Here is a 133109-nt window from a genome sequence, read left to right on the forward strand (position 1 = left end):
ACTTCCCGTGCAACTCACACAGCAGAGGACAGATAGGGATGATAAGAATACAGATCCCTACTATAAAGGGCTCCTGATGAATAACTGAGCTCAAATTTAGCACACACACACACACACACACACACACACACAAAAAAAAAAAAAAAAAAAAAAAAAACAGAGCCTCGTGTTCATTTCTACACAGGGCTTCTCATACAAACCTCAGTTCATGGAGTAACCTGCAAATGTCCTACCACATTGAATTGACTGATAAGTCATCTGGACTGAGCTAAGAAGAGATGACAGGACCAGACCAGAACACATACACTGGAGCAGAGCGGAGCTGAAATGTGTAGCCTGAAAGGGAATTCACTCGGAGCAGCCTGACCCCAGGGTTTCCTCAAGCCATGACTTAAGGACTCCAGTTGGCGTTGAGCTAAAGACAAGGACCATCAATTAACAGACACCAGACAGCGGAGCCAGGCTTGGGACCCCAGAAACAGGTCACGGTCCCCACAGCAGACCACAAACCAAAAGCTAAACCTCAGACATAAAGCCAGACCTTGGACCATGAATGCCAGACACCAGGTGCCAGAGAATGACACAGGACACCTTCCATCAGGCCCTGATGTCATAGCTGCACGTGCACCCCACACAGGAACGCAGGAGACCAGCTACACCCAAACAGAACCCAGAACCCAGACAAAGAGCTAAACACAGTTCACCCCAAGACCACAGACACTGCAGTCGGAACTCAGATCTGTGTTTAGGAACCCAGGTCCCTAAGCAGGCACTAGACACCAGACACCAGTTAGCAGATGCCAGACACAGGAGCTGAACCACAGGCCCCAGGCCTCACACTGTCAGCAGGGATCCAGAACAGGGGCCCAAGAGTTATAAAATAATTAGAAGTGAATGATAATAAAAATACTACATTACAAGACTTACAGAAAAATGTGCAGTCTTAAGTGCACATATTAAGAAAAGAGACAAGCTGAATATTTACAAGTTTTATACCCTTCTTAGAATCTAGAATAGTAAATTAAGTCCACAGAAAGTAGAAGAAAGGAACTGTGCATGTAGAGTTGTCTGGAAAGGTATGTACTTTTTTTTTTAAAATAAATTTCTTTTATTGATTTCAGAGAGGAAGTGAGAGGGAGAGAGAAATAGAAACATCAATGATGAGAGAGAATCACTGATTGGCTGCTTCCTGCATACCCCGAAATGGGGATCGAGCCCGCAACCCGGGCATATGCCCTTAGCTGGAATCAAACCCAGGACCCTTCAGTCTGCAGGCTGACACTCTATCCACTGAGCCAAACCAGCTAGTGCTGGAAAGGTATGTATTTAAAATGAAAGCAGTTTTTACCTCTTGTGGCAGGATTTTGAATTAATTGTATTATTCTGTATAGTTTAAGTAAGCTGCAACAAACAAAGCCATTTTCATTTTAGAAAAAAAAATAATAGAGGAAAACATGGGATAATTTAAAAAGTATAAGAACCTGGATTGCTGTGGAGAGAACACCAGAGGCCTTTTCTTTGGGCGCCCAGTTTGGTCTCTCGACAGTCAGAGGGGGAAATTATTCCAAACGTTTTAGACCAAATTCGCTCCTTTTCTCATTTGCACTTCATGTGTCACTGCAGCAGTTCTGATAGAGGAAATTCTCTAAAATTGATCTAAGCCTGGGTCTGCATTTACAGGCAATGTTCTTTTGGACAGGGAACAAACCTCTTAGGGTCTTTTTTTATTACTAATAAATTTATCATTTTTATATTTCCCACATTCATTGTTGAAAGACCTAAGCTAAGACTCTGCTCTGCTTCTGAGAGCCTGTGAGGTTGGCCCTCCCAGTGCTCAAGTAAACTGGGACCAGAACTGTACACTCCTAAATACCGTGTCCAGTCTAAGGATGTGCTCACGGAAACGTAGTCCTACAGGAATTCCTCACTTAAATTGGCACCGGAGACTTCTACCCCAGAAACAGTCCAGGCACACACACTGGTCCTCACAGGCTGGCTGTACCTGCTCCCCCGCCCCAGCTCACCTCATGTTTGGTCTCACAACCTGGTACCACCGCTTGCATGGATGCACTTCACCTTATGTCCACCTCATTGCTCTCCTGATGTGAGGACTTTGACTGTGCATCCTGGCCCAGTTTCTCATCTCAGGTCCTGCTTGCTGTTGTCGACAATTGGCAGGAAGCAGAATCTCAACAAATTGATGGAGAATGGAGGTTTTTCACCAAGTTCTATAAATAGACATGAAAGGAGTAGATATAAGTGGGTTACATGAAATCCATTGGTGATAGATTTGGGAGGTGGGAGAAAGCAAAGAGGGGAAACCTCTGGGGTTGGGTGAAAAGTAAATGATAAACACATGCTTCTTTTAGGAGCGTGCAGGATAGTTAACAGTCAACAATTAACATGACAACAATAACAATGAGGGAAATTGTGGTCTCCGCCCTGATGCATTGGTTGTGCCCGGATGGGTCTGGAAAAGGGGAAGTTACAAGTTACCCTGACATGCCAAAGATTATGTTATCAGATGCAAAAGAAGACAATAGGCTCAGTTAAGACCAAAGTTGATCTTTGTCAGGGAATATACTGGCCTAGGACATGACTACCCACCATAAACTGTTTTTTAATATAAAAAGTTTAATTTCAGACCATCCTTGTGGTTACTTTAGGTCTCTGAGTTTGCAAGGCCGCCACGCAGACCTTCCCTCACTTAGTCAGATTTGCATGTGGCCCCTTTTCGTACACAAAATTAAAAAATAATATTTTTTAGTTTCCATATTTTACTATTTTTAGTGATTCACATTTTACCATTTCTGGCAATTTCATTTCTTTATTTTTCAGTTTGGACTTTTTGACAGATATGATAATGTCTACTTTACATTATGTCATCTCAAGAATAATGCAGAGTTTGATTAACTTGATTAGATAGCCCCCACTAGATTTGTGCATTATTAAAACATTCTTTGAGCATAGCCAGTGTGGTTCAGTGCTCCACATTGATTCAGGACAATCAATGAGTCCGGGCTGACCCAATCAAGCAGAGACAGAGTTGAATCTGTGGACAAAGATTACATGGGAAAGCAGGAATCACGGGCATGGGGGCGGGGAGGGTGGTGGGGGAGGAGGCTGGTGCAGGACTCCCTTGGGCAACAAGGTTGTTAATCTTTCCATCATAATAGGCAGTTTTTGAATGGGGATGGACCGCATTCCAAGGTTGACTCCCAGATGTGTAGGGGGGGAGGGGAGGCGGGGAGAGGAGGGGGGGGCGTACAACTCCCAGTCAGGTTAGAACTCGCTTTCTTTAATCAAAACAAAACAATCACGGTTAGCAGATCATGATTAATATTTCTTATTTTACTTCTTATAACTGATAATTAGTCCCTAGTATAAATATTTCTCTCTTCTCCATGTCCAGCGCAGCTAGAGAGCAGTCTGGTTCCTGAGCAGGGGCAATGGGGGATTGAGAAAATGAAAGAGACAGACACAAATACAGTAGGGAAAGCTGGGACTGGGTGGGACCACTGTCCTCTGATAGAGAGACAGGGACCCAGAGCCAATACAACACATTTATTTTATACAGCAAAAACCAGGAAGTTTTACTAAAGGTCAAGACAAAGGAAATTATGTGCATTCTTGGGTGGGCCTGAATCATATTCATTCCTAGTGCTTGGCTGGATTTAGATAATGAAACCCACCCCCTAGTGCCTGGGCTGAAAGTCAGGCTGACAACACTCCTGCCTCTGGCAAGGTGTGTTTCTGGGACGTGGCTCTGCCAACGCCACTGGATTCAGCTGACAATAATTAAAGAAATGCTCATGTGCTTTCCCAGGCGCTCTCTACACCCCAGTATTCTATTTCTGCCCCTAACAGTTGAGCATTGACCTATGAACCAGGAGGTCACAGTTCAATTCCAGGTCATGGCACATGCCTGGATCCCCAGTGCGGGGCATGCAGGAGGCAGCTGATCAATGATTCTCTCTCATCATTGGTGTTTCTATCTCTCTCCCTCTCCCTTCCTCTCTGAAATCAATATATATATATATAATTTTTTTTTTAATCCATTGTAACCAGGTTGTTTTGGTCTTTAAATTCCTCATAGTTGAATCGTAGGAGCTCCTCAATGCCTCCATCAGTCTTTATGCACATCCTTGCTTTCTGGTGCATTAACTCACCTGGTACTTCCTCTCGCTCAAATGTTTATCAGTTCTTTCTCCAAAGAGACTAGTTCCTTTTAATGGGAAATTACATTAGGAACCAAGAATTGTCTAATTCTCTAGCATACTGGAGAAATCATTCTACTTATGCATATTCTTCATTTGTCATTTACTTGCCATCCTCCTTTTCTGATGTTTGGCAATATCTAAGGAAAAGCCACATGTTGGGCCTTCTGAATATCATGTTTATAATGAGGCTGTTAGACTATTTGGGTAGACAATTAGCTCAAATAGATTGTGGGAGAGGGGATTTCATGTACCCACTTAGGTCTCCTCCTTTGATGGTAATTTATACAACTAGTTGACAAACTGCCATTCTCGGGAGCGTTATCTCAGAGCATTATCTCAGTAAGTAGAGATTCTGCTTCCAGGCACTTCTTGACAGTCTGGCTCAATAGAAACTCACAAAAATTATTTACAGGTGTTAACGTAAAAAACTATTGAAACCTGTAAAGAATTTTTGTGAGTTGATTTGAGCCAAACTGTCGACATATGCCAGCAAGCTGAACTTCAATGAATTGAGATAATGCTCCAGAGAATGGCAGGTTACATCTGTCTGTATACATTGCAATCAAAGGAAAGGGATGTAGGTGGGTTACATAAAATCCATTGGTGATGGATTAAGGAGGTGGGATAAAGCAAAGCAGGGAAACCTCTGGGATAGGATAAAAAGTGAAATGATGGACATATGCTTCTTTTACATAGATGGATACAGGATAGTTTAACATAATTAACTGTTGATAACAATAACAATGAGGGAATATCCTGGTTCCATTTGTTGTGTCCTGAGGGGTCCGGAAAAAAAGTGAAGTTACAAGTTATCCAGACATTTTGCAGATATGTTATCTTAGAGGCAAAAAAGGCAAATGGGCTCAGTAAAGATCTAAGTAGATCTTTGTCAGGGAAAATACTGGCCTAGGACATGACTACCCACCATAACCTGTTTGTAGTTAAATATTTAATTTTCAAACCATCTTTTTTGGTTATTTTAGGTCTCTGAGTTTGCAAGACTGCCACGTAGGCCTCCCCTGAGCTTGTCAGGAGGTGAGGCTTCTCCTCCTTCAGCAGGTTCTTGGTTGTCACAGCCCAGGGTTAAGCTCTGGGGCTGGAGCTGGCTCTGCTGTTACTGGTGCAGCTGGAGGTAGGAGTCACACCAGAGCCGTGGCCCAGCTGCCCCGCTCAGGAGGGAAGTGGAGGGGTGCTGTTCCAGCACCAGCACAGGGCTGAGCTAGGGCTAACAAGACTCTGGCCCTGGAGCTCTGGATGTGGTTCTGGAGCAGAATGAAGACGAAGCTTGTGCACATAACTGATTCACCCTATGTCTTTCCAAAGACAGGACAACCCCACTGCCTTAAAGGGAAGCCAGCCCGTGATCCTCACCCCAGACAGTCTTCCCAGCCTGAGCCCCTCACCTCCCAGCTCTGCTGCAGAAGGACTGGAGAAGATGGGAAGGGCCACCAGGCCTGAGCCAGGCACGTTGACCTGCATGGAGGCCAGCTTCAGCGTGAAACAGGGAATTGCAGGGGCTGGTTGACATCTTGCACCTGATCCGGCCAGGCTCCCACCATAGAGAACTGGTCCTGAGGGAGGCAGGTGTGCAGCAGAGTCAGAGTCCTGAACGTTCTGTCCGCACTGCCCTCCCTTGGCACCTTGCTTGGCTCTAGGCCCCTATGCCAGGGCACATCCCACCCTCGACCCCTGTGTGGGTGTAACACAGAGTCTGTGTAGGTCTCTTCTTCCCACTGATGTCTCCCAAAGGGCCTGGACACAGCCCACCCAGCCCTCGCTGTCCCTGGGCCCCTGGACTGAGGGTTGAAACAGCCCTGGGAGCAGACTGTTCACACACTTCCTGTTCTGAGCCCAGTGACAGAGGTCAGGAGGGTGAGTGTGGAGAGAAGCAGGCTGAGAGAGATGGGGCTGTGGTGGGGATGGGGGCCCAGGGGACAACTCTCTGGTCCCCGGGATCTTGGACCCCACCCATAGTTCTCTTTGACTCCTCTCCTCCAGCCCTGAGCCCCCATGGAAATCGGAAGAGGTCTAAGAGCCAGGGTTCTGCCAAGTCCTCTGAACTCACAGTCACCAAACTCTACTCCCACCCTGTCCTGTAGACACAGGAGGCCCTCCTCTGAACCCAAAGCCCACTCACTTCTGTAGGATTTCCTGTGATTGCACATCCCGGGCAGAACCTGGGAAGATGCCTCCACATGCACAGGAGGCCATGAGATCTGACCTGTGTCTAGTGCCCCTGTCTGGCTCACTAACTAGAACTGAGGCCCACGGATCGTGTCTGCTTTGTTCATGGAGTTATGCTGAGTATCTCCCAACATCCTGCTTGTAGTAGGTGCTTCATAACACAACCACAACCATCCCAGATATCCAAGTGCGCCTCAGTGGGGCCCTCTGTCCCTGGAGATCCGCAATCTGGAGACAACATGGACAAGGACAAAGACCACTAGATGGCATCTCAAGGTCCTTGTCCAGTCACTTTCCAAGCTCAGAAATGCCACAGGCCAGTGATGGGTGAGGCTGGCAACTCTTCATGGGGAGAGAGACACAGCCTGCCCAGAAGCCAGCCCTTTCTGCAGAGCTTGGATCTGGGCTGGGCATCCTGGGATTCTGCCCAAGCTCAGCTCTCTGTGAGACAGGTGGGGCGCTGAGCTAGGCGGCTGCAGCCTGAGTTCCCTCTGTCACTGCAACGTCACCCCATCAGTGAGACTAATGGCCTGGCAAAGCCACCCAGGGCTTGGGGACGTGCTGCAGTGGCCATCGATGCCGGTGCCCTGTGAGCCTGGCCTTTGACCTCTCTGACGTCATCTGCTGGGTCAGGTCCTGATAGGGCGCTGGGGAGAGCAGCAGAGCCTGGTCCCCCCTCCCTGAACCCAGACTTCGCTGCGCTATCGCTGAGAGGGTCCGGCTTTCTCGCGCGCCCTCGTTGGTAGCGACGGCGGGGCCTCTGCATAGGTTCACAGAGTCGCCATCAGGGGGCGCTGCTCCACCGTGAAACTCCTCACTGCTGAGAGGTGGTCAAAAAATAGAGGCATTGAAATAGGGGTGGCAAACAGGAAGCTTTTACAGAAAAGACATAGCAATGACCAGATTCCCAAATTCACGTAAAGGGGCCCATATTATAAGCAGTATCTGCATGTAGAAATTTGGTTTAACTTTGGACAAAGCAGCGCCTCTGGGGACCCACCTAGTTCCCAACACCCAGCCCTTTAAGGACACCAGGGAAGGGGCTTTGAAATCAGCAAATTATTTCCCTAAAGAGAAGCTGCATGTGCCCGAGGAGCCACTCAGTCTCTCTAAGGCTACTTTGTTGTAGAGATGATAGTGCCTCCCAGAAGGGCTGTTGGGACCCTCAAAGGCAGAGTTTATCTTTCCCACACCATCACCAGGCACCGCGGCTTTCTCACCCCCTACCCCTCTCACCCACCCACCCCTCTCACCCCCTCCTCTCACCTCCCACTCCTCTCACCCCCTACTCCTCTCACCCCCCACCCCTCTCACCCCCCACTCCTCTTACCCCCCACTCCTCTCACCCCCTAACCCCTCTCAACCCCACCCCTCTCACCCCCCACCCCTCTCACCCCCTACCCCTCTCGTCACCCACCCCTCTCATCACCCACCCCTCTCACCCCCCACCCCTCTCACCCCCTACCCCTCTCATCACCCACCCCCTCACCCCCCATCCCACTGGTAAATCGCTGCCTTCTGAAATCACTGTTCAACTGAGAAAACAAATGCATAAAATAAACAGGCCAGGTACTACTCCACATCCACTACAATGGCTATAATCAAAGAAAAGAAAAACAACGTGTGTGGACAGCCCTCCTGCACTGCTGGTGGGAACGTGAAATGCTGCAGCCACTTAGGAAAGCAGTCTTGGCATTCCTAAAAAAGTTAAACCTAGAATTGCCATGTGATCCAGCCATTCCAGGCTTAGGATTATACCCCACAGAATTGACAACTGGTACTCAGACATGCACATGTGTATACATGAAGCACTACTAACCATCGCCAGTAAGTGGAAGCAACCCAAACCTCAATCCACTGACGAAGCGTAAACCGAATGTGGCCACAGAACGGAGTGTCATCTGGTCGTGACAGGAATGGAGCAGTGACAGCACCATAGCACGGATGCATCTTCACACATCACGCTAAGTGAAAGAAGCCAGACACGGAGTGACCTATTGTATGAGTCCGTTTATGAAATGTCCAGAAAACGCAAATCCACAGACCGAAAGCAGATGAGTGGTGGCCAGGGGGTCGGGGAAAGGGTACCAGGGGATAACTGCCTAATGGGTACAAGATTTCCTTTTGGGGTGATGATGTTTGGAACCGAACAAAAGCGTTGGTTGCACAACACTATGAATGCTCTAAATGCCAGCTAATTGTTTCATCTCAACACAAGAAACAAATCAGGTAAGCTGGCTTCATGTGCCCAACACACCGGTAGTGAAGCTGTGCCTGGAGTCCTACAAGCCCCGCCACCGTGGATCCCCAGCCCCCATCTGCTGCTCTGGGGTCTGACGCATGGTTCCTCCCAGCCTCTACCCACAGGACCCTCTCCATGTCCCTACTGGCACCTTCCTCTCCACCTCACCTGCCCTCACCCAGGCCCTCCACCTGCACCAGCTTCGTCTCCTGCATTTCATCCACTTCCCTATGAGACCCCACTTCCAACATGCACACCCCAATTTCAGTGACTGAGGACCAGCATCTGGGCCTGCCCTCCTGTCAGGACCTCCTGCCCTCAGCCTGATGCTGGGAGTCCTTGCTCCCCCAAAGGCTGACCCTGCTCCCCTGGGAAACTCCCCTTGGGTCTTCACCCCCTGCCCTGCCTCTACAGCAGACCCTTGGCCCTTTATCACCCTCAATCCCTTCCAACTTCGGGAGGAGGGATCCGCTTTCCAGGACTCGAACTCCCCTCTCCACTTTGGTCCTCTGTCAGACACTCTTGGTCAAAAACTAGGAAGAGTAGCTTACAGAGGATCTCTGCTCACTCTGTGCCTCCTGCCACACCCACAGCTCCAAGGCTCGCCAGCCCCACCCATGTCTCCTCAGGGCTCTCAGCCTCTCCAGGACCTTTCTCAGAATCGACAGCTCCCTCCCCATCAGCACACTCCTTTGCCCAAAACCCAGCCCGAATCTTGGGGAGCACAGGTCACATGTGTCTCCACGTGAAGAAGCCAGGCTCACAGAGGAAACTCCAGGAGCCCCACTGTGTGGTGTCTTCCTCTTCCTGTCCTGGGTGCAATCTAAGGTAAGTCCTGAGGCTTTTCTGTCATTCGCCAGTAACTGAAGTCTTCTGTTCCTCGGCCATTTTTTCATGCCTCATTCCGTCTTGTGTGAGCATACTCACCGGCCCCTTGCAGTGGGCAGAGGGACGTGGTTCGTGGCACACCCCCTTGGCCATTGCAGGATCAAGGAGGAGTGGCAGGGCTGGGTCTCATCTGATAGTGGCTGTGAGAATCCATATTCTCTGGGCTTAGGAGTAGCTTGCAGTTATATCTCTGCTCACACTCTGCCCCCCTCGCCACCACTAGAGATGTATTGCCTATAGACCCTCTGAGTACAGTTCCCAGAAGCCACCAGGACAGCTCTCTTCCCAGGTGGTGGGTCCTGACCAGCAATGAGAGTTCAGCCCCTCCCCAGAGTCCCTACTCCCCTACCAAGAGAGCAGCAGCAGCAGCAGCAGTGAGCAAGCCAGCAATGTTTCGCCTTAGGACTTCCCAGGGCCCCTCCTTCTACCTGAAGGGGCCTCCCTCTGGCCAAGTCTCAGCTCACTGTCAACTTTCAAGACAGACACCCAGTCAAAAATAGCCATGGAAGCACCTACCCTGCTACAAGCACAGACTGTCTAGTGTTTTTCTCATTTATTGAATCATCTTTTTGTTCATTATCTGCCCCACACCCAAGTAGACTACAAGCTGCAGGCAGCCGGGACCTCCCAGCCCCTAGCAGAATGAGCACATAGTAGGAGCTCAATAAAAACTGGTCATCAGCCGAAACCGGTTTGGCTCAGTGGATAGAGCGTCGGCCTGCGAACTGGAAGGTCCCACGTTCGATTCCTGTTTCTCTCTCATTGATGTTTCTAACTCTCTATCCCTCTCCCTTCCTCTCTGTAAAAAATCAATAAAAATATATCTTTTAAAACTGGTCATCAGAAATAGATCCAGAAACATAGAAGCACGGAACAGACTGCAGCATCTCGGAGGGAAGGGGAGGGTAAGAGGTCAACCAAAGAACTGTGTGCCTGTAAGCATAACCCAGGACACAGACAACAAGGTGCTGAAGGCCTAGGGCAGAGGATGGAGGGGCCCACGGCCTAGAGAGGGGTCATTGGAGGGAAAAGGGGACATAAGTAATACTTTCAACAACAAAGATTTAAATTAAAAAATAATAAAATAAAATAAAAAGGATCATCTAAAAAAAAAAAACCCTGGACGTCAGCATATGGAGCTGTTAAAGCTACAGGCCACAGGGGTAGAGCAAGGAGATACAGAGGCGCATAAGGGAGGGAGCAGGGACCACACTGAGGGTGACCATGCAGTTTCTGGGCTGGTGAGGGCAGGAGCTGGAATGAGGGTGCAGGAGGGGGAGGGGAGGAAGGCATAGGAGGGGGAGGGGGCATTAGCCTGAAGCAGGAGACAGGAACCTGCTCAGTTTCCAGCGCTGTGACTGGTCCTGTCCTTGGCCTTCCAGCCCTCAGTTTCCTCTCGGGAACCTGGGGCAGTGCAGTGAGCATTAGTGCCGTGATCTGTCCACGCAGCACAGTGCCTGGCACACTGCTGCTGCTACTGCCAATAACGGTCGCTGGTGTGTCCTTATTGTTTTGCCTGTGATGTTGGGAGGAAGGACAGGAGGCAGATTAGCTGCAGAGAGCTGGTGTGTGTGGAGGAGGGTAGAGAGGAGTGTGGGACCCAGGAAGGAAGGGGTGGCTTCCTCAGTGACCAGAAGGGCACCTGGCCGGGGTCCTTCGCCATCAGCGCCCTGGGTCCGCCCCCCAGGATCTCTGTCTGGGGTGTGACCAGCCCCGGGACACCCCAAGCTCTGTCCCACCCCACCCCCTCGGGGCAAGCATCAGCCTGATCCCCTGGGACCTGCGTGGAGGGACGGGCGCAGCGGCGCGCTGGGGACAAACAAGGGGCGGGAAGGGTTAAGCCGCCACGGCAGATGGGGGTGTGGGGAGCTGCCGCCGGCGAGTCGGCGAGTCGCAGCGATTGGCCGGCGCGGGGACTCGGGGGCAGCTGCGGGCGGACAGCCTCCCAGACTTCCCGGACGCGCCTGGCGCCTGGGCTGTGCCGCCGGCGGCCTCCAGGGACGCTGCCCAGCTGCCCTGGGACAGCTCCGCTCCCGCCAGCCGCCCACTCCACTGGTTCCCCAGGCTCCCGCCCCGCTGGGCAGCGCGGCTGTCAGCGCCTCCCACGCGCTTGCCACCCCCTCCGCCCGCCAGCGGAGAGGCCCCAGGGTCCAGGACTCCCGTGGGGCTGAGTCTGTCTGTCCAGACGCCTGGTCCGTGGGGCTGGGTGCTCCCAGACCCCAGGAGCCTCACAGACCTTAACAGAGAGGGTGGGCCTGCGCCCTGGCCTCCCGGGCTGCAGCCAGGAACCTGGGGGGGGGGGGGGTGGTTACCAGCCAGCAACCCCTTCACGACCACAGGCAGCACCTGGAAGAGGCTCCAGACATCCCCAAACTGTGTGCTCCCATGTGAGGGCAGGAGTGGATCGATCTTAGTATTGTGAAGAGTCCAGGTGAGATGGGATTCTGTTGAAAAACATCTAAATTCGTACAGAACTCCACTGCAGACCCAAGGGGGTGGAGGGGGGGGGGGCGGCAGGGGCGGGCTAAGACTCCTGGCCCACCGTAGTGGTTCAGTGGTTGAGGTCAACCTGGGAACCAGGAGGTCACGGTTTGATTCCCAGTCAGGGCACATGCCGGGGTTGCAGGCTCCATCCCTGATCATGCAGGAGGCAGCCAAACAATGATTATCATTGACTAGAGGCCCATTGCAATAGGCCTTCCTTCCCCTGGCTGCAGGCACCAGTTTTCCTCTGGCATCCAGGACCCAGGCCTTTGCTCGGGCCACAGCAGAGAAGCCAAGCCTCTTCAGTCTTTAGTCTTCAGTCTTCGCTCCACACCTGTGTATGCAAATTAACCCATCTTTGTTGGGTTAATTTGCATACTCACTCCTGATTGGCTGGTGGGCATCATGGAGGTGCAATTTGCATATTTCTCTTTGATTAGTGTAGATCAGTGGTTCTCAACCTTTCTAATGCTACGACCCTTTAATAGAGTTCCTCATGTTGTGGTGACCCCCAACCATAAAATTATTTTCCTTGCTACTTCATAACTGTAATTTTGCTATTGTTAATGAATCGTAATGTAAATATCTGTGTTTTCCGATGGTCTTAGGCGACCCTGCTAGCAGTTCTCAACCTGTGGATGGTGACCCACAGGTTGAGAACCGCTGCTGTAGAGCCTAAGACCATCGGAAAACAGATATTTACATTACGATTTATAACAGTAGCAAAATTACAGTTATGAAGTAGCAACGAAAATAATTTTATGGTTGGGGGTCACCACAACATGAGGAACTCTATTAAAGGGTCGCAGCATTAGAAAGGTTGAGAACCACTGGTGTAGATGGTTATATCTCTCTCTCCTTCTCCCTTCCTCTCTGAAATCAATAAAAATATATATTTTTAAAAAGACTCCTGGAAAAAAATAGACTGAACACCTGCCTTCCTGCCTTCCTGCCTCCCCTCCCCACTAGGACCCTGTAAGACTTCAGCCCCATGGGATTTGGGGGGAGGGCACTTCCGTTTCCATGCTCCAGCTGTCGCCTGTCCTTCCTCAACAGGGGCCTGGACTTGGTCTGTGTTGTCTGTCCCCCACCCCACTCCCACCCTGGCCTTGCCACAGCCTACCTGTGGCTCCTCCTCCTCACCCCATCCTGAGCCCCTGGACCTTTATACAAAGGCAGGAGCCTCCTTCCAGCTGCCTCCCCCGGGAGGGAAGCAGTGAAGCGAGCACCTGCCTGCTCCCTCATCTATCACCCAGAGCTGTGTCACGATGACATTACTCATCCTTGGCCAGTGATGAATGAGATCAGTCTAGAGAGGACCACACGTGTGGGGGTGGGGGCACCCCATTCAGGACTTCTGGGCCTTGATGCCAGAAGCAAGGTGCACTGTGTGTCTGTGTCTGTGCACTGATGGGTACTCTTGTTAGTAGAAAGACATGTGTGTAGAATTCTGTGTGACAGTGACAGCAGTGGGGTGGGGGCCGGCTGGGATTTGGAGTTTGGACATGGCAGCCAGGGGAGGGCTGGACAAGGCTGCAGAGGGGAGTCAGAAAAGTGGGTGACCCACGGAGAGGGGTAGACAGAAGGAGGGGCTGGGTGTCTAGAAGCCTAGCCTGGTGCCTGGTGCCGAGGGAGGGGAGCAGGCAGCTTGGGGTGTGCAGGCAGCATGACTGACAACCACGTGATCCCAGGTGACCAGCGGAGCTCTGCCCCTCCAGCATGGAGCCTCCAGACCTTAGATATCCAGAAGTCAGGCAACTCTCAGCACCAGCCCGGGCAGCACGACGGCCACTGGCTCCTGTGACCCTGCTGATCCTCTCTCCCTTCTGCTGTCAGCCCAGGAACCCTTTAGAAGTCCTTAGCTGGCCATGGAGGGGTTAGTCATCACAGCGAAGAACTGAGGAGGAAGCCTTGGCCCACAGCAGCTGGGTCCAGAGGACCAGGCCTCAGACCTGCTCTGCCACCTGCCAGTGGTCACCTGTAAAAGAAGTAAAAAGAGCACCTAGCTCACAGGTTGCTGTAAGATTATGCTAGTGAAATGCTGAGTCACTGTGACACTTATTTCCAAGGCTTCCTGAGGGCAGCCCGGCTCCTGGAGTCCCAGTTCAGGTGGGAATAGTGGGTGCCTGTGTGGGCCAGAGTTTTGGAAATGCAGGGATGTGTGCTCAGAAGCTCAAGGGATAATGTTCTGTCCTGATTGGAGAGATCCAGAACGCTTCATGGAGAATGTGGCATCTGAAATCAGCAGTCAAAGTGAGTCAGGTTAGATGAGGGGCTGCTGTCAAAGTCTGTCCTGGAATTTGCTCGGCCCACCCCTCCTGGGGAGCCCTGAGGAGGCTGTGACAGGTGTGTCACCTGCCCCACCTGGAGGGTTGGAGGTTCCTGCTCTGACTCCCCCAGCAGGAAGGAAATGTGTGAACATTTCCTGTCCCTGCAACACAGCACTGGTCACAAAGGCAGACTCAGTGTTGGTTGAACAAATCTGAGCAAAATAATAAATGTGTGCTCACCCTACAGGCAGCGGAGCTGTGGAGTTAATGAGTCGGGAAATGACAGGCTGAACACTCTGGGCAGTGGAGAAGAGGCCAGTGAAGACGGTAGGAGCCTGGGAAGGCTGCCCCGCAAGGCCAGGCTCAGGGATGCTGAAGACTCTAACAGGGGAGCAGAGGGGGGGGGGCAGTGCCCCCTGGGCAGAGGGTCTGTGGTGTCTGCGCTACTTGGGCCCCGAGCTTCCCAGAGTCACTGCATTTGAGGGCAGTGCCTGGTAGGGAGGGAGGAGTAACACTGGCCTCCAAGTCCTCTAAGAGTGGCTGGAGGCAGCATCTTTACCCCCACTTGGGCCTCCAACTTGGGGTTACCAGAGGATCTACCTTGCTGCTGGCTGTGCTGACATTTTGAACTGGGACCTACTCCCAGCTTCTCTCTGGGAAAGAGTTTTGCCTGCCACTCGAAGAATTCCTGGCCCATTGGAGCCTTTGGGTCCAACCTGCCCCCCCAAAAAAGAAGAGACATAGTCCAGTTCAAGACCAAGACTGGTGGATGGTACCTCACTTCCCCTCCACACTCTCTGGACAGCCCACACCTGCTGCATCTGCAGAGCTGAGATCAAGGCCCCGGCTGCCTGCAGGCCAGAGGTGCGCCTCCTCCAGGGGCTGTGCCCCAGGCTGCTCCTCTGGCCAGAGGGCCAGCCCTGAGAGCTGCCCCAAGCTCTGTGTGACAGGCCAAGGTCTGAACCCACCTGTTTTGGACAATGTCTGCTCCAAGCCAAAGCCAGATGCTGCCAGTCCTGCCCATGTCTCCTTTGTGCAAGCTTGTTAGAAAATCCTGAATACAGTGTTCATTACAACTGCACCCAGGTGTTCAGAGGGAGGTGCTGAGTGGGGACATCTCGGAGCCAAGTGAATGCAGTGAGTTCAGTCGTGGGAAGAGAGCAGAAGCTTGGATGTGGACAGAGGTCTGCAAGAGGCTTGTGCTCAGACCCCCGCCCCTGTGGAGGCACCCAGCACCGGCTGGGCAAGTGCCACCTAGAGGGAACCACACCTTCCACACTTCCATTCAGGACGTCTGTGGTCTGGAGCCCCGCACTGCAATTTCCCAATTTTGCCTCAGCCCCAGCCTGCCCACTCTGGGGATGGTGACAGGAAGGGCAGTGGGCAGGGCCTGCCCCAGGGTGCTCATTTCTATAGCTACCATAATTGCTGGGGTCTGTGCCTGTGTTCAGACCCCACCTCTGCAAACCTCAGCCCCTCCCCCTGGGGGGCAGATGCATATCCAGGGTCACCACCCCCACTACCCCACCCTCTGCCAGTGCCTTGTTGGCACTACACTGGTGTCTGGACTACTTGCTCAATGCCTGTCCGCCAGACCAGGAGCCCAGCACCAGACAGGAAGACAGGGTAAGCCAGGGAGCAAATGCCGTGTCTGCAGGTGCTCAGGTCCAGGTGCTGGCTCTGCACCCAGGGAGGCATAGACACAGACGTAGACTTTTCCTCTCCTCTAGTCAGGGGCTGGGATGGGCTGTCTGTGGGCCTCTGCTGTGCTGATGATGAGGATGGCTGCCCTTACTGACCAAGTGCCCCCGGACTCCCTGGTTTGGCTTCACTGGCAGAGGGAGGGTCTGAGAGCACACAGGCTAACGCTCGGAGCCCTCAGCTCCAGGGCCAGGGGCTGGGGGTCCTGCCACTGAGAGGGAGGGAGGGCAGAGCTCCTCTGGAGTCCCCACAGCCAGCAGCCGCTGACAGCCAGGCCCAGGCAGGCAAGACCCTGGCAGTGTGAGTGATGGTGGGCTGAGCGATAAGAAACTAATAATTTATGTTTCCAGCTCCACGGCCCTGGCGCCGAGGGAAGGCTGGGCCACAGCCGCCTCCTCACTCCAGCAGCCGCAATCCTTTATTGCACAAATTATTAACGACCAGAGAATGAACGACTCCATAATCAGATCAGGGCTGCCAGCACTTTTCATTTCACTTATTTGTATAAATTCTGAAGTCGGGGTATAGCCTGAGTTCAGAAAGCCAGGATCATGCTGGCTGGGTGCCCAGGGCTGCCTCCCCAACTCCTCCCTGCTGGACAGAGCCTGCCCTCTCTCCCCTCCCCCAGGACTCCAGGGGTGACGAAGACAGAGGGGATCAGGGAGGTCAGAGAGGGGGTCCGGGAGGTGGGACTGCACTGGAGACCTGAGTTCACGTGGACTCTCCTTCTACTGCCTCAGGGCCACCTCCTGCCTGCTCTCAGAGGCAGGGGCTGGTCCAGGGCTGGGGAGTAGGAGAAAGCCTCCCCTGCTGAGTGGAAACCTGTCCAGGCCAGCATCTCGCCAAGGCCTGGGCCCGGGCACACCCGCCCCTCCTGTCCTCCCCTCACTGAGCTTCACAGGTGGTCCAGTCACCTGCCTTCTGCTCCTGTCCTGCTGTGGTTGGGCTGGGCTGTTGGCTCCCTTGGGCCTGGGGACTTAAGCTGTGAGGTTTTCGGTGGCAGCACCGAAGAGCAAGCTGCCTGGAGTCCTCCTGAGTCCACTTTTAATCTCATTGACCTCTCGTTATACTACAGCGCATAAATTCCGATTTGGAGCGCTTATGTTCCATCATAAATTGGGCTGGCAGACTTCCGATCAACAAGATAAAGCTGTCTCCTGTGAGGTGGGTGTTTTATTAGTCTTGGCCTCGGCGCTGCAGGCAGAGGTGGGGGGCGAGGCCTCAGCTCAGCAACCCCCCTGGTGCTGCTCAGAGGGGCCGATGGTGCCTGGGGTCTGAGTCCCTCCTGCTGTCATGAGCAGGCACCAGGACCTGGGCCCACATCCCCATAGTACCAGCGTGAGCAGCTGCCGGATCCCCGGGCTGGGCACTGGAGGGACGAGACAGAGGCCTGTGCACATGCATGCCCCTACCTAGAGGTCATGTCTTCCTTCAAAAGCTCCATCTCTGTCCCCTTGCTGACACTCTGACCCAGTTTCTGGATCAGCCTGCCAGCACCGCCTGTCAGCACCCTGTTCCTCACCCACTCTAAGTTCAGTTCGGTAGGAGTGTCTCTGAGCAACCTGGCCTCCCACAGCCTTGGCAGCACCTCAGAAAACCTGTGGGACCAGCATATGTGCCCTAACAGGACAGGAGAGCAATCCTGGGAGGCTTCTAGGAGGAGGGAATGCTGCTATGGGTCTGGAAGGTACATAGGTGGGAACAGAGCTGAGATGGCCACAGGCACAGTGAGCATAGCACCTGGACCCTGGTATTTTTAGGGAACACAAATGTAATTTAGAAAGAAAAAAGGATATAATAATAACAAATATCAAATACTGAATCAGCATGGACTATATGCGTCTTCACACCAACACCGTTGTAGAATAGAATTTAAACATTTTAATGGAGGGGGCTCACAAAAGCAAAAGGTACTACACTAGTCGTAATGGGGCCCTGAGTGGGTGCAGAATAGTGATGTTGGGGACTGGGGCTCCTGGACCCAGGCAAGGTCTGGAGTGCAGGGAGCCCGGACTGTTCCCGGAGGAAGCCCTGGAGAGCAGGGTGGCCAATGTACCCATCAGGCGCTGGTTGAGTTGGACAGAGTCTGGGGCTATCATGGAAGCAGTGAGGGGTGAGAGAGGCCTGGGAAGGAGCACAGAGGGGAGTCCAAGTGAGTACAGTTCTCTGGTGACTGGGGGCCAGGTGGTGAGGAGAACTGGTAGAGGGGAAGGGCTGTGGGGACCGTGAGGTGGACGCACATGGCAGGCTGTAGACTCTTGAGTGTCTGAACTGAAGCTAGAGATGCAGACCAACAATCTGAAGAAAACCACAGAAGTACATACAAAAGATAAGAGTTGTCCCTAGCCAATTTGGCTCAGTGGCTAGAGCATTGGCCTGCAGACTGGAGGGTCCTGGGTTCGATTCCGGTCAAGGGCACATACCTGGGTTTTAGGCTCGACCCCCAGTAGGAGGCGTGTAGGAGGCAGCCATTCAGTGATTCTCTCTCACCATTGATGTTTCTCTCTCTCCCTCTCCCTTCCTCTCTGAAATCAATAAAAATGTATTTTAAAAAAAAAAGATAAGAGTGGAACCTAGGATAGAACTCACCCATCCGTTTACTTATCCATCCACCAACCCTCCACCCATCTACCCACCCACCCATCCTAGGTTGGAAGGGTGGGGAGGCAGAAAAGCACCTGAAAGAATGAGAAGTGAGAGAATGGAAGCTGATCTGAGAGGAGGGTCTCGGGCATGTGTAGCTCATCTAATACACAGCGAGGCACCAGCTGGAAGCAGTGTGGAGGCCAGAATAGGGCAGGAAGAGGAAGCAGCACATTAGCATCAAGCTGAAGCTGACAAGTTTGCTGAGGGCCGTGTTCCTGGCTGGAGGATGGGACGACCCAGCCCAAGTGTGGCTTTGCCCAGACCAGTGATGAATCAACTCATCCTGCCTCTGCGGCCCCAGGCTCTGGAGCACCCACATACCTGCTGCACCTCAGACAGTTACTCAATTGCTGGCGTGGGGCACACTCTTGTATTCTGGCAAGACCGCCCAGTCCAAAAGGGTGGTCTGTCCGTTTTCCTGGACGGAGTCTGAAGCACACAGAGCATGACAATTGGTGCCTCTGTGGGCAAGGCATGCGGACCCACATTTGAGGGTCCCACACCCCTCTCCACACTCTCAGACCAACCCCAGCCACTAGCTGCCTATTTTCCTCCCACTTTTCAGGGGTCTCCAAGAGCCTGCCCAGTGCCCCAGTCTGCAGGTGGGAAGCCCCCCCAGGGCCAGCCTGGAACTGTGTTAAATGCCCCTGGGACTGTGGTGACCTTGGCTATAGCCCTGAAATTGCTGCCCTTCCCCTGCCCATGGTAGGTTCTGGTCTGGCATGTGCATGCAGGCTCCCCTCATGGTCTCAGCCAATACCAGGTGGTGCCCTTCAGCCCACCCACTGGGGCTGCACCTGGGGAACTGTGCATGACTTCATGTGCATCACTGAGTCGCTGCTGTTATGGCACAACGTGCAGGGCCACCCCATTGTGACACACAGATACAGAAGAGAACATGACCCCTGATGGCTCACCGGCCATAGTAATAAACCTTCACAGACAGCACCCACAGAAATGTCAGTGCACCCACAAGGAGGTCACATACTCAACCTGCCTTTAGAAGAATAGGTCCTATAGATGGGGGTCCAGGGTTTGGCCGCAGGTGGGGTTGGGCTAAGTATATGACCTCAGAAAGCCAGCCTGGCCAGAGCTGTGCTGGGAAACAGGGAGAAACTAATGTTCACCTTTGCATGTCACTTCTGAAAATCTCTGAGAAATTAGTGGTGACAAAGTGACTGTTGGCCGTCTGGTGACCCTGGTGGTGGGACTGTGTGGGAGGGAGGAGGCCTCTGGTAGTCACCAGCCGTACTGGGGGTGTACCTGTTTCTTCATGCAGGATGGGGCGCCTCTGTGCAGTCCTACACCGCCAGCATGGACCTTGGGACAGCACCACACCTGTCCTTGGGCCCCACCCTCAGCTCTGTCTGGGCAATACCTGTTGAAAATCCAGGGTGCCTACCCTGGGCCCTACGGGAGAGCCTCCTCTCTGTGAAAGAGGATGCCTGTGGCCATGGAAGCTGGAGGCCCAGCTGGGCTGAGAGAGCTACGCCAACAGTGTGTGTGCAGCCAAATGCTGGCATGTGGGTAAGTCAGTGAACTACTGTGAGCAAGCCCTGCTTGCAGGGCCCTCTTGTACAGCAGGAAGTCCACCATATAACCAGTCACTTCTGGACCAGTCTGGACTCCCTGCACAGCCTGGCCAGGAACTTCTGCACACCGCCCCCATCAGCCCCCTGGATCCAGCCAGCTTCCCTCTAGGCTTCTGCTCCCAGTGTCCCCACCTAGGTGTCCCCTCTTCAACTTCCACCTGCAGAAAGCCCACCTGAGCCCACTCCTGCTGTCCCCATGGGGCCTGATCGACACCCAGTGGCTGAGGATGGCATAGCCTTGTGTCCCTATTGGGACTGTGGTGGGTTCTGAGCCTCACAGGTCTGCCCAGCCCACGACAGGTAAACATACAGGGTGGATGCGTGACCACCACTGTCGGGATTGACCCTCCAGGGCATAGCCCCCCCCCCCCCAGTGAGGAGCATGGGTCCCCAAGGTCTTCATGTGGGATCTATGTTGCATGTGAGCTGATGTGCACGGCAGGACTGAGGTCACAAGAGGAGGGAAGTACAGATGCACGAGGACGGGGCCTCTGCTGACCTCGGCATGACACTGGCATGACACGTGAGAACCTGGGCGTCCCTCCGCCCCCAGGTCTGGATCTCTCCTCCCTCACACTCAGCCATGCTGGCACATTTTGGGACATGGGGTGTGGGGGGCCCAGCTCTGCCACTTAGCTCTGGTCATCTCCCTGACCTGGCATCTGGAAGAGGGGCCATCGTGGTGCTGCAATGGCTTGTGTCACAAGGGGTGAGAACTGCACAGGACCTCGGCGCCCACATCCACACCCCAGGGCCGCAGCCACATCCAGGGATCCTCCCTCCCTGCCTCCAAACCCCAGGCCAGGTCCAGGCTGCAGGGAGAGGAAGGGTGGAACCAGCCTCAGGCCCTTCATGGGAGAATTTTCTGCTCCCAGCTTCCTGGAGGGCTCTATTCCTTCCTTTTATTTGGCACCACCCTGGGGAGCCCCCAGCTCCTGCACTCCCAGCCCATTCCTGCAGGAGCATGTAGCGTGTTAAGTTAGTATACACCCTGGGTGTATGTGTGCTGAAGCTGTCAGCATCTGCGCACCCGTCCTGTACATGCACATGGGTGTGAGCACACATGCAGGTGGCTGTTTGTGCTTTCAGAAGGCACGCGTCTGTTACTGACTGGGTGTTGTGTGGGCACAAGTGTATGTGCAATGAGTGTGCTTCCTCACAGCTCAGTGTCAGCTCAGTCCACACCTGTGGGGCCAGTGCGACTGTCCTTGCATACCTTCCCCAGTGGGGCAGGTCTAGGCCTGCCCTCCAACCCCCATTTCCCTGGATAAGCACAGGCCAGCTTTCCTGCAGCCTCCCCTCCGGATCTCTCTTCCTAGGATAATACCACATCTGGAGCTCAGTAAATGATTGACTGATGAAGCATGGATGGAAAGAGGGCACTAAGGGGTGCAGTCTGGAGAGGGGCATTGGCAGGCACTCCAGGATGGGAGGGTCCTGGCAGGAACACCAGTTGGGGACAGGGTCGGGCAGCGCCAGAGGGGCGGTCAAGCCTGGCTGAGCCCGGGTTGGGGGTACCGGGTCGGCGGCCGCCCCCGCGTTCCCCCGGGGAGGTCTCCGGTCGCCGTCTGCGCCGCCCGCCGGGTTATTTATGACTCCCTCCCCTCTCTGGCGGCGGCGGCTCCGGCCTCGGCCCAACAGCGGAGGGCCCCATCAGGGGGACCACGACCAGCGACCTCCCAAGCTGCGGAGGCCGGGGGCGGGGCCTCCGCCGCTGGAGGTGGGGCTGTGGCCTTAGACCCACCTGCCCACCACCTCCCCCACCACACACACACACCCGGTGTGGCCGGGGATGATCCTAGCCTCTGGCCCCAGTCTGAGAAGTGCAGAGGTACCTGTGGGTCCAGGTGGACAGGTGGGAGGAACTGAACAGATCCGAGGGGGATGATGACCAGGGGTGAGAATGCCTGGTCCCCGTGGGAAAGTGGCTCTGACCCCGGAAAGCAGAGGGTGTGTTTCCCATGAAGAGGAGGAAACAGGTGGGAGTGAACCTCCCTGATAACCTAGGCCCTGGAAGGGGAACCAGCGGGGAGCTTTGCACTCAGTCACAATCTTTTCAGGAAAGGACCCTGGTCCTCTAGAGCAGCAGTCACCAACCTTTCAGACCTCACAGACCACCAGCGGTTGGCGACCCCTGCTTCAGAGAGGAGTGGAGCCAGATGGTGATGGAGGTTGGGCGGGCGGAGCTAGGTCAGCCCCACACCTTGCCAGCTGAACCCCCCCCCTGAAAGCCAGAGTTGGGGCCCCCAGGGCCCTCCTTAGCCACCGCGGGCTGTGATGAAAGTGTGAGAGGTGGTTCTACAGAAGGAAAGGGAGGTCCCCTCCGCAGGCTCAGGGTTGTGACCAGACAGTGGGCACAGTGGCCACCCACCAAGCCCTGGCATCCTGGCATTGACATGATGGTTCCTCCATGGGCCTTGGCTGTAGACATGGAGGCAGCACACCTAAGAGCAAGACACAGGCCACAAAGGTGGCCATGAGGGGAGCTCCCACTATCAGGCTGTGTAAGGGCTCAGGCTGCAGATGGGGCGGAGGTGGTGGACAAGGAGGGGTCACTCACTCATGTATGCCCACGTTCCCATCAGCAGACAGATGTACCGGCAGTGGAGGAAGCAGAAGGGGGTGCAGAGGTTTGGGTGCCCTGACCAGTTAGTTCCAGACCACCATCCGCATGCTGGTCTTGGTGCCTCAGCTGAGGATGAGGCGGGCAGTGGGTCTGTGAGGGAAAGCAAAATGGTTGCCAATGGTCAGCCACATGCCCAGCTGGTAGGAGGTGAGTGGCAGTGGTGTGTCCCCTCACTCTCAGCCCCTCCCTTGCAGAAGGTGCTTGTGCAAGCTGTGACCCAGCTCGCCCTGCAGAGACTGGTCAGGGAGATGCCCACAGATGCCCTGCTGGTTGCATCTCAGAGGGGCAGGGATTGGGGTCTGGCTGCTGGGTTGGGATCTGAGGTTACTTCCAGCCTGTTCACAATGACACACCAGAGAAAGACAAGCCTGTCTCACCAGTTATCACCACAGCCACAGCCGCTGGGTTTCTCAGCTTCCCTTCCTAATTCTCCCGGTGCACGGGTGACATGCTGACCTGCACAGAGGTGTGGGCTGGTCATCAGGGGACAAGCCGCCCTCATTCCTGCTCTCCAAGGCACTGAGGTGGACATGGATGTAGCAGGTCCTCTCCCCCAGACTTGCTCCTCACAGGAAACAGGATGTGCTCGAGGGCAGAGCCCCTTCTCCTCCCCACACCCCCCCATCCTTCACCCAGACTAGGTCCAGCCCACCTTCTCGCCCCACACCTTGGCTCAGATACTGTTTCTCCGAAGGTCAGATGGCCCCGATGTGAAACAGCTGTATGACATCAGGAGTGTTACTTGACTTTTCTGTGTCTCACCTTCCTCATCTATAAAATGGGAAAGATCAGGAAATAATATTGAAATGATCAACTGAACTAAGGCATATAAAGCAGCAATCAATAATCAACAGAAGTGTTATTGTTATTCACAGAACACAAACCCTCCCCGCCTCAATTGCCAAGGCCTCACACCACAAACCCAGGCCTCACACCCTGTAGGTGCAGAGGAGACCCCCCCAAAACACACACACACACACACACACACACACACACACACACACTGATGCCCACCACCCACAGGCACTGGGCAAACACTCCTATTCAGAGCTGCAGGCTCACAATCACACACCTGCCGAGGAAGCGGGGGTTGGGGCGGCGGGGGGGGGGGGGGGGGGGGAGAGCCCAATCCCGGATCTCCTCCTCTGACAGGAGCCCTGTCCGGATCTGCGGCCCGCCACCACCCCACGTGGAGTCACAGACTCCAGCAGTGGGCCCCAAATAGTAACTCCCTCAACAAAGGCGCTTTTCGTGCCCGCCGGGTCTGGCTAGCCCGCCCCCACGCTAGGTCTCCCTTTCTCCTACCCTCAACCGCTCAGGGGTGCAGCCCGGCCCCGCCGCCTCCGTGTGAGGCCGGTCGGCCTTCACGCACCCCCTGTTGGAGCCCGCGCCCGCCCGCCGCGCCGGGGCCTTTTAAATGGGCCAAGTTGTGGCGGCGGCGGCGGCGGCGGCGGCGACGGGGGGGAGTCTCCCAAGTCTCCGCCAGGCGGGCGCGCGCCAGTCTACGCGGGTGCGCAGCCCGGGCGACTGAGCGGGGCGGGGCGGGGCGAGGCGGGGCGGGGCGGGGGCCTGGGACCCCCGGGAGGGGTGGGGCGCAGGGCCCGAGACTTCAGGACTCCTCTCCGCCCCGCTCCGCCCGGAGGGCGGACCGGCGAGCGGCGGTGGGGGCGGGGCCGCCCCAGGGGGCGCGGGCGCAGGTGGCCCGGCGCCCCGCGGAGCCCCAGGGCCCTGGAGCTGCGGCGGTCGGCACGTCGATCCGGAATCGATAGCAGCTCCGGCAGCACCATGTCTCCGTTAGCCGAGGCCGTGCCAGCCAGCTGGGCAGCTGTCCGAGGTGGCCCGGCAGGAGGCGCGGCGGCGGTGGCGGCGGCTGCCGGCGCCGGGGCGCAGTAGCGGGCAGGGCAGGCGCACGGCCAGGCGCCTCCCGGGTCCCCCTCCCGCCAACGAGACCCTACTCCAGCCCGGGAACAAGTTGCGCCGGCGGCGGGAGCCAGGCTGCAGGACCACTGGCCCGCCATGCCGGCGGTCAAAAAGGAGCTCGCAGGCCGCGAAGACCTGGCCCTGGCTCTGGCCACCTTCCACCCGACCCTGGCGGCTCTGCCGCTGCCGCCGCTCCCTGGCTACCTGGCGCCACTGCCCGCCGTGGCCGCCCTGCCCCCGGCCGCCTCGCTACCTGCCACGACCGCCGGCTACGAGGGTCTGTTGGTTCCACCGCTCCGCCCCCCGCGCACCTACCTGAGCCTGAACGAGGCCGCCCCACGCCTCCACCCGCCCCGGGACCCTCTGGCCCTCGAGCGCTTCTCAGCCACTGCGGCCGCGGCACCGGATTTCCAGCCGCTGCTGGACAACGGCGAGCCGTGCATCGAGGTGGAGTGCGGCGCCAACCGCGCTCTGCTCTACGTGCGCAAACTCTGCCAGGGCAGCAAGGGTCCATCCATCCGCCACCGCGGCGAGTGGCTCACCCCCAACGAATTCCAGTTCGTCAGCGGCCGCGAGACGGCCAAGGACTGGAAGCGCAGCATCCGCCACAAAGGTGCGCCCGCAGTGGGGACGCGGGCCGCCCCTATCCCTGCCCTCGGCTCCCCGAGGACCCGTGGGTCCGAACCCCACTCATCCGCCATCTGGGAAACTCCGTCACTGCCCAGAGAGGGCGCTGTGACTTCGGGGCTGCAGCAGGGACACTCTTCCCCCCCCCCCCCCCCCCCCCGCCCCACGCCTTGCACAGTCTCCTCTGTGGACCCGAGCAGAGCGTCCTCGGCCTCCACCGTTCGCCCAGCTCCCGCTGCGCACTAGCCAGCTGCTCCTTACGCTCCGAAGGTCTTTGCAGGATTGCTGGGCCTCGGGACGCAGGGGAAATTACGGAAACTCGGGAGAGCAGGCAGGAGGCGGGCTGGGCAGGATACTCCCCCTCACCCCGACCCCGGAACCCGGAGCCACCGGTTCTGGCGGGAGTGGAGGGCACACGTGCGGCCGAGGTGCGGGTGCGAGCTGCTGGAGAGAAGGGCGAGGCGTAGGGTTGGCGCAGGCAGGTGGGGGCCGCGGGGCCGCGCGTCGGGTCGGGGACGCGCGCGGAGCTGGAGCGGACGAAGCTGAGAGCAGCCTGTTGGGCTCCTGCAGGAGTCTGGCTCTTCGGGCGCGACGGGCGGGCGCCTGAGCGGGCAGCCAGGAGAAGTGTGGTGAGCGGGGGTGGGGGAGTTAAAAAGTTAGGGACCCAGTAGCGTTCGACTTTGAGGTTCGCGGGTCCACAGTGACCCCCCTCGGTCGGGGAGGGCGCTCGCCCAGGTCTTCAGTTTCCGAGCTCTGGAAATCCCCGCGGGACCCACGAGAATGGGGTGGGCGGCAGGGCTGGTGGTGAGTTTGGAAGTTGGACTGAGGTGGGTGTGCATATTCCTGCCGGGAGGAAGCCCCAGGCCCTGCTGCTGACTGCACCCCGGAAGTGTGACCAAGTGCCGCCCACTCCCTCACCGGTCCTGCCTCGCCTCTCCTCGCAGGGAAAAGTCTGAAGACGCTTATGTCCAAGGGGATTCTGCAGGTGCACCCTCCAATCTGCGACTGTCCGGGCTGTCGAATATCCTCCCCGGTGGTGAGATGTGGGAGACGGTTGGGCTTCGGGGTCTTCTTTCTTTCCAGGGGAGCATGTGCTTATTTTGTAGGATCCAGAATCCTAACATCAACTCTGCCAGTGTGCAGGAGGGAGCTCCCGGGGCAAATGGGGGCGACATTGCTTGGAATAGGAATCCTGGGCACCTGGAGCCCCCCACCCCTTTGGATCCTGCCTACCCTGAAGCTTTTCTTTGGGAGTCTTGGAGCTGCTTCTCCTAAGTCCTGGGAATACCCAGGGTGTGAAGTTTCCTCCCTGGAGAGTCTCGTCCAACTGGCTTGGAGACCCTGCCCTCAGCAGTCTGGGGGGTCACCATGTCACCTAGCCAGCTTGGAAGAGGAGCGGGTCCTAGGTAATGCTCATTCTGGGGTGTGACAGTGTTGGCTGGCCAATGTGTGTCTGGGGTGATTACAGGCTTGGATGTGAATGATGTGCCTTTTTGGGTACCCACAGCTGGAGCCCTGCAGGGCAAGACCTTGGGTGTGCAAGACTGCCTGGGGCAGCTCTGCGCTGTGTGGGCCTTTGGTAACCAGAACTGAGGCTGGTTGGAGGCTGGTGTGGGGCCCCCAGCCCAGTGTAGACATGGCCTAGGGCAGTGGTCCGCAAACTCATTAGTCAACAGAACCAAATATCAACAGTACAATGACTGAAATTTCTTTTGAGAACCAAATTTTTTAAACTTAAACTTCTTCTAACGCCACTTCTTCAAAATAGACTCACCCAGGCCATGGTATTTTGTGGAAAAGCCACATTGAAGGGGCCAAAGAGCCGCATGTGGCTCGCGAGCCGCAGTTTGCCGACCACTGGCCTAGGCCCTAGGGGAGCCAAGCACAAGGTGCTGTGCCTGCCCCAGCACATGTCCTCCAGGCAGCAGCGGGTGGGGGGTTGATCTGGAAAGGAAATTGCATCTCAAGAAGAACCCATTTTGAGCCCCTGGGGAGCCGGATTAGAGCCCTGGCTGCGTGGTGGGTGGTTGTGCTGCTCTTACTGGCATCACCCAGCAGCCCCTCTCACAGGAAGGGGTGGGAGACGCAGAGGCCTGAGAGGACCCAGGGACAGCCGTCGGTTGGAAGGACGGGATGTTCTGGGTTCCTCTTGGGCCCTGGGGGCAAGGAATCTGGAGGAACTAGGAAGCCACAGACATCTGAGAAGACAGACACCAGGTCAGATGACCACGCTGGACAGGGGAGGGGGACTCGCTGCGTGCCCATCGCACACATTGTCTGACATGAGCTCATCACTCACAGCCATGCCTGCACACAAGGCAGTGTGTGCACAGGTAGCCCAGCTCCTGCCATGGCCTCCGTACCTTCCTGGGGCCACAGACCAAGCTCACGCTTCACTTCTGAACCCTCTCAAGCAGCTGGTGCAGAGGAAGGGTCCTCGCCTCCACGCTGCTGGCCTGGAGTTCCTGTTCAGGTGGGAGGAGCTCTGCCTTCCCACAGGAGCGGGGGAGCAGGTGGCCTGAGCCCAGGACCAGTTCCTTAGGGCTGTGGCGTGGATGGCGGTTCAGACAGGGATGGGGACACAGTTTAGGACTGCCTGCCTGTCGGGGCTCCCAGGTTCCTGCTTTGCATGAGCGATCGCTCAGACCTGGGCTTGCCCCTTCTGAGCCTGGTCCCTCCCAAGCCTGGTCCCTCCCCGCCCTTAAGGAACTCCTGCTTTCCAGCCCCCACTTTTCCACACAGACTGGCTTCCCCCACAGCCAGCTCCACAGGTGTACGTACACCACAGTCACAGATACTCAAGGGGCAGAATTTGGGTCTGTGGTGCAGGGATCATGCAGCCACACAAGCAGCCATCCTTGCTGCCTGAGGAGCCAGTATCTAGGGGTGGAGGTTCGGCACCCCGTTTTCAAATCTGTGCTGCTAAGCAGGGATGAGTGGCTGAGGTTTCCAGTGTACATGGAAGGCATGCACGTCCCCTGTCCTTGGTCGGGGTCAGGGCTGCCCATCCTGTTTCTGTCTCTGAGCCCCCCTCCCACGGGAGCACCCTCAGGAGCCGCCCCAAGCCAGCATAGCTGGTCTGGCCTCATCACAAGCAGTAGTCTTAACCCGCCATTCCCCTCTCCTCTTCCCTATCCTACGGATGAGAAGCAGAGGGCACGCCTTTCTTTTCCTTCTTAAGTGGGTTTGATTCAGCAGGAAAGGCGGTCCTGATGCTTGGCCTACAGCAGGCTAGAGAAGGGCAGAGCTGAGTGGGACCTCCCAGCAGAGTTGCACTCCAGACAGGCGGGGAGCTGTTCCAAACTCCCGAGCCCACTGACTGGCATGTAGAGGTATGGGGACCAGACAGTGGTCCCCTGTGCAGCCTCACCCATGCTCTGCTGATGCTGGTGACAAGCTGGGCTGAGGTTAGGGTCAGAGAGGGGCTACGGATCAGGCCCTGTCTTGCAGACTACTCACAGACTGACCCCCCGACCCCAACCCTGTGCCGGCCCCCGGCTGCCCAGTCTGTCTCACTGAGTGCTGCAGAGGAGACTGGAGGATGTCCTGGTAGACTCCTGAGGCAGGTGTGGAGGAGACTGGGGCGCCTGGGGGTGGGGGTGCTGTGTCTGGAGGTGACGGTGGACTGGGTCTAAGGAGAACCTTTACTCTGAGGACAGGACTGATGGCTGCAGAGCCGCCCTTTAGGTCCAGGGTGGCACTGGTGCAGGGAGGGGCCAGGTCCCCCTGACACTTTGCTCCTCAAGCTCAGGTGTGTGGTGGGGATGCCTTATCCTGGCAACAGAAGGGAGGAGGTCAAAGGAGGCCCCTGGGACTGAAAAGATGAGAGAGAATTAGATAATCCCAAGACCCCTGCCACCTCCCTGAGCCAGTAACTTGTTACTAAATAAGAAAAAGCTCCCTGCCCACCAGAAAACCATCACTGCCTTTTCTTCTTCCCCTGGGGTGGCGGGACGTGAGCACACTGGACAGTGCCGTGTGTGTAGGAAGCTCGCCAGCGTGTGTGTATCAGCTCTAAGCATGCACTAGTCTGTGTGGAGTGCCCTGTGCATCTGCGTTCTGGCTCAGGCACCTCAGCTCTGTGCCATGAGCCCTGCCTGGTCACGGTGGGGGCAGGGGTGGGGCTCAGGGGCCTTGTGGAAAACGGGATCTCCCAGGGATCCTGGGCTCACAGTGCTAGGCTGGCCAAGGGATCTGTGAGCCCAGGCCTGCCATTTGCAAGGGCTTCAGACCCCACAGGACCTGGGCTCTGCATGGCTTGGTCTCCACTGGGGGTTCACAGAGTCTGAGTAGGGTTGCCAGGCAGACACGCACGCACACATGGAGGGCACTGCACGTCAAAAGAGTGACAGGACACGCAGAGGGGTTGTGGTGCAGACAGATGACCCCTCTGGGCTCTGAGCAACTGGGGAAGCCGGGTCTGCCTTCAGGTGGCGTCTCACACTCAGGCTGATGGCCGGGACAGTTGGCCTGGTGTGTGCAGTCTGGACAAGGCAGTGCCCAGAGCAGCCTGGCCAGGGCCACCCCTGAGCCTCAGCCCTGGCCAGGGTGGAAGGGCACCCATGGAAGGGCTCTGCCCAAGGCCTTGTCTCCCTGCTCTTGGCCTCTGGTCAGTCGTGGCTTTTGCCAACCCTAGGGCCCGTCCTGAAGGCTGGTGGCCTCCTACTCTTGGCTAGGGCAGCGGGGAGCATGGGCTGCTGACTGTGCCTCTGTGATCTCAGTGAGGCTCTGTCACCTGGGCCGACCAGGGGGTCGGGCCAGGGTGCAAGCCACCAGGGGGCTGAGGGGCTAACCTTCCTCTATTCCCTCTCTGCCCAGAACCGGGGGCGATTGGCAGACAAGAGGACAGTTGCTCTGCCCTCTGCTCGGGTCCTGAAGAAAGAACTGACCCCCAGCTTTTTAGCCAGTGATGGCGACAGCGACGGGAGCGGGCCAGCCTGCGGACAGCGGCCTGGCTTAAAGCAGGAGGACGACACACACGTCCGGATCATGAAGAGAAGGTACTTTCCCAGGGCAAGGGCATGGAGGGCATGCGGGCTCAGGTGCCAGAGGGGACGTCAAGACAGGTCTGCAGGCAGCTGGAGGCAGGTCCGGGCCTGGAAGGGAGTCCTTTGCCCTCGGGACTGGGCCCGAGTTTAGCTGCTTGTGCCTCAGCTGAAACATGCCAGTCCCTCCTTCTCATGGGACCACAGTGAGAGCCCACCGTGCCCAACATGGGGCAAAGGGCCCAGCCAGGACTGGGTCAGCCTTGTTGGGGAGCGGGCACAACAATGGGCTGAGGAAGGAAGGGGGACTCTGCCCAAGGGCTCCGGGGGACAGGGAGACCCAGGCAGGGTTTGGGAAGGGGTGCCTGGTCCAACCACAGCCAGGTGAGGGGTGGGGAGGGGTGGGGAGGGGTGGGGAGGGGTGGACCCTCCCTTGGGGCAGCCCCTGTACACTTGTGCTCATGTGCCTTAGCAGGTGGTGGCTCTGCTGGGTCCTCACTGTCCCATCCCAGGCTTGGGGCCACACTTCCTGACCTCCCACCTCTCCCCTCACGGCAGAGGAACCTCTCTCTGGCCACTGACTTCTCTGTCCATCCATCCGTGATGCATCCCCAGAATTTCTAGCCTCTTCCCACCTAGTCTTTTCAGCACTTTCCAATGTCTCCTACCCTAGTAACCCTCTCGGACCTCAGGACCCCACTGACAAGCCCACACCCACACCTGGTAAGGTGAAGCACCACACAGGCTTCCCCCTGCCTCCTCAGCCGTGGTCTTTCCAGGGCACTGCTGTAGTGGAAGGCCTGGGCACAGGGCAGAGCTGGGCATGGGGCAGAGCTGGGCATGGGGCAGAGCCTGGCATGGGGCAGAGCTGTTTCCTGCCTGGCGTCCCTCCTGCCTCCATGGTGCAGTGGTCACTTTTGGGAAGGCAGTTGGCAACAGCTGGGACCCCGGGGCCTATACCTGGGCTGACACCCAGCCATTGGCACTGGTGGCAGTTGCGGGCTCATTCCTGGCATGGTTCCAGCCCAGCTGGGGTAGCTCTAGCCACTAGGAGTTTGGGTTTGGTCACATGAGGGACATGCAGAGGGAGCTGCAGCCCCCACCCCAGCACAACGTGGGGCCCACAGCAGAGACATGATACCTCAGCTCTGTGCTTCCCACCTCCTGGTGGCAACCCTCGGCGGTTGAACTGGTTCCGGATGGCGCTGGAGAAGGGGGTGTTGGGGGTAGATGAGGGACATGCCACACAGCCGTCTGCTGTCCAGCTGCCCATCCTGGAGGCCATGCTGACTTGCCTTCTTTCCTCCCAGGGTCCACACCCATTGGGATGTGAACATCTCCTTCCGAGAGACCTCCTGCAGGTGAGGTTGGGGCCTGGGTCAGGCTTCCTCCCACACAGTGTGTGCTTCTAAATCTCTCCGGCCTCCTCCTTCCTCCCCTCCTTCATCTGTGGTCTGTCTGTCGACTTGTGCCTGGGCCTTGGCAGCACAACCCTGGAGCCAGAGTCCCCCTCCCACATGGGACTGGCCATTTGAGCCCATTTGCCTAAAGATGAGGCCATAGCCGCCCCCTCCCACCCTCCCAAAGACCCACCAGGAGGTGAGAATGGTGATGTGTGAGTGGCATCTTGAAGGAAGCATAGGAGTTCCTAGGGAAAGGGGATGTCTGCAAAGACATGGAGAAATGAGGGGAGGGGATGTGGGAGGGGAGGAGGTTCCCAGTCAGCAAGTCGAGCTCGATCAGATGTTAAAAAGCCTTGGATGCTAGGCCTCTTGGGCGTTGTCCTCCAGGCACTGGGGAGCCACTGCAAGTTCTTGGGCTGGAAGAGTGACCAGGTGTATGTTTTGAAAGGTCCACTTGAGGCCCTGCCCAGCAGGTGGGGGGGTTGCTGAGTCCACAGTGATTCAGGCTGTGGAGGCAGGATGGAGGGAGATAACAGTGAGGGGACCTGAGAGGAGGTTGGGGGGCATTGGGAGACCCAAGTTTATGGTTCCAGGGGGGCAGCGGGCAGTGAGCATCAGGTCTGGCCGAGCTTCCTCGGCAGAGCGCGGGTGGAGCTGGTCCTGCCCACTCCCAGCCTGGCTCTGAGGTCTAGATCTGGAGCCAAATTACAATGAAAACATCTTCAAACTTATTTCTACCTCATTTTGAAGTTGCCCGCTGAACTGAACCTTTTTATAAACCATCGTGAACAGTGATAACATCCTATGAGGCGGGTACGTGGGAAGCTACAGGATAAATTTATTCGCAAAGCCGGTAGGAACCCAGGAGCTGCTGCTCCTCTCCAGGGCGACTCTCCTTGCAGGCCCCCCAGCCTGGCCTTGGAAAGTGGGAGAGGGTTCCCCCTGTTCAGACAGGCGGTAGAAGCAGCTAGGATCATTTCCTGGCTTTTACGAGAGGAGAGATGGTGGCGGGGGGCGGTGGCCAAGGGGACTTTCAGCCCGCTTCCATGCAGCACCCGGCCCAGCTGCCTCACACTGCCCACCCTCTGTCTTTGTTGCCATGGCCCCTTTTGGCCCTGTCCCTCTGTCCTTTTGTCTCAGTCTCCTGTCTGTCTGTCAGACTCTGTCCATCTGTCCAGTCATGCCTGTTTGTCTGCCATCATCGCTCTCTATCCTTCTCTGTCTGTCCGTTCGTCTGACTCCATCATCCATCTTCATCTGCCTCTCCATCGTCTGTCTGTTCGTCCCGTCCTTCTATCCATCTGACCCTGAAATGGATGAGTCTGAGCACTGGGCAGCAGGCAGACGTGGTCCCTGCCCTGTCGGAACCCCTGAGCTGGCCAGGAGGTGGGAAAGGACTGGGCAGCGTGATGGTCGCTGAGGAAGCCTGTAAGGCCCCTCTTCCTCCTCCCAGCGCACCCTCCTCCACTCAGCCCCCCAGGGAGCCTCAGAGCCCCCATACAAATTGCGAGTAACAAATAATAGGTGAGAGAAAGGGTTTTGTCATGGCTTCGAGAACCTCATGCTGGATGCCCGGTGAGGATTCACCTGTTATCAGTCAGTGTGTGCAAAGTTTCTTTGTCATGTAATTTGTTCAGTGAGTGACCAGAACAGGGACAGCCTATTTTGGAGTGAACCCCCAAGGCAAAGAGCGGGGTGTCCTGGTTTCCACTGGGCATCACCCCCAAGGGGCTGCACCACCATCGAGTGCCCGAATGACCTGTGCATGAAAGAGCTGATGACTGAAGTGGGGGCCTGTTCTCACCTGTCAGTCACCTTCTGCAGGAGCCCTGGGGACCTGAGGGCAACATTGGCCCCGCCTCTAGGCCCTACCCCACCCTGGTGCTGAGACAGCAGCTCATCTCCTACCCCCCTCGAGTTGATGAGGATGAGTGAGGGGGTGGATTAGCTTCTAATTAGTCCCCTACAGTACCTGCTCCCACCCCACCTACCTTCCTGTCTGCAGGGGGGGGGGGCACCTTCTCTCCTGAGGGTGGGGTGGGAGGGAGCCCAGCCCTGGCGTCTTTGGTGCTGAAACTGATCTGCTTAGGGGACAGCCCTGGATTAGCCGCTCAGCTGCCCAGGCCAGGGTGCAGGGCTACTTAATGAGGTTTAGGGTCGGTTCCAGGTCACTCCAGGGAGGTCCCCCTGCAGTGGCCCAGCCAGGAGGCTGCTCTGTTACAGGTGGGCCAGGGAGCAAGGGTGCTGGGGGGGGAGGGGGCAGTCCCTCCTGCTTCTCCTCTGTCCTGCCCCGACTGTGTCTGCAAGGTGGCAGGTGACCCTTCTTCACTAATGGAGTGGGGCGCCATCTCTACAAGTCGCACTGGGGTTTCCTTACTCCCTCTTCTCTCTGGGGTTCTGTAATGTAGGGCTGAGCTGATTTAACAGGAACAGAAGCAAGAGAACAAAAGAGTTACCTACATGCTTACCCTAAGCCCTCCCCCCCACCCCCACCACCAAGGCCTGGCCGAGGTCCTGCTGGGATCCTTGAGGTGAGCAGGCTCCCACCATGCCTGTGTCCATGTCTGCAGGTCCGCAGGGCTGTGGCCCCCGTGAGTGCATGTGCCTGTGTGTCATGAATGTGCGTCTCCATTCATGTGCTGGCCTTTGGTCTGACCCTTGGTTTCTTTATTTAAAGAAATCGGGGGTCCCTGGCTGGTTACAAGTTTTAGTTGAAATAGTGTGGGCATCGTTCTCTCTGAAGCAGCCAGGGCTTCAGTAAGCGCTGCACACACGTGACAGTGTGTACCCGGGCTCCCCGGGGGCAGGCGCACTGCCTGGTGGGTGCCTGGCTGCCTTCCCAGTAGGGGCATGGACACAGTCCTGGTCCCGGAGAGAGCATGACAAGGCTGCGCCAGCCCAGCTCCGCATGGACCCTCCCCGGAGCTACCGTGGGGTCTGTGTGCAAGTTCCCCTGCACAGCAGACACTTGGCAGGTGCTAGCTGTTCGACGTTGGTCCTGCTGCAGGGATGCTCACACACGTGGGGTCACAGGCCACCCCCGGAGGTGTGCAGAAGGCATGGCCGCACTCAGATGCTGTCCCCTGGTGCTGTACACGCCCACACTCAAGCTTGGTCTGGCACCTGCCTCATGGGTCCCACCTTCCCCATCTTGCCTTGCTGCAGCCAGGAGAGCAACCTTCCCACCCTCCTATCCAGCCTGCATCGCAGCAGCCACCTCGTTATGCCTGAGCATCAGAGCCGCTGTGAATTCCAGAGAAGCGGTGTGGAGATAGGCCTGGGAGGTCCAGGTGAGGAGCCCGGGAGTACCAGGGGCCAGGAGGGAGCTGCCAGGGCCACAGCAGCTTAGCCTGAGGACAGCCCTTGCCGCCACCCTTCCAGTGTCTGCTCAGTGGCCTGGATGCCGCCACCCCCAGCAGCCTTGGCAGGCAGCCAGGGAGGCCAGCAGAGGAGGAGGAGGAGGAGGGAGGTGGTGAGGCCGGCTGTCCCCTGGGGGCTGCATGTGATGGTAATTGTGTTAATCCCGGCCAGCAGGGCAGACGGGGGGGGGGGGGGGGGGGGGGTGGGGGCGCCGCGGAGGCAGTGGCTCCATGCTGGCTGCTCCTGCGGTGGGCTTGGAGTGGCGAGGCCTCTGTCACCCCTGCTCACGGGGGGGCAGACGGAGGCAAGGACAGTCAGGGATGTGCGGGCCTCACAGAGGCTCAGAAAGGCACACCTGCCAATGGCATGCACTGAGCACCCTCCAGCCCCACAGCACATGGGGTCCCAGGAGGGAAGGGTCCCTCACTGAGAGCAGGGAGACTGGGTAGGAAGGTGCTGGCCCAGTAGCTCTGGGATCACCTAGGAGAGGTGGCTCCGTGAGGGGCAGCAGCTCAGAGAGAGGGGCTGTGGGCTGGGAAAGGAGCTGGCAGGGTCCCTGGCTGTCCTAGGAGCCCTGGGTAGGGGGTGCCAGCATCCTGGGCCCCCGAGCGTCCCATTAGTGCCCCCCCCCCGCCCCCGCCACATGCCTGTGCCTGGGAAGGGCCTGGGGTGGGGGCTGCTTCTAGAGCCGTGCTGGAGGCTGCTGAGCAGGCGGCTGATAAAATCTAATTGCCCCATCGATCAGCGGAGCCTCCAGAGCCCCATGATGATTGAGATATTCTGAGCCAGCGGGCCCTCCCTGGACAGCAGGGCGCTTGCACCACACGTGTGCCCAGCCCCGGCCAGGCTGTGCTGGGGGCCCTGTGTGGCTGGGTCAGGGTGTCCTCACTCCCACTTTGTGCCGAGGTCACCCTTGCTCTGCAGGAAGTGCCACCTGTGCACTGGGCCCAGGTTTCACCAAGGTCTCGACCTCTCCTCGGGGCTGTAGTACCCTTTGCCTCCCTCTGTTCCTGTGGCCCTGACGTGTGGGTCACCTGCCTGTCTTTACCTGCTGTTCCCCAGAAGCCACCTGCTAATCCTGTCCCTACAGCCCCAGCCACTCCCTGGCCCCTGAATGGGAAGGTCGGGAGGACTGTGGGGGGTCCCAGGTGGGTGGGGGCGGCACCTTGTGGTTGGCCGCCTGCTTCTGGATCCAGGCTGTGTCCCTGGGTAAATGTGGCCCTCATCGCGGACTAGTCACCTGACCCCTGGCAGAACCTTATGTAGCCACCACGCGGGGGACCCCTCCCCCCCCCTATAGAAAGGGGTGGGGGGTTCCACTGTGGACAATGGGAAGCAGGTCACAGGGAGGTGAAAGCCCTGGGTTATGTGCGGGTTGGGGTGTGGACCCAGCCCCAGCTCAAGCCCAGGCCTGGCATAGTCGGACATGCGGCCCTCCTGCATGAGACCCTGAGGCCACCGGGCTATCCACTGGACTTCCCTAGGGGCCTCATGCTGGCTGTGCCTCCATCCTGCCAGGCCCCTGAGGTAGGGATGGGGCAGGGCCTGGGCTCAGCCACGGGATGGGCCAGTGGCAGCAAGGTGGCCAAGATCAATAAGTTATTAGCACCATTCTGTCAGCTGTAAAGTGGAGATTGATCGCGCCACACTTCCCGGGCTGATAAAAATGACAGATTAAGGGAATAAGGAAAAGGAATTAGGCTCTGGAGCTGATGGCAGTGTCCCTTCACCGAGGTGTCCTGGTGGCCCTGGGTCACAGAGGGGGCAGCTCCTGCACCCACCCCCCAGGCCTCCCTGAGCAGGAAGAGTGTGGGGCAGTCCTCACCCCTGTCCTGGGAGTGGCATCAGGAACCTCTTCTCTATTAAGCAGGCCTACACTTGGACTGGACAACCATCTGGCTGGGTGGGGGCAGCAGGATGCCTGTGGGGTCCTGAGTTGCCACCTGAGGCTGTTACCAGAAATGTGCCATCACATCACACACACGCCCAGAGCCCAGGGCCAGCACTGTCCTCTGGCTGGAGGCCTGGGGCTTGGCTAGGCAGGGCCTTGATGTGGCCAGGACCTACAGACACCCTGAGCAGTGGTGGGTGTGGTTCTGGGTTGACCTGGGGCTGGGCAGGGCCAGAGGCCGGAGTTAGTGAGCCTGGGTTGTCCCTCTCCCTCCCTGCTCTTCTCAATCTCCATCCCTCCAAGCCCTGAGATACATGGTGGGGCTCACTCTACCCTCCCCCAGGTGACCTGTTGGGCAAGAGGCTAGGCCGCTCCCCCCACATCAGCACTGACTGCCCTTTGGAGAAGAAGGCTCGAAGCAAGTCCCCCCAAGGTGGGAGCCCCATGGGGGGTGGTGGTGGAGGGGGCAGGTCACAGGAAGGGGAAGGTATAACTGAGACCCTCTGCAGGGTGGGGTCAGCCCAACCTCTCCACCTGGGCGGTACCTGAAGGAGACCCCTCCCCATATGCTCCCCCCAAGCAGAGACTCTGTTGCTGTCAGAGCTGGGGCCCAGCATGGCCCCCGAGGATCACTACCGCCGGCTCATGTCCGCACTGAGTGAGGCCAGCACCTTTGAGGACCCGCAGCGTCTCTACCACTTGGGCCTCCCCAGCCATGGTATGTGCCCCTACCAAGTGTCCACCTACCCGTGCTGGGCTCTCCCTGCCCCTGGAGGCCAATACTCGCCCTGAAAAGAAACCCTGGGGTCTTTGGCTATTGACAAGGCTGCGCTGGGTGCAGGGCCCCATAAGCAAGCTCCCTGGAGGTGGGCAGAGACATGACTCTCCTCCCTCTGCCTGAAGAAGGACCCCACCAACAGGTCCCCTGCGGCCCCAACCCTACCCCCCACCTGCATGTTCCCTGCGGCCCCACTCTCTCACCCGCAGGGCCACACACCCCCGCCTCGCCACATGCAGACACTATCATTTCACACTGTGAGCCTGAGTGGGAGTGGGGGCCAATGCCCCTGCCATCCATGCAGGCAGTCCTGTCCCTGTCTACACTGCAGGCCTCCCCTCCAGCTGGAGGGTGCCGCGGTGTCAGGGCCTCCTCCAGGGAGCGCTGGGCCTGCCTGGGGGTGGGGGGGGGGAGGGCAAGAGGGGGAGCAGCAGCCTTAGGAACTTCCCTGGTGGATCCAGGAGGACCTCACTGGTACTCAGAAGCCCGGCTGTGCACGGCCCTGGCCATCTGTCCGTCTCAGCTCCCAGCTTGGGAGTCCCACCCACCGTCGCGAGATCACACCTCAGCACCCTGCCCAGCTGCACCCTGACCCCAGCCCCCAGTCTGGGGAGCGTGGCTGTTGTGGCTGGAAGGTGGGTGGGGGGTGCTGGGAGAGGGGGCAGGACTTCCTCTCCTCACACAGGCACTGTCCCCCAGGGCAGTGAGGCACCGAGAGCCTGAATTATTCACCAAATGTTAATAATTTAAAAATCTTCCTTTTTAATTGCTTTCCCTGCCCTGCCTGGGGCCGGCTCGGCTGGCCTGCGCGGGGGAGGGGGCGCCGGCCGCCGGGGAGCAGCGCCGCGAGCTGGGCTGTCAATCACGGCCCCGCGCCGCCGCCCCCGCTGCGGAGCCGACTGTAAATAACCCGGCCGCCAGCGCGCGGGGGCGCGGAGGCCCCACTGGGATCGATGCAGGCGGCCGCGCCGGCTGGGCTCTGCGGGCTGGCACCCGGCCCGGGCAGGGCCCACCTCCGCTTTTCGGGTAATTAATTTATAAACAGGCGGCGGCGGCGGGAGCCTGCACACACGGAGGGGGGGCTGCGGGGGGACTCGGAGGCCCGGCCCCCGAGCAGGCTGGAGGGATGTGGATGGATAGCAGAGAGCATCAGGCGCAGGGTGGAGTGTGCACAGCGTGTACCTAGGAGGGGGCCGCCTGCGCAGCCTCAGTCTTGGGTTGGAGACCACACTGCCCTCCAGGAGCAAGCCGGCGCCCTCTGCCTTGGGCATTGCACCCCCCTCCTCTCGAGGCTCCTGCAGCCGTGGTCTCCATGCTCTCTGAACTGTCAATATCAACAACACTCATGCACCCCCAGCCTCCCCTGCCTGCTGGGGTTTCCCCTCCCTCCTTCCATCCCTCCCCCTGCAGTTTGGTTACTAATATCCCTATATCACTTCCAAATGCTTTCCTGGCCCCCCTCCCAAGACAGGTGGGTGCCTCCCACTGCCACCCCAGCATCGGGCTTAGAGTCTCTAGGCTGTTGCACCATAATGATCTGTCTCCCTTGCCCTGTGGTCTTTTTGGGTCAGTGTGAGGACGTGCTCTCACTGGTTCTGGTCTTGGTGTCCTTGGCCAGTGCCCTGTGCTTGCCCGGGGTAGGGGGGTGAGAGCCCAGGGGGCTCTGGGTCACTGCTGTTGTCGCCCCCTCCCCCAGACCTCCTGAGGGTCCGGCAGGAAGTGGCAGCAGCAGCTGTGAGGAGCCCCAGTGGCCTGGAAGTCCACCTGCCCACATCCACAGGTCAACGTCGGAAGCAGGGCCTGGCTCAGCACCGAGAGGGCAGTGCTCCAGCTGGCACCCCATCCTTTTCAGAGAGGTACTGGGGTGTCTGCATCTCAGAGGCCCCCATAGTCACTGTGCTTGTTGCTGGGGTGGGTAGACTTCTCGCCTGGTTTCTGCAGGTCAGGGTGGCAGCCTGTACCTTCATACTTGTCAGCCACCTTGACTCTCTCATCCCAGCCACTTGGCCCTGTGAGGACTGAATGTGCCAGGCACTGGGCTGGCCCTGGGTTCATGGCTTATCGTGCAGAAAGGGACCTGATGCCCTCCTGAGCTGGGCAGAGGCCCGAAGAAAAATATTCCTGGGGTAGAATGCGTGGGGGTGACCCGCCCCCTCTGGTTGGAGTGCTAAGGGCGATTCCCTTTCCACTGAGCAACTGTGGGACCTGCTGAATCCAGGTGCCCCTGAGACAGCTGAGGGCCTGGCTCCCCCAAAAGGTAGGTGAGGGCTCCAGATGCAGATTGGGGGACTTCGTGGAGAAGGGGCAGAAGGCAGAACCCGGAAGTCGGAGGCCCCTGCCTCCAGCAGCACCGATTCAGACTCGAGCCTTTGGCGACACAGACGCTCGTCGCGGCCCGGAGGCCCCAGGAAGGGAAGAGGGGGATGGTAGACCTGAAGAAGGGCGAGCGAGTGATGGGGCGGGAAGAGCTGCAGCGATCTCTGCCTCTGTTGCCCGCGACCCCCGCCCAGAGCGCCGTCCACAGCCGCCTCCCGAATCGCGGCTAATTGTGCTCCGCCCCTGGCTGCGCAGGGTCCGAGGACTGGGAGGCGAGGGCCCGGCGCGCCCGCGGTAATTACCGCTGCAGTCGCCGCCGCCCGCCGGGTCAGCCTCCGCGCCGCCGCCGAGATTAATTGGCGCCGCCAGCGGGGGCCGGGCGGGGGCGGTGCGCGACCTGAGGCCGAAAGGGAGCGGTGCTCCGACCGCCAGCCGGGCCGCAATTAGCAGCGCGGCCGGCGGCCGGGCGGGGCGGGGCGGGGTGGGGCGGGGGTGGGGGTGGGGGCGGGCCGTTCCGGGAATGGAAGGGGCGCACGGCGTTCACCGCCCTGCTGTCCACAGGGAGCTGTCCCAGCCGGCCCCCCTGCTGTCGCCCCAGAATGCTCCGCACATCGCTCTGGGCCCCCACCTCAGCCCTCCCTTTTTGGGGGTGCCCTCGGCTCTGTGCCAGACCCCAGGTGAGGAGTAGGCGGGTGTTCGAGGCTGTGTCCTGGGGGACCCGTGCGTTCGGGGCCACCCTGTTTGCCTGTGCCCCACCAGCGTCCGCGAGTGTTCCTCTAGGACCCAACCCTGCCAGGGACTGGCGGGGGCGGGGTAGGCGCTGGGGGGAAGGCACTGGACCACTAGGCCACCCGCTCCGTGGACTGTCCCCTTCCCCAGGCTTTGGCTTCCTGCCCCCCGCCCAGGCAGAGCTGCTCGCCCGGCAGCAGGAGCTCCTGCGGAAGCAGAACCTGGCGCGGTAGGTGGCGGGGCCGGCAGGGCAGGAGGTGGCCCCGTCTCGCTGGGTCCTGACCCTGCCCCCCCCCCCCCCCCCCCCGCTAACCCCCCTGGCCCAGGTTGGAGATGTCGGCCGAGCTGCTGCGGCAGAAGGAGCTGGAGGGCGCGCATCGTCCGCAGCTGCTGGCGCCAGAAGCTGCGCTGCGCCCGCCCGATGGCGCGGAGTCCCTGCTGGTGCTGAGACCCAGCTCCGCACCCAGGCTGGCGCTGCCCCCGCAGGGACCCCCCGACTCCCCCACCCCGCCGCGGGAGCCCACCCGCCGAGCCCCTCGGAAAGGGAGTCTCAGCCCGGCCTCAGCCCGGCGCAGTGAGCCCAAGGAGACCACCGGGGCTGGGCTTTGGGTACAGGATGGCTCTGAGGATGAGCCCCCCAAGGACTCAGACGGAGAGGACCCCGAGATGGTGGCTGTTGGGGGCCGGGGCCCCACCCCAGCTGGAGGAACCAGCTCTGAGGGGAAGGGACTTCTCTCAGGGTCCGTGCTGCCCCCTTCTCTGCCCTTGAGCGTGCCCTGCGTCAGCCCCTACTTACACACAGGTGGGCACCCCAATGCTCTAGGATCCCTCAACGGGGGGTGGGAGGAGACTTTCCCCCCGCCCCCCACTTCCCCTTAGGGAAGTCCAAGGGGAAAAAAGGCCCTTTTAGTCATGGATCTGGACAAGGGCAGAGGTCAGCAGATGGGTGGGAACCAGGGAAAGAGGCAGCCACAGTCCTAGTAACACCCCCTCCCAACCAGGCGCCATGGGGGGACTCTTCAGTGATGGGGAGGAGACCACCGCCCCTGAGGACATCAGCAAGTGGACAGTGGACGATGTCTGCAGCTTTGTGGGGGGCCTGTCTGGCTGTGGAGAATACACAAGGGTGAGGGGGCACCTGCCCAAGATGGTTTTGAGCTGTCCCCCAGTGCCTCTCCTCACCCCCATTCCCCCCCCCTCAAAGGGTGTAGGGGGCACTGTGCGTGCTCCCATCCCAACCTGCAGTGCTGTGCCTTCCACATAGGCATATGCCCAAGTTTTCTTTCACATGAATATTTTCCCTAAAACTGCACAAACAGCTCCTCTTGGCTCCGCTTTTCAAAGCCTTGAGCCCTCCACCACCCCACCCTGATAGCCTTGGCCTGGCTGAGGGACCCTGCAGGGCAGGCAGGCAGTTCCCACACTCAGGCTCTGACAGGCTCCCACCCCACCAGGTCTTCAGAGAACAGGGGATAGATGGGGAGACCCTGCCCCTGCTGACAGAGGAGCACCTCCTGACCACCATGGGACTGAAGCTGGGGCCTGCTCTCAAGATCCGGGCGCAGGTGTGTGCCAGTGGGGCGGTGGTCCCACATCCTGGAGGGATAGCACCGAGGCCCTTCCTGGCTGCAGACCCCCAACCCAGGCTTCTCTCCATAGGTGGCCAAGCGCCTGGGCCGAGTCTTCTACATGGCCAGCTTCCCAGTGGCGTTGCCACTGCAGCCACCAGCACTGCGGGCCCCCGAGCAGGAGCTCACCTCAGGGGAGCAGCCCCTGTCCCCAGCAATGGCCCCCTCGCCCTATGTGGGGGGACAGCCCACTGCTGGCCAAGCTTCACCCAAGCAAGAGAACGGGACTGTGGCTCTGCTCCCAGGGCCTTCAGACCCCTCCCAGCCTCTGTGCTGAGTTGTGGGGGGCCTATACAGGCCCCCACCCTTTAGTGCCAGCCACTGCAATGCAAAGGCTCCTCCCCACAGCTACTTTTCCTCTGGTTTTGGAAGCAAAAACACAAAGAACTTTTAAAAAGAAAACATGTGACTTAAGAGAAAAAGAATGTGTTTTCAAAGACTTGTGGGGGTGACGTAGAGCTTGGCGCACGTGCCTGGGATCCAACCTGGGTGCTGCAGACAAACCAAAGACAAGCGGTTCACTGGCCAGGCGGCCCCTGGCTCCCTTGGGAACTGGGACTGCAGTGAGATTTCAGCATCCTGACATTAGGTGACAGCTCAGCTTCCCTCACGGGCACCCAGCACCCTCAGGTGCAGCAGTGGGCAGGCTCCACAGTGCAGGTGTCAGTCACCAAGGCTGCCACTCCAGTGATCAGCACAGTGCTTGGTACTTCCTGGTCTTTTATGTTGTAAAAATAAAGTCCTGTCCGCCATCTACTGTCCTTCCTGGGGTATGGGCACTGACCCCAAGGCCTCAGGCCCAAGGCCAAACTGCTGGTGAGATGGGGCACTGCAGGCAGCCCAGGGCAGTGGCCCTCAGTCCTCCTCAGAGAGTTGTAGGTCCTCCAGTTCATCCTCCGGCCCCTGGGCCAGCAGTTGCCACAGCTCCCGGGGGGCTGGCCCTGACTCTGCATCTGAACCTCCATCTGCAGGGAGACACCAAGGCTACATAAATTCTGCTTTATCAGAAAGAAGCCAACCTGGGGGTTACTCATCACTAATTAATCACAGCACTAATTAATTTATCGGTGCCGCAGCTGTTGGCTGCCAGGGCCAGCAGGAACAGAGCAGCTGGCCCTACATCCCCAGGGAGGAGCCTTGGGCACACGGGCTCAAAGGGTACAGCACCCTGACCCCAGGAACCACTCACCCTCTGAGTTGCTAACTTCTTGACTGCTACTGCTGCCGTCCTCGTCTTCATCATCTTCATCCTGGTTTTCCTCCTCTACCCCCTGCTGAGCTCCAGGAGACCTAGGTGTACCTGGGGGCCAAGAGGAAAAGCCCATGGGAGGGGCCCACGAGCAGAGGCACAAGGGGTGGGTAGCTGGGCTCACAGCCCTGCACCCACCTCCCCTTGGGCCTCCTTTGTGCACGTGGCAAAGATTCAGAACTGCCCTGGAGAGTAGTGGGGGGAGGGACAAGGCCTAGGAACACTGTTCCAATTCCAGGAGGCGCACCTCAAAGAAAGCAAAGTGGTGGGGAAGGGCAGAGTGGCCCCCGCAAACAGGAGCTGAGGTGGGAGTAGGTGCCCCTCCTCCAGGCCTCCTTGCCCGACCCCTGGGAGTTCAAGCTGAGCCATGCAGGCCCACCTCTCTCTGAGAAGTCCGCAGCATCATCCTCATCACTGTCCAGGTCAAAGAGGTCCTTGAATTCCACCCTGTCCTCATCCTTTCTGTCCCCCAGCTTCCGCCGCTTTATCTCAGGGAAGTTCAGGTCTTCCAGCTGGAAGGCCCAAAACAAGAGCAGAAGGTGAGGGTGTGCAAGAGCCCTGGGTGCCAGCCCGGCCACACAGCCACAGCCGTGCTACCAGCAAGAACCCTCATTCCCAGACAGGCTCCACACCTAGACCCGGTGTCCTGTTTTCTTCCTCCACACAAACACCTGCTGGGCCACTTTTCCTCCCGAAGCCCAGTGAGCATCCCTAGGATTCCTGGACAGCCCCCCGCCAGGTGAGGGAGGAGGCCCCAGCCACCCACTGGCCTTTAGGTGCCATCCAGGTCACAGCCGCATCCTTCAGGGCAGCCCCAGCCCTGCCACCCTTGCAGATGTTGTCCCCAACAGGCTCCACCCCCATCCCGTCTTAAAGGCATAGCCAGGGTGCTAGGTCCTCATCTCACAACAATCCAGCTGGGCGTGCCCAGGCTCCAACATCCTCCCAGCCCATACCCGCTCTTTGCCACTGATTTCCAGCTGGATCTCTCGGTCCCTCAGTTTCCGCCATTGGCTGTAGTACTTGGTGAGTGGAGTCCCCTCCTCTCGGATCTGCTTCTCCCAGTCATCCTGTGGGGAAAGGTTTGGGTCATGTCCCATCCTGGGCAAAACCCCAAGCCCCAGCCACACACGGGTGCCCTCCCCACTGACCACAGCCTGCCGGTTGGCCACGCCGAAGGAGGCCCTCTGGCGGAGGCTGCAGATGTGGTCTGCATTCTCCTGCACCTTCTCCAGCAGCTGGCGCACCTGCCGGCAGTAGTTGGCCACCTTGCATTCTCGGAGGAAGGACTTCAGCTGCAGAAAGAAGAGGGGCTCAGCCAGCTCCACACAGGGCTGCTCTGCACACAGCCAGGGGCCCACGCCCCACGTGTGCCCAAAGAAGTGGGGGCGGAGCCATCTGAGAACCAGGGCCTGGCCCCTCGGATCCCCCGTACATGAAGCTGCACTGGCACAGCCACGCGTTCATTTACACACTTGTGGGTTTTTTACTTCGACAGGAGAACCAAGCAGTTGTGGAAACCACAGGACTGCAAAGCGTAAAATACCACCTGGCTCTTTACCAGAAAAAAATGTGCTGACCTGTGGGACTTCAAGCCCAGAAATAGAGCCTTGCCCACCCGAACCCATGTCCCATTGGGCCTCTGAGCCAGTGCACTGGGTGGAGGCAGCCCCACCCCAGGGCTATGCAGACAGGCAGCACTGCTCCCAGGAGGCACAGGTCTCCCTGAAACAGGAACATCTAGGCTAAAAAACAAAGGACCCCCATGAGAGCCAGCAGGGGCTTCTGGGAGGGAGGGCACGCCCCCTGCCCCCCTATCGCCTGAAGGAAGCTGAGGCAGCCCTACTTTCGCACCACACTCAGGACCACAGGGGAGGCATGCAGTCAGGAGACCAGCCCACTCAGTCCCAACTCCCCCAGGAAAGACTCAGGGCCATCTGTCCCTGGGCTGTGGCAGGCCTGGGATCCTGGTAGTCACCCAGGCCAGCGTCCCACCTTCTTCCGCCCCTGTGTAAACAGGGAGCTGAGGCCATTAAAACACAGTCTAGTCAGCCTCACAGTAGGTCACAGAGGGGTCTGGGCAGGGCAGGGAGCCAGACAGCGGGCACTCACCTGCAGGATGGCGGGCAGCGCCAGTTCGGGGAAGGCGATGCTATGGGCCTGGCTGTGCAGGTACTCGAGAGTGAGGTCATACAGCTGCTCTACCAGCCCATCCTGAGGAGCAACGGGAGGAGAGCTCAGGCACCTCCCTCACAGGCTGAATGCCAGCTCCCTCTCCAAGGCAGGAAGAGGTGGGGACCCACAGCTTCACTCAGGCTCATGGGGCTGGGGCCCACGGGTGTCTGCTCCCCAACCCTAGGAGCTGACAAGAGTCTATGCATAAACCCCACAGGGCAGCAAGCCCCTCCTGTCCACACTCCTCTTGCCTCCATGGTCACTCAGGATGCTGACCCGTGTCCTCTGACATCCTGCGGTGGCCCCACCCGGGGCACTCCCTCCCTAGCCCCTCCCTGGAGGCCAGCCTCACCCGGTAAGCCTTCTCCTGCAAGTTGACCTTGGACAGCTTCAGGATCACAGTGAAGTTGATGGGCTTGGAACTCATCCGTCCCGGCTTCCTGTTGAAGTCAACCTGCTGGAAAACCTGTAGGACCAACCGACGGCCTCATCAGCCAGACTGCAGTGCCCACACCCCACTGCACCCACCCCCACCCGAGTCCCTGGAGACCCATTGTGAGACCAGGGACAAGTGGCCAGAGGCAGTGCCAGACCTGCAGCCCCAGAGCCCCTTGGCCCAAGAGCCTGTTTGCTCCCCCAGAGTGGGACCCTGGCCAACGGGCGTACCCAGGCCCCGACCTCCTCCTACTGCTGCTGCTGACCCTCTCCCACAACCCGGCCTGAGCGCCCCAGGAACTGCGTCTGGAGACAAGAGTCCTTCAGTCCAGGACCACAGCGGCCTCACCCACGACCATGTCCCCAAGGGCTGCATCCCCAGGAGCAACACACCGAGGGGCACGAGGTCTCAGGCGGGAGAGCTGGCAGCCTTGCCTCTGCGTCCTCTACAGAGGGCAGGCTGTTCTCTGTGTGGGCCCTGCCTCGGGGAGGAGCCCCTCTCCACCCCCCCCCCACCCCGGTCAGGAGGCTAAGGCAGCCCAGGGAACAGAGTGAGTGCCTGGCCTCTCAGCTGGGCACCTCTCCCCAGGACACCAGCACTGGGGAGGTGGGGGAGGGGGTGGTGTCATTCTATGAGCGTGAATCTTCTGTCCCTGCCTCAGGGGTGATCGGGATGAGTTCCTGAGGGGCATGTGGGTCGAGGCTGGGGGAGCCCAACTGGGGAAGGCACCCCCAACAAGAGGCTCCACAGAGCTGAGGTCAGGTCAGCTCCAGATGAAAAGCAGCCGTGATGTGTAGACAACAAAGTGGTCCCCGGGAGGGCAGGGTGCTTGCCCTAGCCTGGCTCAGCCTGGAGGGAAGGGGATGGTCTGATCTCCCACACAGGCTGATCTTAACCCCTTTTCCACCCAGGGAGGGAAGGGCTGGGGCTCCCCGGAGGCAGAGAGCTCAGCTTCCACTTCTGTGGTCAGTTTTCTCTGGAGAGGCCTGCACCCCTGGGTGAGGGATGTGCGGGACGTAGCTATGGTGAGCCCAGTAGGGGTCAGTACAAAAGTGAAGGAGGAAAGAGAAAGGTGAGGGAGACGGTAGGCAGAGGACAGGGACAGGTGCCCTGAGCTGGCCAGCAGCGGGGAGCTTCATGCCTGGATACCAGGGCTGGGGGGGGGGGAGGGGGAGGGGGAAGAATCATTCAATAAGCATGAATCTTGCACTGTCCTTGCCTCAGGGCATCGAGTGAGGAGGCTCCCTCCCTCCCCCTCCTGCTCCAGGGCAACCACAAACCTGACCTCTACCTTCCTGAGGCACAGCTCTGAGCTGTCTAGTGGGTGATGGGTGTGAACTTCTGAGTATTTCCTGGGTTGGGGCCTAACCACCAGTGGATTTCTGGGCTTTGGACCACAGCCTTTCCCAACTGAGCTTATGTGAGCATGCACACGCAGATGCACACTCGTGCACACACACGGGGACGTGCAGAGGGCAGATGCAGCCTTGGAATCAGACCTGGGTTTCCAGCCTGGATCTCCCACTCGTACTCATCTCGGGCAAATGCCCAGATTGACCCAGGTCTGTGCCCTAAAACCAGCACCCTCTGGTCCACCCCACAAGGCAGCTTCCTTGTCCTCACTGCTGCTCTTGCCAACTAACACATGCCACCAGCCTAGGCAGGACAGCGATGCCCTTGCAGCACCTGTGCTCTGCAGCACCTGGGCCCCACCCGCTCACCTCCCTGCTCACCTCGAGAATGAAGGGCAGCACGGGGATAAAGGTGCCGGTGCCCTCGGAGAGCAGCGTTAGGATGCGCACGCAGTGCATGCGCAGTGGGTAGAAGCGTGCAGTGGGGACCAGCCTAGGAGCAGGAGGATGGGAGTGAGACGAGGCCCAGCCCCCGGGATACCACAAGCCCGCCCCACCCTCCTGACACTGCCTGACCTTTCCCATGGAGCCCCAACCACAGCAGGGACCCTCCCTATCACCCCTCTCAGGGTCCTTGGCCACACCTGACCCACCGGATTCCTGACAGAACAGGGCAGGACACAGGCCTTCAGGACTTGCCTCCTTGCTCAGTTATGGGGCTGAGGGGACACCCAACCAGGTTTAACTTTGTTTCATTCTAATGTGTTTGTAGGGATCATTCATTCAAGCCTTTCATCCCAGCTTTCAACTCTTCTTCAGGAGGACAGGGCTGCCCCCTCCTGGCCACCAGCCACCAGGCCACGCACAGCTCCTCCATTCTCTGCTGAGACTCACGCCCAATATTCACCCCCCGAATTCCACACACCAGACCCCACCTGTTCTGTCCAAGAACCCCGTGTGAATAAACCCAATCCCCTTCAAGTTGCACGTGGCCCTCTCCCAGAATGCACACTGCTGCATCCTCGGACAGAGACGCTAGGGAGGCCACCCAGAAGCCGAGCTACCCACGCAGGGTACAGGCTGCAGACAGCTCCAGCCCAGCCCCTCCACGGGTGTCGCCGAGTCACAGACCGAAGACCCTCCCTAGAGGCCTGGCCACCTGAGAGAGGACCCCTGCAGGAAGCCTGTGACCTGCCCTCCAGGCCTCAGGGCCCCACACACTCAGACTCACTTGATGCAGCCGAGGACGACCTGGGCGAGGGGGTAGATCAAGGGCTGGAGGGTGTCGCTGGGGCAGATGGTGCTGAGGACGCGGCACCACAGCTGCAGGCAGTGCACGAACTGCCAGTTGTACACGGACTGGTGTGTCTCCTGCAGGGAGCCCCCAGGTCAACAGGGTCCCCAGGGCCCAGCCCCTCCTCTGCGCCATCTGCAGGCCCCAGCAGGCTGTGCCCCTCCCAACCCCACAGCAAGGACCCTGCCCCAGCCTGGCCACACACCTTCTTGCGCATGGTCATGGCGTTGCGCAGGTGGATGGCGAGCTGGCGGATGTACAGGAAGGCATGCTGGTAGGCAACGCAGGTGTCCAGCGCCAGCAGCTCAGTCAGTGTCCGCTGCATGAAGCTGATGAGGGGCAGGGTGCTGGGGGAGGTGAACTTGCAGTTCCTCACGTACGTGATGTACATTTGCTGCCGGAAGACCAGTCACAGCTGCCTGAGCTCCCAGGCCCCAAGGCCCCACCACAACACCTGGGTCTGACCCTCAGAGCTACTGCCTCTCAGAACCACAGCCCGGCCGTGTCTGCTGCAGAACCTCCCCTGGGGCCCCTGCTGCTGCTCAGCTTCCACAGGGATGTACCCAAAACCTGGGCACAGAGTCTGCGGTCAGAGGGAGGCCCGTACCAAGGGAGGGTGAGCTCCAGCAGGAACAAGTCGGGGGCCAGCAAAGGGACCATGAGGGACTGAGAGGGAGGAGCCCTGCTGCCAGGCCTATGCAGGGGGATCTGGAAGTTCCCCAGGCGAGGCAGGCCGCCCTTGGTTTGGAGCCGGGCACCAGGGTCCCTGCCCCTCTCCACACCCGATGTCCTTGTGCACTGAGGGGACGGCTGCACACTGCACTCAGAGGCAGGGGAGGGGGGAGGGATGCCATCATTGTCACCACCCCTTCTCAGGGAGGAAAGGTGACAAGGACCTGAGTCTGCCTTGAGCCAGCCCCAGTGAGAGGTGCTGACCACGAAGGCAGCCTGCCAGCCCTCAGGCTGAGCCTCTCAACCCTGATCCGATGGACACAGACGGGAGCAGCAGGGGTGGGAACCGCTGGCCACACTACCTTCAGGACAGGGCTCAGGAAGGCGTCTTTCTTGTGCCGGCAGACTCTGATGAGGACCAGGAAGGCCAACACTCGGACTGTCTCCTCGCCCGTGCTCCACAGGACCACCATCCTCTGCAACGAGCGAGACGTCACAGCCGGCCCCGGCCTAGAACCTATTCCCACATGCCCAGCTGTGTTGCCCGAGGCAGACCCCGGTGTGGGGGGCATGCTTGAGGGTAGCCACATGCACTTGAGCACGCCAACAGGGCATGCCCACCTTAAGTAGCATGCGGCACTGCTTGGGGAAGGTCAGGAAGTAGGGCACGGAGCTGCTGATGTGCTGCAGGAGGGCCGCCGCCACCGTCGCCTCTGCCACGCAGGCCACTAGCTGGGGGAGCAGGAGGTCAGCGCCGCCAAACCCACGACATGGAGATACAGAGAAGGATCAGACCACTGCCCATGGCCAGGCCCTGGTGACCCAGCAGCCCCCACTCCCCCCAACCCCCCCCACCCCCGTGGACACCACACCTGTATGACTGAGCTCAGATAAGCCTTGACGTCCAGCCGGAGCTTCCCCCACAGCGGGCTACTGGATGGCTGCAGCAACCTGCAGAGACCACACCGCCCCACCAAAGCTTAGATTAGACACCCCCCAATTTACACATTCTGTCCATGCACAGGACACAGGGCCCTGTGGGGAGACCCTCTCGAGAGTGGCCATGACCAATGCCTGAGGGACAGACTGCCACTTCCCCAGGGTTCCCAGAGGGCACACACCTAAAACAGGCAGGGAGAGCCCTGCAGTCTAACCCAGGTGCTAACGACCACCACTGCAACCAGGTTGTCTGTGGCCCAAAAAAGCTTTAAAAAAAGTCAAAGTCGCCCTGGCCGGTTCACTCAGTGGATAGAGCATCAGCCTGCAGACCTAAGCGTCCTGGGTTCGATTCCTCTAGTCAAGGGCATGTACCTCAGTTGCAGGCTCAATCCTCGGCCCCAGTTGGGGTGCAGGGTGCGTGTGGGAAGCAACCAATCGATGTCTCTCTCTCACATCAATATTTCTGTCTCTCCCCCTCCCTTCCATTCTCTCTAAAAATCAATGGAAAGATACCCTCTGGTGAGGATTAACAACAACAAAACCCTGAAGTGGCCCGGCTGGTGTGGCTCAGTGGGTTGAGTGTCATTCCATGGACCAAGAGGTGGGTTGCGGGCTTGATCCCCAATAGGGACGTGTGGGAGGCAGCTGACGGACGAGTCTCTGTCATCAATGTTTCTCTCTCCCTCTCTATCTAAAAATCAATAAAAACATGTTTTTTAAAAACCACCTGCTGAAGTACATGAAGGGGCAAAGGCCAGGGGCACCGTGGCAGCTCACTCTGCCCAGGAGGCAGTGCTCTCCACTTCCTCCAGCAAGGGCAGCGCAGCGGCCTCCTTCCCAGGAGGGCACCGCCCATACCGCATTCTGCTGCCCGCACACTCACTGCCGGTCCCCTTCCGCCCTGCCCTGGACAGACAGCGTGCCTCCACTCGGCCCAACCCCCCTCATTCCATCAGTCCAGCCTGACGACCACCACCACCAGGCCCAGGTGATGACAGAGGGCCTCTCTCTGGACACTTCTTTCTTCCTTTGAAAGGCATTTGGGCCATGTGGCTGCGTGGCCCTCCCTGCCCCAAGTAACCCCTGTTCTACCAATCTGCTGCCCTCCTCCCTCCTCTGAATACAGCTTCTCTGCTCGATCTACCGCTAACTCTTAACATGGAAGGTAAGGTTCTCAAAACCACCATCGACCAGGACCCCCCAGGTGACACACCCAGCAGCTGCAGGGCAAAGGGCAAGGAGAGTAAACAAGACTGTTCATCCAAAGAGGAAGAAGAGAAAAATAGAGGAAGAGAAGGAAGGAGGGAGGGAGGAAAGGAGGAGGGGAGGAAGGGAGATGGAGAGGGAGAGGGGAGGAGGGAGAGGGAGAAAGAATTCTGACCGGGGAAAATCGGGAACAAAAGGAAGCAGTTTGTGGTCCCCGAGAAATTCTGGGCAGAGAATGTCCCTTCTCAGGAAGGGAAAAGGACAGGGCCACCCCAACAGGCCCTGGGAGCCGAGCCTCTCCCCAGAGCCCAGAGAGAGCCTGCTATCCCCAACATCCCTGTGCCAGCTGGGCCCAGAGGGAACTGCCAGGTCCCAGACTCTGCTTCCCCCACTGCAGGGCCCTGAGCACCCCCCCACCCCCCACCCCCGACACACACACACACTCACCTGCTGCTGTCCTTTGGGGCTTTTCCAAATAGCAGCTTCTGGAGGCAGCCAAAGAGGTCTCTGATGCAGAAGGTGACCAGAGCATTGAACACTGCAACGAGGGGACCACAGATGCCACTTACAGGACAGCAGATGGAACAGAGGGCCTGTATCCCAGGTCCCCTGGCCCCAGCTCACCAGCACTGTCTGTGACCTGGAATTTAACGGCCTCAGCACCCTCTGGGTCTCCTTGGGTGGTAGCCACAGCTGCTCGGAACGCCTGAACAACTTCATGGAACAGCTTTGGAGTTAGGTGTTGCTGAAGGGGCAACAGAACCCAGAATGCTGAGGGAGCCACTGGCTGTGCTGGACAGAGGGAGAGGCAGCCAGCAGCTCCCAGAACCTGCCCTAGGAGAGAATGGCACCCCTCGCCCTCATTCTCACACAAGGCAGAGGGGGGGACAGTGTTCCTGTGCCAGAAATAAAAAGAGAGTCCAGAATCCTCCTGGGCGGGCAGGGAGCCCAGCTCAGGGACCACAGGGGAGCGGATGAGGGTCCCGGATCTGGACGATGGCCAGCTGTGCACAGCTTCTGGAGTTCTCCCTTTCCGTCCCTTCCTTTCCCTACAGAAACCACGGCCAGGCCCTCAGAAGAAGGGGCCTGACTTGACCAACTAGCAAAGGCACAGAGACCACATCCTGCCCACAAAGACTTCAGGGAGCAAGGGGCCAAAGAGAGGAACTGAGAGCAAAGGAGCAGGCAGAGCCCCCAGGATCTGACTGAGGAGGGAACGCAGTCCTGGAGCCTCCTCGCCTGAGGAAGAGCTATGCGAAGTAGTTGGCTGCTAGGAGAAGGAGACCTCCCATCTGCACAGCCCCACATAACTCAACCGAGTCAGGCCGACTCCTAACGGGGGGGGGGGGGGGGGGGGTCCAGCCATTTCTCACTTTCGCTGCCTGCTTCCATCTCTCGACCATGGCCAGGGTCACTGGGGTACAATCCCTCTTCTTCCCCTTCGATCCTCTGGAGGCCCCATCCTTGTCCTCCTCATCTTCCTCCTCACTGGCTTCCTGCACCAGACACAGAGGGCCAGGCTAGAGCAGGATGTAGAGGCCAGGAGTGTGCCCCCTGCCCCCACCCAGCTCCGTCCGGGCCCTCACTTCCAGCATGTCGGGCAGGGAGTGCAGCTGTTCCTCTCCATCCTCAGAGCCGTCTGAGTCACTGAAGTTCAGCAGGCTCTGGTCGTTCTCCTGCAGGAACTTGTAGAACTCGGGGTCTTTGTCCTTCAGCCGAGAAAGCTGGTCCTTGTGCTCAGATGCCCGGCCTTTACGTTGGCTGGGGAGGTGGGGGTCATTCATCCAGTCAGATGGATGGGCAGAGCCAGTAGGGGTGGGAGGTAAGGCTTCCTGGCCTCCCCACTGCCAGCTTGCTGGCCTCTTCTGGGAAGACAGGGGGCTAACCTGCTCCCTCACAACAGCTACCCACAATTAAGGCAGGGGATTTCTCAGGGGTAGGTTTTAAGATCGCTGTGCCCCAAGCTCCCACATCCCACAGCCTCTCTCTGCATTTCAGCAGGTGCATTTCAAACCCAACATGCACAACACTGAACCTGGGGCTCCCCCAAACTTGCTCTGCCTACTCCTGCTTTACCTCAGTGGTGGCAACTCTACCTTTCCAGGCACTCAGGTGAAAGGTCAACCTCTGTCTGTCTCTCATACCCAGCATGCACTCTGTCAGGAGATCTCACCAGCAATATCTTCAAAACCCCTCCTGCCTCCTCTCTAACCAGTACCATCTTCAGTCACCATAAGGGTCTCTCCCTGTCCCCATCCCTGCACCTACAGCAGCCCAAGTGGCTCTCGGTGTCATCTGTCACGTGCCATTCCTTCATTCGCAGCACAAATCCCTGCGACTTCCCTTGTTACTGATACACCTTATAAAGGGCCCCACCATCACCTCTCCAGGTCCACCCCTCTCCTGCCACAGCCACACTCACCTCAGCGGGAGGCCCGCTCCCAGCTCGGGACCCGGCTGTCCTGCCGCCTGCAACACCAGGACACGCTTCCCCTACCGGCGGCGCCGCTGCTCCCTTAGGTCTTTGGTTAATTATCACCTCTTCCAACGACCTTCTCACTCCACTTAGCACAAGATGCCCACCACGCTCCTGCTGTCCCTTTCTGTCTTACCCTGCACTTCCTGGCTCACCCAGCCTGAGGGGGCCTCCCGGACCAGCCTACGGCCGCCTCCAAACCAGGCTAGGTAGGCACCGAGCGGCCGCTCGCTAAGCATCAGGTGAAAGAGTAAATAAGCCCGAGGGTGCGGGGCAGGGGCCATCGATCCCCAGACCTCAATGCTGAGGCCCCAGGAATAGTCAGCACCCCGCGGTTGGGGCGCCGGGACGACGAAATGAGTGCTGCTCACACGCCCGGGGACACGCCCCGCTCACCTGGCGGAGGGTCTCCCGCCTGGCCCATCCGGGTTCCGGGAGGCTCCGCGCGCCGCCCGCGCCTCGGCTTCCTCGGCTGCTTCAGGCTCCGACTCGGACTCGGAATCAAAGCCCGAGGCCAGGAACTCATCCACCGTCAGCTCCGCCAGGCGCCTGCGGGCCCCGACACCGGAGTCACGACCGCCCGCCAGCCCGGTGCCCGCCCCGGTGCCCGGACACGTAGGGGCGCAGAGGGGCCCCTGCGGATTGGAGCGCCGCGGGGAAGCCTCATCGATCCCCAGACTCTCAACTCACCGCTTGCAGCCCCGCACCCCCGCCATGCCCACCCGCTGCAACGTGAGCTCCGCTTCCGGCCCCAGAGTGCCGCGCGCCAGCCGCACTTCCTCCGCAGGCCCCACCCCTTACCCCGCCCCGCACGCTGGCTCTGCGGTTCTCCAGCCGCGGTTCCAGCTGTCTGCGAGCGGGAGGGCGTGTGCACGTCCTCTGTGCCGCGGGCGCCAAGCTCCAGGGTGGCGCGCCTCCGCTCGGGCACTGGGCGGGACGTGCCGCTCACGCTCTTTCTCCGTAAGAGGAAGTGATAACACTACCGACCTGGCGTCAGACGGGGCCTGGGGCCCACGGGGACCCCGGGCGCCCTCGCCCAGCCGAGTCACAGCCTCCCCAGGGCTCCGTAAACACGTGCCTGTGAGGATGTCAATGCATCGGCAACGGACAAAATGCACCACAGAGGACCCCTATGGAGAGAGCTCTTACAAATCAGCAATAAAAACCCAACACTCTGGTAGGAAAAATAAAGCAAAATAGAAACGGTGATGCTTAGATGGGCGGTTCGCCAAAAGATTCAGGACACCCTGGTGGCCAGACTGGCCTCGCCCGACCAAGGAGAGTCAGAGCCAGGAGAGCAGTTTCCGCTTCACGGGACGGTCCCTTAGTCTCCGTAGTGGGGAAGAGGGTGGGGTGGGGGCGCTCTTATTCAAGGCAGTTTGCCCAAATCTACCCAAAAGTACTATGCTTGGTACTTCAGTCCAGCGAGTCCCCCTCTGCTGGGAATTCACCTGTGAACACATCTGCCTGAGGCCACAACCCCGGTCGGCAGGGACTGCCACTTCCCCGTGCTGATGCGGGAACAGCCAGGTGCACAGGCCCAGAGGCTGGAAGGTTGCCTTAAGGAAGGCTTGTGCCCTCCTTCCCGCCAGACCCCCACAGTGGATCCCACAGCCCCCGGGGCGCGGGGAGGCTCTGGTCAGACTCCCCGATCTAGCGCCCTGCTCCTCCCACCCCCACCCGCAGCCCGCGCCCAGCTCGAGGTCTGGGGCTTGTCGGGGGTGGTGCGGGCTTCTTGGATGGGTTAGCGGGGGCGGCAGGCCCGGGAAGCTTCTGGGATAGAAGCGGCAGACGGGGCGGGGTGGGGCGGGCGCTTCCTGGAGGAGCGGGCGAGCGTGGCGCCGGGACGTGGAGAGGATTCGCGTCCCACGTTGCGCGCCCGCAGCCACGGGAGCGCGGGAGGCTGGGCAGGCGGCGCCGAGAAACAACGGCTGCAGGCAGCGGCGGGAGTCAGGGACGCAGAGCGGCCGCCACCGCCGCGCAGCCCTCCAGCGGTCCCGGCCGTTCGTCTGGGCGTCCTCCGCGGATCGCGGGTCCGGTGGCCGAGCCCATGCAGCCGCGCAGCGAGCGCCCGGCCGGCAGGACGCAAAGCCCGGAGCACGGCAGCCCGGGGCCGGGGCCCGAGGCGCCGCCGCCGCCGCCGCCGCCGCAGCCGCCCGCGTGAGTGCGGGACCGGGGACCGCGGGGCCGGGCCGACGCTGAGCGGGTCCGGGAGGAGGAAGGGAGGGGCGCGCCGACCTGGCGGGCTGCCGGGAGGGGACGGCCTCGGCGTCCGCAGGCTCGGGCCGCCGGCGGTGGGTCCAGCTGCCCCTCCGTGTATCCGTGCGCTCCGCGGGCGCGGGGCTGGGCGCCCCGAGGTGGCTGCTCCCGGAGGCTCAGCCCCCCGCCCGCTGCCCTTGAGTCCTGGCCGCGCCGCTCCTACAATCGCCGGCTTGTCTGCAGAAGCGGGGCGGGGGGGAGGCTGGGCGGGCAAAGCCGCTGGAGGGTTCAGTGAGGTCACGCCTGGCCGGTGGGCTTAGGGGTCTGCTTCACAGCCTCCTGAGCCACTGACCAGTTTCACTCCGGGCACTTCCTGTGCCAGCGGGGCTGTGGACACCCGACTCCCATGGGGCCGGGAAGGCTGGCCATGGACAGAGCAAAGCCTGGTTCTGAGGAGGCCTGGGCACATGGGGTCGGGTGCCCAAGGAGGGGTGGGCAGAGAGGCTCTACAGGCCCAACACCCCGACCTCAAGCGGGACGTGGGAGACTCCTGGAAGTGAGGGAGCAGATAGGTGAGCCTAGGCCGCAGGGCAGGTCCTTGCAGGTGCCAGGTATGGCCCTGGGGGGAGGAGTGGCCTCCCGGTGCCCCGGTCCTGACCTGGCATTGCCCGTCTGCAGCACTGAGGCCGAGCGTGCGCGGACCCGGCAGACCCGGCCCACAGCCCCCATGGAGGGTGCCATGCAGCTGCTGAGCCGGGAGGGCCACACCGTGTCCCACAACTCCAAGCGGCATTACCATGATGCCTTCGTGGCCATGAGCCGCATGCGGCAGCGTGGCCTCCTGTGTGACATCGTTTTGCATGTGGCCGCCAAGGAGATCCGAGCTCACAAGGTGGTGCTGGCCTCCTGCAGCCCCTACTTCCACGCCATGTTCACAAGCAAGTACCACCCCACCAGTGGGCACCGGGGGGCTCTTCCAGTCTCCCCAGGCGGGACTGGTCTGACCCACCGTCCCCACAGATGAGATGAGCGAGAGCCGCCAGACCCACGTGACATTGCATGACATCGACCCTCAGGCCTTGGACCAGCTGGTGCAGTTTGCGTACACGGCTGAGATTGTGGTGGGCGAAGGCAACGTGCAGGTGAGGTGCTTTCCCCTCCCGACCTGTGTCCCACCTGGTCTCCTGCCTCAGCTGTCCTCACCTGTTTCTCTGTTGCTGCTCCCCTGCCCTCTCTCCCTCCTCACCCACAGACTCTGCTCCCTGCTGCCAGCCTTCTGCAGCTGAATGGCGTCCGTGACGCCTGCTGCAAGTTCCTGCTGAGTCAGCTTGACCCCTCCAACTGCCTGGGCATCCGGGGCTTTGCCGACACGCACTCGTGCAGCGACCTGCTCAAGGCAGCGCACAGGTACGTGCTGCAGCACTTCGTGGACGTGGCCAAGACCGAGGAGTTCATGCTGTTGCCGCTAAAGCAGGTAACGTGCCAGCTGGGGTGCAGCTTGGACCATGACCCAGTCCCTGGACCCCAGAAAGCACCCAGCCCTTGGACTCTTGGACCCCCATCATTTGGGCTTTTAAGGCCCAGGCCTCTGTCCCCTGGTCCTTATTTCCAGCCTCTGACCCATGTCTCAGCCCCACCCCCTGCCTCTGACACATCCCCTGCCCCCATCGTCTGACCCCACCCAAGCCTTCTTTTTTGCTCTGGGCCTGGGCACCCAGGAACTGGGTCTGTGGTTCCCGACCCCACTTGGCCCCTCCTTATAGGAACACTGGGCCCCCCATTGGACTCTCCTTCCCAGGCATCATCAGGGCTCCGTGGGCCCCCAAGACCCTCCCCAGATTTCAGGTCTGAGGGTCCCTACCCCCAGGTGCTGGAACTGGTCTCTAGTGACAGCCTGAACGTGCCTTCAGAGGAGGACGTCTATCGTGCCGTCCTGAGCTGGGTCAAGCACGACGTGGATGCTCGGAGGCAGCACATCCCACGGGTGAGGCCAGCCCCTGGGGGCCGCTGTGTCTAGGAGGGGATGCAGTGTCTGAGGACCTGGGTGCACCTGGGCTCCTCCGTGTCCAGGGTGTTGCAGGCACATGTCCCGAGAAGTGTCCGGTGAACAGGTAGACAGGTGTCTGGGGGGTCTCACTGCTAGGAGGAAGTGTGCCCACGGGTTCTACCTGCTGCCTGACCATGGCACTCCTGCACCCCAGCTGATGAAGTGTGTGCGTCTGCCCCTGCTGAGCCGGGACTTCCTCCTGGGCCACGTGGATGCTGAGAGCTTGGTGAGGCACCACCCTGACTGCAAGGACCTGCTCATCGAGGCCCTCAAGTTCCACCTGCTGCCGGAGCAGAGAGGCATCCTGGGCACAAGCCGCACTCGACCTCGACGCTGTGAGGGTGCCGGCCCTGTGCTCTTCGCTGTGGGTATGGCCACCTGCTTGGTCCCCCACATCCCTTCCCTCTCCCTTCACCTCTCTGTCCAGCCTCTTCTATCCACGAGCCCGACACCAGCCCGTCCCACCTGTGCTGGTCACATCCTGCACCCACCCATGCGGCTCCTCTGTCCACCTGTGGAGGACCCCATGTGGTGTGACCCACTCAAATCCCTGTCTGCACCCTTGGAGCCCTCAGGACTGCAGAGGTCAAACCTCGAGGGGAGCAAAGCGGGATACCCTCCACCTTGAGCTGTGCCAGAGCCCCCCAGCCCCTTACCTCCCCGAGCCCCTCATCCTGTCCCATCCCCCTCCCCCTCCCTAGGTGGCGGGAGCCTGTTCGCCATCCATGGGGACTGTGAAGCCTACGACACACGCACAGACCGTTGGCATGTGGTGGCCTCCATGTCCACACGCCGAGCCCGTGTGGGCGTGGCGGCCGTCGGGAACCGGTTGTACGCAGTGGGCGGGTAAGTGTGGAGGCTGCTCTTGGGTGAGGGGCCCATGTGTGCCCACTGGGCCAGCCCTGACCGGCAGTGGACCCCTCTCCTAGTTACGACGGGACTTCGGATCTGGCCACCGTAGAGTCGTACGACCCTGTGACCAACACCTGGCAGCCCGAGGTGTCCATGGGCACGAGGCGCAGCTGCCTGGGTGTGGCTGCCCTGCACGGGCTCCTGTACGCAGCCGGTGGCTACGATGGGGCCTCCTGCCTCAACAGGTAGTAGCGGGGGTCGGGGCAGGGTGGCCTTTAGGGATGGGCTCGGCCGCAGGTGTGCTGCATCAGGACTGCAGAGGTCATACCTCGAGGGGAGCAGAGCAGGATCCCGTCTGTCTCAAGTCCCCTAGGCCTGTTCGCTGTGCCAGCCACCTGTCCCTTCTGCTCCTCTCTGGGGTGCTTCCCACGGGTCTAGGACTGGGCCCAGGTGGACACTGGCACAAAATCACCCAGGCAGCGGGGGCCCATGCACACCCATCAGGCCCACTTCCTGTTCCAGTGAGACTCTGGGGTCAGTGTCTGGTTTCCCGTCCTTGGGGGGGGACAGCCCTGGCCTGCTACCGCTCAAGGCCAGCAGGGGTCCTCTTGTCCACAGTGCCGAGCGCTATGACCCCCTGACGGGAACGTGGACGTCCATCGCCGCCATGAGCACCCGCAGGCGATATGTCCGTGTTGCTATGCTTGGTGGGTGACAGGGCTTGCTTGCCGTGGTGCCCACCCTGGAGACCCCACACACAGCAGGTAGGCCACAGTCATGTTGACTCCCTGCAGACGGCAACCTGTACGCGGTGGGCGGTTACGACAGCTCCTCACACCTGGCCACTGTGGAGAAGTATGAGCCCCAGGTGCGAAACACCCCAATCACAGGTGTTCCCCTCCCCAAGTGCTGTCTGAGGTCAGCCCTCTGGCCACCCACACCCCCCAGAGCCTCAGACCTTTAGATCCATCCGCCCCTCCCCCCTCGTCCCACAGACACCTGGCCTGGAGGGGGCTGTGTGCTGTGGAGGTGGAGGGAGGCTGGTAGTGGGTGTGCCCCAGCGGGTCCCCTCACCACAGGCGAACACGTGGACGCCGGTGGCCTCCATGCTGAGCCGGCGCAGCTCGGCCGGCGTGGCGGTGCTGGAGGGAGCGCTCTACGTGGCTGGCGGCAACGACGGCACCAGCTGCCTCAACTCTGTGGAGAGATACAGCCCCAAGGCCGGTGCCTGGGAGAGTGTGGCGCCCATGAACATCCGAAGGTGTGCCATAGCCCTGTCCCCCCACAGCCTGTTTGCCCCCTCAGAGAGGACTGCTATGTGTCTCACCCCTGCGTGGTGTGCCCATCCCCCGTCCCTGTCCAGGCTCAGCTCCAGTACTGCCCCCCACCCCGCACCTCCCAGCTCCAGGAGGCTCCTCCCACGGCCTGTGGCCCCACCCCCAGAGGCTTCTGCCTAGGCTTCTGCCTTGGCCTGTGGCCCATCTGCGATCTCACTCCCGCCTGTCCCACCCCCAGGAGCACCCACGACCTGGTGGCCATGGACGGCTGGCTGTATGCCGTGGGGGGCAACGATGGCAGCTCCAGCCTCAACTCCATCGAGAAATACAACCCGAGGACCAACAAGTGGGTCTCTGCTTCCTGCATGTTCACGCGGCGGAGCAGCGTGGGCGTGGCGGTGCTGGAGCTGCTCAACTTCCCGCCTCCATCCTCGCCCACGCTGTCCGTGTCGTCCACCAGCCTCTGACCCATGGCGGGACTGACAGAGGCTTGCCCGCAGCCTCCCACATGCCTTAAGCCCCACAGGGGGCCCAGCGCCTCCCTGCCCTCAACCGTGCATCGGGGTTGGACTCCCCACCGGGGACGCCCTGTACCGTCTGTCCACGTGTCCGTGTCCATTCCGCAGTGTCCATTCATGTGTGTGCGTTTATTTATTCAGTATTTATTGATGATGAGTAGTGCCACAGCTACCAGTTCATACGATTGCTCTGGAAGTTTCTGTGTCTCTGGGACCAAGCTGCCATCCAGGTGTCCTCCCACCTCACTGGGGGTGGACACTCAACGGATGTGGGTCAGGGCCAACTCAGACTCTGCAGACCTGGGGGGACCAAGGGGTAGATGCAGAGCAGCGGGTGGGGGGAGGGGGCCTTCTGAACAGGTGCAGACCCCCAGCGTCCGCTTTGCACAGGCCCTGGCCTCACAGGGCAAGGTGTGCTGCGGGAGGCCTGCGGGGGCGGGGCTTCCTGCCTGTGGACGTGACGTCTCCTGGATCCTGCACTGAGCTGGCACCGTGAGTGCCACAGACCCCTCAGCAATATGAGCTGCCTTGGACAATAAACGTGTTCCTCGGGCTCTGGGCCTGTGTCCAGCATGATCTCTGCCTTTTGGGGTCCTGTCTCGGGTGACCGGGAAGGTCTTGGGGTGGGTATACAGTTGGGCTGAGGTACGGTGTTGGCATCTGGGGCCTTGGAGGTGGTGCCATCGTGTCCAGCTGGGGCAGCGCTGCGATGTCCTGGACGAGAGGCTGACCCTGGCCCCTCAGCCTGGTCCTGTGTGGCCCCAGGTCCACCATGACTATCCCACACCTCCCTGGGAAGTCCACCCACAGCCTCCTTCCTGGATTCTGGTTAAGCCTGTGGGACCCTGACCTTGGCGCAGAGTGAGGACTGAACCGAGGCAAGCGAGGAGGCTGGGGAGGGGTTGCTTCTCCAGCGAGCACACATCCCTCCCCCCCTTACAGTCACTGGTGACTCAGATGGGCATTGAGGTGGAAACAGGATGTGTGCTCACGTGGGGTGCCTCGATGGGGTCCCTGTCTTCCCGAGCTCGAGCCCCAGACACCCCAGCCTAGGTTCAGGCAGGGCATGCACTCGGGCCAGGCCTTGGAGGCCTGTCCTTTACAAGTGGGAGGCCGAGTTGGGGGTTCTGGGCTGGGTTGGGGAGGCCTCCCCCATACCTCTCAGGACTGCCTTCTTATGCAGAGGACCCAGGGCTAAGGACTGAAAGGCTGGGCCCAGGTAGGAGCCGTCCCGCCCAGAGAGGCTCCACCCTCGCCCTGTGTTTGGGCACTGGGCGAACCACGGACGCTGCCAGCCCCACCCCAGGAGGTGGGGGCAAGAGGCTCAGCACCGAGGGACCCAGACCTGTCGCTCTGCTCACTAGGCCAGCTGCCACCACCGCTGCCCATGGGGAACAGCCACTGCGTGCCCCAGGCTTCTAGGAGGCTCAGGGCCTCCTTCTCAAGAAAGCCCTCGCTGAAGGGCAGCAGGTGAGGGGGCGCGGCTCGAGGCTGGGTCTCAGGGTCGCCTCTACCCGCCTGGGGGCCAGGCTGTGAGCCCCTCCCTTTGTCCGCAGAGAGGATGGCACCAGGAAGCTGGCCGGCCTGTTTGGCTCCGAGGCCAGTCCCGACGACGGGGACACCGCGGCCGACAAGATCTTCTGCTACATCCCCGGGACGGTGAGCGGTGGGCGTGTCCTGCGCGGTGCGGCCACCGGTGCGGGCGGGCGGGCGCGGGACGTGTCTGCTCTGCCCAGGGGCAGCCCCGAGGGGGGCATCAAACCCAGAACCAGGTGAGGAAGTAGGAGCAGCCCCGCCCTAGAAGCTGGTCTGGCCGAAAGTCTGAGCTGAGAACGAAACTGGGACCAACTCTGAGTCAGTGGGTGAGCAGCGCCGGCCGCAGCTGGGTGGGGGCGGGGCCTCCGAGGCTGCTCCGAGGGGTGGCCAGGCCGGGAGCCCGGGGTCTGCAGCTGGGCGGGGACTGGCCAGCGTGTCCAGGCACCTTTGGGCTGGACCAAGCACACGTGTCTCTGAGTTGTTCTGTGTGGGCTTGGATGTTGTGTTCCCAGAGTGGATGTGAATCCCACCCCACCCGCTCTTGACTCTGAGTAAGGGGCTGGGTGAGCAGTGAGCCAGCCTCGCACTTATTCCAGGACTCAGTTTCTTCCAAGGTGTCCCCCAGCACCCAGCACCCACCACTGCCTCCTCCCATAGCAATGCCCTTCGGGGCCCCCACCCCCACTCCCAGGGCCATACTGCAAGGATTGGCACAATTGAGCTGCAAGTCACCCCGCCCCCTGCCCAGCCCCTGTGGGGGAGAGACACCCAGCGTCCCAGATGACTGGCATGCGTCCTAGCATGTGAGAGAAGTGACCCCCAAGTTGTCATTCCAGGAGAGGGTGTAGGAGGAACAGGTGTAACTGTGCCAGGGGCTTGGGCCAGGGCTCCGCCCTACATGCCTCGGTTGGTCCCCATGCTGGTGTGGGCTTCCACCACCACCTTCTCAATGTTTCCCCGGCAGGCTGGCCCCTCCCTGCCCCCTGAGGTCCAGGGCTCCCTGGGGCAAGGACTGGCTTCAGCAACGTGCTCCCTCAGAGGGATGGGGTCCTGTGTGGCCCCGTCTCGGACCTCAGCTGCTGCTGTCCAGGCCCACACATTGCAGGGCCTGGTAGAGTCCCTCCAGGTGTGGCGGTCCTCTTGCCAGGACATGGGGGGTGGCTGGACAGGGCACCGGCATGTTGTGTTGGGAGATGGGGCTCTGGAGAAGTCGGCTCTCCTTGGGTCCTGCCTGTGGTGGCTCTGAGCTGACTCCTCCCTGGACCCTAAGGCTGAGCCCGGGCCACAGGGCCAGTTTCGCAGCCCTTCCTGCTCTGTGGCCTATTTTTCACAGTCCCATCCCGGCATCATTCCCCGAACTGGGTGTGGGTGCAGGAGGCCCCACCCAGAGGCAGGGAGGCCAGGAAGCTGCGCGTCTGTCTGTGCACATTCCTGGGCTTGTCGAAGGGGCGGCTCAGCTTGGCCAGGGCACGGCAGCCTGGGAGGCAGCCCCTGCCAGCTCCTGGAGGAACATGGCCCTCCACAGCGCCCCTCCAGCCGCAGCCCTGTCTGACTCCCAGTCTGATGATCAAGCTCCCATTTGTGGAGGCCTCTCTGTGCCCCAGAATTGGCTGTGTGTGGGCGCTGGCAGGCAGGCATTGAACCCCCAGCACATCTCAGACCTGTCCCGGCCCCGACGATACAGCAGTGGCCAAAACAGACAAAACCCCTGTTCTCAGGGTGTTCCCATCCCTGTGACACAGAACCAGAGGGCCAGACAAATGAGCACAAGGTGTTATGAGGAAGATGAGGTTAGCACTGAGGTGTGCAGAGGGGTCAGGGAGGTTGGGAAGTTGGAAGGGCAGACAGGGCGTCACCGAGGAGGCGACGTGAGCCACTCCCTGAAGGAGGTGAGGAGACTGTCCCATGCAGAGGGACAGCAAACTCGAAGGCTCTGCGCTGGGCATGTGAGGGAGGAGTCAGGGTGGGGGCAGGTCCTCGACGACCCCTCAGCCATTGCCAGGCAGGAAGCCTGCCCGGCCCAGGGCTAGGCAGCGTGTCCGGGCACATTTGGGCTTCCACTAAGTGATGTCAGGAGATCAGGGTCACGGCTCCCTTCCAAGCTCCATGTTCACCGGCGTCACGTTGACTCAACATGGGCTGTAGAGGGACTGGCAAACACATCAGGCATCCCCTCCCCCCTTTTTTAGAACCAGGTTAAACATTTACCAGCCAATAGAAGATTCAGGAGGGTTTTAAAATATATATGTTTTTATTTTCAGAGAGGAAGGGAGAGGGAGAGAGAGAGAGAGAAACATCAATGATGAGAGAGAATCATTGATCAGCTGCCTCCTGCACACCCCACACTGGGGATGGAGCCCAAAATCCAAGCATGTTCCTGTGACCTCCTGGTTCATAAGTTGATGCTCAACCACTGAGCCACACCGGCTGGGCCAGGAGGGTTTTGAGTATTGTCTCATTCAGACACCCAAAATACTGTGACAACCAGACTTAGGGGTGAATAACCACAATAAGGGTACACAGCTTAGGACTCTCCTTTGAGTCCCAACATCACTGTCTCCACCACTAGGTTGTGTGACTCCACGACTCGCAGTGAGGCGGTGTGTGTGTGTGTGTGTGTGTGTGTGTGTGTGCATGTGGTGCGGGTACGTGTGTGTGTACTGGAGCTCAGGCCTCCTCCCTGAGCGGTGCTCCCTGCAGGACCTCCCGGGCCTGGAGAGCCAGCGAGAACACCTGGACCAGCCGTTCCTGAGCGTTTTCAAGAAGGGACGGCGCAGGGTGCCTGTGAGGAACCTGGGCAAGGTCGTGCACTATGCCAAGGTCCAACTGAGATTCCAGCATAGCCAGGTGGGGGCCGGGCTGGGTGGGGGTCCGGACCCAGCCTGCAGCCTGCCCCACACCCCGCCCCGGTGCTCAGACAGCAGCCCTGCTCCCCCAGGATGTCAGCGACTGCTACCTGGAGCTGTTTCCTTCCCACCTCTACTTCCAGGCCCACGGTTCTGAGGGACTCACTTTCCAGGTGAGGGAAGTGGGCAGAGGGAGGAGGCTGGGGGACAGAGAGGAAGCCCCTGAGGCGGTGGCCACGGCGCCTGGGGGTGCTCAGCCTCCAATCCCGCCGGGCTCTGGCAGGGGCTGTTACCGCTGGTGGAGCTGAGCATCTGCCCGATGGAGGGCTCCAGAGAGCATGCCTTCCAGATCACAGGTGTGTGGGCATGAGCAGTCCCACCCAGGAGGGTGAGAGGGCCAGGGCGTGTGGTAAGGATGCCCCCAGGGCAGATGGGGAGAACCTGGCTCCCTCAGAGCTCCCTCTGGCCAGGCCCAAGGGCATTGGCAGGACCCTGAGTGTTGAGAGATCCTGACTTTTCTTCCAGTGGGCACATGGCCGTGTGCCTGGCTTGGGGGAGTGCAGCAGATCCTGGTTAGCGCCGTATTCTCCCGCCAACTGAAGCCCTGGGGTCTGCGGGAGGGCTCTGGGGAGGGGCCTCTCCTGGGGGTGCCGGCCCAGCCCCGCCCTGCTCTCCACCCACAGGCCCACTGCCTGCCCCCCTTCTGGTGGTCTGCCCCAGCCAGGCCGAGCTGGGCCGCTGGCTCTACCACCTGGAAAAGCAGATGGCCCTTCTGAGAGGGCTGCAACGCTGCCACTCAGCACCCCCGCAGGTCAGTACCGCGCACCCCAACCCCCTTTCCCAGCCCCCCTGCCTGCCTGCCCTGACCCCCATTTCCCAGGGCCCCCCTGAGGACGAGCTCCCCTGGAGTCTGCAGCACAGGCTAACCCAGCTGCGGACCGCATGGGGGCGCCAAGTGGTGGGCAGGGCCATCTGCGCCTCGAGGGTCAAGCTGCAGCATCTGCCATCACAGGTGGGTAGGGACACGGGCTGAGGGGTGAGGGGTGAGGGAGGGTGGAGTCAGCAGGTGGGGCCAGGCCCTTGCTGCACCCCACTCTGCCCTTGACCCCCGGCAGGAGCGATGGGACCGGATCCTGGTCCTGTACCCGACTTCCCTGGCCATTTTCTCGGAGGAAGCGGACGGGCTTTGCTTTAAGGTTGGTCCTCCCACTGTGACCCGCCCCAGGGAGGCACCTGTGTGTAGGGGTGGGAGGGGGCGGCAGCTCAGGAGGAACCTGTATTTCGGGGCCAGTTGGGACAGAGCATCCTGGCCCCACCTACCAGCCTGCTGCCCTGGTCAGTCTTGTCTCAGCTCTGATGTGAGCAAGAGGGGCCCTGCCTGGGCACCTGTGTCACCGTGGAGGGTCCTTGGCCACATCACCTGGGGGTGACCATGGTCTTCAGTTGCCAAGAAGCACACCTGGGGGCTTCAGTCCCCCCAACATCCCTCCCAGTCAGTGGTGATGGAGGGGACCCGTCCCCACAAGCATGCGTCTGTGTCTGCCATTGGTTGATGAGTTCCCCACCCAGAGGCCGGCGGGAGGCAGGGAGATGCCCCCGGGGGCAGATGGGGATCCTGGCTCCCTCAGGGCTGTCGGCCTTGGCCTTGCCTCACCCGGCCTGGTATCCCCATCTCTGGAGGGCAAGGGGAGTGATGGGCCCAGGCAGAGCCCCAGGGTTACCCCCAGGCGAAGGCCCCACCTCCCTCACTGCCCCACAGGGGGAGCTTCCACTCAGCGCCATCCACATCAACCTGGAAGAGAAGGAGAAGCAGATCCGCTCCTTCCTGATCGAAGGTAGGCTGTGACCGGGCCTGGGAGGAGGGGTGCCTGCGGCTACCGGCTCTGCCCTGGGTCTGGGGACGCTCACGGTGTCTGTGTGCCAGGCCCCCTCATCAATACCATCCGGGTGCTATGCGCCAGCTACGAGGACTACAGCCACTGGCTGCTCTGCCTGCAGACCATCTCCCACCGGGAGGGAGCGCCCCTGCTGCCCGGCCCCGAGGGCTTCCCGGGGCTGCGGGGGCCCCCCCAGGTGAGGGTCAGCAGGCCCTGGTGGGCAGTGATGAAACAGAAGGGCAGAGGGTGGGGCTGGGCGTGGGTCAGTGGAGAGAGGGGTCCTGCCACACGGCTTACTAACCCCCACCCACTGCCAGGTCCTGGGCAGTGGCCGAGGCTCGCTCTCCTCAGATGGACAGACCAGCTGGGACTCGGGGTACCCAGCACCCCACTCTAACCGCACCAGCCGCTCCCTCCCCGAGTGCTCAGTTCCATCCAGAGCTGGCTGCCCTGCCCAGCCTGCATCTGTGAGTGTCTGAGGGTAGGGGCAGGGGCCATGAGGTGAGCGTGTGATGGGGAGCCTGGGTCCCCATGGCACCCCATCCCTCCCGGGATGCCAGCTCCTGGGGGAGGGGACTCAGAGGATTGTGTGGGAGAGGGCCCCGGGAACCTTCTGGAAGGTCCTGTTCCCCGCAGGACCAGGCCAACCCTGGCTGGACCAGCGTCAGTGGGCAGAAGGCAGAGCTAAGACGGGGCGGCAGCAGTCGGTCACCCAGGAGCAAGGCCCGGGGCGAGGGGCCTGGCCCGGCCACCCCGCTGCACCTGGACCTGACCAAGGTGGGCCCAGACACTGACCCAGCCCTGAGCCCGGCTCTCCTCTGCCCTGCACCTCCCTGGCCGCCATCTCCTGGGCCCGGAGATGGAACCGCCTAGGAGCCTCTCTCGAGGAGGGAGGACATGGGGTGGCCCGCTCCTGGAACCCTGTCTCTTCTGCCTCTTGCCTGCAGCTGACCAGGCCGAGCCTGGAGGGTGGCCCGGAGGCCTCAGACCACTCCCTGGAGACACCTCACTCCCCCCTGTACGCCGACCCCTACACACCACCTGCCACCTCCCACCACAAAGTCAGAGACGTCCGGGGCCTGGGTGAGGTCAGTGCCCTGCTGGGGACAGAAGGGCCAGATGTGCCCACAAGCAGATGTGCTGCTTGGAGTCTAGACCAGTGGTCGCCAACCTTTCGGACCTCACGGACCACCAGTGGTCCACGGGCCACTGGTTGGCGACAGCTGGTCTAGACTGTGCTCCTCCCCCTGGGTCTGGGGTTGCCACCGCCTAAGGTTTAGAGGAAGCCTGAGGTCTGCTCAGGCCACGAGAGGCGAAAGGGGGTTGCGGGCAGGGGTCCCTCAACTCCGCCAGGCCCAGCCCAGGGCCTCAGTCACCCACCGACACTTCCCTGGCAGTTCCTCGCTGCGATGAAGAGCTCGCTTGGACCCGAACCCTCAAGCCCGTTCCCCTCCGTGCCCGTGTCTGTGCCTCTCTCCAACCCCAGCTCTGGAGTTTCCAGCCCCCACTTGCTCTCCAGGAAGGGAGCCCTGCAGCCCCGAGCCTCTCAGCGGCACCGGGGCTCTGTCAAGGGCCGTGGGCACCAGCCCCCAGACTCTCCTCAGCTTGTGAGTAGCCGCCCCCACCTGGGCAGGGGTTCTGTGGGCCCTGGGGGATCCCCCGGGAGCAGGAGAGACAGAGCTGGATGCTGGGGCAGTGGGCACTACGGGCAGCGGTGGCAGCTCATGGGCTGGTCTCCAAGCCCCTTCCCCAGGGCATGGCTCTCACACTTGTGTTTGGGGTTCCCAGGTCTCCCCTCCCAGGGAAGTTTCGCCCGACCCCCCACTGCCTCCCCCAGGTGAGTGAGAGGCCCTGCCTCCTTCTGGGGGGAGCTCGGGTGGCGCTTCCTGAAGACACTCACACCTCTGCCCTCCCACCAGATGGCGGACCCCCCAGGAGCTGTGACAAAATCTGGGACCAGGCTCCGTCTCCCTCCCGCCAGCAGTGGCCCCGAGAAGCACCTGAGGCTGAGGGGGGGCTCACCCAGTGGATCTGAGCTGCTTCTCAGGCCCACCTGCCAGTGTTGACTCTGGGGGGTTCTCCAGCAAGGCCTGGGTCTTTCTTTGTGGGGCCTCCGGCCAACCACCCCCACCCAATACCCAGTCAGGGTCTGACCCCAGGGGGTGGAGGGGATCTCCAGAACCCTGAGTTTTCTAGGATCTGGAGGGGCTAGGAGAACAGCTTCTCCCCAGGATGCCCTGACCAGCGCCCTGGATCACAGATGAGGGCACGATGCCCAGAGGGGCTGAGCCTTGGCCCCCAGGGAAAGAGTGAGGGAGAGGCTTGAGGGGGCTTCACCTGGGAGTGGGAGAATGGAGCAGGGGTGAAGGTGAAAGTCAGAGGGCTGAGGAAGTTGGGTTATGGAGAGTCAGAGTATGTGAGGTCCGAGGTCACGAGGACCCGAGGTCAGCAAGGTCAGAGCTAGGAGGTTGCCCATGTGGGTGGGTGGCATTGCTCGGGAGAAAGGGACAAAAGACTAAAGAAGAAAGAAGAGAAGGAGATTTTATTTGTCTGTGTCCACACTTTCTTCGCTCACAGCCAGGAGACCCTGTGGCCCCGGGACCTGTGCTCGCTGCCTGGCTGGATGCCCTTCCAGCACCCAGCTGGCCCCTGCCCACCCTTCTGCCCTCTCTTTGGCTCCTCTCAGCCCCGGGACAAGCCCAGTGTCCCATTTCTCAGCCTGACACCGTGAAACTCTGCTTGGAACCTCGTCCAGGGCTCTCCCAAGGAGGGGCTCCAGGCTCTGCCCTGCAGACCCTCCCCCCTCCCACAGGGGCCACTCGGGTCACCTTCCTGCAGCCCCTCCAGGTACCTGCTCCTTGTCTCAGGCAGAAGCCAGGAGACCTTGGCCACAGCCCTTGGGTTCAGGGCTCAAACAGGCCAAGGAGGCCCTGCCAGCCCCGCCCCGCCCCTGCCCAGTCTCCAGGTGCTTGGACACCCTCTGATTTCCTGCTCCATCCCACCACTCACCCTCTAACTCGATAACCAGACCAAATACAAAGGCCCGGTTACATTAGATTGTGGAGAAACCACACGTAGCTTCTTAGTATAAGCGCTCTCACATGCTGCCTGTCTGAACAGCCAGCTTTGCTGGACACCCTGCTTTATTTGCTAATCGGGCCACCTTCCTAACCAGTTCCCTGCTGCACCCCAGCCACCCAACCTTCCTAGCCTCCCCGCCCAGGTGCGGGCACAGCCTGGGCTTCGGCCACTGGCCTGAGCCTCGGGTGGAGTCCAAAAAAGCCAGGACCGAGGACACTGGCTCCTTCTAGATGCTGCCGTGGAACACAAAAGTCAAAGGGCAAGGCCAGAGGGCAGCATCTCGGCCTGAGCACCTGTGGCCATTTCCTGGTCCTGCGTCTTCCTGGGCTGAGTCTGGCTCCTAGGGGCTGGGGCTTCGGCGTCCCTGCCTCACCTGCCGGCGGAAGTAGCGGATGGCAGAGATGGTGCCGATGTTGGCCAGCAGAACTGCAAAGGAAGCAGGAGCTGCCTGGGTGCCAGCTCCCGGCCTGGTCACCACTTGCACCTGCACGGCCGGCCTCGAAGGGTGAGAGGAAGCCAGTGGGGTGAGCGGTGGGTCAGCAACGAGAGGAGGAAGGTCAGGGAAGAAATTCGTGTCCCCCAAGCACCCTGACCCCTGCTGGCCCCTCCACTTGACTTCTGGGCACCAGCCCCACTCCCCCCAGGGCCCCCAAACCTGTTTTCCAGGCGTCTGGGGTGTGCAGATCTGAGGTTCTCACAGCCCAGGTGGCAAAGGCTACAAACACCAGGCACATGTCCTTCTGGCTGAAGGTAAACGAGGTCAGGGGACCCCAGGGCTCCCCTAGGAAAGGAAAGCACATTCTGAGCTCCAGCTGCTCCCCTTAGATACGTCTGTCCCGGGACATGTCTGTCTGGAGACACGTCTGTCCTGCACATGTCTGTCTGGAGACACGTCTATCCTGGACATGTCTGAGTCACATCTTCCCCATGATGCCTCTGTCCCAAGACACAGGCAGTGTGTGGCACAGTTGAGTCAGGTCAGCTTAGGCCAGTTGCCTCTGGGCACCACTTCCTGGTTCCTAAATTACCTTCCCGAAGGAATGTGAGACCAAGTCCACTGAGTGCCCACTGCCCAGTGCCTGCCCTGCCGGAGGCCGGAGGCAAGGATGTCAAGTCATCTGGGCCTGAACTCAGGGTGACAGTCGGTGCACAGCCAAACCCTTGAATGACCTGGGCTGCCCCACCTGGACTGTGTCCTGGGATGGCCAGGAACTGCTCCTTCCTTCCAAGATCCTCCTTGAGGCCTCCCCCTGGCCCAGACCAACCTCCTGGCCTGCCCCCTCCCACCCCCGCCTTGGCCTCCTGGCTGACATCCCTGGACAGTGTGTTCCCAGGACCTGGACAGGCCATGGGGCCCACGAGACACGCACCTGCTTGCCTGAGCACCAGGTCGAGCTGCTCTGTGGCCGCCGGGCTGGGCTCCAGTGCAGGGCCAGGCTGCACCCCCTGGGGCCCCGGTGTGGGGGCCTCCCGGACCTGCAGCTGGAGGAGGGCAGCTGGCCCCAGCACCTCCTCCAGCCTGTCCTCCCCAAGGAAGTGTTCATAGGCCTCGGGGAAGGAGATGGGCATGGGGTCTCCGGGCAGAGGGGCTGGCACAGGCTTGGTCTCTGGGGCCGGGGCCGGGGAGTGGGCCCCCCGGGGCCCAGACCTCTTGGCCCGGCTGTCCCGGAAGAAGAACTCACACACTTCTGGCCACTGCATCTGGGCCTCGCCCGCCTCTGCCTCCTCCTCAGCCTCTTCATCCACCTCCTCGATGGTGTCACAAAAAAAGAACTCGTAGGCCTCAGGGACGGTCACGGCGAAACAGCTCTTATACCCAGGCCCCCCCGAGGCAAAGGCGGCAGGCGGGGGCAGGTGCTTCAGGATCCGAGGCTGGGGAAGCCTGGGCCCAACCGCCACTGCGTCCCAAGCTCCAGGCCCCGCGCGGCTCCCTGCGGCCGTCCTGGGGGCTGAGGGCCAGGCTGTGGCTGGTGAGAGGGGGCGCGTGGCCTCTTCTGACCCTGGCTCCTCGGGGCTGGGCTCAGACACAGAGAACCGCACTTTCTTCTTCCTGCCTGGGACAGGTCCTGCGGGGGGCTCCCCCGAGAGGTGTCCAGGGGCACCTGCGGAGGGCTCCCCTCTGGGCGTCTCTTGGCGCCCTCCTGAAGACACCACAGAGCCCGAATCCAACTTGGCCTGTGGGGCGCCCTTGGCCTCCATCGTGTCAGGCCCGGCCTGGGGAATGGGGGCCAGGGTGGGTGCACCCCCATCAGACTCCACCTTTGAGGCAGGTGTGGATGAGTCCGCCTGCGGCTCGACCTTTCTGCCCGGTGGGGTCAGGGCCACATCCAGTCTAGGCCCGCGGGCGGGTGTAGACGGAGCCGTGTCAGGATGAGGCCCGCGGGCGGGTGTAGACGGAGCCGTGTCAGGATGAGGCCCGCGGGCGGGTGTAGACAGAGCCGTGTCAGGATGAGGCCCACGGGCGGGTGTAGACGGAGCCGTGTCAGGATGAGGCCCGCGGGCAGGTGTAGACGGAGCCGTGTCAGGATGAGGCTTGGAGGCAGGTGTAGACGGAGCCGTGTCAGGATCAGGCTTGGAGGCAGGTGTAGACGGAGCCGTGTCAGGATGAGGCTTGGAGGCGGGTGTAGACGGAGCCGTGTCAGGATGAGGCCCGCGGGCGGGTGTAGACGGAGCCGTGTCAGGATGAGGCCCACGGGCGGGTGTAGACGGAGCCGTGTCAGGATGAGGCTTGGAGGCAGGTGTAGACGGAGCCGTGTCAGGATGAGGCCCACGGGCGGGTGTAGACGGAGCCGTGTCAGGATGAGGCTTGGAGGCAGGTGTAGACGGAGCCGTGCCAGGATGAGGCTCGCGGGCGGGTGTAGACGGAGCCGTGCCAGGATGAGGCTTGGAGGCGGGTGTAGACGGAGCCGTGTCAGGATGAGGCTTGGAGGCGGGTGTAGACGGAGCCGTGTCAGGATGAGGCTCGCGGGCAGGTGTAGACGGAGCCGTGTCAGGATGAGGCCCGCGGGCAGGTGTAGACGGAGCCGTGTCAGGATGAGGCTTGGAGGCGGGTGTAGACGGAGCCGGGTCTGACTTAGCCATTGAGAAATCTGGACCAGGCTCTGGGGCAGGTGTGGCCACAGCATGTGGCCCAGCTCCGGGGGTCATTCTGAGTGGGTCCGTACCTTGCTCAGTCGTGAGGACAGGTGTAGACAGATCATGTCCCGGCCAGGCCACCTGCTCAGGGGCCCCTGCAGACTCCAGGCCCCGCTCGTCCTGCCCGGCTCCTGCTGTCAGCTCGGCCGACCCAGCTGAGGGGCCCTTCCTCCTGGACCCAGCTGGGCCTTGGCCCTCCTTGGGCCTGGCCTCGGGGAGCAGCGGGGAGCCCAGCGGGGGGGTGGGAGCAGAGCCCGCGGCACTCGAGCGCCCACCCCCCTTGGCACCCGCAGCACGCCTCTTCTTTCGGCTAGGGCTTCGGGGTGGGGCTCCAGGGCTGCTGGGGGGCCTCTGGGGCAGAGGGCTGCGGCTTGGGGACTCGGGGCTTGGAGGAGGCTCACCAGGGGGTCGAGGGGCAGGGTCCCGGGGGGCTGGTCCCTGCAGAAGCCTCTGCATCTCGTCTTTGGAAGGCACTGGCCCTTGGAGGGGCACGCTCTGGCCGGGAGAGGCGGCGCCCGAGCTGAGGGACTGCTGGGGTTCTGACCGTGCTGACGTGCTGGGCATCTGCTGACCGGCCCCCAGGGCCAGGGCGGGCTCCTGCCAAGACCTGCTGACCAGCTGCTTCGTGGCCGCCCGGTCCTCCTCCTCAAAGCCAGGCCAGCCACTCCCCCCGAGCAGGGGCCGAGGCCCGGGGGGACTGCTGCCACTGCTGTCCCCTTGGTCAATGTCACTGGACAGCAGCTCGTCCCCAGAGGCCAGGCTGGCCTGCAGGAGGCCACACTCCTCAGCGGTGGCTGAGAACTCAGCCCAGTCCTGGTCACTCAGCTGGACACTATACTGGAAGTTCTCCATTTCGGTCAGCAGGGCGCGTGAGCAGCAGAGCCGGGTTCTTCACCCCCTGCCCGCCCGCCAGCACCCCTCCGCCCTGGCTCAGCACTGGGTTGGCATCTCCGTCCTGAAGGCCAGCAGAGCAGGATGCAGACGGCAGCTGGCTGCTTCCTCCGGGTCCGAATAGCTACAGCCCCACCGTCCCTGCTTCCAAATTGACCCCCCGTGGCAACCCTACGACATGTGGTCACATTCCTTCCACCAAACGCGCTCTGGATCGGTGAGGGGCACGAAGAAGTAGGATCCTCGTGCGTGGATTTTCAACCCCAGAAGTGGCTTTCCTTCACGTCTCCAAGCATCTCCTGCTCAGCTGGGTCGGACTTACCCTCCAACTTCCCTCTGGACAGGCCGACCCGGCTGTGGGGAGCCCTGGCCTGTCCCAGCATGCCCCAGGTGGCATTTGGCCATGGGGGCGGGGCCACAATATCCAGCAGGTGACCAGCCTTGAGTGATGACCTTCCACTAGCCTTGGCTGGGACAGGCTGCTGGGCTTCCTCTGAGCGCACGTTGGTCACGCTGGTGCTGACCAGAGTGCACGCGGGTCCCCAGGAAGAGCCTAGGGAGGAGGCCCCAGAACACAAAGGAGCTCCTGGCCCCCTCGGTCATCCTTAGGTCTGTATCCCCGACCCAGACGTGCCCCCTCCCCTTGCCCCGTCTCAGTGACCCAAGGCGACCTTGGCTGGAGAGTCTCCAACCCCTCAACCCCTGTGGGCTGCCCTTCTGTCTCTGAGATGGAGATGCCTGGACCCCAGGCACCGAGGCGGCTTCCTGACCCTGAACTTCGCCCTCCTCTCTAGCTCTGGGGAAGGTCCCTGGGGGCTGTCTACCTCGGGGACCCCTCAGGGTGGGAATGAGGGGCTGTTGGTGTCGTACCTGAGACCCTGCAGCAGCCAAGCAGCAGCGCTGGGCATCCAAGCTGCCTGTCCATGGCCTGGTGCTGGCTCGCCATGCAGCCCCACCCCCACAGCCAAAAATACCCATCCCAGGGTCACATGTCTCCTGCCAGCCAGCAGGGCCCAGGCCACAAATAGATGGCATTTGAGGGGCCTCCAGCTACGTGAGGGACACCTTCCTGGTCAGGTCGGACTCTGGCCAGAGAATGCTGACCAGCAATCAGCACGTGACCTCCCTTTGCCTGGCTGAGGGCTGCTCCTCCTTCTTAAAGGGACCCCACTGCTGGGAGACGTTGCTCTGTCCCCCATTCCCGCACCCTCTGCCCCGCCAAGGCCAGTCCAGGACCTCTGAGTCTTAGGGCTTTGTCCTGATGCCTGTGGGAAATGGAGGGATTAGAGTGACACGGTGGGAAATGATGGATTCCAGAATGTTCCTCCAGGTCCTCTGGAGGTGATCTGTGCAGACCCCTCCCCGGCAGCACTGCCCATCCTGCTGGGAATGTGGGGGACACGTGGAGTTGTTGAAGGTTCCCAGTGGAACGCACCCCAAATGGGCATGGCCCCTGGGCCCCTGGAGAGGTCAGGAAGGAAAAGGGGGTCACTCCTACCAGCATCTCCCCACGTAGGCTCCTGGGGATGGGACCCCAGACAGGGGTGCAGGAAAGGGCGTCAGATGCCACCACCCCAGGTGAACCAGTCCCCAGGAGGGGGGCGGGGTGGCATGCCTCTGACATGGCTGGTGAGCAGCAGCTCCTGCCAGGACCCCCCTGAGCACTTTGCCAAACACTGTCCACCCTGAGGGACACCTTCCTGGTCGGGTCGGGGGTGCCAGGAGGACCCTCTTTCACAGTAGAGTTGGGTGCGGCACAGAGAGGGCTAGCCACACAGCCAGCGAGTGGCAGCGTTGGGTCCCGAAGCCCCTGCTGTGGGCCGGGCTCCCGGCCATCCTGGGCTTGGGGCTGTGCTGCCTTTCCCTGGGCAGGTCACTGCGATGCGTGGGCCTCCCCGTTGGGAGCACAGGAGGGAGCAGTGGGAGCCGTGTCAGGATGAGGCTTGGAGGCGGGTGTAGACGGAGCCAGGTCTGACTTAGCCATTGAGAAATCTGGACCAGGCTCTGGGGCAGGGACCTTCCCTGAAGGTCCCTCTCCCTTGGAGCCGCCTCTTTTGCAGAGAGCACATCAGCACACAGGGAAGTAGGACCATTCCCATTAGCCCCGCTTCATGGGAGGAAGCGAGAGCCTGAGACGAAAATCCTGTGAGAGGCTGAGGGACAGGACCCGGGGGCGGGGACAGCGGGGCCGAGCTGCGAGGGTGACAGTGGAGGCATCGCAAGGATGCGCCAGGATGGGCATTGAGTGTCGGCAAACGATTCCACGTGACAGGTGTTCAGGAAGCGCTCCAGGGAACAAACGGCGAGTGAGCGCGTGGCGTGGCCACCACCAGACGCCACACGGGAAGGCTGTGTGCTCCTGGGCAGGTGAGCCTGGCCAGGGAAGGTCACCCTCCGAGTCTTTCCACGTCTGCACTCCTGTGTCTCCTTGGGGCTCCTTCCTAGTCATGCAGGGCTCTGCGCCAGGTCCAGGCGTGGGGATTTTGCACACCACGATGCCACGCACCAATTTCAGTCCATCCTGACGCTGTCTGCCTGCCACAGAGCCCAGATCCCAGCTTAAGGGCTCTGTCCCACAAGGCTGCCCCCTTGGACTCCAGGCCCCCGACATCTGTCTGACTTGGCACAAATCAGAGGTTCCCATGGCTGCTGCCCCTTGCATTGGGCTCCTTAGCTGGAGTGGCTCACAGCACTCAGGGAAACACCAAATTTGCCAGCTGATTATAAACAGATGTGACAACGGACACAGATGATCACGGGATGGAAGCGATGCGCTGGGCATGGCACGTGGAAGGGGCGGGGCTTCCGCGTCCTGGGTGCCACCAACCGGCAGCTGCCCTTCCCCTCACCCCAGCCCGCCTGGCAGGGTTCTGCGCAGACTGTCTACCCGGAGTCTGCCGTTCACTCTGGGTCCAGTCCTGTCCCCTCTCACGGGAATGCAGGCCTCGGCTTCTCTGGGCAGCAGGCCTCACCCAGGAGCCCAGCAGAGCCGCTCACGGGACGAGACACTGCTGGTGCTCCCGCCATCCAGGACATGACAAGGGTTTCGGGAGCTCGGTGCCAGGAACCAGGGCAGAGACCACTCTGTACAAACCGTGTCATCTCACGGTCACTTCCTTCCCTATCCCACGGTCACGGTCACGCTGGAGCTGGGGACTGAGGGCTGTGCCGTGAGTGCCCGCCAGACGCTCACCCCACAGCGTATCCTGGGCTGGGGCTTGGGTTGTTTTCCATTTGCAGCTAATAATCAACAGCGATGTGGTGACCGGCCAGGAACATCCTTTTGGCAAACGTGTGTCCGTGGTTTTGTAGAGTGCGTGGGTCAGAGGGCGCGGTGGGCCCGCCCAGCAGTCCTCCTGGGTGGTCCTGCAGTCACCAGGGGCTAGACAGTCTGGGACGGTGTGCCCGCGCCTGCCGGCCTCCGGGCTCACCCCTCCGGCCTCCGGGCTCACCCCTCCGGCCTCCGGGCTCACCCCTCCTCGATAACAGTAAGGCGGCTGGCCGTGCAAATCGTCTCCTCAGGGCTTTTTACTCATCTGCGGGAGCTTTCACACACTTGGGGTGTGCGTCTTATTAAATGTTTGCACTTTGATTATCTCTCGCTCTGTCTCACTTTTTCAGTCTCTTCACGGTGCCTTTGGATGACAGAAGTTTTTTTTATTTTATTTTGGATGAACAGCAACTTAAATGGATAAAATTCAAGTTTTAACACAGTCCAAGTTGTCAACAGTTTCCTTGGTGGTGATCACTTTTCTGTTCCCTTGAGTTCCCTGCCTGCCCCAAAGCCTTGCAGGTGTGGGGAAGGTGGCTTGTTCCCTTTGTAAAGCCTCACTACCCTACCTCTCCCGTGGGACCTGCGACCCAGCTGGTGCTGACGTCCCCCCAGGATGGTGGGTGATGGGGTGTCCTGTCACTTTTTGTTTCTTGTGGACACCCAGGGCTGGGTCTCGCTCTGTGGTGCACACGTATGTGGACCTGCATGTCCAGGCGAACACGGGTTCCCACCAGGGGAGGGCTCTTGGACAACCGCCCTGGCGGCCCTGGAAGAAGAGAATACAGGTTCACAGGAGGCAGGGAGGCTGGCTCCGAGGCCGCGGGGAGTACGGTGGGCGAGGTTGGAGGCCATGCAAGGGGGAGAAGGCCTTTTGAAAACCAGCTGTTGCTGGAGTTAATTACCACCCCATTCAGGGACCTGCTTGGCCCCGGGGAGGTCTGGCAGCAAGGAAAACAGGAGAGCTCTACGGCAGGTCACTGGGACACTGAGCCAGCTCCTCCGTGGAGGCCTTGTCCCTGCGGAGACCAGCACCTGGGCGGGAGGGAGCGATTCTGTGGATGGAACGCAAGGCCACAAAGGGAAGCAGACGTACCAGAAAGAGGCAGGAAAGGCAGCCTGCGCTACCCCTGGCGGCCACCAGATGGCACAAAACCCCGCGGGAAGCCAGCAGAGCGCTGCGGGGTGGGGGTGGGGGTGGGGGAGGGCCTGGACACTTCTTGGGGTGCCACGCCCCCTTTTGGAGGTTTGTAGCCCCTGTGAGACTGTAAATACCCCAAAACAAGAGCCAACTTTCAGCAAGCAGCTATTCCATGCCGGGCCCTCTTAAATGATTTCCACAGATTACGGGCTTTTTACTTTAAAAATTGTAATCATCTTAATGAGGTATAACATATACACGACAAACTTCACATATTTAAAGTGTAAAATTCGCTGCGTTTTGGCAGGTATACACCCAGGAAGCCATCACCTCAATCCAGAGAGTGAAGTGCCCATCATCCCTGAAGGTCCCTCTCCCTTGGAGCCGCCTCCCGGCCCTGCTCCCCTGGGACGCGGAAGCTTAGAATTTTATGCAAATGGGTCAGGCCGTTTGTTCCCTCTCGTAAGGACAAGAAGACATGTCTGGTGTCTGTCACTCGGCATAATTATTCTGAGATTCATCCACACCAGTGTGTATATCAATAGGTCTTTTTAAAATTATTGATGTGGAGTGTTCCGCTGTTGGCTACACAGTTGGTATTTCCGTTCGCCCACTGATGGACCTCTGGGTTCTCTCTGGTTTGGGACTAGTCCATATAAAGCTGTGTCCGGGTCTTGTGTAGATGTGGGCTTCCGTTTCTCTTGGGTAAATACATAAGGTGGGGTCACAGGACAAGAATACCCTTAACTTTCTAAGAAAGTGCTAGACTGTCTTCCAATATGATTAGTTGTCACTCCCAGCAACAGTGTGTGAGGCACATCCTCGCCGACAGGCGTGGCCAGTCTTCTTCCGTCATCAATACACAGCCAGGTGCCTCACTGTGGCTTTAACCTGAACTTCCTTGATGATTAGTGATGCCGAACACCCCTTCATGTTTAGTTTTGTCTCTGCCATAATCTTCTGTGCAATGACTGGTCAGATCTCTTGCTCATTTTCTTAATTGGGTGAGTTCTTTTCTTATTGTAGACTCCTGAGAGATCTTTGAATCTTCTTCATCAGATGTGTGATTTGTAAATGTTTTCTGCTACTCTATGGCTTATCTTTTCGTTTTCTTAACAATGTCTCTTGAGGAGCAGAAGTTAAAAAATTTATCGGGGCCCCAGCCAGCATGGCTCAATGGTTGAGTGTCAACCTATGAACCAGGAGGTCGACCCAGGTTGCAGGCTTGATCCCCAGTGTGGGGTGTGCAGGAGACAGCTGATTGATGATTCTCTCTCATCATTGATGTTTCTAACTCTCTCTCCCTTCCTCTATGAAATCAATAAAAATATATATTTTTTAAATTTATCCATTTTTCTTCCATGGATTGTTTTTTTGGTGACGTATCTAGGAAATCATTGCCTACCCAAAGGTAACAAAAATGTTTTAAGTTTTCTCCAGAAAGTTTTATAGTTTCGGGTTTTGCGTTCAGAACTATGATTTGTTTTGAGTTAATCTGTGCCTACGGTGTGAGGCATGGTTCCAGGCCATTTATTTGCATACAGATGTCCAGTTGTTCCTGGCCCAATGATCGAAAACACTCCTCGTTCTCCAGGGAATCACCTTTGCATCTTTGTTGACGATCAACCAACCGCACAGGGAGGAGCGGGTCTACTTACAGAGTTCTAAGGGCTAGTTTTCACTTTCAGTACTTTAAAGATGTTCCACCGTCTCCTCACATACATTTTCCAACAAGAAATCTGCCGACATTTTATCTTTGTTCCTCTGTGTAGAACGCCTCTTTTTTCTCTAGCAGATCTTAGAACTTTCTCTCTATGGCTATTTTTGTAGGGAGGGGGCTAGCAGGTTTATCAATACATGATTCACACATCATACCATCCATCTATTTAAAGTAAATGGTTTTTAGTTGTGCAGCCATTATTATAATCAAATTTAGAATATTTCCATCACTCCACAAGAGGCCCCACCCCCATTCCCCTCAACGCCCCCCGGCTCCAGGAAACCACTGATCTAGTTTCTGTCAATTCGCATGTTCTAAACACATCAGGTAAAAGGGATCACACAATATGTGGTCTTTAGTGACAGGTTTCTTTCACTGAGCATGGTATTTTCGAGGTTCATCCATGTTGTGTGTAGCATGTTTCAGTACTTCATACCTTTTTATTGCCAAATAACATTCATTTGCATGGCTATACACACTTACTTATCCATTCAGTTTGTCAGTTGACAGACATTTGGATTATTTTGACTTCTTGGCTATTATGAATAACTAGTGGCCCAGTGCACGAATTCGTGCACATTGACAGGAAATTAATTAGAAGAAATATTTTAATATTGCTATTTGTCCTTTCTCTATAATAGAAGTATCAAGAGATGAAAGAAAATTAGTAAAATGTACATGAAAATAATAAATTGATTAATAAAAATCAATAACAACATAACAACAAATATTTCCCATGAAAATTTTACTGTCAGAATCTTCATTTATCATTAATTTTTTAAAATATGTCAGGTATTCTGGAAAATTTATATCATTTGGACAAACTTTGCCTTTGCTACAACATTGAGTAAATTTTCCATTAGATGGTTTTTCATCGGAGAAATTTAGGGCTAGGCAAAATTGACATGTAACAGTCATTCCCCCACAACTGTATTCGATAATTGCATCTTCATTTACCTCATTTTTGCTATGAAGGCAGTTCCTACCAGTATTGGTAGTACTTGTCAGTGACTGTTCTTCAGACACATTCTGTCTACGATGTTGCTTTCTTTCAGCTTCGGAGGTACGTTGTGCCAATAGTTGGTCTTCAGATACATTCTGTCGATGACACTGGCTTCTTTCGGCTTCAGAGGTACATTGTAGCAATAGTTGGCCTTCAGACATATTCTGTTGACAATTTCGGCTTCAGAATGTCAACAAAAATGTGATATTATTACCCAGTGTCCACAGACACCGTTTTCAGGCTGGGCTGGGCTGTGGGCCACGTTTTGCACCATGGCAGCGTCGGCTGCGATTTGGTGGGCTGTCGCTCCGGGGTGGTGCTGGGGCCTGTGTCCCACTTGGGGGAAGCTGAGTGTTGCTTTGTCAGCTCCAGGTCCTTGGTGCCGTTTCTCTGTGTGCGTCACAGCAACTCCTGCATTGAGTGTCTGCCCCCTGGTGGTCAGTGCATATCATAGTGACCAGTCATTCAGCCATCAGGTCGATCTGCATATTAGGCTTTTATTATAGAGGATACTGCACACGCTTTTCTACGGACATTTGTTTTCATTTCTTGTGGGTCCAGGCCCAGGAATGGAATTGCTGGGGTACATGGTAATCCTACAGTTAATCTTTTGAGGAACTTCCAGATTTTTTCTAAAGTGGTTGCACCTAACCCATGGACATAGACGTAGGGTGGTGAAGGCCTGGGGTGGGGTGGGAGCAGGCTGGAGGAGGTGAGGAGGGGGGAGGGACATGTGTAATACTTTCAACAATAAAGATTTATTTAAAAAAATTAAGGGGTTGCACCATTTTACTTTTAAAAAAATTTTTTTATTGGTTTCAGAAAGGAAGGGAGAGGGAGTGAAACATCAATGATGAGAATCATCTCTCGGCTGCCTCCTGCACGCCCCACACTGGGGACCGAGCCCACAATTCAGGCCTGTGCCCAGACCAGGAATCAAACCGTGACCTCCTGGTTCATAGCTGATGCTCAACCACTGAGCCACACTGGTCAGGCCAATTTTACATTCTTACCAAAGACATATAAATGTTTCTATTTCTCCACAAGCTCATAACATTTATTACTGTCTCTTTAATTACAGCGATCTTAGTGTGAAGCAGCATCTCTTTGTGGTTTTGATTTAAATTTCCCTGACGTCATCCTATCTGACTGGTGACGCCCCTCTACCTGCCCGCAGCTTCACCCTCATTGGTCTTGTGCCATCATTTAATTGTGCTGTGATGCCACCCTGACTGCTATGACCTTTGCCAGTGCCCTCTCTCCTGCCCAGTGGCTGGGTCCCACGCCCACGTGTCATTCGTGGGCGCTGCAGGCGGCGACATCCAGGGGCTGAGACACGGTAGGACGATGCCCGGCTGTGCGGAGGCTCCAGGCCCAGCGGGACCGGGATGGCGGAGACCGAGGGGGGTGTTGGTCGAGGTCCGTCCGCCCCCCAGACTCGGTTCCCCTGGAGAATTTCCCTTTCAGACTTCCCGCTCGGGGGAAGGTGGGCCTCGCGACTCCGCCCGGGTCCACAGCCGGGCACCCAGGGGGCCTCCTGCCGGAGCGCAGCTCACAGGGGGCGGCTCCAACACCCAGCGCAGGTGGATGGGCTGACAGCGCACGTTAACTCAGAGAACATTTACTGACCCATGGCCCTTGCAGGATCCAGCTGGAAGGAGGCCAAAGACACTGCAGAACTAGACACCGCCTGCCATGAAGGGAAGTGACTAAGAGCCCATACCCGCCCCCCAGGCGGAAGCTCTGGTCCCTGCCCCTGCACATGCCAGGCCTGAGAAGGTGTTTCATCACTACTTAGCAGGAAGTGTCTGCAAGACAAAAACCAAGATAAAAACAGCTGGTGGGGGGTGAGGGGATCTGGGAATGACCGAGATCCCATCGGAGGCCAGGGGAGATGCAGAAAGTTGGGGGGAAGAGACCCCGGTGGGGACAGCACTCCATGGTTTGGGCTCCAGCTCCCACCACAGGGTTGGCCCCAGCTCTCCACTGGCCGGGGCAGGTGTCCAGGCTGGCGGGGGGGAGGGGAGTGCTTCCTTCCACAGCTGGAGTCTAGGGTGCTGTTCCAGAGAGCCAGCTGCCCTCAGTTGCCGGAAAGGAACAGGCTGAGGAGGGCCTGGAACAGCCCCTTGGTGCTGCCCTCTGCCCAGGCCCTCACCGTGGGGTCGCCTCAGCTCAGTCTGCTTCCCAGACCTCCCTAACGGAACTAGGATGCCGACCCTCCCCACACCTCCTGGCTCCAGCTTTCAGGCAAATTAACCGATTAGGTCAGTGTGGACTGAGTGGTTCCAAGTGTGGGGCTCAGCTCTGAGCAGGCCCTGACTCTTCCCCTACCCACTGAGGCTGCACACCCCATACCCCCAGGCCTTCCCCTCCCTGAGCTCCCCTCCCCCAGTACAGACCCTCTGCAACCCTCCTGCTCAGGAGGGCCTCCCAGGCCTACTGAGTGTGTGTGTCCACGCCGCTGCCACCATCCTAAGCCACTGACCCAGGCCCTGACGCTCAGGGACACGTGCGCAAGGCAGCCAGAGAGCAGGGAGGAGTGGCCTGGTGGGGACTTGGAGATTCCCCACCAGGAGGGCACAGACGTGGGAGCCTTAAAGGAGGGGCAGGCCAGCCTCAGGCAGTGACTCACCCTCCTCCTCCTGGATAGGCCCTGGCCGGGCAGGCGGCAGGCAGGCAGGCAACCATCTGAACTGCGGTTGGGAAATGAATCTTCCTCCCCTCAGGCGCTTCCAGTCCTGGCTGTGTACCTGGGACCACCCCCTCATTGCACCTTGAGCGCAGGCCCCAGCAGACTCCTGGCCCAGTGTCCAACGCCACCTGGCGTCGCAGTCGTGTATTGCAGCGCTGACACACGCAGATGCTCAGGATGGACGCTTACGCAGGATGAACCCCCAGTCCTTTCTCACTGTGGGGGAGGGGGAGGTGGTCCCAGAGCAAGGCCAGGCATTCAGCAGGACCGGACTTTGGTGGGAGCGCACCCTCTGAGCCCCGGACTAAGTGCTTGTGCCAGCCTCACTCCAGTTCCCTGCCCGGGGCACTCTGATGCCCTCTCCTGCTGGTCCCCACTGCTGGGGAGACTGGCCTAGGGCACGGTTCACAGAGGAAGGGGCAGACGGTAAACGTGAGAACAAAGCAGGAGGTGGACCAGGCGCCTTAAAAATATTGCCCAGTGACGCTGGACTGGCGCTTCCCAGCAATGGGACACCCCTCCCACTTCAAGGTGGATCGCTGGCTCCTGCACAGGTGCGGGCAAACGCGACGCCTGGGCGGACCCAAGAGGGGGCGCACCTGTCAGGAGGGCGGGGCCTGGGGAAGGGGGCGGAACCCGCACGGAGCTTGGCGGCTCCGCCGCCGCCGCTGAGCGCTGGTGCCACACGCGCCACCAGACTAGATCTTTCCCAGAAAAGACAGAAACAAACACAGAACTCTCACTGCAGCCGCTGGAGATAAATATTCCTCGTTACAGTCTCAGCAAAGGCCGCGGCTCTGGAACGGGGCGGCCTCACCGCAGCCACGGCCTCCAGGGCGCACTGCGGCCCTGCAGCCCCGCCGAGGGGGCGGCGGGGGGCGCACGGGTCAGGCCCTGCAGGAGCGGCGGCGCGAAGACCGTTTCGGGGCGCAGCGGGGGGAAGGGGCCGTCGAAACCCGGCAGCGGCTGGCGGCCCACGTAGACCTCTGGCGTGGGACCCTCCGTAGCGGGGGCCGGGGGCGCCGAGCGGCTCGGCGGACCCAGCTGGCCCAGGCAGGCCGCCAGGTGGCCGAGCAGGCGGGAGCGCACGTCGGCCGGGATGTCCTCGCAGGCGGCCAGGAAGCGGTGCACCTCGGCCAGGCACTCGCTGAAGCCGGCGCGGTACTTGCTCAGGACGGCGGAGTCGGCGCCCAGCGCGGCTGGAGGCAGCGGGGACAGGTGGTGGGTTCGCCGTGGTGGTCCCGCGCACCGCCCCCTCCCTCTCGCCACCGTGTCTCACCTGCCGCTGGCCCGCGCCGCAGGCTCCGCAGGTGCCTCACGGTCATCTCCAGGATGTCCGCCTTCTCCAGCTTCGAGTGGCGGGCGCTCTGGGGGCGGAGCCGGTGTGAGCGGCGGCAGCCAGCAGTGCCCCCGACTCAGGCTCCGCGCCTCGGTCCCTCGATCTCGCTCCGTCCCGACTTACCTCTTTCCTGAGCGCGTCCAGGAGGAGGGTCTTGAGCTGAGCGAGGCTCTCGTTGATTCGCGCTCGGCGCCGCTTCTCCATGACCGGCTTGGAGGACTGCAGGTCGGGCCGTGGGCCGTGGCTGAGTCCCGCGTCCATCCGTCCCCCCATGCGCCTCCCGCCCAGGCCCGACCCGGTCCCACCTTCCGGTGCGCGGCCGCACTCCGGAGTCGGTTTGGGGTTCGGCTGGCGCTGGCGAGCGCGGCTGCCCGCGGCGAGGTTCTCGGCTTCCCCGGCGTGTCCGCGGGCATGGTGAGCCCTGCGCCCCGGTGCCGGCGGGCGCGGCGCCCCGAGTCCGGGTCCTACAGGCTCCAGGCCCGCGCGCGGCTGCTTCCCGGCTATTTAAGGAAGCGCCCCCCCGCGGTGTGTGAACCCCGCTCCGCACTCTTTCCCACACTTGCGCCAGCCAATGAGCGGTGGCTCCGCCCTCCCACCCGCCCCTCCGTCCGCTGGGCCACCGCCCCCGGCCGCCCGCGGCAACTGTCAGTCACGCGTCGGCTCCCGGCCCGCCGACCCGCGGGGGACAAACGGGAGGGAGCTGGGCCTCATCCCGCGCCCGCCTCCGGCCCCGCCTCCGGGCCGGGCGGGAAAGCGCCGTGCCGCCCCCTGCGAGCGGCGCTCTGGCTGGAGGCCCCCTGGGCGCCCGGCTGTGGACCCGGGCGGAGTCGCGAGGCCCACCTTCCCCCGAGCGGGAAGTCTGAAAGGGAAATTCTCCAGGGGAACCGAGTCCGGGGGGCGGACGGACCTCGACCAACACCCCCCTCGGTCTCCGCCATCCCGGTCCCGCCGGGCCTGGAGCCTCCGCATAGCCGGGCATCGTCCTACCGCGTCTCAGCCCCCTGGATGCCGCCGCCTGCAGCGCCCACGAATGACCCGTGACACGTGGGCGTGGGACCCAGCCACTGGGCAGGAGAGAGGGCGCTGGCAAAGGTCATAGCAGTCAGGGTGGCATCACAGCACAATTAAATGATGGCACAAGACCAATGAGGCCCGCGGGCAGGTAGAGGGGCGTCACCAGTCAGATAGGATGACGTCATCAGACAGACCGTAAACCTGTCCCAGGTGAGGCTGGCGAGGTCCCCAGATAATCAGAGATGACTGTCTCAGGGTGAAGGTAGGTGATGACGCGAGCCAATGGGGTGACTCATGGAACTGGTGATGTCACCCCCCAGGTTTCAGGACATCAGGGTCAGCCCCACCAGCAACGTGGAGGGACAATAGCTAAGGTTTTGTTTATTTTAAAGAGGCAAAGTGAGGAAAACAGGGCTATGCTTACTTTCTTTTCTAAAAATATTGATTTCAGAGAGAAAGAGACACAGAAATATCAATGATGAGAGAGAATCACGGGTCGGCTGCCTCCTGCAGGTCCCACACCTGGGATCGAGCCCTCAACCCAGGGCATGACCGGAATCGAACCACGGACCCTTCAGTCTGCAGGCCGACGCTCTATCCACTGAGCCCAACCGGCCAGGGCTGGGCGAGGCCTAATTTCGTGTTTGACGTTGTTTTCATTTTGAATTTTGTGGCAGGAGCGCTATAGTCGTGAGTCCTCGGGGTCTCCGGCCCGTTGCCCATGTTTTCCAAGGCCCACGAGCCGGCCTGGCCTTGGGACTCCTAACCGGTGGAGGCAGGCGGACGAACAGAATCACTGCTCTGTTGTAAGAGACAGACAGACACCGGGAGGGTGGGGGTTGCTGGGGGAGCGGAAGCCCTTCTTCCCTTGGGTGTCCGGGGTCTTCAGGGAAGTAGGCGGCATGCAGGGCTGCGTGGAGGGGCTCCGGGAAGCCTTCTGGTATCCTGGAGCTAAGCCGGCCCCTCGGGGGTCAGCCTGGGGCGCCAGGTGTGGGGGAGGCGCTCAGATCCTCCTTGCCACACACGTGCCTACACGGGTGTGGGGGGTGCGGGGTGCGGGCCTCCGGACTGGCCTCAGGCCCAGCTGCCGCTCACCAAGTTGAGGCCGCCCCCACCCCCACCTCCTACTGCCCCAGAGGAGCCGGTGGAGCTAGGCAGGGAGCGCTGGGAGACAGACAGATCCGCGGAGGGGACCCTGCCCACCCAGAACCTCCTGGCAGCACTGATGGGTCCATTGAAGCCGTGGGCAAACTACGGCCCGCGGGCCGGATCCGGCTGTTCTATCGGTTCTCTTGCTCTCCCCTCCGCTCCTTTACTTTGAATTTATATTAGTTCACACAAACACTCCATCCATGCTTTTGTTCCGGCCCTCTGGTCCAGTTTAAGAACCCACTGTGGCCCTCGAGTCAAAAAGTTTGCCCACCCCTGGTCCAGTGCCTGCTCCGACTAGTCCTGCTGGCCAGGAGGTCTCCCAGACCTGGAGCCCCCACTCCGCCCCCAGGGGCCACCTGGACCTTCTCCTCCTAGGCGTCTTGGGGAGAAGCTGGGGACCCGCACTTCCCGGAAGGGGGGGGGCGCTGGGACCAGTCTAGGGGGTTCTGGACCACCCCAGCCACCCACAGAGACCAGACAGGCAGACAGTTCAGACGGAAAAGAGCGTACCTGTGTCCTCGCCTGTGCACTCGGTTATCTTCTATTTTTCCCGGGGTCATTGGGAAGATGACTGAGATCCTGCTTTGGAAGCACCCAGAACATAGAACTGGACACATGTCAGCGACAGCTGTTAGTGCCCGGGAGGCAGGCAAGAGAATGGGACAGAGGGGAGACTGAGGCAGGTAGACTCTTTCCAGAGAGGGAGGGATGCCTCCCACCAGGGTCTCCTCAGGCCTGTGACTTGAAGGAGGTGCAGGAAGTGAGCCACCTGTATCTTGGGGGGTGGGGTGAGGTGCAGGGGACATTCCAGAAAGAGGGACAGGCAGTGCCAGGAAGTGGGGCAAGAGCGAGCCAAGTGCCAGAGGAAAGGAGATGAGAAGGAGCCAAATGGCCATTGTTTCTGTGTGTGGCCAGCTTATCACTCTGGGGGCCATGGGGGAGGGATAGAAGCAGGACCACTAGGCTGTACCTGCAGTAGCCCAGGTGAGAGGAGATGCTGTCCTGGGCCAAGTGTGCAGGGGTCAGTGGCGAGGACTGAGAGGTACTTGGGAAGGCGTTTGGTCACTGCTGTTGTTATGTATGTTAAGGGCTTCAAAAGAGAATCTATATATATAAAAGCCTACGCGACCCAACTACCAAACAACTGGTCAACCAGTTGCTATGAGGCGTACTGACCACCAGGGGGCAGACGCTCAATGCACAGCCAACCTCCCAAGGCCCGCCAACCTCCCACAGTCCCCCCAGCCCGCCCCCCCACCGCTTTCCCCACTGGCCTGATCCAAGCTGAGGGACTCCACCTGTGCATGAATTCATGCACTGGACCTCTAGTCAAGAATATGAAAAGTTACCTATGCTATTTTAAAGGTTTAAGGAAGTTTAAGTTCGTTTGTAAATAAGCCCCAATATTAACCAAAGGCCCCTTTATAAGAGACTGTTGTGATTTCATAAATAGAATATTAAGGTTTGGGACCAGAACTTAATTATTTTGTGGCCATGTTGTTAGGTGCAACCTAATATATTTTTTAATGTACTTTTATTGATTTCAGAGAGGAAGGGAGAGGGAGAGAGAGAGAGAAACATCAATGATGAGAGAGAATCATTGATCAGCTGCCTCCTGCACATCCCACACTGGGGATCGCGTCTGCAACCGATGACTGACTCGAATGGTGACCTCCTGGTTCATAGGTCAACACTCAACCACTGAGCCCTGCTAGCTGGGCCACATTTATTTCCTTTTAGCTAATATTTGCATGACATGTCTCTTTTCATCCCCTTTTAAATTTCCTGTATCTTTATATCTCAGATGATTCTTGCCTTCTGTAAACCACATACAATCAGACTATTTTTAATCATGGTCATTTAGCCCCCCTGATTTCAGCCCTCTGGCCTGCAGCACTGTGAGGGCATACATTTCTGTTGTTTTAGCCACGGGTTTGTGGTGATTTGAAACATGTGCTCCCCCAGGTTCTGGCACGTTACCTCTGTGGTTTTCAGGTCCTCCTGATGAAAGCAGGAAGACATTAGGTCACATGGGACAAAGGAACTAGAAGTACCCATATGTCACATATTAAGAAATCAGCAGGGCATGGGTGGGGGGGCAATGAGGTGATAAGGACACATATGTAATACCTTATTCAATAAAGAAAAAAAAATAAATCAGCAGACATAAAGCATGTTTAAGAATGGTCATCAGGGGAGGTTGGGGCTTTTAACTCTCTGTGTATTCTTTTTATTGTTTCAAAAAATGTTTGTGGTTTTCTTTTTTGTTTGTTTTTCCTCTTTGTGGTGTTTGTTTTTTTTAATAACACCAATATTATTTCTGCAAGGAATGGGTCAAGATATAAACTTAAAATAATTTTTAAAAATTTTTCAAAAATCACTTTTGTGTGTGTTAACAATTTTGGTGCCTTATCAGAGTTTTGGGGGGTGGAGGGGAGGAATGGTCAAGATTTATATTCAGCCCAGCCGGTGTGGCTCAGCGGTTGAATGTTGACCCAGGAACCAAGTCACTAGTTGATTTTCCTCAGGTTGCGGGCTTGATCCCCAGTAGGGGGTGTGCAGGAGGCTGCCGATCAATGATGTTCCTCTCTCATCAATGTTTCTGTTTCTCTATCCCTCTCCCTTCCTCTCTCTCTAAAAATCAATAAAAAACGTATTTAAAGATTCATATTCAAAACATTTTCTTTTTGCCACTCTGACTTTTTGTTGTTGTAACTCTCACCAGAGGGTATATTTTTCATTGATTCAAAAGAGAGAGAAATGGAGAGGCAAAGGGGGAGAGAGAGAGAGAAAGGAACATGGATTGGTTGCCACCAGTACTCACCCTGACCCAGGGTCAAACCCAAAACCTGGGTATGGGCCATGTCTGGGAGCTGAACCAGACCCTTTGGGGCACAGGATGCCGCTCTGACCAACTGAGACACCAACCAGGGCTGTTTCACTCTTGGAGGAATGTCTGTTTTCCGTAATGGCTGCGCCATTTCACATGCTCATCAGCAATGTATGGAAGTTCCAGTTTCTCTACATCCTCATTAGCACTTGTTCTATTATTAATTACTAGAGGCCCAATGCACAAAATTCGTGCAAGAGTAGGCCTTCCTTCCCCTGGTTGGCGGCTGGCAGCACCGGCTTCCCTCTGGCACCCGGACCCGGGCTTCCCTCTCAGCCCCAGCTTCGCCCGGAAGGACGTCTGGTCTAATTAGCATATTATGCTTTTATTATTTGATTTTTTATTTTATTTTATTGATTTTTTACAGAGAGGAAGGGAGAACGATAGTTAGAAACATCGATGAGAGAGAGACATTGATCAGCTGCCTCCTGCACACCCCCCACTGGGAATGTGCCTGCAACCAAGGTACATGCCCTTGACCGGAATCAAACCCGGGACCCTTCAGTCCGCAGGCCGATGCTCTATCCACTGAGCCAAACCGGTTAGGGCTGCTTTTTTTTTTTTTTTTTTTTAATATATTTTATTGATATTTCACAGAGAGGAAAGGAGAGGGATAGAGAGCTAGAAACATCGATGAGAGAGAAACATCGATCAGCTGCCTCCTGCACACCTCCCACTGAGGATGTGCCCGCAACCAAGGTACATGCCCTTGACCGGAATCGAACCCGGGACCTTTCAGTCCGCAGGCCGACGCTCTATCCACTGAGCCAAACCGGTTTCGGCAGGGCTGCTTTTATTATTATAGATTATTATTATTTATAGTCATGCTAGTGGGTGTGACATATCTCATTGTGGCTTTAACTAGCATTTCCCTAATGCCCAATGATATTGAGCATATTTTCATGAGGCTGTGCCCATTTGTATATTTTCTATGAAAACATGCTGTTCAAGTCCTTTGACCAATTTTTAATTGAGTAATATTTTTGTTGAGTTGTAAGATTTCTTTTTATATTATGGATACTAGACCCTTATCTGACATATGATTTGCAAATATTTTCTCCCATTTTTGTGGGTAGTCTTTTCACTTTCTCAATAATGTCCACAAGTTCATTTTTGTAGAAAATAAAAGATACATCTCTTTCATTAAAAAAAAAAATCTGAACAAATATTGGTGACCATCCCTGGGTAGTTTGGGATGTCACTATTTTACGTTGTTTCTGAATTAACGGGTGACAAGATTTTCCAAGTTTGTTACTTTCACAAGTTGGTAAATGGAAAGTGAAACTTTCCCATCATTACTTCATGTTATTATGGCTTTTGTTGAAGTGCAGGCCATTGGGGGGGGGGTGGGCGTGGAATGCACACGCCTGGGGAGGAGGTGTGGTGTCCCACCCTGGGCTCCGAAGGTGGGTGGGAAGTCCCTCCAAGGATTCCTTACTGTTCTCCTTCGGCTCTTTCCGCCCTGGCTCCCAGGCTAGCCTTTGGGAAACGGAAACTGAAACTGAAGCTGAATCGTAGCTGGTGAGGCTGCTCCCAGACACGCCCCCTGACGTGTGAGGCTCAGGCTCAGAAAAGGGGTGAGCCGCCAGCGCCTGCTGCAGAAGGAGCTGGAGCTGAGACAGTGAATTCATCATCATCCTCGTCGTCGTCACTGCCTGTGGAGGACCTGGCATCAGAGCCCACAGCCATGGTGAGGCGGGTGACAGGCTGGACAGGTGGGCTGGGCACTAGTCCATTACCCTCTCCCTGCCTGTGTGCCAGGCACGCGGAGCTGCTCCAAGCTCCCAGGTTCCCACGTTGACACCAGGGCTCCTCCTGACACCAGGGTCTGGGTCTTGGAAGGTGGGTTCTGCCCAGTGGCTGCTTCTAGGTCCCTTGGGGGACATCTTAGCTAGTGAAGCGAGACCAAGTAGATGGTCATGGGAGGCTGGCTGTTCCTCTAGAAATGCCCCCTTGTGCTTCTGTCTCCTGCACCTGAGGTCTCTCCTGGTGGGTGGAGAGGACACAGAGGAGGGAGCAGGGTCCAGGGCCCTAGGAGCTTGCCCTGCGACCAAGGTCTTGCGTGTAGTGGTGCCAGGGTCTCTGAGCTCCGTGTGATGCCCACAGGGCGGGTACCTGAGGGTGAAGATGCTGAGCAAGGAGTTCCGGGTGTCCATGAGGGACTCCATGCTGTTGTCGGAACTGAAGCAGCTGATCACCCAGGAGACCCAAGTGCCCGCCTTCCAGCAGCGCCTGGTGGTCCAGGCAAGCAGTGAAGTGCTGCAGGACGGGGTTCCACTGGCCCACCAGGGCCTGCGCTCCGGCAGCGAGGTCGTGCTGGTGGTGCAGAAGTGCGACAAGCCCCTGAGCATCCTGGTGAGGAACGACAGGGGCCACACCAGCGCCTACGAGGTCCTGCTGACGCAGAAGGTGGCCGAACTCAAGCAGCAGGTGGCTGACCGGGAGAGCACAAAGGTCGACCAGTTCTGGCTGAATTTCCAGGGGAAGCCCCTGGATGATGAGCAGCAGCTGGGGGAGTACGACCTCAAGCCCCACTGCACTGTGCAGATGAACCTGCGCCTTCGGGGGGGCAAGGAGGGGCCAGGAGGGCAGCGCTAAGAGCCACCACCAGCGAGTCCCTGGCCAAGGGGGCCCATAATAAACGACGATGCAAAGCTAACTGGCTGCCTCTGCGTCTTCCCTCACACCTGCCCTGGCACTCTCGCTTCCGCTGATGAACCCTGCGGGGGAGGTGGAGGAGGAGGAAGGCAAGCAGACCCAGGGTCCCTGGGTGGTCACAGCCCAGAGCCGAGTAGGATCAACTAGTAACAACATTCTCCCACACCCCCCCACCCCTGCAGAGAGACTGAAGGTGCGTTCCCACACCTTTGGGAAATAAACTTCTAGAGAAAGAAAAAGGCCTCACTGGCGTCCATCCCTGGCCCACGTTAAGCACGGTCAGGCCCTGCACAACTGGCCCCACCCAACATCTGGGTCAGCAGACAGCATGGGGGGGAGGGGGAGGGGGCGGAGGAGGCCAGGTCAGGCCCCAAAGGCCACAAGGCGATGTCCCCACTGGGATCAGCACCCCTGGAAGCGGTGAGGGAGGGGAGGCCTAGGGCCTGCCTGGGTAAGCTGGGAGGTGGGGCTCCGGGCCTCTCTGTCCTCCCGGACCCACTAGCCCACTCTGTCCAGTCTGCATTGGTCTGGAAGGGGTGTGGACAGGGCCTGAGCACACACGTCACCACTGGTGACCTGCTGAGTGGAGGCTGTTGGAAACAAATACATACACCTGCCTTCGGGGTTTCACTTAATGGAGAGGTTGTGGCCAGAGGGAGGGGCGCCTGAATGGGGGACTCCTGTAGAAGAGCTTTGGGGAGCCCCGCCTGGCGCAGGCTGCACGTGCTTCCACACCAGATGCTACAGGAGCCAGGCTGAGCCAGCCTTGGACACAGGCAAGGTGGGGGTGACAGAACAGACACCTCTGGGCCAAAGTCCGAGATTTTGGGGACACTCAGACCTCAGCTTTCAGACTCTTCGGGGGAATTAATTTGGCTGGAGACCCAGCGTCCCCTTTCTGGTCTGTGGGAGTCCGTATTTGGGCTGAGGGGTGGGGAGTAGCCTCACGTCTGCCTTGCCTAGGACGGATGCGTGTGGGGGGCTCTCCAAGTTCCAGCCCCATTTCCTGGGCCCCACTCTCACCTCTTTACTGCAAGTCAGCAAGTGTAAGCACACACCTGGATGCCACCCTCCTTTCCTGACCCCCCACAGGGTCTGGAGAAGTAGGGTCCTCCAGAGGGGCCTCTGCATAGCTGTCCCTTCCTAGCTCCTGGCCCCGAGCTCTGTGGCAGGCTTGGTGAGGGGGCACCTCAGATCCAGCCCGGGAAGAACGGAAGGGGCCTCCTCCCCCTCCCTCATCCCCTCCCCCTCGATCGTCGGCCAGGCCAGGCTCCAGTTTGGACGTTCTGGATCGCAGTTTGTCCCTGCACTTAGCCGGGCTGGAGCAGCGCGATTCTGGGAGCTGGGAGGGGGTGTGGCTGGCCGCACCCCCAACGCCCCCTGCCTGCAGCCCCGCAACCAGTGACGCGCAATTGCCGCCGCTGGACGGCAGGGAGCGCCCTCCGCCCTGCAGTGAGGCCCGAGCTGACCCAGGAACGGGAGGTAGGCGGGTCTGCGCTCAGTTTTGACCAATCGGCGCAGCGCCCGGACCGCATTGGCCCTCGCCCGCGGGGGGCGTGGCCTATGGAACGGCCGCCCCTCCCGAACCCGCGGGGGTCCCGGCCCTGCCGAGCTTCCGTCCCGGGGTCTGCTAGGGGCTGGAGTCCCCCCGCAGGTCCCCTGTTCTGCAGGGGCTCCAGCGGCGGCGGGGTCCCGGCAACTGGCAGCGCCTTCCCGCGGCCGGGGAGCCCCCGCCGCTGCGGCCCCGGAGTGGTCTGGAGCCCCTTGGAAGTCCCGTCACGTCGCCTCCAGATTATGCATTAACCCGGCTCCAGCCGCAGTGGCTGGGGCGGGGACGCGCGCCGCGGGGGAGGGACATCCGTCCGCGGGGGGCCGTCCGTGGGGGCCGCCGCAGCACACAGCACCCCGGGCCGCCCTCCGCCCGGGCCTGACCCACCGCCCCCCTCGACCCGGCCCAGCCGTCCCTTCTCCCCAGCCCAGCCTCCGCTCGGCGCCGCTCTCCCGGCGCTTTGTTCGCGGGGCCGGCGCGGGTCGCGGGGCGCCGGGCGGGCAGGGGCGGCGTGGGCGGCGGCGGTGAGGGGGGCGGGAGCGGCTGGGGGCGGTGCTCTCCGGGTCCCGCCCCCGGGCCGCCCGCGCTCCCACAGCCTCCAGGGAGCTGCGTCCCGTCCTGTCCAGTCCGGTCCCCGGCGCGGCCCGGCCCGCGCGCTCCCTCCGGCCCTTCCGCCGCCCTCGGCCCGCCATGGCCAGCCTGCGGCCGTCCGGCCCGACCCCGCTGCCGCCGCTGCTGCTGCTCCTGGTGGTGGCCGCGTGCCCCCTGCCCGGCGTCGACGGGACGTGCCCGGAGCGCGCGCTGGAGCGGCGGGAGGAGGAGGCGAACGTGGTGCTCACGGGCACCGTGGAGGAGATCCTCAACGTGGACCCGGTGCAGCTCACGTACTCGTGCAAGGTGGGCCCCGCCGGCACGCCGGGCCCTGAGCCCCTCGGACCCTCCTGGAGCCCGGGCTAGGGGACTCTTGTCCCGCGATCCCGGCCCCGAGCCCGAGGCCCTCCCCTAGCAATGCCTGGCCGCTCGCGGAGACCCCCCGCCCAGGCCGTGGGAACCAGCCCCAGACGCCCCGCAGGGCCCGCTTCCTTGGCGACCGCCGAGCCCCCGGGTGGGGCGCCAGGTCCCGGAAAACTCGCGAGCGCCGCAGGGAAAGTTCCACCGCAGCCCCACCGAGCGGCGCCCAGGCCCGGGGGCCCGGTCACGTCCGTCCCTCCTCCCGTAGCCCACTGTGCCGCCCCCTACGGAGAGTGTGGCCCCCACACCTCCTCCCCACCTGCCCGAGGAAAGGGATGAGGGACTGGGGAGATGACGCTTTCTGCCCGGGGCGGAGGTGGGGGTTCCTCTGGGTCAGTGCTCGCCCCCCAGGACTTTATCAGGGCTGGAGGGGGTGGTCGGGAGAGGGGGTTTCACATCTAATCTCCAATCCCGGGGACCCTGGTGGGGGTGCTGCAGTGCCGGGTGTGGGGGCAGACGCTGAGAAGGGGGCGGGGCCGTTACTGATCTCCAGTGTGCGTGGGGGGTGGCCGGGCAGGGGCAGGTGCCTCATCCGCTCCTGGGAGAACCGCATTTCCCCCCGGCCACGCGAGGGGGGCTGGCGGGTTCTCCTTCAGTGGGACCCGGCAGCCGCCGGGGCACGTATGGTGGGTTTTAAACCACAATCCATTCCTAGGGTGTGCTCAGGGGACCCAGGCCCCTCCCCCACATCTGGCCCCTAAAACTACCTCCCGACCAGAAATCGGATCATTCCTCTTGCGTGGAGATGGGAACGGGCAGCAGCTCCTTTTAGCTTGGCCTGTGAGGGCCACTGCTGGGCTCCCCCGCTGGGCCCCCTCCCCTCCACCTCGGGGCACTTTGCCAAGTCCCTGCAGGATTTTCCCGACTTCCTCCCTGCCGCTCCTGGGTGTGGCTGGGGTGGGGGGAGGCGATGAAAGCTGCCCGCCCTCCCCCTGCTGGTTTTGTCCTTCTGAGCCTACTGTGTGTCTGGAGGTCGGAGGGAGAGGGCTGGGCCTGGCTCACCCAGGCCCCTGGAGGGTGGAGGGGGTCCCTGCAGATGCTGTAGACCCTAGGCTCCCAGCAGGGGGGACGTAGGCAGGTGAACTGGCCACCATTGTCTTTCATCCCCCATTCCAGCAGCCGACCCCCCAGAGTTCCTGAAGAAAGAAGCCATTTCTCAGGGAGCTGGGCTCCTGTCGGGGGACCTGTTCCTTTGGGGCAGCCCGTTGTTCAGCCTGCATCTCCTGCCACCCCCATTCCCCATCCCTGTGGACTGAGCATCCCAGGGCACAGTTTGTCTGAGAAGGTGCCCTCAGGGCCCCCAGAGCCAGAGCAGGGAGGGTGGGGCTGCCCTGTGCTGCCCAAACTTGATTTTGTGGTTCTCAGGCTGCCTTTACTGCACTCGCTGCGGGAGCCTGGCAGGAGGAGGGGTCTTTTATCTCCTGGGAGGGGTGTCTTAGCCCACCCACAGGGCTGCAAAGAATGCAGCTGGCCCAGAGCCCTGAGCTCAGAACTTGTCGCCCTGAAAGTCTGTCATCCATGTTAGCGTCTCCTGGCTCCATCCAGGGCAGGCCTGAGTAGCGGGTGGGCAGATAGGGAGAGTAAGGCAGGGAAGGCAGGCAGCCCAGGCCAGGTGGGTCCCCTTCCCATATCCAGCCTGAACTGACATGGACACTATTGGAATCGGGGTGGTTGGGGTCAGTTAGACCTGGGTTGGGAGCTGTTTCCTGGAGGAAAAGGCCCCGACGCCCCAGTCTGCAGTTTGCCTCTGGCCTCTCTCTGTGGCCTCCTCTTCCCAGTGGGAAGTGGATCACTGAGACCTGCCCCCCATTCTCCCCCAGGTTCGGGTCTGGCGGTACTTGAAGGGCAAAGACGTGGTGACTCAGGAGAGCCTGATGGATGGCGGCAACAAGGTGGTGATTGGCGGCTTTGGAGACCCCCTCATCTGTGACAACCAGGTGTCCACTGGGGACACAAGGATCTTCTTTGTGAACCCTGCACCCCCGTACCTGTGGCCAGCCCACAAGAAGGAGCTGATGCTCAACTCCAGCCTCATGCGCATCACCCTGCGGAACCTGGAGGAGGTGGAGCACTGTGTGGAAGGTGCGTGGGGCCAGGGCGGCCGAGGGGCCCAGGGGAGCGTGCTGTAGGCTGGCGCAAACTCGGGGTCTGACCTCCTGGCAGCTCCCGCACTCCTTGGCTGTGTCTCTGCCGTCTCCAGGTCATGAGCAGTGCTCCCTCCAACCCCCACAATGCCACCACCTTTTGTCTTGAGCCGAGCGAGTCCCAGCCCTGCAAAGGGACAGGCCTCCCTCTCTTACCCTCCCCTCCCCCGCCCTGGCTTTGCACCTCGCATTGGGTCCTTTTCTAGAGGAGAGGCTGGGACCAGGTGAATGGACACCAGCTGTTCATGTTCCTGCAGAGGCCCACACATCTGTCTAGACAGGGCCCAGATGTTAAGCAATCCCTTGGGGGTGGGGCCTATAGATGGGGGCACAGCCCCCTTGTGTGTTCCCAGGCCTGTCATTTCTGGGAAGGGGCAGCTCTGTGGGGTGAGGGCTTCTGTGGGTTTGAAGGGGTGTGGGACTCCGTTATCGAGGTGGAGGACTTTTTCTTGTCCTGTCCCCACACGTCCATTCTGAATGGCCTGAGAGCATCCCTCCCCACCACAGTCTCTGGGAGGTGAGCCGGAATCACATGACCAGGGCTCTCTCCCCTCACCCCCCTTCCGCCCAGTATAGTCCCAGTTAGGAGTTGAGATTCTTGGCTGAGGAGAGTGGCAGGGAGAGTGTAAGAACTGCTGTTGTCCCCACATCCTGCTTGTCCCCTCTTGGCTGCCTAGGAAGGGATGTATGGGGGGGGGGGCATGAGAGAATGTTCCTCCCCAGGGGAGCACGAGGGGTCTGTTACTTCCTGTCCTGGAAGGTGACCCTGTCCCTCTGATTTGCTCTTTTGGCCAGTAGGGAAGTCCCCCTTCTACCCAATTTCGTGCTATGATGCTGGCTTGCTTTTCGTGGGGTCCTGGATGGTGGACTCATCTGGCCCGGAGAGGACTGTGCTTGGGAGGCAGACCCAAGTGGGCGGGAGCCCCATGACGTCTTGCCCAGACTGTGGTTGGCTGCTTCTGGGGCCGCCTCGTGGTCCCCGGCCACAGCGTCACACAGAGGAGCCAGCAGGGCTGGGTGTCCTAGTCCCTTGCCAGCACTGGCTCGACTGAGGGGTCTCAGCCTGGCTGTCCTCCTCCCTGGCAAGGACTTGAGACGCTGGCCTCACTCTGGAAGCTTGTGGTTGAGGGAAAAGATGGGAGTGAGACATGGAGACCGGGCAGCTGTGTGATGTGATGCCGTGTTGGGGGGGTGGGGGCTAAGGAGAGGCTGGAGAGGGTCAGGACAGAAAATGCCCTCTCCCTCCACAGGGAATCATCGCGAGGGTCAACCATTAAGTGTACTGCTGGGTGGGTCCAGCCCGGGGGTCTGTGATCAGTAACTGAGGCCTCATGTGGGGTCAGAAGACATGTGGCGTGAGGGCCACCATGGGCACAGCAAGATTGGCCATCCTGCCAGAGCCCCACCCACACCAGCCCGGCTCTGGACACGCCAGGCTGGGCAGAGAGACAGCTGGACAGGAGGGTCCACAGGGAGAGCCCCCAGCTAGGACTGAGACTTGACCTACTGTGTGCTGCCTGCCCTGACAACCAATGCTCAGGGGCAGGACCCAGGCTCTGGCTGGGGCAGGTGCTGGGACGCACAGGCCAGGGTGCAGCAGAGGGGCCAGTGCCCAGGAGGGCTGAGCCACCGGACCCTCCTGAGGTAGGCCCCGCAGCGGGAAGGTCCGTCCCCCGGGGAAAGGAGTTCCTGGAGATGAAGGGAAAGGAAATGGCTTGGAGCCTTGTGGGTGGAGGCCGGGAGCCGGGAGGGGAGGGCCCAGACGGAGGCGGCTCCCACTGCGGGGCTCGGATTTGAGCTGGGCCACATGGATCTGCTTTAGAAGCCAAGGAGGGCGCTGAGAGCAGTGGGCTGGGCGCTGGGGCAGGGCTGATACATCGCAATCCTGGTTTAGATGTGGGGGGTGTCTCCCCTGAGTGCCCCAGAGCCTGAGGGACAAGGTCCCTGGAGCTAGGGCCAGGCTGGGGAAGGAACAACCTTGTGCCGACCCTCAGGCTGGCTGGGTGGGTGGGAGGAGGGGCACCTCCTGTTCTGTAGGAGATGAGAACCTCAGACCCCACCTCAGGCTCCAGGAGCCCAGGCCTCAGCCTAGACCCCATTTTGCTTCCAGGGCCCCCCAGGGCCTAGGACGAAGTCTGAGCAGCCACTGATCTGTGGAGGTCACCCCAAGACCACCAGGTCTCACTTGTCCCTAGCACACTTCACCCCCTGCAAGGCCCAGAGCAGCCAAGGTGGGGGCCTCGTCCTCCCGGGCCCACCTCTTCCTCCTCCCTGCCTGGGTGCTGAGGGCACCTGCTGCTCTCAGCACACCTGTCCCCACCTCTACTGGGACCTGCCTTCCTCAGTGTCTCTCTGAGTCCTGCAGGGTCTTCCTGGCTCTGCTGGTCAGGCCCCTTCCCCAGCCTCTGCCCCCGGAAGGCACCTCCTCCCGTTCTGACCTGGGGAACCACATTCCTGGCATAACTGAGACAGGTATGTGTCCCTCCCTCTGCGCCACCTTTGGGTGAGGGAGGCCTGCAGCTCTGGGACAGCCTCTTCCAGGAGACTCCTCCCCCCTGCTGCTTTGTCGGGGGTGTGGCCTGGCCTCCTCCACTGACAGCCACCCCCACGCTGAGCCTGCCCAGGCTGGCAGCTGAGCAAGCATCTCCTCCAGCCCTTGGCCACCTTGTCCTGGTCAGGGCACTGCCCACTTACTCCGCCACATGAGGCTAGTCCTGGCCTCCCCTGCAGCCCCCAGGAGGACACAGGCTGGCTGAAGGCCGGCAAGGCCGCCAGTGGCCCTCCCCTCCCCCGTAGGAGCCAGGAGCAGAGAAAGGAAGTGTTGTTTGCCCCCGCCGGGCCTGGCACAGGGACAGGGGCCTGGCACAGGGACAGGTCGAAGTGAGTCTGGCGCTGGCCCTGCCCAGCCCTGAGACCCGGGTCCTGGCAATCACAATCCCTGGGCAGCGGTGCTGTGGAGGAGTGGGCCCTGCATGCCAGGAACTGAGCCTCCATCTGCCGGTCAGGCAGGTAGCTAGCTGTCCGGGGACGTTTCTGAGCTCCCCCCCCCCCCCCCGCCGCCCTCCCGCTGCCTGGCACTTAACCTTGCGATTCCTCGGCCTGTCCCACCCCCTTCACATTCTTCCCCGCTGACGGGAGGTGACTTCTTCCTGTTCACGGCTCCCTCTCCTACTCTCCTACCCCTTCTGCACTGTAGGCTCCCACCCCGCCCCCTCCAGGCCCCACCCAGGCCGGGCCTGGAAGAGGCAGGTTGAGGCTAGAGGCTGCCCGCCCGCCTGCTCCTTCAGAGGCTGGGGGAGCTGGGGGCATGCCTGCCCAGGTGGGGCGGGTTCTTCCACCTGGCGTCCGTCCGGGGTGGGAAGGCACCGTGGGCGCTCCCAGTGCGCAGGACTGGACGTGTGCGGGCTGGGGCTCCACGTGGGTCCAGATGCTGGCGGGTGGCGTGCGCTCCCGGGGGCAGCTGGGGCCTGTGACCTCGTGGCCTCCCTTTGGGCTGAGTTGGTGGAAACACCGCTTGGCTTTTTCCATACCGACCCCACCCCCTTGCTCCCCACCGAGGGACGAGCCCAGCCTCCATTCCCCGCCCCCCCCACAAACTGGAAATGGGAAGAAATTGTTTTGAAACTGCCCTCCCTCCTCCCTCCCTCTGTCACACGGGGGTGCTGGACGGAGCATTCTGGTGGGGCCTGCCTGTACCCTCGCAGCTGCTGGGTGCTGGGACCTGTGCTGCACCCGTGAGGGAGCGGCAGGTTCCCTAGCCGAGGCCTAGAGCCAGCTGGCCGGGGTCTGGGACTGCACGTTGGGGCAGGAAGTGCAGGGACTGCCCCGGGAAGTCTGGGTGGGGGAAGGGGGAGCGCGCCCAGACCTGGGGCCTCAGGTCAAGCAGCGCCATCCTCACCATCCCCTGTGCATCCAGGCCAGGCGGCCTCCCCCGGCCTGTCTGCTTTGCTTCCTTCCTGGAGGGTCAGTCCCCCAACCCGCAGGGGGGAGGTAAACAGCTGCAGGAACAGGCTCCGCCCCCCCCCCCCCCCCCCCCCGTCCATCCATAGCCCATAGCTTCCACCTGTGGAACCCAGGCCAGCTGCGGTCCCCCCCACCCCTGTTCAGCCCTTGCCCAGAGGCCTGGGTGGAGGGCCATGGACTTCCTGTCTGCCCTGCCCTCCTGCCCTCCTGGCCCCAGCACCCCCTCACCACAGGCCACTGGGGCTGCGGCACCATCACCACAGTAGCCCTAGGGGCACTGACACCCCAGAGACCCAGGAAGCGCCTGCCTCTCAGAGAATGGGACAACACCCCAGTAAGTTACCCCAGGACAGTGACCAGTGACGCAGCTCAGCTGAAGAGGCTACTGTGACCCCTGTGGGTTTGCACTGGGGCCCAGAAGTGGTCATGTTGGAGTCCAGGCTGCGGCTAGGATCCGGAAAGGGGTGATCTAGGCCTGCCGTGGGAAGCCCCCCCCAAGCCCCCCCACACACACCCCGCAGACCCTGAGAACTTCCTCTGAGGAAGGCCCCCTGCCAGGCACTGACAGCTGAGCCTGGAAAGGGGCAGAGGCCCCTCCTAGCCACTCCCTCACTGCCCCCCATGGAGAGATGCATGGAGATGGAGAGCTCTTCAGCTGTGTGGCGTGCACATGTGCATGTGTATGTCTGTGCACATGTGCATGTGTATGTCTGTGCACATGCACTCTCAGCCTCAGACGCAGTAATCTGTGCACAGGAGAATTCTGGTCAGAGCCACAGCAGGTGGCCTGTGGTTCCCACCATGCTGGTTTCCTGGAACAAAAGCTGGTTTCCGTGCTCTGTTGAGGGCCAGGGGCCCTGCAGGAGCGCTGACAGAAGGCTGGTAAGGGGCGACCTTTGCTTGTGTGCCAGGCCTTGGGGACAGAGCTCCAGCCTCTGTCCCCTGTGCGTCCCAGCCTCTGCTTGCTGTAGCTGCCTCGTCCGCCCCAGTGTCCAACTGTGTGTGTCTGTGTGCATCCCTCCCTCCCCTGCACCTGGCAAAAGGCTGGGCACCTCCTCCTACACCTCTCAGTGCTGGAGACCAGGACTGTGGTGAGGACATGAGAGTCTCTGGGGGGCCATTTGCTCCCTCACGTACCTGCCAGACCCTGAGTCTGACACAGGACTCTGGTGGGGGTTGCTGGACTGAGAGGGGCCTGAGCTTTCCCTGCTCCTCCCCTCAGCAGCCCTGTCAGTCACCAGACGCTGGGCCCTGGGCAGAGCAGGCATCCTGGTTTGGCTGTGCTGGCTCCTGTCCCTCTGCTCACAGATGTGAGGCCCCAGTGCACACCTGGGCCAACTGTGGCCCTGCCTGGCTGCCAGTAGGGAAGGGATGTAGGTGGAGGGAGGCTCAGCATGTCTGTTCGTTCATTCATTCATGGTTCCTTTCTCACCCACATTCCCATCCACCACCCCCAGTAGATCCTCAAAGGGCCACTGGGAGGGGCGGCTGCTGTCACCTGCACAGGCCCCTGTCGGTCCCGGATGTGCCTCCCAAGGAGGCCAGGTGTGTGCAGGGAAGGAAGCACATTCTGGGCAGAAAGACAGTGGGATGAGATGAGCAGCGGGTGGTCCCTGCAGTGTGGATGGAGGGTAATGGAGGCCATGGTGCCGGAGAGAGGGCTGGGAACCCACAGCTCACTGCCAAGCCCCGGATGGGAACTGAGCTGATCCTCCTGCTGAGCCAGCCTTCCACCTGACAGCTGGCATCTTTGCCGCTGGTCCCATTAGCACCCGCCCTCCCCTTGTCTGCACCCTGGTGGCCCCAGAACCTCCCTGTCCCGTCTGTCTTTTCCTCTCTTCAGCTCTCTCCTCGCGGGGTCTCCTGTCTTTTTGCTCCTTTGTTCCCTGGGTCTGTCTGCCACCCCTCTTCATCCTGACGCCCAGCTGGCTGCCACCTCCAGGAAGTGCTCCATCACACCCCGCTCAGATCCTGGTGCTGGGCTGTGTATCGCCCATGGCCACACAGCTGGGTCCTCGGCAGAAAAACGCCGCCCCACTCACCACTGACTCACTGACCACACCTGGGCACCTCCCTTCTCCCCCAGCTTTCTCTTTCCTTCTGGAGATGTGCTTGGAGCAGTCCTGGAGGTAAGGGGTGGTGTGGGTCAGCCCCACCCCATCCCTACCTTTCTCCAGTGGTCTTCCCCCTCCTCTGTTCCGCTGGCGCCCCCTAGCGGCTCAGTCCAGGCTCCCGCCCCCTGTGCTTCCAGGCCTGAGGACCTGCCCAGGGGCTCCTTGTCACCCTGGGTCTTCACCACACTGGCTCTGCCCGGCCTCCTGCCGCCTCCTGAGCCTGTTCTCACCTGGGCACTGTTGCCTGTTTGAGGGCTCTCCCTCTAGGGCTGTGCACACCCCGCTCCCCCTGATTCAGGGCTCTGCAGATTTCACCCCTCAGACTCTCCAACCTAGTGCACCACTGCCACTGGGTAACCTGAGCTCGAGAACTTAGGTGCCTCTGGACACACCTCCCGCATTTAGCCCCTCAGGGAGGAGCTCAGACCAGCTGGAGAGGGAGGGAGAAAGGGAGCGAGGGAGGGGTGCCTGCAGTGCCTGCAGCTGCCTTCCCCGCTCCCAGCCCTATGAGCGGGCCCTGCTGAGCTACTTCCAAAACCTCATTTAATCCCACCATCCTGCAGAGTGAGCTAACTCACAGCCCCTGGAGTCAAACGTGAGCGCCTCCGGCCTCACCTGCGGCTGTGATCTGGGTCTGGGCTGGACGCCACCTCCTTCCCAGGGGCTGGCCTGGGTCCAGCCGCTGTGTCCTGTTGTGAACCGCCAATTGTCTGCTAAGGCTGGGGGAGGGGCCTGCCGCAGCCTGAGACCGGACACCGGGAGGCCCTGAGGGGGCAGTTGGGGAGGGGTCTGCTCTGCTCGGTTCTTTTCCCTCCTCCGCCCCCTCCTCCATCGAGGCAGCCAGACACCTGTGACGTGCGAGCGCATTTAATGGTGCGTGTGCGCAAGTGTGACGTGCCTGCCCCAGAGAGGACAGCTCCCCCACCCCCACCCCATCCATCCTCTCCCTCTGGATGAAGCCAGGGGTCATCTGCATGAGAAAGGGGCCTGCAGGTTGCCAGGGGCTGGACTCTGTCCTCTCTAGACCCCATCCCCCACCTTCCTTTTCGGGGCCAGAGAAGTAAGCCTGTGCGTGTGCACACGCGTGTATGTGTGCTATGTGGATGAGGAACCATCTGTGTTGCATGAAGGTGAACGTGTGTGTGAGGTGCCCAGTGTGCATGCACACCGGGGAGTGAGTGACACCCAGGGTGCGTGCACGCAGCTGGCACCAGTGCCCATGCAAACTTGAGTGGGTGTGTGCGTGCCCGTGTGACACCTCGAACACCGAATGTGTGTTCATGTGTGTAGCTGCATGTTGCTGTGTGTGAGCCCAGAGTCCAGGGGGCTGATTCCTGGCTCCGAGCACCCTCTCTATTCCTTTGTGGGGCGTGAGCCGCCTGGGCTGGTCTGGGCTTAAAGATTGAGTCTGAAGATCCCAAAATAGCTTTGGTCGCCTGAATTCCCCTCCCCCAGCTGGGTCTGGGGCCTCAATGGCCCTTTGTCTCTGAAGACCGCCAGCCCCTGTGGGGGGCTCGGGCTGGGGCTGGGGCTGGGCTGGGAGGGACCAGGCAGCTTGGCGGTTCCCTTTCCCCCAGGCCGGGGCGTGCTGGCCCCAAGCCCCACCCCAGAGTTGGCTGGTTGGCCAGCCCCTCGTAGGCAGATCCCAGGGTCCCTGCCAGCCCCCCGGGCTCCCTCTGATCCCAGGCTTACCCTTCCCACACCCTGGTTTCTTCCCCTCCCACCCACTTCACGGAGCCCCCAAGTTGCAGTGGCAGCAGCAAACAGGGCCTGTGTGTGTGTCCCCCATGGGCCCTGGGCACCCTGGTGTTGTCTGAGGGGCCATCTCTGAGCCAAGGGATGCGGATCCAGTCCTGGGGGGCTACAGAGAGAAGCAAATGGGAAAGTGTGTGACCCTGGGCTCCTGGCCAAGCCGTGCCCTGAGATAAAAAGTCAGACCCTGCCCTGGGTGCTCCGAGTCCAGGGTGGTGTCGGAGGAGCCACGGGCACTATCAGTGTGGTGTGGGCAGTGCCAAGGTCCAGCAAGGTGAGGGGCGGGGTAGGTGGGAGGCCCCTGAGGAGAGGGAGGCAGCTGAGGGCTAGGGTCGCCAGGAGCTGGAGGGGTTGTTGTTCTGGGTCCGCCAGGCATTGGTTGGGGGAACCACTCTGATTGGCATTTCCTGCAAGGTTTTATTGGAACCTCGGGTTCCAGGGCTCCAAGAGTTTGAAGACTTCCGCTGGGGGGGATGAGGACCCTGACTGGGGGGCTGCCCCCGTGTGGGGTGTGGCATTAGGGTGCCTGCTGAAAGACCGAAAGGAGAGGGACCTGGCAGACTGGGAAGGCTGAGTGTGCGAGGAGGAGCCCTCCTGACCGGAGGGAGTGATGGGGTGGGACCCCAGGGCCTGTTTGTGAGGCAGCTGGATATCTGGTGGGTGGGACGCCCTTGGGGGAGGGTTCTGGCTGGAGGCACAGAGGTAGGTGGCTTATTGCCCTGTGGTGGTGGTGGTGCCAGGAAGGGTCTGGGGAGAGGGACCCCAGGGAACTGGGTGGAGTTAGGACTGAGATGAGATCTAAGAGGACGGGATGATACTGGTGGCCATGCCACAGCAGTTTGTCTGGAAGGAGACTTTCGGACAGCAAACAGATGCCCCTCCCAAGGCCCGCGCTCAGGGTCTGAGCGTGAATGTGACTGTGGGTGTGATAGGATGGCTGTGACTAAGTGTGGGGGGTGGAGGGGGATGCAGTTAATGTCTTTTCAGCTGGGGTAGGGAGTCTGTCAGTGGCCAATGGAGGAACTGGCCAGGAGGGATGCTGGGATGGGGCGGGTGTGGCCTGACACCAACAAGAAAAGGGACCCGTACGCTGGAGACTGCTTTGTCAACGTGAGAAACCTGTAGAGCGTTTTTATGAGTTTATTTGAGCCAAACTGACGTCAATTGCAGGGAAACAGAATCTCAAAGGAGTTTTACAGCATATTTTATACGTTAGAATCACAGGATCACGGGAGGAGACTGAGCGGGGGGGAGAGGGGTTGTAACATGACATCCGGGTGGGAGAAAGCAAAGCGGGGCAACCTGTGGGGTTGGACAGAGTCGAATGGGAAGACACATACTTGTACGATGGTGGGCGCAGGGCAGTTAAGTGACATTCACAGCACAGGGAGGGTGTGCGGATGGGAAACCATCATTGTCTTGCTCTGGGTGTGCCCTGAGGGGACTGCAAAGGATATTCTCTGGCATTTCCAAGGTATGTTATCTTAACTGCAGGGCGACCTTTGTCCCTGGGAGCTGCAGGCGGAAGCCCAGGCCTAGGGGTGACGCCCCCTTGACGGGTTTAGTTGGGAGTTCTAGGGTCTGACCAACCCGGGCGGGTTTTCCATCGCCAAGATTGTCGGGGTTACTGTGTGGCCCCTTTTTCCTCCACAGCTTCCTCCCCTTCACCCCGCCCCCCAGAAAGGGCCGGCAGACTCTAGGAGGGGCAAGGGGGCCGTGGCAGGGGGCAATGCCTGTGACCAGGTCCAGGATGGAGGGAGCCAACAGCGGTGGGTGTGGTGGGGGCACTTAGAAGGTGGACGGTCGAGGTGCAAGTGGGTCAACTGTGGTCATGGAGGTGGTCACCTATGGGATCCTGGCCACAGAGGGTGGGATGTGAGTGGTGGGGACGGTGGGGGCAGGGCACGTGTCCCCCACACCCCAGCAGGCCTGGAGCTGAGGGCCTGACATCCGGGCAGGGCAGGGTCTGGGGAAGGGTACCCTCTGGGGGAGGACTTGGAGCCTTCTGACCATGCCCAGCCCTGCTGTGACACCGTGGGCCGGAAGTTCCAGGGGCGGCCGCTGGGGGGCGCTCCAGGCTCGCGGGCGGACCCCACCGTGAGTCCCGGGACTATTTACTGACCCTCATTTACATGAACTCATTTGCATGCTCCGCCATCCGGAAGAGAACTGGGGGGTGCGTGAGTGGTTTGAGGTGCTGCTGTCTATTCCTAGATGTGGGCTCATCGTGGCCACCTCCACCCTCCGAATCGGACGCAGGCCACTTCCCACCTTATGTGTCTGAAATTGAGGGTCCAGGGTGGGGCAGCTGGACAGAGACACGCACAGGCCCACAGTGACCCCAGACAGCAGCCCAGAAAAGGGCCCCTCGTGCAGGCCCGAGCCCCCGAGCTCCCCCACTCCCCTCCGCGAGGACTCAGACCTCACACACTGCACTGCCCAGCCCAGCTCGTGGGAGCAAAGGGAACCTGTCCCTGACCGGCCGCAGCCCCAGCTCCTACCCCTCCTGTCCCTGACACCGCCCCACTCACCCCTTCACCCACCGCCTCCCCAGCACCTGCCGCCTACTCTCCCCTCACCCACCTCTGCCCCAGCCCCCACCTCCACCCCTACCGCCATCTCCTCCCTAGCCACTGCCTCCTGCCCGACCCCTGCCCCGCCTGCCCCGTGATCCCTTTTGTGCCGCCCTCCGCCCTCCTTCCCTCTCCGCCGCTGCCGCCGATCTCTGCGCCGCGAGCCGCGACTCCCCGAGGACGCTGGAGGTCCCAGAGGCGCATCTCCCTTTGTCTCTGCTCCGCCCTCCCTAGCGCCCCTCGCCCCACACTCACGGCCTCAGCCAGGCGAGGGCGAGGGGAGCTGGCGCTGCTCGCCTGGAGGCGGGAGCCAGGCGCGGCCCTGCCTCTGCCGGGCCAGCTCTTTATTCTCTGCCTGTGACGCGCACGCTCCTCCCGCTGCTGCCATCGCGCGCCTCTGCCAGGGACCAGGCAGCCAGGACCCTCCGCGCCCTCGCCCCGCCTCTGCCAGGGACCAGGCAGCCAGGACCCTCCGCACCCTCGCCCCGCCTCTGCCAGGGACCAGGCAGCCAGGACCCTCGGAGCCTTGGAGGGAGGGGGGGCGGCCGCCCCGCCCCCGCGCCTCCGAGGGCCTACCGGCTGACAGCCCCCTCCGACAGGTCTCTCCAGGCTAAAGCCGCTGGCAGGACGGGACTGAAAGGGATCGGGCTTCGGAAGACAGCCCTGCAGGGAGCTGCTGGCGACTCCGGCCGGCCGGCCGCGGGGATGGGTTGTGGACAGCAGGGGTGGCCACTGGCCCTCAATCCCTCCTCTGCTTCCCTCTGAGCCCCAATTTAGGATTTTACCGCGGGGGAATTCTGCACACCTCCCTCATGAGCCTGGAGGGTGTGGAGGGGGCTGGGTACCCCCAGACTGGCTGAAGCTGAACTTTGAGAACACAGCTGCTGTCAGCTGTCCCAGGATTTTCAGAATGGGGGGAGTCGCCCTGGAGAGGCCCAGGGGCGCCCCGTGAGGCCCTCACACCCCCGGAGTGGAGGCTGCGGAGCCCAGGCCATGCCTCCGCTGGTGCTGGAGCGGGACCCGCAGCGGCAGCGTGGGGTCTCGCTGCTGGTGCGCTACCTCATGATCCCCTGCAACGCCTGCCTGATCCTGCTGGCCACGGCCACGCTGGGCCTCGCCGTGCTGCTCCTCCTCAACGGCTGTACGTGGCTGCGCGGTGGCCACTGGCCGCCCGAGGGACCCTGCCCTGTGGCTGAGCTCCCCGCCCCAGCTGCCAAGGACTGGGGGACAGGCAGGGTCACCGAGAGGTTGCCAGCTGGGGTGAAGCTCAGAGGAACCACCTGCATCTTCTGGGACAGGATGGGCCAGTCTGGATTCCTGGGTCCCTGGACGCCGTTCCTTGGGCTCACGGGGGGCTGAACATCGTCCTGAGTGGCAGGAACAACTTTCTCTGGGGGCTGGGGAGGAAGGGGCCAGGTGGCTATGCTGGGAGTGGGGCTGTGGCAGGTGTGGCCTGGGCTCACCTAGGAAGTAGGTGGCTGCCACAGGGGCCCCACTGACTCATGTCAGGCCCTGACCGTGCAGCTGGAGGGCCAGAGATGAGCAAGGGCCTCTGCCTTTGTCCACCCCCAGGCCTCTGCCAGTCCTCAGGGCTCAGGGTGGGGCCAGGGAAGGGATGGGCAGGCAGGAGTGACCCCACCAGGAGGGTGAAGGGACTGGTTTTGGAAGGGTCTGCTCATAAGGGCCTAACTTGGAGATTCGTTTTCTTTTTCAGACAAACCTGGGACCCACTTCACACCGGTGCACCCGACACCTCCAGACGGTGAGTGGAGGCATCCATTAGTTACAGGCTGAGGTTGGGAGTCCATGCCTAGACGGGTGAGGGAACTTTTGGGGTCAGGGGCCATTCTTGGCGTATGTCTGGAGCAGGGAGGTGGCTAGACAAGGGACCAGGGAGCCTGGGTTCCTTTCCAGGGAGTCCACAGAGCTGGGCAACGGAGGGCGCCTGGGTCTGAGTCCCGGGGCCGGGCATCCCCTGGCCAGCCATGCATACAAACGTGGCTCTCACTCCTCTGGGAGTAAGGCCTGGAGCCCACAGGTTGTGAGATGGTCAAACAGGCGCAGAGGGTGGGAGCTGGGGGCCTTGGCAGGACCGACGACACCTGTCTGGGAAGGGTTTGGGTTGGAAGGTCTGTCCCTGGAACTGAGCATGCTGGGGCCTGGCCTCTCGGGCCTATGGGTGTGAGAGGGGAGAGAGGGAGCTGTTAGGGCTGCAGGAGTGGCCTGCATTCGGGGAGGGGGCTCCCTGCTGGTCCAGTACCTGCCCAGGTTCACGGAAGTCGCCTGTTGGTATGTGGGATGGGCCGTGAGAGGAGGCAGGTCTGTGCTGGGCTGGGGCAGGCGCCCAGGACCGTCTCCCAGAGGCTGTGGGCAGGTGCCGAGGGCGGCTTGGACTTACAGATTGGGCTCCGTGGGGGGACCCCCCCTCCCCTCTCTCGGCGTCCTCACCTCCTCTCCTGACGCCTGCGGGCTGCTGTGTCTCCTGCCCTTTACACACCTTCCCACAGCTGCACACACAGTCCCCAGACCCGCATCCGATCCCATTGCACACTCGCCACCCCTCCCAGGCACACACATTGCACTTTTGTGTTCACAGGCGGGATGTGGGCTGTCCTCTCCATCCCCAGCCCACCTAAGACCTGGAGCGGAGTTTAATACGCGCACTCCAGTGGGCGGCTGTAAGAAACCACCACCACCTCCAGCGTTGCACATTGTGGGGGGGGCATGGGCCAGCAGGGAGTGAGACTGTGAGGGGCGTGGAGTGGGCTGGGGCAGGGCCCCAGTGGACCAGTCAGGGGCACAGGCCCAGGGGTGTCTGGGTGCTCCGAGGGCCTACCGGCTGACAGCCCCCCCTGGGGGGCTGGGGTGGCAGTTTGCATGGTGATGAGAGCTAATACAGGTATGTATGCATGTCGTGGATGTGTGATTGCACCTGCCTGTGCTCGTGGTCTCTGCTTGTGCAGCTTTTATGTCCAATCAAGAACCTCATCTTGAGACTTTATGCACCCTACCAGACGTCCTCAAACTACGGCCCGCGGGCCACATGCGGCCCGCCGAGGACATTTATCCGGCCCGCCGGGTGCCGCTGCCTGTCCTGCTTAGCAGCCGACTCGTCCCGGGCCCGCAGTGCGCATAGGAATTTGTTCATAGTTTTTTTTTTTTAAACTATAGTCCGGCCCTCCCACGGTCTGAGGGACAGTGACCTGGCCCCCTGTTTAAAAAGTTTGAGGACCCCTGCCCTAGTTCCATGGAGGTGCAGGCGCATAAATGGACCGTCGGGAAGCGGGCATCAAGGGGTGCACGGGAGCAGCCCACATCCCACTGACAGCCTGAGCGTGGCCTCGGGGGACTATTGCAGCCTGGACAGGGGATGAGTCCATTACGCTCCAAACCTCAGCTTTGCCCGAATCAAGAATCAAGTCAGCGGATGCCACAGCTGCCCTGGAGACTGGGAGAGCTCCCCGCTTCATAGCCGGGAGACCGCCCCTCAGGCTTTCATTCCGGGTGGGAGACGGAAAGGTTGGGACCTGGGAGTCCGTGTGGGGCCTCAGCTTGATGGCCCCCCCAGAGGCATCCTGTCCCCCTTCCCCCCCGCCCTGAGCCACCTCTAGTCCATAGCTAGTCCCCGGGCACCAGTCTCAGATCTCTGGTTCCTGCCCCAGCCCCTGCCTTCGCTCCATCCTCCGTGCTCTGCCCCGGGGCCAACGGGCTCCTCACGTTTCTCCCAGGGCTCTGTCGTGAGAGGCAAAGCAGACTCCCGGGCTGTGGAGAAAGGTGCAGGTCTTGGCAGGTCGCCCGGGAGTAGGTGTCCTTGGCCAAGGGGTTAGGACGTTGGTAGGGGTCTGGCTGGACCAAGGTGACCAGAGGGAGAAAGAGGCCGAGCCCAAGGGCACCGACACGGCAGCTGGCCGAGGAGCCTGAGGTCCAGTGAGGTGCCCAGGTCCTTGGCCGTGGGGTCAGGGCCCTGGGAGAGATCTTGATCAGCAGGTCCAGTGGAGGCCGAAGAGAACGGCCAAGGGGCCAGTGGTTTTGGCCTGGGGTCCAAGGGGCTTGGGTGAGAGAGAGACGGAATATGAGAGAAGTGACGGGGGTGGTGAGGAAGGTGACAGTGGGAAGAGGGGTCGTGGGTGGACACGGTTAGGGATGGTTTGAGCCAGGGCGGGGAGGCCACCGTAATGACAGCTCTTGTACCACAGTCGTCGTAGCTGGCAGCCTCACAGCTGGGCACTGGGTACCCCACAGCCTCTGCACACGTTGGCCCATTGAACCCACAACAACCCCAAGGCAGGTCCCACTGGCCCTTTCACAGGAGGCGCTGAGACGTGGCCAGTGAATGCGGATTCGGGGAGAGCCTGCCTCCTGGATATGATGAGGGATCCGAGGTGGGGGGTAGGGCAAGGGTGTGGCCATGGGAGAGACGTCAGGCTGGGGTGTCCACGCTGGCCCCAGGCTCTGGTTCCGTCAGCCCATGCGGGGTGGCAGGGGAGTAGGGGGGAGACACCCAGGCAGACATGCAGGAGCCTGGGGTGGGCGTTGCTGTGGCAACAGCAACTCAGCTCGTGGGCTCCCCGCCCTCCATAGAATTGAGGGTGCTTCCTCCCACCCTACTTCCTGAGTCTGCTAGGAGGTGATGGGGAACCCCCCCCCCATTCCCCATAACTTATTCATGCTAATTGGACCCAGTTAAATATTTATTAGGTCCAGACAGCTGTGGCCTTTAATGCCCCTCCCACTTCGCCGCCTGTGGGTGTGCAGACCTGGGCGGTGCCTGGGGAGTCCGCCTGCCCCTGCCCTCTGGGCTGCTGCAAAGGTTCTGACACAGGACGTGTGCTGGGCACAGGCAGCTGCCAACTGCAAAGATAAGAACTTAGATGTTTACGGAAAACATGATGGGTCTGCAGGACCCCGTGCCGGGCCTCTGAGTGTGAGGGGGCGGACAGTACTGAAGTGGGGCACAGGAGGACAGGTGGGAGAGGAGGAGGCATGTGGGTGCCCAAGGGGCCCTGGGGAGAGATGCTCACAAGGCTGGGGAGGCCCTGGGGTGGAAGGGCAGGAGGGCTAGCCACACAGAGCGAGGGCCTGGGGGCCGTTGGCCTGGGGGGTGGGAGGTGAGGATGGGCAGAGGCAGGGCCCACGCGGGGATGGTCCTGGGGTTGGGGGAAGCCTCCAGAGAAGCAGGAGGAGTGATGTGGGAAGATGGGAGCCAGGGGTAGCGGGGCGGGCGCTGGGTCCTGGCCTGAGCCAGAGAGTGGAGCTGTGACCAACCTCAGGTCTCCCACCCCCGCCCCCAGCTGTGCCCTCGGGTGACCAGGAAAGGCAGGGAGTGGTCCGTGGGAGGTGGGAGGTAGCACGGGTCAGGGGTGTGGGTGGGCCAGGGCAGTGAGGGGGTCACCTCAGGTGAGAGCCTTTGTTCTGCTGGGGGAAGGCTCCTGGGCGGTGCCTGCGACCGAGCCAGCCTGGGGCGGGCACTCCACGGGGCTTGTGGGGAGGTTTCCCCCACAGGGGGCCTGGGCCAGGGCAAGGCTGGGGCTGGTGCACCCTGCGATGGGCGGGGTTGGAGAGGGCAGGGGTCCTGTGGGTGTGCCCACGAGCATGTGTGTGTGTGTGTGTGTGGCCATGATGGGCACACGTGGTTCCCTGTGTGAGTATGAACGTGTGTCAACACGTATGTGCACATGTGACTGTGTCCTTGGAGTTGAATAAATGAACCATGTGGATGCTGGACCCTGTGCCCAGATGACTGAGCGGGGAGGGGTCTGGCAGGGTGGCTCTGAGCCTCCTCGCCCGCCCCCGCCCCCTCCAGCCTGCCGCGGGATGCTGTGTGGCTTTGGCGCCGTGTGCGAGCCCAGCGTGGAGGGCCCAGGCCGAGCCTCCTGCGTGTGCAAGAAGCGCGCCTGCCCCGCAGTCGTGGCGCCCGTGTGCGGCTCCGACGCCTCCACCTACAGCAACGAGTGTGAGCTGCAGCGGGCACAGTGCAGCCAGCAGCGGCGCATCCGCCTGCTCTTCCGCGGGCCCTGCGGTGAGTGGGGGCTCCCTGGGCAGGGAAGGAGGAGAAGGGGGACTGCCAGCCAGCGTGACCCGCCCGGCCCCGCCCACAGGGCCCCGCGACCCCTGCTCCAACGTGACCTGCAGCTTCGGCAGCACCTGTGCACGCTCCGCGGATGGACAGACAGCCACGTGCCTGTGCCCTGCCTCCTGCCGGGGAGCCCCGGAGGGGCCTGTGTGCGGCACCGACGGCACTGACTACCAGGGCGAGTGCCAGCTGCTGCGCCACGCCTGTGCGCAGCAGGAGAACATCTCCAAGAAATTCGACGGCCCCTGTGGTGAGCTGCCCGGCTGCCCGGTGGTGGCTCACCCTGCACGTGCCCACCGTCCCCTGCACGACCTCCGTGCGCCTGCCCCCGCGCCCTAACCGCGCCCTCCCGCCCCCAGACCCCTGCCGGGGCGCCCTCAGCGACCCGAGCCGCATCTGCCGTGTGAACCCGCGAACCCGGCGCCCTGAGATGCTGCTGCCTCCAGAGAGCTGCCCTCCCCGGCGTGCGCCCGTGTGCGGGGACGATGGCGTCACCTACAGCAACGAGTGTGTCATGGGCCGCACAGGGGCCGCCCGGGGCATCCTCCTCCAGAAAGTGCGCTCCGGGCCGTGCCAGCCTCGAGGTGGGTGCTCACCCTGCTGTGCCCGCCATCCCCTTCACGCCTCTCGGTTCCCACAAACCACCTCAGGCGCCGCCCATGGGTCCCCTGCATGTGCCAAGATCAGGGCGGTGGCACTCGGGCCTCTCTGATCTCACTGACCCCCCACCCCCACCCCAGACCAGTGCCCAGACCCCTGCAGGTTCAATGCCGTGTGCCTGTCCCGCCGAGGCCATCCCCGCTGCTCCTGTGACCGCATCGTCTGTGATGGGGCCTACAGACCCGTGTGCGCCAAGGACGGGCACACGTATGACAACGACTGCTGGCGCCAGCAGGCTGAATGCCAGCAGCAGCGTGCCATCCCCCCCAGGCACCAGGGCCCGTGTGGTGAGCACCGCGGGGGGGTTGTGCCCGGAGCAGGCTGATCCCACGTCGGTCCCTGCCGCCATCATCACGCCATCTCCATCCGAGTCCCCTTCCTCCTGGGCGGCAGGCAAGGCGGGTCGCTCTGGGGTCTTGGCAGGGCTCTTCTCCATCCGTGGGCTCTGAGGCCCCTGGGGGCGTGAGCAGCCCGCAGCCTCGGGGTCCCCTCTGGGCGGAGCTGCGTTTTGCGGGGCCGGCAGAAGGTGGGGCGGCTCTGTCCATGGGTCTGTGCCTCTCTCTGTGTCCGTCTCCTGTCTGTCCTTCCTTCCCTCTCGGCTGCACCTCTTGTGTCTTCCAGCCTGACCCACGGGCAGGAGGACGTGCAGCGCCTGCCGCCGGGAGCCGCGGTCCGAGGTCTGCCCCAGCGCGCGGGGGGGTGGCTCGCTGCTGCCTGGCTGTGTAGCCCTCAGAGCAAGTGGACAGACACCTCCCCGTGCGCCCTGGGTCTGACTCTGGGCTGCAGACTCTTCCTACCCACAGAGAGAGCCCCCACACATGCATACGTGTCCCAGGGTGGCTGGGGTCAGGGTCATGGCCCGGGAGGCTGGGTAAGCCCGGCCCTCATGTAGCCCAGAGAGCTGCCCTCCCCGGCAGGCGCCCGTGTGCGGGGACGGTCAGGAAACCCCGGTCCTGAGGGCAGCCCCACTCCGCACGCCTGCAGGAGGCTGGGGCGTCTGGGTCTGTGTCCCTGTCCACGTCTGTTACGTGTCTGTCCCTTTCTCTGCCGCGTCTGTGCCTTGGCCCATCTCCTGGCCCTCTCTTCCCGCGCCATCCCCACCCAGGAGGGCCTGCTGCTCAGAGCTGGGGGCTTGTGCGTCCGTCCGCCTGGGAGTGGCAGGGCCCGCTGAGTGCCGTGTCCTCCGCAGATCAGCCCCCGTCCCCGTGCATCGGGGTTCAGTGCCTGTTCGGGGCAGTGTGTGCCGTGAAGAACGGGGAAGCAGAGTGTGTGTGCCAGCACGTGTGTCCAAGGGTCTACAGCCCCGTGTGCGGCAGCGATGGCGTCACCTACGGCAGCACTTGCGAGCTGGAGTCCGCGGCCTGCGTCCTCGGGCGGGAGATCCTGGTGGCTCACAGGGGACCCTGCGGTCAGTGGCGGGCAAGGGCGTCTTGCTGGGGGCGGGGATCCCAGTCACCATGGTGATGGAGCCTCCTCCCTAGACCGCTGTGGGCAGTGCCGCTTTGGAGCCGTGTGCGAGGCCGAGACTGGGCACTGCGTGTGCCCCTCGGAGTGCGTGGCCCTGGCCCAGCCCGTGTGTGGCTCTGACGGGAACACGTACGCCAGCGAGTGTGAGCTGCATGTCCACGCCTGCACACGCCAGATCAGCCTGCGTGTGGCCTCAGACGGACCTTGCCGTGAGTGGGGGTGGAGGGGGCTGCGGTCCCTGCATCTCCCAGCTGGTCTGCTGACCCAGCCGGGTTTCGCCCTCTGCAGAGACCTGTGGAGACACAGTGTGCGCCTTTGGTGCCGTGTGCATGGCGGGGCAGTGTGTGTGCCCCCGGTGTGAGCGCCCCCCGCCCGGCCCCGTGTGCGGCAGCGACGGTGTCACCTACCCCAGTGCCTGTGAGCTCCGCGAGGCCGCCTGCCAGCAGCAGGCTCCGATCGAGGAGGCCCGGGCGGGGCCGTGTGAGCAGGGTAGGTGTGGCGCCGCCCGAGTGGTCTGCCTGGGCACCGGCTCCAACCAGCACCACACGGGTGACCCAGCCGCCTTCCCACAGCCGAGTGTGGCTCCGGAGGCTCCGGCTCTGGTGAGGACGGCGAGTGTGAGCAGGAGCTGTGCCTGCAGTTCGGCGGCATCTGGGACGAGGACTCAGAGGACGGGCCTTGCGTCTGTGGCTTCAGCTGCCAGGGTGTCCTGAGGAGCCCGGTGAGGCCTCCCCCTTAGGCACTGGGTGGGCCATGAGGAGGTGCCACGCCCCCCACTGACACACGTCCCCGCCCCCCCCAAGGTCTGCGGCTCCAATGGCGTCACCTACGGCACGGAGTGTGAGCTGAAGAAGGCGCGGTGCGAGTCCCAGCGAGAGCTGTATGTTGTGGCTCAAGGAGCCTGCCGAGGTGCGTGGCACGCGGGCTCTTGTGCATGTTTGCTGTTCCCTGTGTGTGCGTGTTCACAGATGTGTGTGCACACAGGTGTGAGGCTTGTGTGTGTGTGTGTGTGCTGGGGCAGGCAGGTGTGAACGTGTGCTCTAAGAGTGCTGGTGCATATGTATGTCTGCAACTGTCGTGTGTGGACTGGCGTGTCACTGTTAGTCAACACGTGTGCACTAAGCACCTACTGTGCGCCAGGCTGGACTTCGGTGCAGGGCGTCAGCAAGGCCCACCCTCTGGGCACTTTCTTATGGGGGAGACTGGTGGTGACCCGGTAAATGTCACAGGTACACAGCCCACAAGTGTGTGCTCCTGCGTGCACACCCCCTCATGTCTGCACAGCTGTGTGTGATTGTGTGTGGTTTGCAGGAACATGGGTGAGTGTGAGTGTGTGTGTGTGTGCCCCTGACCACCAGCAGCCCTGGGACACGTGTGCACATGTGGGGGCTGTATCCGTGGGGAGGAAGAGTCTGCAATCCAGTCAGGCCCAGGGCTGGACGGGTTGCAGAGACGCACTCACCCGAGTGTGTGTGCCACCCCGGTGTGTCCAGGGATGCGTGTCCTTGATCTTTGGGTGTTCCATGTCCTGTGTGAACAGACGTGTTTCTGTATGTGGTGTGGGATCCTCGCCTGTGGCCTGAGCTATAGGCTCCGGACCCAATGGCAGTGGCATCAGGAGCGGGACGGCGGGACGGCGGGACGGCGGGACCGGGGGAGGCGGAGGTGGAGTGGCCAGGCCCAGGGGGTGTCCGCCCCACATGGTGTCTGAACTCCCACCTCCTCTGCAGGCCCCACTGTGGCTCCGATGCCCCCGGCAGTCCCCCTGCACTGCACCCAGACCCCCTTCGGCTGCTGCCAAGATAACGTCACTGCTGCGCGGGGCGTGGGCCTGGCCGGCTGTCCCAGTGAGTCCCCAAGCCTGGCCCTGCCCTGCAGTGCACCCAAGCCCTGCACGGTGTGACTGTCCCGCCCTGGCCTTGCAGGCTTGTGCCAGTGTAACCCCCACGGCTCCTACGGTGGCACCTGCGACCCGGGCACAGGCCAGTGCTCCTGCCGCCCGGGTGTGGGGGGCTTCAAGTGTGACCGCTGTGAGCCCGGCTTCTGGAACTTCCGCGGCATCGTCACCGACGGCCGGAGTGGCTGCACCCGTGAGTGACGAGCCCCACGGTCGGTCCTCGGTGGAGCCCTCCTGCCTGTCCCTGCCGTTGCTGTGCCCTGGGTCCCCCACTCGGGCTCTGGCCTGCCCTCACCTGGCAGGGCAGTGGGGCGCCAGGCTCAGACCTCAGGTCCCTGCCCTGTCCCCTCAGCCTGCAGCTGTGACCCCCGGGGTGCCGTGCGGGACGACTGTGAGCAGATGACTGGGCTGTGCTCCTGCAAGCCTGGGGTGGCTGGGCCCAAGTGTGGGCAGTGTCCCGACGGCCGTGGCCTGGGCCCTGCTGGCTGTGAAACAGGTGAAGTCCCGGCTGGTGCCAGGGACGCGGGGGGCGGGCAGGAGAGGGGGGCGGGTCTGTGCTAGGGGTGTGGCCGTCACGGAGGCAGCCTCCTGAGCCAGTGGGGTCCCCTGTGTCTGTGCCAGACTCCTCGGCGCCCAGGACCTGTGCTGAAATGCACTGTGAGTTTGGGGCGTCCTGCGTGGAGGAGGCTGGCTCCGCCCACTGCGTGTGCCCAACGCCCACCTGTCCGGAAGCCAATGTTACCAAGGTGAGGGATGGGGTGTGCGGAGGGTGGGGGTGTAGGGAGGGGAAGGGGCACCCCTGGCATCCTTGCCCTGTGCCCCAGGTGTGCGGGTCGGACGGAGTCACCTACGGTAACGAGTGCCAGCTGAGGACCATCGCCTGCCGCCAGGGCCTGGACATCTTGATCCAGAACCTCGGCCCGTGCCAGGGTGAGGCCACCCGTACCCAGCACTGACCAGGAAGGCCCGACCTGCCCTGACGTGGCCCCCACCCACTTCTCCCCTCTCCTCCCCCACAGAGGCTGTGGCTCCCGGCGCCCGCCCCACACCCGTGTTTGTGGCCACCTCCGTGCGCTACCTGAGTGAGGCACCCCCACCCAGTGCCCTCCCCCTGGCTCCCGGCAGTACCCCCCGCAGCCGACCCACCCCTAGACCCTCATCACAGCCTCGGACCACGGCCAGCATCCCTAGGGCCACTAGGAGGCCCGAGCTGACCATCCCCCCCACGGTACCCCCCTCGGCAGCCAGCCTTGCCACAGCAGCCTTCAGCGAATCTGGCAGCGCCGACGGGAGCGGTGACGAGGAGCTGAGCGGGGACCTGGAGGCCAGTGGGGCCGGCTCGGGGGGTGAGCGTGGGCTCCGGGACGTGGGTGCAGGGCCCAGGGAAGCTGCACCGGCAGCTGGACTCAGACCACCCCTCCCCAGGACCTGAGCCCCCCGAGGGTGGCAGCAAGGTGACCCCTGGGCCACCCATCGAGAGGGCTTCCTGCTACAACTCCCCTTTGGGCTGCTGCTCGGATGGCAAGACGCCCTCGCTGGACGCGGAGGGCTCCAACTGTCCCGGTGAGTGGGTGGCCGGGCTGGGGTGCAACGTGAGGTGGCCTGGACCCACCGGGGATGCCGTCTCCTCTGGAAGCAGGCTGCCCAGGAGGCAGGCACCCGCACACGTGTGCATGGTCTGGGGGATTCAGCACACTCACACACACGTGAGGTCCTGGACCCCGCACACACGTGGGTGCCTAGGACCCCGTGGTAACCTGTCTCTCCCGTTGCACGCCGGCCTGGGTGCTGCCCCGAGGAGTCTGCCTGGTAACTGCCAGCTGCCCTACCCCGGCTCCCACTAACCTCATGACCATCCGACTAATCGCCACCTGCCTGCACCCGTGTGGCTTGCTGCTGGGGCTGTGCCCATGGCCGGCCCGGAGGCCGGGCGGTGCCAGGCAGGGCCTCACTGCACCCTCCCCCACAGCCACCAGGGCGTTCCAGGGTGTGCTGGAGCTCGAGGGGGTCGAGGGGCAGGAGCTGTTCTACACGCCCGAGATGGCCGACCCCAAGTCGGAGCTGTTTGGGGAGACAGCCAGGAGCATCGAGAGTGCAGTGAGTTTGTGGTGCTGTGTGGGGCACAGCCCTTTCTCCTCCCAGGCCCGACCCAGAGAAGGGCTGGGGTGGGGGGGCTGACGGCCACCCTGGGCAGCCCCTGGAGCCCCCCTCCCCCCCCACAGCTGGACGACCTGTTCCGAAACTCGGATGTCAAAAAGGACTTCTGGAGCGTCCGCCTGCGGGACCTGGGGCCTGGCAACTCTGTCCGGGCCATTGTGGACGTGCACTTTGACCCCAGTGAGCCCCCGACCTGGTCCCTCCCCGGGGGATGGGCACTGCACAGGCTCCTGTGCTCAGTGTCCCTCTTCCCCAGCCACGAGCCTCAGGGCGCCCGACGTGGGCCGCGCCCTCCTGCGCCAGATCCAGGCCTCCCGGCGCCGGCCCCTGGGGGTGCGGCGGCCGCTGCAGGACCACGTGCGCTTCATGGACTTTGGTGAGCGCCGCCGGTCCTGCGCCCAGCGTGCCCCTCCCTCCCAGCAGCCTCTCCCGGCGCCCTGCGGCCTGGCACCCTGACCATCCCCCTGCCCGCAGACTGGCTTCCTGCCTTCTTCACGGGGGCCACCACGGGAGCCATACCGGCCGTGGCCACGGCCAGGGCCACCACCGTAGCCGCTTCCGCTGCCCCTCGGGCCCTCCACCCCAGCCACACAAGCCGGCCTGTGAGCAGGACCACAGGCCCCCCCACCACACGCCAGCCCCCCACCACGGGCCCCAGCCGTGTGCCCGGACGCCGGCCCCTGCCCCCAGGCGCCCAGCAGCCCCGGAGGCCCTGTGACTCCCAGCCCTGCCTGTATGGGGGGACCTGCTGGGACCAGGACTCGGGGGGAGCCTTCACCTGCAGCTGCCCAGCCGGCAGGGGGGGCACTGTCTGTGAGAAAGGTAAGGGCCATCCTTGCTGGGGAGGGGCAGGCAGGCACTTGGGGCCAGGTTTGGGGGCTGAGGAGGGGGTCTAGGCTGAGGGGTCAGGGGGCGGGTTTCAGCTGGAGGACGGGCTGTGGGCGGGTCCTGTCCCCTCCACCTGGTGTCTGTCTCGCAGTGCTGCACCCCTCGGTGCCATCCTTTGGGGGCCACTCCTTCCTGGCCTTCCCCACGCTCCGCGCCTACCACACGCTGCGCCTGGCGCTCGAGTTCCGGGCACTGGAGCCCCAAGGGCTGCTGCTCTACAACGGCAACGCCCGTGGCAAGGACTTCCTGGCGCTGGCGCTGCTGGGGGGCCGCGTGCAGCTCCGGTGGGTGTGGCCGCGGGCAGGGTGGGCGGGGCCTCTGCGGCCGGGTGGGCGGCCGGCCATGGGCCTGGCTCCCTTTGGCTGTCCTGAGCACCCGCCGCCCCGGCGCCCCCAGGTTCGACACAGGCTCCGGGCCCGCGGTGCTGACCAGCACGGTGCCCGTGGAGCCCGGCCAGTGGCATCGTCTGGAGCTGTCTCGGCACTGGCGCCAGGGGACGCTCTCGGTGGACGGCGAGCCCCCCGTCCTGGGCCAGAGCCCCAGTGGCACTGATGGGCTCAACCTGGACACAGACCTCTTCGTGGGTGGCGTCCCCGAGGACCAGGCCGCTGTGTGAGCATCCGGGTGGCCCTGAGCCCAGGCCTGACCTCTGGCCTTGGTCGAATCCAGGAGGCCTAATTTATTCTAGTAGCAAAGGGGGAGGGGGATGGGGGGGACGAGGGGGGATGGGGGGACAAGGCGGAGACCATGGCTGTGACCCTGATCTTAGCCCCAGCTCTTGCCCTGCTCCTGACTGCCCCATCTGGGGGTGGTACCCCGAGGCCTAGCGTGACCCCTAAGGGGGGGTGGGCTGATCTTTAGTCCTGACCCCGACCCTCAGCCCACCCCGTTTTGGGGTGTGGGGAGTCACGCTGACCCCGCCCCGTCCTGGCGCAGGGTGCTGGAGCGGACGTCGGTCAGCATCGGCCTCAGGGGCTGCATCCGCCTGCTGGACGTGAACAACCAGCGCCTGGAGCTCGGCAGCTGGCGCGGGGCCACCGGGAGCGCCCATGTGGGCGAGTGTGCGGCCAACCCCTGCCTGCCCAGCCCCTGCCTCAGGGGGGCCCCATGCCAGGCCCTGGAGGCCGGCAGGTTCCACTGTCAGTGCCCTCCTGGCCGATTTGGTGAGGATGGGGCCAGGGCCGGGGGACAGGGAGCACCTGTGTGTCCAGCAGGGGCTCAACCTCGTGGGGCCCCACCCTGTCTCCGTCCAGGCCCCACCTGTGCCGAGGAGAAGGATCCCTGTGACCCCAACCCCTGCCACGGGGAAGCCCCCTGCCGTGTGCTGCCCGGGGGCGAGGCCGCATGCGAGTGCCCTCTGGGACGAGGGGGTGCTCTCTGCCAAACAGGTGGGGGCGCCAGGCCTGAGGGCGGAGGGAGGTCAGGTCACACATTTGGGTTTGGGTTCTGCTCCGGGTTGGGGTTGGGGTTGGGGTTGGGGTTAGGCCAGGGGCTCACAGGGCGGGGTCAGGCCCAGGGCCCCGTGTGACCCTCTCTGTCCTCCACAGAACGGAGCGACCCCGGGCCCTTCCTGGCTGACTTCCGCGGGGCCTCCTACCTGGAGATGAAAGGCCTGCACACGTTTGAGCGGGACCTCGGGTCAGTGGGACGGGTGGGGGCGGGCAGCGGCCCCCCAGCCCTCGGCCAGCCCGTGGGCGTCAGCATGCCCGCGCTGACCCCCCATGGCCCCAGGGAGAAGATGGAGCTGGAGGTGGTATTCCTGGCGCGAGGCCCCAGCGGGCTGCTGCTCTACAACGGGCAGAAGACGGACGGCCGGGGGGACTTCGTGTCGCTGGCCCTGCGTGATGGACACCTGGAGTTCCGCTACGACCTGGGCAAGGGGGCGGCGGTCATCAGGTGTGCGCGTGGGGGGGGCATGGGCTGGGGCTTGGGCAGCGTCATCGGACCCCGTGTGGCGCTCATGGTGCCCTCCCCCCAGGAGCAAGGAGCCCGTGGCCCTGGGCACCTGGACCAGGGTCTCCCTGGAGCGACACGGCCGCAAGGGCGCCATGCGTGTGGACGACGGGCCCCGCGTGCTGGGCGAGTCCCCGGTAAGTGTCCGGCTGTGGGGCCCCCCTCCCCTCCTCCCCCGCTCCCCCTCCTCCCCCTCTTCCTCCTCCTCCAGGCGGCGTGGCAGCCCCCCACGCGACTCTCACTGAACTGTTTTCTCTCCCGTCTGTCCTGTGCCTCTGTCTGTCCGCTCTCTGCTCTCTGGCCTTGCTCTGCAACCCCCACCCCGCTCTCCGGATGTCAGAAATCCCGAAAGGTACTGGGGCTCCCCGCTCGCTCATCTGCTCGTCTCTGCGCCTCCATCCCTCCCTCCCTCCGTGCATAGAGTAGCCCCTCCCCCACTAAGCCCCCATCGGCCAATTCTGTGGGATTAACTGCCTCCTAGCTGGGCCGGAGGGCGAGGGGGGCCTGGCGGACGGGCGCAGCGTCCAGTCCCTGCCCCGCAGGCGGCCCCACAGCCCCTCACCCAGCGCCTCCCGCAGGTGCCGCACACCGTCCTCAACCTGAAGGAGCCGCTGTACCTGGGGGGAGCCCCCGACTTCAGCAAGCTGGCCCGGGCCGCCGCCGCGTCCTCCGGCCTCGACGGTGCCATCCAGCTGGTGTGTGGGAGGGTCTCCGGGGGGCGCAGGGCAGGGGCAGTGGGCGGGACGAGGCTCAATCCCCTGTCCCCCCAGGTTGCCCTGAAAGGCCATCAGCTGCTGACCCGGGAGCACGTGGTGCGGGCGGTGGACGTCTCCTCCTTCGCAGACCACCCCTGCACCCAAGCCTCGGGCCACCCCTGTCTCAACGGGGCTTCCTGCCTCCCCCGGGAAGCCTCCTACACCTGCCTGTGCCCCGGGGGCTTCTCGGGGCTCCACTGCGAGAAGGGTGAGCACTGCCGGCCGGGCTGAGGCTGCACGGTGGACCCCGAGGCCCACCCTCACCCCGACTGTCTCTCAGGGCTGATAGAGAAGTCGGCAGGGGACCTGGATGCACTGGCCTTCGATGGACGGACCTACATCGAATACCTCAACGCTGTGACGGAGAGGTAACGCCCCCTCTGCTCCGGCTGTCCGTCCATCTGTCCTGTCTGTACGCCGCGCAGGGCCAGACGCCGGCCATGCCACACCCGCCCTCGGCTCCGTGGCCAGGAGGGCAGGCCCGCTCGGCCGGCCCACTGCCCCCTCCTCCCTCCTGCCTCTCACCTTCTCTGTCTCTTTGTTTCCAAGCGAACTGACCAATGAGATCCCAGCGTAAGTAGCACCTGAGCTTCTCCACCTCACTCGCACTCGCACATTCTGTGCCCCTTCTCTGTTCCTCGCACCCGAGGCAGAGGCGGGACTTCCCTGCCCGATGGAGGATGGGCGGGGCTGTGTGTCCTGCACGGGCTGTTTCCCAGCATGGAAGTGGGCGCTACCCCTTCCGGGATATGTGCTGAGGGCGGTCACCATCCACCCTCAGCTGCTGCTGCTCTCACCACATGAGCATCTGTGTGCGTGTGCGTGTGCGTGTGCGTGTGTGTGTGTGATGCTCCCATGTGTGCGCTGGGACGTCCGGGGTCTCCCACCAGGAGCCCTCAGTCTCCATTCTCCCCGCCTCATTGCCTGCCTCCTGACCTCTGTTCCCAGCCTGGGCCGTGCCCCCAGCTCTGTCTGCACATGCGAGCTGCACGTGTGTCATTGCTGGGTGTCATATGAGGGGTGGGGCAGGTGGCCAGGGTCCTCTTCCAAGGATGCTTGCTCCTCCTGCCTCCACCGTTGGAGAGGGGGAGTGGGGGCTGCTGCGGGCCCTTCCTGCACCACAGCCTTTGTCCCCTGCTCACCTGCCTCCCTCTCTTCCTGCTTCTAAGCCCCGAAGCTCCAGATCCCGGGGCCCTTCATAGGTAAGCACGTGGCACCAGCCCTGCCATCTGCCCGTCGCTCTGAGCTGTCCCTCTGTCCACCTCTCCCGTGTCTGCCGGTCCGGCCCTACCCGCCCCCCCGTCCATCTCTCAGCCATCTGCCCCACCCTTGGCACCTGCCCCCTCCTTGTCCGCCCGCCCCCTGCCGCCCTCGGGGAGGCCTGACCAGCCCTCTGCCCCCCAGCGAGAAGGCGCTGCAGAGCGACCACTTCGAGCTGAGCCTGCGCACCGAGGCCACACAGGGGCTGCTGCTGTGGAGCGGCAAGGCCACGGAGCGGGCCGACTACCTCGCGCTGGCCATCGTGGACGGCCGCCTGCAGCTGACCTACGACCTGGGCTCCCAGCCCGTGGTGCTGCGCTCCACTGTGCCCGTCAACACCAACCGCTGGTTGCGGGTCAGGGCGCACAGGTCAGCAGGGGCCCAGGGACCAGGGCGGGCGGGGCCCGGACCTGCCCTCAGGGCACACGGGGTCACTGGTGGCTGCCTGGCCCGAGGTCACAGCTGAAAGGGGTCCTTGCTGGTGGGACATGGCACCCTGACCTGACCCGACCCCCAGGCCCTCTCGTGGGGTCAGTGCCACCTTGTCCTGGCCCCGGGGGTGATGTGATGGGGCTCGGGCCCTCGAGTCACCTGATGGCTCCCCACCCTCACCCCAGGGAACAGAGGGAAGGCTCCCTGCAGGTGGGCAACGAGGCCCCAGTGACCGGTTCCTCCCCGCTGGGCGCCACGCAGCTGGACACAGACGGAGCCCTGTGGCTGGGTGAGCGAGCGGGGGAGGCCGGGGGCGGGTCTCAGAATTTGGGGGACAGACCCCAGGGTGGTGTGGGTCCAGGAGGCCAGAACGTCTCTGTTGGTCACTGGGTCCCCCCTGGGCACGAACAGGCCCCAGGTCACTCACCTGGGCATTCGTTGCCGGTGGGTCTCTCTGCCCACTGTGTCCCGGCCTGCCACCCCGGGAGTCCCAGCAGGCCCTGTGCTCGCTCTGCAGGAGGCCTGGAGAGACCGCCCGTGGGCCCGGCCCTGCCCAAGGCCTACGGCACGCGCTTCGTGGGCTGTCTGCGGGACGTGGTGGTGGGACGGCGGCCGCTGCACCTGCTGGAAGACGCCGTCACCAGGCCCGCGCTCCGGCCCTGTCCCGCCCCCTGAGCCCGCCGCAGCCCCGCCCCCCCGCTGTAATTATTTTATATTTTTGTAAACGTGTTGCTTTTTTGATATGATTTTCTTGCCTGTGTTTTGGCCGGAGGGACCCTCGGCCTGGCCTCCCTCCTGTCAAGGCAGGCGAGCTGCAGAGGCAAACGCGGGGCCGTGGGACTCTCGGGGCTGATGTGGCCACAGGGAGGCGTGGCTCGGACAGCAGCCTCAGGACACATCCTCCACCCGGGCCACCGTGTCCCAGCCCCTCCCGCTGGGCTCCCTGCCTGTCAGCAGACCCCCCAACACATGGAGCCCCACCTGACCAGTCTGTGTCCCCAGAGCCGGGAGCTGCTGCCCAGGTGGAGGGGCCCTCCCAGGCCTCCACTGAGCTGGACCTCGTCCCGCGGGGAGGGGCCAGCCCCACCAGGACTGGCCTCGAGCCTGGCGGCCCCTCCTGGGCCAATACTGTGACTTAGAGATGATGTTCCTGCTGGGGCCACCGGCATCCCTGCCCTCACTGTCCGCCAGCCCCCGGGTGCTGGAGGCAGAGGCCAGGCCCGGACTGTCCGGAGGCCCCCACCTCAGCTAGCCCTGCCACCAGGGATGTGGCTGTGTCCCTTCCCGACACCTCGGGCCCCATGAGGAACCCTGAGAGGGAGTGGGCCAGTGTGGTGTGGTTGGTGACCACTGCCCGGGCAGCCAGCGTCCAGGCCTGACCACCAACCAGAGTTCTCAGTGCATTGATTTTACTTGACGTCTGGGGAGTGGGTCTCAGGACGGCAAACCCTCTCTCGTCCTGGGGGGAGGGGTGGGTGTCCTCGTTGGAGAATGACGGGGGCCAGCCAGGTGTCTGACCGAGGCCCAGGAGTGGGTGCAGGGACGGCAGAGACGTATGCGAAGCCAGAAACGCCTTAAACTGCAACATCGCGTCTCATCCCGACCAGCCTGTCCCCTCCTGCACCTGGCACTGGGGTGTGGCAGCCCCAACTCCCATAGCTGGGCTGGGATGTCACCCACAGGCTGAAGGGAGCCCCTGTGTGTCACATTACTAACACCTCCAGTCTGTCCATCACCGTGAAATAAAGTCTGAACATGTTAAAGGCGCTGCATCTGAGTGTGTCCCCCCTCCCCACCCACCCCACCCCCACCCCCACCACTGTGCTGCCTCCTCTCCTGTGGCTTTTCTTAGGCCTCGGGCGCCCTTAGAGCCTCAGAGGGAGGGGGCCCTGCCCTGGGGTGGCGCTGCCTTTGGCGAGGAGACCCCTGCAGTGAGAATGGGCACACTTGTGCAGGAGCTGGTGGGGCAGGGCCTGTGCAGGCCTCGGGGTGGCCTTGCGGGCAGCACCCCGCACACTGCCCTGATGTGTGTGCACGTGGTCAGCCATTTCTGTGTCTGAGCACAGGGTCGGGCAGGAGCTGTCTGAGGAACGTGGGCCTGGGGGGAGCGAGGAGGGTGAGGGTGGCAGGGAACCCTCTTCACTGGTCCACCCTGTGCTCAGACACCCTCAGCCTGTGGGAGACCCTCAGTGGGAGCCTGAGGGGCTGGGCCTGTGGAGCAGCTGTGAGCCTCGAACCAGGAGCAGGAAAGAAGGGAGGGCTGTGTGGCCTCCTCCCGGAGCTCCTGGCTTTTATTCAAGGGAACTGTTTTGCCCGGCTGGCATGGCTCGGTGGTTCAGCGTCAACCTATGAACCCGGAGGTCACGGTTCGATTCCCAGGACACATGCTCCGGATGTGGGCTCGATCCCCAGTGGGGGGCGTGCAGGAGGCAGCCGATCCATGTTTCTCTCTCATCATGGATGTTTCTCCCTCTCCCTCTCCCTTCCCCTTTGAAATCAACCAAGAAAAAAGAGAACTGGGTTTTTTATTTTATTTTGTGTTGATAGAAAAAACACGAAATGAAAATAAATAAAAACACCCTAAGCTCAGGTGACCCACCTGCTGGCGGCGTCGGCATCCTCATCCCTGAGTCACCAACGCTGACGCCCCCAGAGATGTGCTTGGGGGATGCAGGCGAGATGCCACCAGGACGTCCTGCCCTTTGGGCCCCGTTGCCTCCAGGCCTGGCGTCCTGACTCGGCCCCCACACCAGGCCAGATACCTCGAGGCCAGCCTCACAGCGGCAGGCGGGTGGGAAGGACGTTTTCTGAGGGGAGCTGGGCCTGGGGAGGTCAGAGGTGCTGTGACCCAGGGGGCAGCACATGCCCTGCAGGCGAGGGTGACAGTGTCTCAGGCGGGAGGGGCAGCAGGTGTGAGGACAGTGGCAGGCCTTCCCTCTCCCCGCACCCACACCCTCTGCCCTGCTCCAGGCTCCCTCTGGCCACCTGTTGGAAACCCCCCATTGTCTTCACTAGCAGAGAGGTGTGGCCAAGGATCCCAGAAGGCTGGTGAACCTTGAGCCCTGGCACAGATCAGAGCTATGCACTGACTGTTTAGTCCAGACAATGGTAGCTGAAGCAACTTCCTGACCAGATAGTCATGTAAATCCTTTCTGATAAGATAGTCTGTCTGTTACCGGAATTGCCTGCCAAGGGCTATAGGTGTGTCCCAACTGAATAAAAGGATGGCCAGGCCTGAGCCCAAGCGGAGTCCTTCTCTTGCCCTGGGCTCCCACCTGGCCCCCCAATTTCCAAATTATTATTTCTTGTCTCATCTCTGTCATTTGTGCGCGGCCTTCTCCAGAGCCTGAACCCTGAACCACGCGGGATGTGGGCCATCACAGCCACCAGAGACGTGTCCCACCTGGTGGGTAGCCCTCCCCACCCTGGGCCTGACGCCAAGGGCAGAGCCGGGGGTCTCCAGGAGGGTCTATCTCCCCTCTAGACGCGGGCCCTGACCCTGCCTACCTGAGGCAGCAGCCCTCTCTCAACAAGCTCCCCCCATCAACGCCTCTTAAGGGCCAGGGTCGGGGGTAGGACCCCAGCAGGGAAGTGTATGAGCTTCCTGCCTCCGTGGAGAGTGTGACCGGAACTGGGCACTCCCTGCCCTTTCTGCCGATCTGGCTCCCTGGAGTGCAAGCATGTGCGCACACACACACACACACACATACACACACGTGTGTGAGCTCCGATGCTAGCATGCATGTGCCTGTCAGGGCCCACACAGGTATAACACACGTGTCACTGCTTCCTGGCACTTGGCACACCCCTCTTAGGCTTGGTGAGGGTGGAGGTCACAGGAGGGGTCACCCTATGACCCTGAGTGACCCCTAGATCACTGAGGGGCTGGACAAAGCCTGGTCTGCAGGGCACAGGGGGCTTCTCTCTCCCTGAGCAACGTCCTCAGCCTCGGCAGACATTGCTGGTCCCCACCTTCTCCCAGCAGCGCCTCAGGGGTGAGGGCCCAGGGCCCTCCGGGGTGTTGGGAGGAGGCTGCTGGCACAGTGGCCGCTGCAGGTTCGTGGCTGAGAGCGTCGGCCTGCGGACCGAAGGGTCCCGTTCAGTACTGGTCAAGGGCACGAACCTGGGTCACAGGCTCCTCCCTCGCCCGGGCCCTGGTTGCGGGCGTGCAGGAGGCAACCAGTTGATGTGTTTCTCTCACATCTATGTTTCTGTCTTTCCCTCTTCCACTCTCTCTGAAAATCAATGGAAAAATATCCTGGGGTGAGGATTAAAAAAAAAAAGTAGAAAGGAGTTGGGTCTCTAAGAACGTGTCAGCCGCCAAGCCCCGTGATCCGAGATTTACCATCCAGGGGATCTCAGGAGGAGGTTTTCCCGGGGGCCCCAGGGAAGCTGTCTGGGGGCCCTGTCCCCAGTTGTCTGAAGCCCCCGGCAGGGCAGGGGCTCAGAGGTGAGGCTGTCTGTCATAGAGGGCTGGGGGCATGGGGACGGATGCCTACCACCCACGGTGCACCCTGGCTGGACAGGGGCTGGCCTTGGCCTTGCTGTTCCTGGCAGAGGCCATGACCTCCAGGCGGGGAAAGCATAGGGACTGTCCTGGAAGCTGAGGGTGGTGACAGGGGGAGGGTCCCCCAACAGTGGCTGCCCTTCCAGGGGCCATGACCAGGTGCCCCACATCAAGGTCCAGAGCACAGGCGACGGACTCTTCGGACCTGTGTGGACTCTGGCCAGCACTGCACCAGCCAGCGTGGCGGGGAAACTGCTCTGCTAGCCGACGGGCGGCACCACAGGGCGGCCAGGACCCCTCGTCCGAGCAGAGAGCGGCGGCGTTTGTGTGTGCGCGTCTGTGTGAGTGTCCCAGGGCCCTCCACCCCCACGGCTGCAGCAAAGCTGAGGGGCTGTCCGCCTGCCCGCCCCCGGGTTCCAGGCACCCGATGCAGGGCGAGTGTGCACAGGGCCCTGCAGCTGCCTCGCCCCTGCCCTTCCGGCTGGAGATATGGGTGAGCAGGTTCTCCCAGCCTCGGTTTCCCCATCTGCACCGTGAGGCCTGAGGGTGCATCCCCGGGAAAGGGGGCGGGGCTGGGAGGAAGGCTGCCTTTCCCCTCCTTGCTGAGGACCAGGCTGCCACCCGGTGGCCACCCCAGGCCCTGCAGGGCCTACCTGCCCAGCCTCCTGCAGACTCTGGAGTGTGGGGGGGGGGCGGTCAGAGAGGGGCAGGACAGATGGTCTGGGTGGGCCTGTCCAGCTGCATGTCCTAGGAAGAGCCAGGGCCCAGGCTGCAGCAGACCTTGGCAGGACAAGAGACATTTGGGGGGAGGGCTGTGGCCCCCCAAGGGGTCCTCAGAGAGAGCTGGACGAGACATTGTCCGGAGCCCCGCCCCAGCCTGAGGCGGGAGGGACGTGAGCCACCTGGGCTTCTGGGCGTGCATGTTTCCTGTCACTGGAAACAGCAGGCAACTGACCCACAGCCCCTTCCAGAGGAGAAGCCAGGCCACAGGCCGAGCAGGTGTACACGGCCACCGGGCCACCTGCAGCCCACGGTGCCCGCCTCTGGGCCAGGTGCAGCAGGAGACACCTGTCAGTCAGGACGCATGCCCATGTGCTCACCCGGGCTTGGGCGGGCAGCTGGCCCAGCCTGGCTTCTTTAGGCTCAGGAAGCTCTGGGGAGTGGGGAGGGCCTCGAGAGGTCTGAACCCCATCTTGTCCTCCCAACCCCTCCTGCTCAGCCTTGGCCCTGCTGATCACTCCTTCTGGCCTTGGCTTTCTCCTCCCGGTTTATCCGGAGCCCCTCCCAGACCCCGCCCCCCGCCCCCCCCCCCCCGCCCCCTGCAACCTGCTCTGACCCTGCGGCCTGCCTCGTCCTGCCTGGAGGGGCCGCCACACACAGTGAAGCACTACCAGGTGCACCCGTTACTAACGCGGATTTTTTCAATCGATGGAGTCACACGTATGCTGATATACATGGGATTTGATAGGTATGCAATATTGTTGTATTGACAACAGCTTCAAAACTTCATATGTCAAATTTGCTGAAGGTGTTAACATCATAGATATTTTCACTCTTAAAAATGTCGAATTTCGTGCCAAAAAAAGAGCATTTGCGGGAAGTTTTAATTCATTACTTTATTTTGAAGAAAAAGTTTTATCGCATACTTCAGGAAGCTTATGGTGAACATGCTCCATCTCAAGACACTTGTGAGCGCTGGTTTAAACGCTTTAAATGTGATGATTTTGATGTGAAAGACAAAGAACGCCCAGGTAAACCGAAAACGTTTGAAGACCAACAATGACAAGCATTATTGGATGAAGATGCCTGTCAAACTCAAAACAACTTGCAGAAAGATTAGACGTTGCTCAGCAAACAATTTCCGGTCATTTACAAGCAATGGGAAAGGTTTTAAAGGAAGGAAAATGGGTGCCACATCATCTGAACGAAAGACAAATGGAAAACCGAAAAGTCATCAGTAAAATGTTGCTTCAACGGCATGAAAGAAAGTCTTTTTTGCATTGAATTGTGACTGGCGGTGAAAAGTGGATTTATTTTGAGAATCCCAAACGCACAAAATCATGGGGTGATCCAGGACAACCATCAACATCGACTGCAAGGCCAAATCGCTTCGGAAAGAAGACAATGCTCTGCGTTTGGTGGGATCAGGAAGGTGTGGTGTATTATGAGCTTCTCAAACCAGGTGAAACAATTAGTACTGATCGCTACCAACAACAAATAATCAATTTGAACCACGCTTTGATCGTAAAGTGACCAGAATGGGCAAGAAGACACAGCACAGTAATTTTGCTTCATGATGACGCACCATCACACACTTCAAAACCAGTTAAAGACACGTTAAAAGATCTTGCCTGGGAAGTATGAACCCACCCGCCGTATTCACCAGAACATGCTCCTTCAGATGACCACTTGTTCTGATCGATGGCACACGCACTTTCTGAGCAGCACTTCAAAACATAACGAAGTGGAAAATTGGGTCTCTGAATGGTTTGCCTCAAAACAAAAGTTCTATTGGGACGGTATCCA

The 133109-nt window shown here is 61.1% G+C and overlaps 8 protein-coding genes and 1 long non-coding RNA gene across 27 annotated transcripts; 5 read left to right on the forward strand and 4 right to left on the reverse strand.

Moving 5' to 3' along the window:
* Nucleotides 1-10121: 10121 nt before the first annotated feature.
* On the reverse strand, nt 10122-25778 carry LOC308242787. Of its 4 annotated transcripts, none has more exons than XR_013959995.1 (7): nt 25662-25778; nt 23521-23624; nt 22788-22943; nt 13753-13996; nt 11881-11978; nt 10870-11050; nt 10122-10333 (listed from the first exon to the last, which is right to left on the reverse strand). It is a non-coding gene; the product is annotated as an uncharacterized lncRNA (long non-coding RNA). The 4 variants fall into 4 exon arrangements; XR_013959996.1 differs by having other exon boundaries at nt 23506-23624; XR_013959997.1 differs by lacking the exon at nt 25662-25778 and adding an exon at nt 25089-25220.
* On the forward strand, nt 24462-43241 carry SAMD11 (sterile alpha motif domain containing 11). 8 transcript variants are annotated; one of them, XM_080657341.1, is made up of 14 exons: nt 24462-25386; nt 26345-26436; nt 30219-30400; nt 31696-31746; nt 34954-35078; nt 37383-37472; nt 37623-37757; nt 39514-39673; nt 40695-40810; nt 41013-41091; nt 41189-41664; nt 41864-41988; nt 42317-42427; nt 42522-43241. In XM_080657341.1, the coding sequence occupies exons 1-14, from the start codon at nt 24870-24872 to the stop codon at nt 42765-42767; spliced, it is 2505 nt and encodes an 834-aa protein (XP_080513467.1). In that variant the 5' UTR covers nt 24462-24869; the 3' UTR covers nt 42768-43241. The 8 variants fall into 8 exon arrangements, with proteins under 8 accessions (XP_080513467.1, XP_080513466.1, XP_080513468.1 ...); XM_080657340.1 differs by having other exon boundaries at nt 37620-37757; nt 42522-42907; XM_080657342.1 differs by having other exon boundaries at nt 26345-26433; nt 37620-37757; nt 42522-42907.
* Nucleotides 42897-55036, reverse strand: NOC2L (NOC2 like nucleolar associated transcriptional repressor). The gene is made up of 19 exons (XM_080657348.1): nt 54980-55036; nt 54686-54838; nt 53400-53574; nt 53187-53309; nt 52438-52558; nt 52261-52351; nt 50541-50619; nt 50290-50400; nt 50031-50144; nt 49202-49390; nt 48934-49073; nt 48084-48195; nt 46267-46380; nt 45852-45953; nt 44891-45034; nt 44696-44809; nt 44119-44251; nt 43680-43790; nt 42897-43455 (listed from the first exon to the last, which is right to left on the reverse strand). Exons 1-19 carry the CDS (start codon nt 55003-55005, stop codon nt 43346-43348), a joined length of 2262 nt encoding a protein of 753 aa, XP_080513474.1. The 5' UTR covers nt 55006-55036; the 3' UTR covers nt 42897-43345.
* Nucleotides 55037-56170: 1134 nt separating this feature from the next.
* On the forward strand, nt 56171-61754 carry KLHL17 (kelch like family member 17). 2 transcript variants are annotated; one of them, XM_080657349.1, is made up of 12 exons: nt 56171-56449; nt 57167-57426; nt 57509-57630; nt 57741-57962; nt 58287-58472; nt 58690-58903; nt 59237-59381; nt 59465-59632; nt 60006-60094; nt 60182-60255; nt 60467-60648; nt 60903-61754. In XM_080657349.1, the coding sequence occupies exons 1-12, from the start codon at nt 56340-56342 to the stop codon at nt 61129-61131; spliced, it is 2001 nt and encodes a 666-aa protein (XP_080513475.1). In that variant the 5' UTR covers nt 56171-56339; the 3' UTR covers nt 61132-61754. The 2 variants fall into 2 exon arrangements, with proteins under 2 accessions (XP_080513475.1, XP_080513476.1); XM_080657350.1 differs by having other exon boundaries at nt 58356-58472.
* An 800-nt stretch (nt 61755-62554) lies between these two features.
* On the forward strand, nt 62555-69978 carry PLEKHN1 (pleckstrin homology domain containing N1). Its single transcript, XM_080654222.1, has 15 exons — nt 62555-62652; nt 62739-62841; nt 65419-65565; nt 65657-65737; nt 65848-65920; nt 66248-66576; nt 66680-66760; nt 67324-67399; nt 67489-67637; nt 67759-67908; nt 68078-68218; nt 68389-68529; nt 68839-69048; nt 69230-69278; nt 69361-69978. The coding sequence occupies exons 1-15, from the start codon at nt 62570-62572 to the stop codon at nt 69474-69476; spliced, it is 1929 nt and encodes a 642-aa protein (XP_080510348.1). The 5' UTR covers nt 62555-62569; the 3' UTR covers nt 69477-69978.
* PERM1 (PPARGC1 and ESRR induced regulator, muscle 1) lies at nt 69960-75506 on the reverse strand. Its single transcript, XM_080654223.1, has 4 exons — nt 73524-75506; nt 71893-73172; nt 71178-71303; nt 69960-70948 (listed from the first exon to the last, which is right to left on the reverse strand). Exons 1-4 carry the CDS (start codon nt 74507-74509, stop codon nt 70863-70865), a joined length of 2478 nt encoding a protein of 825 aa, XP_080510349.1. The 5' UTR covers nt 74510-75506; the 3' UTR covers nt 69960-70862.
* A 9576-nt stretch (nt 75507-85082) lies between these two features.
* Nucleotides 85083-86192, reverse strand: HES4 (hes family bHLH transcription factor 4). The gene is made up of 4 exons (XM_080654840.1): nt 86020-86192; nt 85838-85933; nt 85655-85742; nt 85083-85574 (listed from the first exon to the last, which is right to left on the reverse strand). The coding sequence occupies exons 1-4, from the start codon at nt 86125-86127 to the stop codon at nt 85189-85191; spliced, it is 678 nt and encodes a 225-aa protein (XP_080510966.1). The 5' UTR covers nt 86128-86192; the 3' UTR covers nt 85083-85188.
* A 6051-nt stretch (nt 86193-92243) lies between these two features.
* On the forward strand, nt 92244-93658 carry ISG15 (ISG15 ubiquitin like modifier). The gene is made up of 2 exons (XM_080654224.1): nt 92244-92460; nt 92877-93658. Exons 1-2 carry the CDS (start codon nt 92458-92460, stop codon nt 93366-93368), a joined length of 495 nt encoding a protein of 164 aa, XP_080510350.1. The 5' UTR covers nt 92244-92457; the 3' UTR covers nt 93369-93658.
* A 1392-nt stretch (nt 93659-95050) lies between these two features.
* On the forward strand, nt 95051-126817 carry AGRN (agrin). 8 transcript variants are annotated; one of them, XM_080652545.1, is made up of 39 exons: nt 95052-95874; nt 97809-98070; nt 110249-110296; nt 114338-114553; nt 114633-114857; nt 114967-115191; nt 115348-115554; nt 116457-116675; nt 116749-116943; nt 117023-117223; nt 117307-117455; nt 117538-117643; nt 118465-118581; nt 118660-118824; nt 118984-119127; nt 119253-119377; nt 119456-119561; nt 119651-119977; nt 120057-120194; nt 120601-120728; nt 120854-120968; nt 121045-121164; nt 121263-121610; nt 121768-121960; nt 122073-122288; nt 122613-122839; nt 122930-123064; nt 123224-123314; nt 123408-123572; nt 123655-123766; nt 123970-123981; nt 124208-124324; nt 124400-124592; nt 124665-124752; nt 124934-124957; nt 125554-125586; nt 125789-126013; nt 126262-126365; nt 126594-126817. In XM_080652545.1, the coding sequence occupies exons 1-39, from the start codon at nt 95668-95670 to the stop codon at nt 126749-126751; spliced, it is 6186 nt and encodes a 2061-aa protein (XP_080508671.1). In that variant the 5' UTR covers nt 95052-95667; the 3' UTR covers nt 126752-126817. The 8 variants fall into 8 exon arrangements, with proteins under 8 accessions (XP_080508675.1, XP_080508677.1, XP_080508671.1 ...); XM_080652548.1 differs by lacking the exon at nt 125554-125586; XM_080652547.1 differs by lacking the exon at nt 124934-124957.
* Nucleotides 126818-133109: the final 6292 nt, after the last annotated feature.

This window comes from Plecotus auritus (genome assembly GCF_963455305.1).
Source record: "Plecotus auritus genome assembly, chromosome: 2".
NCBI classification, from domain to species: Eukaryota; Metazoa; Chordata; class Mammalia; order Chiroptera; family Vespertilionidae; genus Plecotus; species Plecotus auritus.

Bases quoted from the DNA above. Each gene is read 5' to 3' on its own strand.
- NOC2L (XM_080657348.1), bottom strand. From the start codon at position 55,005: ATGGCGGGGGTGCGGGGCTGCAAGCG. The intron at 45,035-45,851 runs GTGAGTGCCCGC...TTCTTTCTGCAG, and splicing joins CGCTGCCCGCCATCCTGCAG to CTGAAGTCCTTCCTCCGAGA. The intron at 44,810-44,890 runs GTCAGTGGGGAG...CTTTCCCCACAG, and splicing joins TGGCCAACCGGCAGGCTGTG to GATGACTGGGAGAAGCAGAT.
- PERM1 (XM_080654223.1), bottom strand. From the start codon at position 74,509: ATGGAGAACTTCCAGTATAGTGTCCAGCTGAGTGACCAGGACTGGGCT. The intron at 73,173-73,523 runs GCCTCATCCTGA...ACCCGCCCGCGG, and splicing joins CCGTCTACACCTGCCCGCGG to GCCTCATCCTGACACGGCTC. The intron at 71,304-71,892 runs GTGCGTGTCTCG...TTCCTTTCCTAG, and splicing joins CCTGGTGCTCAGGCAAGCAG to GGGAGCCCTGGGGTCCCCTG.
- HES4 (XM_080654840.1), bottom strand. From the start codon at position 86,127: ATGCCCGCGGACACGCCGGGGAAGCCGAGAACCTCGCCGCGGGCAGCC. The intron at 85,934-86,019 runs GTGGGACCGGGT...CCCGACCTGCAG, and splicing joins GTGCGGCCGCGCACCGGAAG to TCCTCCAAGCCGGTCATGGA. The intron at 85,743-85,837 runs GTAAGTCGGGAC...CTCCGCCCCCAG, and splicing joins TGGACGCGCTCAGGAAAGAG to AGCGCCCGCCACTCGAAGCT.
- SAMD11 (XM_080657340.1), top strand. From the start codon at position 24,870: ATGCCGGCGGTCAAAAAGGAGCTCGCAGGCCGCGAAGACCTGGCCCTG. The intron at 26,437-30,218 runs GTGAGATGTGGG...CTCTCTGCCCAG, and splicing joins GTCGAATATCCTCCCCGGTG to AACCGGGGGCGATTGGCAGA. The intron at 42,428-42,521 runs GTGTGTGCCAGT...TTCTCTCCATAG, and splicing joins CTCTCAAGATCCGGGCGCAG to GTGGCCAAGCGCCTGGGCCG.
- AGRN (XM_080652545.1), top strand. From the start codon at position 95,668: ATGGCCAGCCTGCGGCCGTCCGGCCCGACCCCGCTGCCGCCGCTGCTG. The intron at 120,195-120,600 runs GTGAGTGGGTGG...CCTCCCCCACAG, and splicing joins GGAGGGCTCCAACTGTCCCG to CCACCAGGGCGTTCCAGGGT. The intron at 123,315-123,407 runs GTCAGTGGGACG...CCATGGCCCCAG, and splicing joins ACGTTTGAGCGGGACCTCGG to GGAGAAGATGGAGCTGGAGG.
- PLEKHN1 (XM_080654222.1), top strand. From the start codon at position 62,570: ATGGGGAACAGCCACTGCGTGCCCCAGGCTTCTAGGAGGCTCAGGGCC. The intron at 68,219-68,388 runs GTGGGCCCAGAC...TCTTGCCTGCAG, and splicing joins TGCACCTGGACCTGACCAAG to CTGACCAGGCCGAGCCTGGA. The intron at 69,279-69,360 runs GTGAGTGAGAGG...CCCTCCCACCAG, and splicing joins CCCCCCACTGCCTCCCCCAG to ATGGCGGACCCCCCAGGAGC.
- KLHL17 (XM_080657349.1), top strand. From the start codon at position 56,340: ATGCAGCCGCGCAGCGAGCGCCCGGCCGGCAGGACGCAAAGCCCGGAG. The intron at 58,473-58,689 runs GTGAGGCCAGCC...CCTGCACCCCAG, and splicing joins GGAGGCAGCACATCCCACGG to CTGATGAAGTGTGTGCGTCT. The intron at 60,095-60,181 runs GTGGGTGACAGG...GACTCCCTGCAG, and splicing joins TGTCCGTGTTGCTATGCTTG to ACGGCAACCTGTACGCGGTG.